The sequence below is a fragment of the Periophthalmus magnuspinnatus genome, chromosome 5 (assembly GCF_009829125.3).
Source record: "Periophthalmus magnuspinnatus isolate fPerMag1 chromosome 5, fPerMag1.2.pri, whole genome shotgun sequence".
In the NCBI taxonomy this organism is placed as follows: Eukaryota; Metazoa; Chordata; class Actinopteri; order Gobiiformes; family Gobiidae; genus Periophthalmus; species Periophthalmus magnuspinnatus.
The window spans coordinates 33,241,029-33,353,058 of record NC_047130.1 but is presented as its reverse complement, the minus strand read 5'-3'; the positions used below and the strand labels follow the sequence as shown (position 1 = coordinate 33,353,058).

General features: G+C 37.8%; 7 protein-coding genes and 1 pseudogene across 12 annotated transcripts; 4 read left to right on the top strand and 4 right to left on the bottom strand.

Moving 5' to 3' along the window:
- Positions 1-4,945: 4,945 nt before the first annotated feature.
- On the top strand, positions 4,946-10,791 carry LOC117371649 (plakophilin-1-like; annotated as a pseudogene).
- Positions 10,792-11,379: 588 nt separating this feature from the next.
- LOC117371306 (troponin T, cardiac muscle isoforms) lies at positions 11,380-15,804 on the bottom strand. The gene is given in 12 exon segments (XM_055221981.1): positions 11,380-11,536; positions 12,898-12,938; positions 13,263-13,353; positions 13,425-13,534; positions 13,601-13,702; positions 14,383-14,427; positions 14,430-14,462; positions 14,525-14,641; positions 14,717-14,780; positions 14,846-14,867; positions 14,954-14,974; positions 15,792-15,804. Coding segments are annotated over 8 exon segments (561 nt in total). The 5' UTR covers positions 14,624-14,641; positions 14,717-14,780; positions 14,846-14,867; positions 14,954-14,974; positions 15,792-15,804; the 3' UTR covers positions 11,380-11,496.
- Positions 15,805-18,348: 2,544 nt separating this feature from the next.
- Positions 18,349-20,096, bottom strand: tnni1b (troponin I type 1b (skeletal, slow)). Its single transcript, XM_033966956.2, has 4 exons — positions 19,971-20,096; positions 19,815-19,904; positions 18,567-18,743; positions 18,349-18,463 (listed from the first exon to the last, which is right to left on the bottom strand). Exons 1-4 carry the CDS (start codon positions 20,094-20,096, stop codon positions 18,359-18,361), a joined length of 498 nt encoding a protein of 165 aa, XP_033822847.2. The 3' UTR covers positions 18,349-18,358.
- Positions 20,097-26,393: 6,297 nt separating this feature from the next.
- On the bottom strand, positions 26,394-28,567 carry csrp1b (cysteine and glycine-rich protein 1b). Its single transcript, XM_033966617.2, has 6 exons — positions 28,492-28,567; positions 27,920-28,029; positions 27,094-27,262; positions 26,883-27,012; positions 26,724-26,817; positions 26,394-26,555 (listed from the first exon to the last, which is right to left on the bottom strand). Exons 2-6 carry the CDS (start codon positions 28,026-28,028, stop codon positions 26,479-26,481), a joined length of 579 nt encoding a protein of 192 aa, XP_033822508.1. The 5' UTR covers position 28,029; positions 28,492-28,567; the 3' UTR covers positions 26,394-26,478.
- An 11,540-nt stretch (positions 28,568-40,107) lies between these two features.
- Positions 40,108-76,638, top strand: nav1b (neuron navigator 1b). Its single transcript, XM_055221803.1, has 31 exons — positions 40,108-40,643; positions 40,817-40,905; positions 45,444-46,178; positions 49,138-49,240; positions 50,380-50,739; positions 61,015-61,165; positions 61,695-61,992; positions 62,617-63,367; positions 63,616-64,005; positions 64,440-64,481; positions 64,561-64,721; positions 65,125-65,295; positions 65,375-65,427; positions 65,694-65,717; positions 66,274-66,351; positions 67,047-67,130; positions 67,468-67,579; positions 67,771-67,892; positions 69,748-69,926; positions 70,049-70,205; positions 70,380-70,575; positions 70,673-70,770; positions 70,842-70,937; positions 71,141-71,309; positions 71,968-72,203; positions 72,275-72,429; positions 72,517-72,588; positions 73,168-73,364; positions 73,438-73,556; positions 73,666-73,863; positions 73,949-76,638. Exons 1-31 carry the CDS (start codon positions 40,123-40,125, stop codon positions 74,030-74,032), a joined length of 6,201 nt encoding a protein of 2,066 aa, XP_055077778.1. The 5' UTR covers positions 40,108-40,122; the 3' UTR covers positions 74,033-76,638.
- Positions 76,639-77,077: 439 nt separating this feature from the next.
- On the top strand, positions 77,078-86,553 carry LOC117371033 (myosin-binding protein H). Of its 4 annotated transcripts, XM_055221891.1 has the most exons (19): positions 77,078-77,323; positions 78,808-78,852; positions 79,036-79,080; positions 79,487-79,531; positions 79,706-79,750; positions 79,933-79,983; positions 80,182-80,241; positions 80,425-80,481; positions 80,612-80,746; positions 81,280-81,447; positions 83,515-83,603; positions 83,680-83,875; positions 83,955-84,094; positions 84,202-84,361; positions 84,559-84,695; positions 85,283-85,469; positions 85,580-85,627; positions 86,150-86,181; positions 86,272-86,553. In XM_055221891.1, the coding sequence occupies exons 1-17, from the start codon at positions 77,128-77,130 to the stop codon at positions 85,609-85,611; spliced, it is 1,788 nt and encodes a 595-aa protein (XP_055077866.1). In that variant the 5' UTR covers positions 77,078-77,127; the 3' UTR covers positions 85,612-85,627; positions 86,150-86,181; positions 86,272-86,553. The 4 variants fall into 4 exon arrangements, with proteins under 4 accessions (XP_055077866.1, XP_055077867.1, XP_033822512.1 ...); XM_055221892.1 differs by lacking the exons at positions 78,808-78,852; positions 79,036-79,080; positions 79,487-79,531; XM_033966621.2 differs by lacking the exons at positions 78,808-78,852; positions 79,036-79,080; positions 79,487-79,531; ... (1 more) ...; positions 79,933-79,983; positions 80,182-80,241 and having other exon boundaries at positions 80,431-80,481.
- A 2,848-nt stretch (positions 86,554-89,401) lies between these two features.
- LOC117371034 (synaptotagmin-2) lies at positions 89,402-105,101 on the top strand. Of its 3 annotated transcripts, none has more exons than XM_033966624.2 (9): positions 89,402-89,638; positions 96,717-96,948; positions 97,283-97,440; positions 99,239-99,361; positions 99,519-99,686; positions 100,368-100,535; positions 102,863-102,980; positions 103,775-103,908; positions 104,441-105,101. In XM_033966624.2, exons 2-9 carry the CDS (start codon positions 96,741-96,743, stop codon positions 104,654-104,656), a joined length of 1,293 nt encoding a protein of 430 aa, XP_033822515.1. In that variant the 5' UTR covers positions 89,402-89,638; positions 96,717-96,740; the 3' UTR covers positions 104,657-105,101. The 3 variants fall into 3 exon arrangements, with proteins under 3 accessions (XP_033822515.1, XP_033822514.1, XP_055077688.1); XM_033966623.2 differs by lacking the exon at positions 89,402-89,638 and adding an exon at positions 94,093-94,236 and having other exon boundaries at positions 99,230-99,361; XM_055221713.1 differs by lacking the exon at positions 89,402-89,638 and adding an exon at positions 94,099-94,236 and having other exon boundaries at positions 104,441-105,095.
- Positions 105,102-107,335: 2,234 nt separating this feature from the next.
- LOC117371511 (protein phosphatase 1 regulatory subunit 12B-like) lies at positions 107,336-111,698 on the bottom strand. Its single transcript, XM_033967211.2, has 7 exons — positions 111,453-111,698; positions 109,164-109,180; positions 108,937-109,084; positions 108,492-108,593; positions 108,181-108,231; positions 108,065-108,115; positions 107,336-107,592 (listed from the first exon to the last, which is right to left on the bottom strand). The coding sequence occupies exons 1-7, from the start codon at positions 111,552-111,554 to the stop codon at positions 107,506-107,508; spliced, it is 558 nt and encodes a 185-aa protein (XP_033823102.1). The 5' UTR covers positions 111,555-111,698; the 3' UTR covers positions 107,336-107,505.
- Between the last annotated feature and the right edge of the window lie 332 nt (positions 111,699-112,030).

Below are 112,030 nucleotides of genomic sequence, written 5' to 3'. Positions count from 1 at the left end.
CGCCTCCAAGTTCCCAGTCTCTGTTTCCTCCTCTGAAGGTGTTCAGATTCAGATTCAGAAAACTTTATTGATCCCAGAGGGCAATTCATTTGCAGCATACTCCGAGCAGTTCTCACTCTAACATACACGCAAACACACAGTGTGTCAGTCCAAGCACAATATAGGAACAATATACATAAAAACAACAGTGCAAAACTTCAAGAACCACTACCCTTGGAATTTAGCAATTTAATCGCTGAGGGCACAAAAGAATTTGAAAAACGATTTGTTTTCCTTATTGGAGCATAAAAGCGACGTCCTGAAGGCATCCTGATGAAGTCAGGAGCCAGACGATGGAGGGGCAGAGCCAGGAGACACTTGGCTTTGCTCAGCACCCGCTCCTCCCACAGAGAATGCAGCTCCCTCTGCAGGTGTGATGTTGGGATTAAGGAGATCCTCAAAGTATTCCTTCCACTGTCCGACAACATCCTCAGTCGAGGTCAGCAGCTGCCCAACTGCACTGTAAAGAGTGTTGGTGAGGCACTGCATCCTCCTCCTGAGGCGTCGGACGGTTTGCCAGAATTTCTTAGTCTATATAGATACTTATTATGACCCAAAGAATCATTATTATGCTTATCTGTAACCATACAGTCCTATTTCTGTCATCACTTCCCTTTCCTTTACTTGTCTTCAGGTAAGGTTGCTGAGTTGGTGGACATCCTGACTGAGGCTCGTACTGAGGTGAAAGTTGGTCTGCATTGTGCTGAGAGAATGCGCTACACCGCCACTCGCACTGGCATCATGGGGCTGGCTTTACTCATTCTGGAGCTAGCCATCGCAGCTGTGCCCTGGTTGGCGTTGGGAGCGGAGCAGCCTTTCCCTCGCACCTCCTTCTACTTACTGGCAGCCCTGTGCTGCACCATCCTCATCACAACATTTCTGCTGTATCTCTTTTACACAATGGAGCTCAAGTCCCTGCAGGGGGCAGAGGATCAGATGAGGCTGGCTGTGGGGGGCCTGCAGGAGAGGCTCAGGGGGGTCTCTGTAGACCACACTCCACTCCGCAAACCTCCAGAGGGAGAAGAGCCCAGTGCCTTTGACACAGAAAAATAACACTGCTCCTATCTGACTTCATTAAATCATTTAAAAGGAGCACTCTGTAACTTTTCTGGTCTCCATGGGGATGTTATTACTTTGATGATGATGCATTGGCTTTATACAGCAGCTTTCAAGACACCCAGGGCGCTTTACAATGCATTATTCATTCCCTCCACAGACAGACGCGAGGCTGCCAATCTGCACCCTTGGCCCCTCTGACCACCACACCACTTTCATAGTTGGGCAATGTGAGTGTAGTCTCTTGCCTAAAGATACAGATACAAGCCAGTACCGTCACTAGTGTGACACCGGCTATTCCCACTCAACGCTTTACAGTGCTGTGAAAAAGTTGTTGCTCCCTTACCAATTTCTTACTTTTTCTGTACCTTTGTCACTCTTAATCATTTCAGATCAAGCAAACTTAAATATTAGACAAAGATAGCTCACAAGTAAACACAAAATGCCGTTTTAAGTGCCTTTTAAGTGATTTTATTTATTAAGGGCAAAAAAAGCCATCTGAATCTACATGGCCCATGTGAAAAAGTAATTGCTGCTTAAGAACTGTTTGAACAACCCTTAGCAGCAACAACTGCAGTCAGACATTTGCGATAACTGTCAATGAGTCTTTCGCATCACTGTGGAGGAATTTTGGCCCACTCTTCTTTGCAGAATTGTTTTAAATCAGCCACATTGAATTGTTTCCGAGCACAGCAGCTCTATTGGGTTCAGGGCTGGACTTTGACTAGGTCACTTCAAAACCCTCATTTTGTTTTTTTAAGCCATTCAGAAGTGGGCTTGCTGATGTGCTTTAGATCATTGTCCTGCTGCAGAACCCAAGTGCGCTTCAGCCCCAAACCATGATACTACCACCACCATGTTTCACTTTTGGCCTGATGCTCTTTTTTTATCAAATGCTCTCTTCATTTTAGACCAAATGAAACAGAATTCACCCCTCCCAAAAAGTTTAACTTTTGTTTCATCATTCTACAGAATATTTTCCCAAAAGCTTTGGGGATCATCAAGATGTTTTTTGGCAAAAGTGAGATGAGCCTTTATGTTCTTTTTTGTCAGTAGTGACTTTCGTCTTAGAACTCTGTCATGCATGCCATTTTTGCCTAGTCTCTTTCTTAGGGTTGAACCATGAACACTGGCCTTGACTGAGGCAAGTGAGGCCTGCAGTTGTTTAGATGTTGTTCTGGGTGGCTTTGTGACCTCTTGGATCAGTCATCGCCGTTCTCTTGGGGTCGTTGTTGTAGGTCTGCCCTCGGAAGGTTCACCACTCTACCATGATTTCTCCATTTGTGGACAATGGCTCTCATTGTGGTTTGCTGGAGTCCCAAATGTTTAGAAATGGCTTTATAACCTTTTCCAGACTGAGACATGTCAGTTACTTTTCTTATCTGCTTCTGCAGCTTTCCACATTGATATGATTAATCACAGCTGCCTTATCATTTAAAGGGGATAGTTACTTTTGTACGCAGGATCATGTAGGTTTCGATAATATTTTTCTCTTAACAAATAAAATCACAGAAAAGCTGCATTTTATGTTTATTTGGGATATCTTTGTTTATTTATTTTTAATTTTTTTTTTAATGATCTGAAACAGTTAAGTGTGTCACACATGGACAAAAATAAGAAATCATGAAGGGTGCAAAGATTTTTTCACAGCACAGTATGTACTTTGCCTGGAATGTCCACTGCATGGCACTTAACTCATCTGTCTTACATCTATTAAATTACAGGTGTTTTTATTGCTCAAAAATGCCTTATTCAAATACTTACATTTGCACGGTGAGTGGACTTGTCTATCCACAGATCTTGACTTGCTGACCTCGCCTGCTTGTCCTAATGGAGAAAAAAAAATCTTCTGTGGAACAAAGTAATAATAGCTCCATGTTCCATAGTGCACCTTTAACATATTGTAGTATACAGTTGCATAGAGATATCTTCAGAATGTGTTTTTACTTGAGATTTGTATTATATATATATATATATATATATATATGTATGTATATATATATATATATATATGATATGTATATATATATATGTATGTGTGTGTATATATATATATATATATATATGTGTGTGTATGTATATATGTACACATATATATATATATACACATATATATATATATATATATATATATACACACATATATATACACACATATATATACACACACATATATATACACATATATACATATATATATACATATATATATAATATATATATATATATTATATATATATATATATATATATATAATATATATAATAATATAGTTAGTGCTGTTCAATGATCTGCTTGATATTCCACAGCATTTTTATTAGGTTTTGCTACTGCTGTGCTCAAAATGAAATATGAATTGTCCTCAAAGACCATTCAACTGGCATTCCTTTCACAGACATTTCACTGGGACCATTTGGTTACTGATGACATGTCAGGGTTTTGTTTATGTTTAAATGATGAATAATGATATTTTAGTTGTGCCCAAAAGAACAAGAAAATATGTGTGCACATTCACACAGTTCACTGCAAAGTGTAAGTGTTTGTGAACAGAAGCCAATACAGTGATGTTCTAATTTTAATAGAAATCACTGTATTAGCCTCTATGGCACTTGAAACTCCACAGACTGACTCTACCCTACTATTTTTATTTTATTTTTGGCTAAAGATGACCGGCACACTCCTTCATTATATGCACTCCAGGGTGCACTTACCTTTCTCTTACTTAAAATTATTTGTCGTAGTGCGCAGTGACTAAGCTGCATAATGACCTTTGCTTTAGACAAGTTGCTTAACACTTATTTTTGTTTCCTAAAATGATTTATTTCTCCTTCTAATTTTGGAAAAAAGCACAATGTATTTTATTTAAAGGACATGTTATAGCCTGTTGTTCTACATAAGTAATGATGACTTCTTAATATTGATAAGATGATAGATATAGATACAGAATTTACGGTAATTACAATAAAAAAAAATAAAAATAAAAACTTATTTGAAACAAGTGTCTGCGTGCATCATGGTGCTTTAAAAAAATGCTAAAAAAAAAAAAAAAAAAGTATGAGCTCAATCATGGCCAGGGCTGTCCTCTCTCCCTGTGGCCAGCAGATGGCACTCGAGGTTCTCCAAAAGAATTTCTGAAATAATGCAGTTTGGTCGCTAGAGGGCTGGGACCATGGATCTCGGACCCATGCAACTATTTCCACAATACGAAATAAAAGAAAACCAAACATTAAAAGATTAAAGTTAATAAGTATTTTTACACATGATTGCCGAACTGAACTGACAATATTACAATTACCTGAAATTTACACTTTTGTTGATATATTGAAGCCCAAAACGCAATATAGGTAAAAAAAAAAAAAAAAAAAAAAAAAAAATATATATATATATATATATATATATATATATATATAGATATATATATATATATATATATATATATATATATATTTCCAATATATGTGTTCTTGTAGTCTACTATATTTGCATAGAGTTAGGTCTGATTTACAGATTGAAAAACATTGGCTACTAATAGGCCTACATGTGTTCCTTTTATACCGTCAGTGTTCATCTGTGCTATTAGGCTCTATCATCAGCATACATTTTGTAAAAAGTTACATTTCTAATGTTAATGTTATAATAGCCCACTAATTCTGTATCAATCCCTGCCATGACTTATGCCTGTGAGAGGTTGTACCATCTACTGTATATATACATTCTATTTCTTCTATTATGCAGTCTATGGGTTGCGTTTGTGTGTGCGCGCACGCGCGCGTGTGTAGATCATAGTGTAGGTGTGTGTAGTAGGCAGACAAAGCTCAGCAGCTGACACTGAGCTGGGTGCGGCCACAGACGCAGGGCAGGGCAAGGTGCGTTTTTATCACCCCACTCTGCGCCCAACGTTTTCCTGCACTGCCTCTCGTTAAAGTCTCCGCATCAAACTCACACGCTCTCAGTGAAAATGACTACCCTAGACCCGCTGAAGTCCGTCATGGCCATCGAAAACGTGGAGGACACTTCGCTCGCCCTGCCGTCGGTAAACCAGTACCGCTCAGGGCAACAGCGCGTCCTGGAACAAGTGCAAAAAGTGCGTAGATCCAAGTCGAGACACGCGAGTGTAAGAAGTGGATCTACCTCTTTATCTCCCACGGGTAAGAGCTGCACACCAGGGTTCGATTGGCCTCGTTTGACTGCGGACTCTTATTTGTGCATGCATTTGTGTGGGAAAGCCAAGCCTGTGACAGCTAATTTTACTGTTTGTAAGCCATAGAAACTTAATTTATTATCGTTGGAAAGGTAAAACTTTAGAACCTAAATAAACAGATAAGAGATTGATTTAAATCATCCAATGTAAAAGTTGATAATAGAAGATAAACTTGGTAGAAGATTCAAATTGTTGTTTTATTATTGTATCACACGATTGTTGACAAGGTTATGTGTTTGTTTTAACACCACTTCTAGAATGGCCTTAAATATATGTACTCATAAATCATTGGGCAGTTTGCCATAGGAGCTGTGTTCACAACTGTTTTGTCTTTTATCTGTGTCATAAATCATTGGTTACAAGAAGTATGTTTTGTGCAGATTATAACAGCTGATGTCTCTTTTCGTTCTAGAGCCCATATATGACTCTGTGGATTCAGTGAGGTCGACGGCATCTGTCTATATGAATGGGAATGTGTTTACTGGAAATGGCATTTCTCCAGTTGTAAGTCTGTTTTATTATTATTATTATTATTATTATTATAATTACTCTTTATTTGTGTTTTATCAACTTTTCAGTGTTATTCTTTAAAATAATTATTACAGACAGAAATATTTGACATTTTGATTTGCTTATGTGCAGTCCAATTGTGTCTTATTTCAGGATAAACTATTCTGGGAACTATAAACTGGAAATCTTCTGAACAGTCTTAAAAGCTCCAACGTAAAAAGAAATACGGATCTCCTTCTATCAGTATGGGACTTACGCACCCATGGCTCTATGGACAGTAGGTAAAGCCAACACCAGTCCGGAGTGAACCAGGTCTGGCAAGGCAGCTGGATTTCAGCCAAGAGATCCACTTCACCTCAAAGATTACCAATCTCACAAGAGCACCTACCGGCCACCCAGGACCTCTCGTCAGCCTCAGCCTTCACATGTCAATGGCACTGTTAAAACCAAGTCAAGCAAGCAAGTCATACGCACCACTGTCAGTTCAAAAACGTTCCAAAACCTTCACTTCCAATCCAGTAACCGTAACAAAGAAAAAGGAAGAGTTTGTGTAAGTGAATGAATGGAATTTACATGTATATATTTCTATTTTTGTTAAGACTGGTTTGAATAGATGTTTGAAATTGCATTAATTTCACATAGGTCAAATGAAAACAGTGGTGCAGTAGCAATTACCATGAAGCAAGCAGCTGGAATATCTTTCAAAGGTGGAAGACACATTCAGCATTGTGGAGCATCATACATACAACATAACGCTTACATGGACGACAATGCGAAAGAAGAGGTGAATTTGAATATGTAGTTCAATGTGTTTGTTTATTGTGATAGTAAGGGATGTCAATATGGTAATATCAAATATTAGTGTTATGATTATTCTGAGAAGAAATATCACATTTTTGACACCAGACCTTGAAATTCTCGTTTTTGTTTAATTTTAACTATCTAATAATTGATCACCATTCTTTTAGTATGTGAACAGCCTTTAAAATCAAACTTTCAGAATTATAAACTTACTGTGCCATAAACGACCAGGTAAAACAGCTCTTAAACACTAAGGTTATCTGTTTGGAACAATGTTTTGAGTTGAAATTTCTTAATGCTTCTGAAATTTGCACACTATTATTTTTTTAGTTCCGATGAATTATATTGTGACATGAATAAATCACAATCAATAATCTTTACATCTGTAAAATTGAATCATAGTTCATTCATTAGTTATTGGGCACACATTGTTGTTAATATTGAGTTTAGTTGTGTACTGTAAATATTAGCTGATTTTATAAATATTTGATATAGCAATCAACCTAAATGAAGATTTGAATTAGTCATAGCATTAACAGTGTTTTGTTTGTGAAGGTGCTGAAGTACAATGGCATCCCTCCCACTGATAGCTTTGCTACGCAGTCCCAACTCCGGCGGTGGAGTCAGACAGCTTCTGCGGCTCTGCGAAATCTATCCTTTAAAAACATTAAAGCCAAAGAGGAAATCCAGCACTGCAATGGCATCACTGAAACTGTGGCTCTGCTGCAAGAGACTCACTCCACGGAGATGCAAAAACAGCTCACAGCGCACCGTTTGCCAACTTTCTATTGTTTTAGGGCTTATTTTAAGTAATTATCTTTCACTTCACTTTCACAAAAAATTACTTTTGCCCCTTTGTATATTGTATTTATTCAGTGTGTATTATGTTGCACTTTACCACGGAAGTAAGTTCCTAGTTTGTGAACTGTGTTCAAAAACGATCGGCAATAAAAGTCTTCTGATTCTGATTCTTTTTCACACATAAAAGAATCAGAATCAGAAGTTTTATTGGTGTTTAAGGTGTTTTTAAAGTGATATTTGATTGATGAGCTGCTAACATATGTGATTTCTGCTCAGGTCTTTTGTGGAATTTGTCATCAAGCAGACAGCCTCAAGCCAGACTTGTTGAAAAACGCTTTGCTGTTATAATGGAGCGTGTCGTTCTGCCTTACACAACTATGGGAACAATATTGACCCAGAGGTCTTTCTCCATGCGACAGAGTGCATGAGGTAAACAATGTTATGTACATTATGTTTATACTTGAATTGTAAAGCTTTGTAACACCATGCCAAGTGTAGTAATGTAATAATAACATTGCCTACTTAATATATTTTCAGGAACCTGAGTAGCACAAAGCAGGAGGCTATCGACAGACAATGAGAAATGCCGCGGTCTGGTTGACTCCGTTAGTTAGTTATGTAAAGACTGCATTGAAGCCGGCAAGCCAGATGAGAAGGTAAACAGCAGAGGGCTTGGGTTTACTTTGGGCACTGGTTCATCGGCTTTATCTGCTCATCTCTGATCCAGTCATTTCTGCTGACCCTGTCACTGTTTGTCTGAAGCGTAAACATAAAAAACTGACATATCTCAGAGAAGCTAGTCTGTTTGACATCACAATTTTAGTCAAGTCAGTATGGGTCACAAAATTGTCAAATGGTGTGTTTGGTAAAGTTGAGACTCTAAAAACGGAATAATGAAACTATTGTTCATTGTAAGGGTTTATATTCAAATGTTCATATTGTGCACTTATGTTAGCTGACCTGATCTTGTATATGTGTTCTCAACAGTCTGTAGACAACTGTGTGTGCACCTTGCACAACCTGACCTTCCAGCTGGAGGCTGAAGCTCCAGCCCTCCTTCACAAGGATCACGGCTTTGTCCAAAAATTCAACACGGGGAAAAACAACCAGGAGACGTGGGTACCCATTAGCTGTTTTAGTTCACAAAACAAGGCACCATGAGCACGAGGTAGGCCATACCACAGATAGTGTCATTAATTATGCAAAGCTAGGGAAATGTGAAACATGTAGTCATCAAATGAAACCTAATGAAAACTCCTATTACAAAAGTCTACAAAGTCTAGAGGCAACACATGCAACTTGCTAAGTATGACTTGGTTTTAGATTGTGGTTTTTCAGGTGCTAGAATTATCATAGTGTATATCAAAGGTTGCAGCGTTAAGCACTGCAAGAAAACTATAATATATACATATATATTCTTTCATTTATATATTATATTCATATTCACATTTCTTCATTTCAAGTATAATGCTATTCAAGTAAAATGAACTGCCATAATAATTTGTCTTCATTTAACTATGTAGTAGGCTCTCTTTCTTGAACACTGTTACAGTGACCTCAGTCTGGCAGCCACAATGTCTCAGTATCTGTCATGCAGCAAAAGGCGTGGCTTTTTCATACTTTCTCTCAAGGCACTCTGTAAAAAACAACAAACAAAAATAAAACAAAACATTTCCCCAAATTTATATTTTTAATTCTTTAACATTGTATACTCTACTCAAGACAAAAAATATATTATATATAGTTGTCAGTCTTCTATTTATAGTATGTTGGTTCAGACTTCAGATGCATTAAACAGCCATTAGCAGTTTGATGCAAAGTTTGCTTAGCATGCATAGCTTTCACAGACTATGTAAGAGCATGTAATCGTCTACCAATTGTTTGGATGTTTTTAGCGTTATTTGACTCCGGCCATAGAGGACCCACATCCCAGTGGAGCAGGATTGTTGCTTCACTCCAAAACTTTGCAGAGCTACCTGACTTTGCTTACGGTCAAGTCAGAAAGAAGAAACACAAGAGGCGTGTTGTGGAGCTCTACAGAATCTCACTTACATGAAGGCATTGTAAGAATAAAAGCTAAAATCCTATGTAATGTTTTTTGTTGTTTGCATTGATGCTTTTTGCATGCAGGTGTCCAGTGTAATGAGTCATACTATTGTGAACAAGCCTGAATGGACTGCAAGTCATTGGCCCTCTATTAAAATCCAATTAAAGTGAACTTGCAAAGGAACGTAATGGCTTAGTGCGAAACCTCACCCGGGAAACCCAAGCCTGCACAGTGCTCTAGGTCAGTACATCCACTGCTTACGCAATAATCAGCTTTTTGTTTAATTGGCTTTTTAAATTGAAAACATTTTGATTTAGGCAGTCATGGTAAAGCAGTGAAGTGTTTGCATGTGTTTATAACAGCATGTGGCTTTGGCTTGCCTTGTTACTGAAGCCCGTAAAGCCTTGCGGAGCTGGTGGATATAATCAGCGCCGGCACAAAGGAAGGAAATGAATCAGACGATACTCTTGCTATGGCCTGCCAGGCAGCCAACTGTCTCTTCATCAAGGACCCAGAGATGAGCAAGCACCTGCTAAACAAGGATCTCATTAAGTCCCTACGAGATCTCAGCCAGAACAGGTTAGTGCTAGCAGAAAGTGCTTGAATCTGCATTTATTATGAACAGATCTTAATTAGTCACACTGAATGCTAATACCGATGACTCATGGGGAATTATCAGCCTTTTGCTCACACCCTTTTTTTTTATTTTATTATAAGACCTAAAAACGTTTGCTTTTTGTTTTTTCAATAGCTACTCTTCCCAAGTCTAGCAAAGCAGCCTCCCTAGTCCTCTACAACTTGTGGTCCGAAAAAGACACGCAAAGCTATCTGAAAAAGGTAAGTAGAGATTAAAGCATGAGTGCCAAGAGCTGTCAGGATTAGGGGTGTGGGCTTCTCTGTTCAGCCTACGCCTTGTGAACTATTTGTGAGAAACTTGAGGCGAAAGTTTGTGGGATTGGCAAGGTCTTCACAAAGGGCCCAAGGCAGGCAAATAAGATGGTCAAGTGATATGGCTGATATGGCAGAGAATATATCATCAAATATTTGATTTAAATATTCACCAAATGTTGGGCATGATGGGCATGCCAGAATACTGCAATGTTCTATAAAGTTTCATGTAAACAAAACATTTGTTTCTTATTTTCTCAACAGCTTGGCATGAATAAATCATCTTTTGTGAATGATGTCACCACAGCAGTCCACAAGTCAGTTCAAGTTGTTGAATAAAAATCCAGGAATAAATTGTCTGTCCAGATCTGATTTTAGAAATGCTTGCAGAATGTTGTACTTCAGCAGATATTTTTCACTTATTTGTAATAACATTGGTAAAATTTAACCGGTATTTTAGTTTGTGAAAGCATTTGCTAATTTAGATGAATGATTGTAATTATTTTGAGTATTTAAGCAAATGTAGATATTGTTTTTTGAGAATCACTGTAAAAATGGGATATAATTATGATGTATTAAATATTTGGTTAAATAATGTAACAGTTTCTGTCTTTTTTCAGTAATGTTAATTTTACATATTTCACATATTTAAACTTGAATTACTATAAATCATCATATTTGTGACAAGGTCATTCAAGTGTAATTCTGTAATTCTAATTCCTATAATTCTGACTGATTTTGCTGCCTTTTATTTATCTCTTTTAACTCTGCATTAAGAGTCTGTTTTTACAGCCCTGTTACAGTGACCTCAATTTGCCAGTTACAACTGTATTTGTTTAAGTTTAGTATCTATCAAGCTTTAAAAGGTGTGGCTTGCTCATACTTTCTCTCAAGGCCATCCCACTCTGCAAAAAAACGATTCCACCAAATTAATGTTTTTATTTCTGTAACAACAGTATAGTCCATTCAAGACAAAAAAAAGCACAGTCGTCAGTCTTACCTATTTATAATATGTTATTCAGACTTAATATAATTCATTTGAAACATCATATAGAGTAGCTGTGGTAGGTTTTCTGTTTCAAGTATTAACAAACCATTACAATTAATCTTTTACACTCATGCATGTCAGACAGTTTCCCGCTGCAGATGACAGTTACTTCCTGAGGCCACGTTTGCTCCGTCCTCCCTTAGAGCTGGAAATAGACGGATAGTGAATTGATTTGTAACAATTTAAACTGCAAAATACATTTGTTTTATGTAAGATTATTATCTATGTATATGCGCATGTATTAAATATTAACTTTTGCTTTTTTCCTACAGTCTGTTCAGCCCAACACCTCATACTTACATACTCTTTTGTTAATTTTGAATCTGATAATAGCTTTCTGACTACACCCATTTTACTGATTTACGCCTCCTAGTTTATGCAACAGCATACCTTACTTTAATATCTGTAACCTGGTAATCCTGTAACCTAGTAATCCCTATAAACATGCGAGGTTACAACTGTATCATATTGTTTCATATTAGTGTACATATCATTACTTACTAGCCAAAGCTATTAACCAAGATTACATAGGCTGCCTGCTGGTACTGGAAGTTCTCAATAGATTCAAGCCAGGTTAAAACTATAAGGATAAAATTACTGGGAAACATTTATTTTTAAGTGCTCAAAGATTAACATTGCTAATCATGCTTTCATTGTATTTAGATATTTTATATGAAATAAAATATATATTTTAAAGTAGAGTGAATTATGTTTAGCCTATGTAAGTGAATTTAACAATCGAACTGTAATTAGTTTGACTCTAAAATTAACTTTGCTCTTCAGTAGCTTAAAAAGACAGATTAGTCCTATGGGGAAACACAAAACCTGATGATATAAAAGTGCGGCTGCTATTGTTGCCCCCAGAGACTAGAGCCTCTGAAGCCTGATCATACCTATCTACTGTTAGTGGGATTTGCAAACAAAGACCCCGCTGCTATCTTTATCCACTGTTGCTGCCGAGATCTTGACCACATCAGACCTTTTAATTCACAACCGATTGTGCCAAGGTGACTTAATAGGAGAGTGGCTATTTATGTGAATTTATATATTAATTGAGGTTTCAAATTATGGCGTGGTTATGGTTGAGCATTTGTGGCAATACAGGAAACCATGTGTCAACAGTAGAGATTCAGACTGATGTCACAGATGAGTTATGAGGGCAAAGAGCTGTTTATGGCACCATTACATTGCTCACCTCTCCATAGAGACAAAACAGCAAACACTCATCTTGGCCTAAACACCGCTGGTTTTATGTTTTTTACCGGTACTATCTAACACTCTAAACAGTGAGTTATCAGCCAGCTGATGCCAACAGCTGCATCTCATTCCACTTTAAACTGAAAACAGTTGAGGCTCAGACAGAGACACAAACCTGAAGTTTATGTGAGGACAGAGGTTGTCATTGTTCTATTTTAGATAACGACTTTAACAACATGATCTCCATAGTTTATAGTTTATAGTTTTATATATAGTTTATGTTGTTCTGCGATACAGAGTTTGACTTACATTTTTTGATGATCACTGACACGGTTCCTCAGTACAGTGACCTGTGGAGAAACACATATGGGAGCCATAAAATTCTGCCTAATATAGTTTAGACAGTTGTATATCAAAGCAAACATTGTAATTTATTATGTTAACGTCTAACTATTGATCTAATACATATGTCCACTTTTTAGGTCACTTGAAAATGATTAAACTACATCCTAAGAAATGCTGTTTTATAACACATATTGCACCAAAAAAACTTTTATGTTTGTGAGAAGAGTGCATACATCCATACGTGCATGTAACTGTATTTCTGTCTCTATCCTTTACCATATAAGTTCATATCGCTCCATTGTATATTATATTTTCCCTATTTATTTTACCTCATATTTTTGTTTCGTGTGCTTGTATTGCAGTTCATATTTTTCAGCCTCTAGTTGGCGCAGGCGCTCCCACAGTTCCTTGGCTTTGTCCCTGTGTAGAGTCAGTAGTAATAAGGACGTTGTGCAGAATCCCCATGTTTTAAGAAATTAACAATATATTACTTGAGTTTGTCTTCTTTGAGGTGGTCAATGTTTAACTCTTTGCGCCTGTCACTTAAAATTTTCTTTTTCTTCTCCCGCTCGGTTTGTCGTTTGGTTCCATTTTGTGCCTGCTAAAAAAATACATTTTACAATGGGCCCTGATAAAATAAATGTTTCCATTTTAAATAATTATAAACCTTGTATCCAGTGAAACTCAAGTTGCTTAGAATGAGCTTTTTCCTGGCGTCGTCATCAGCTTTTTTCTTTGCTTCTTCTTCTTCTTTTCTGGCCTTTTCTTCCTATTATATTAACATTGAATATGTTTGTGTAATCTCTGCTATATACACAAAACAGATGGACAACTACCCACTTCATTCCATAATAAATATTTTTGATTCATTGTTAAGTTAATTAAGTCACCTTCCCCCATTTATTTTAGATGAATACCAGGCCCATGCATATGTTGTATACAATATAAATACACATTTGTTCACTAGGAGCATTTAAAAGTTCAAATAATATATTTCTTTTTGTTGTTCAACTTAGGGTTTGATGTGAAATTTTAATTAAGATTGATTCAGTCATCATTTAATCAATGATCAGCTCGGACATTATTAGGTCCACAGCCCATCGTCTGTAAGTAGAGTAGAGTTTGAGAAGAGAGTTTGAGAGAATGATTAAAAGCCTGTATTGTTTATGCTCAGGAAATTAATATTGAAAGACATTTTTATTTGATTATAATATGACAAAATTAGATTACATACAAAAATTTGATCAATCAATATGAGGGAAAAAAAGAAAACATTTTGTGATATTTCCTAGCCTTAGATCAGCTGAGAAAACATGCAAAGGTCACATAACATTATACTATTTCGCAGAAGTCTGTACTTGTGCTTGACACACACTGAAGCCCATTGACAGCTGCATGGACTTTGATCATAGAATCACTATTTTCAAATGAAATAACACACCAACATACCGCCATTTTGTTCTGTCGTTCCTTTTCCTCTCTCTGCTCTGATCTTCAATTTGTTCTGCTCGTTCCGACCTGCGTTTCTCCTAACAATAACAATGTATGGCCAGTTTTAACGAATAATACACAAACCCCAGTGGTCACATACAATTCGGTCAGTGAGGTTCAGCAGCTCCTCTTCCTCCTTCTTTCTTTTGTCAAAGTGAGCCTCAATCAGACTTTGCAGCTCTGTCAGGTCTTTCTCCATTCGTTTTCTGTGAATGTCCTGCATTTACACAAATCTCACTTAATGCATTTTGTAACAGGATTTTTACAACTTATTGGAATAAGTTGTTCTTACATCAAAGTCCACTTTTTCTCCATCTGGGATCTTTGGTGGTGCCAGGCCAGGTACAAAACTAGGCCTAAGTAATAACAAGAGTATAGGTTAGTAAGCAAGTTATTATGTTAGAAACTTACTTTGTCTTACTTTGATTTGCGTTTGGCTTCTTCTACAAATTTTGGAAAGATAAACAAACCGTGTGAGAAACAGCTCCGCAAAAATATGTTTTCAGTATAGTTAATGATTCTTAGTTACCTTCATTGTCTTCTTCTGCATCTGGTGAAGGGACAAAGGGAAAGTATATTTACAAACAATTATTTGTTTATTTAAACATAAAAAAGTGATTTATGGTCATTAATTATTAAGAACTATACATGGTATCAGAATCTTCAACAACAACAAGTAGTTCATAGTTAATAATTGCAAAACTGTATAATAGGGATACAACAATGCAGTTTTCTCACAATTCAATATGTATCTGGATACATGGGTTTCAGTATTGATATTGATACAATATGGATATGTTTTAGGCCTCAGAAAAACAAAAACAAATGTTTTCTATAAATGTTTATAGAATTGTTATTATTATCAGCAAAGATGACCTTTTACGCACCTATTCTGTGTCCATTCATAGCACAGTTAGGCCTTTATAAAGCCATTTTTTATTATGTATCTGGAAAAGTTTAGAATGATTAACACACTGGAGTATCGTCATGAATGTACTCAGTTGTGTTCGATATTACATTGAGTATTGTTGCATCCCTGCTGTATTTTGCAGACAGCTGATTCTTTAACAGCTGTCTGCAAACCACATCAACTCAAGCTGTACTACCTTCTAACTCCTCTTCCTCACCTTCCTCCTCCTCCACCTGCTCCTCTTCTGTGCAAAGTAGTAGAGTTAGAAGCAGCACATCACACAGCCAGTCACAATTCTGCTTGTATATTTCTGCCACTTTTCAACCAAAGAAATGATGATGATATTGTGTCCACATGCCTTAGAAAAACATCTTATAGGAAAAATAATTTACAGAGATTTTTTTTACTTCTTTCTCACTATCTGCACAGTTGAAATTGGTGTAGATTTGGTTCCCACCTTGGCAATGGAGTCTCTGGGGGAAAGTGACACCACCTTTCCTGGTCAAAGACCCCTCTTTCCAGAGTGTAATCCAAGCCCTCTCACCACTCCAGCGAAAGTAAGCCAGCCAGCGTTTAGACGACCATAAAAATGAAAGTGTGCATTGTGCTGGTGCTGCTTTGTTCCTTGAGGTCCTCTATAGAGAACACTGGCTGACCTACATGAATCTCCAGCTCTGTGTGCTGAAAGACAGGTGCTTTCTCAACGTTGTTTAGCAGCCATAGCAGGCCAACCCATAAAGAGACAAAAATAGAGATGACTCTTTCTCATTCAGATGTTGAGCTCTTGACCTCATGGAGTGAACAGACAGATCCACGGGAATGTGAGTACATAAAGAGATATCTCCATGCAGGAGCACAGGGGACCCACCAAGGGGTCAAAGGTCACGTTAACAGAGCAGCTCAAGGACTTCAGCTGCTTCTACAGTGGCACCAAAAATACAGGCCGCACTGCTATGGAGATTAACACATGTGTGGCGTTAAGAATGTCATAATGGAGAGATCAAGTCTGCAATCAAGTAACAAAAGTGACAGAAACATACAACTGAGCTCAAGTGCATATTGGTTTTACAGTAAAATACTGGTGTTATCCTCATGTTCACACAGGACAGAAGTTCAAATCACATCAAATAATTACAATTGCACTCTTCCAAAAACACTTTGATGTTTCCATGACATGCAATATTTATTTTTTACCAATTGTTTCTTTTTGGGTTTAGATAACTTACGTTGCCCCCTGAAAGAAATTAAGCACAGCGCACATTGCATTTTTCATGTCTGTTACATAATGATTTTAAGTTATTTAAAATATACTCACTCATTGGCAGCTTCCTCTGTGTCAGACATGCTGCAGCACCTGCCCTGGTAAATTTAGGAGATAGTCCAATTGACAAGTTTGAAAGAATTTAACATAAAACTGAATCAACTTACTGGGACTGAGTTGTGTTGAAATGAGCTTCAATGTGCGATTGTATACTGTGTCCTTCTGTGCTGGCCATAAGCTTTTAAACCCAGCAGCAGATCACATGGCGACACTCTGCCCATGTCTACAATGGGTGGGTACATACCTGCAAACAGATGGCACATTGGATCAATGAGCAACAAAGATATATTCTCTAATCAGAAGACTTGTATTATCCATTATATAATGTTAAACCGTTTTTGAAAACTGTGTGACAATTTTTGATTTACATTTATATAATCATATTTCATTTTAAATATGTTGATGTAACATGTTTTATTCCTCATATATTATGCGGCAGTCCATCAGCTCTCACCACTCTCTTCCAGCAGAAAATCCTTCTCTTCTGAAGCCATTTTATGTCTTTAATCTAAGCCTCACATGTACCAACATGCCATCACCAATTACCTTTATGGCTATGCCAGTTCTTTTGATATGTCTGCTGTTTACTGACATTTGGTGACCCCAAACCAGGAGTATGGTTTTAACAGGAACTTCCCAGTGCTCTGACTCACAACCTTACTCATTGCATAATAATAATAATAATAATAATAATAATAATAATAATAATAATAATAATAATAATAATAATAATAATAATAATAATAATAATAATAATAATAATAATAATAATAATAATAATAATAATATTTTTTTTTTAATTAAAAAATAGTTGTGAAGGGTTGGGAAGGGTCTCAATAGATGTCAATGATTTCTCTTCTGTTGTAAGTCTATGGCTTTTGTCTCCTTTCTTATTTAAACCACAAAATCTTGATGTGTGTTTACAGGTGAACTGACAAGGACTGAAGAAAGTTCAGTTTTTCTGGCAAAGGACAGTGAGCCAAAAGCAAATCCAAATAGCTTCAGGTTAATCATTGAACCCATTCTTTTGAAAGACAACAGACCCAAAGCGATACGTTGAGTATGACATATCTATGAAAAGCAATATTATCACAAGTAGATAATACTTCTAGGAGCTGTCTGATTACTACGATTTCACCTACCCATTGCCATTGCTACTGTCTCCACATTTACTAACCCAGTTATGTCAAGGATCTACAGACACATGCAACAATTCTAATGACCCTTTGGTGGTTTTATATTCACTGTCACTATATTCTCACTTTTAACAAGTAGTTTTCGTTCTAAGTTCCTCTAAGAAGGAGTTAACCTATGTGTGAGACCACACTGCCATCTTGTGGAAGCAGAAACATAGCAACTTAAAGTGTGTGTTTTAAATCAGATCAGATGGGTATTACATATTTTTATTCCATATTTATTGTACAGTATGTATCTATGTATGTATGTTACTGAAAAATAACAGTAAACAAGAAGACAAGCCTTCGTTTTGTTATTTAAAGAAGCAAGAGAATGATGACACACATATATTTATTTTGCCATGAGAATAATCACACCACCATTAAATGCAAATGCAAAGGTTTAAGGTGGATTCAGTAAAACCATTATCAGGAATTGGTAGTATTTGTTCTCTAATAGATTTTGCTCTGTTTATGGTATTATTAAGGTCTGTAGGGTTTTTTTAAATTAATTTTTTAAAAACATCTTTATTGGTTGGCTCCCTTTGCTGCATCAAACATCTTCTTGCGGCCCTCCATGCCAGACATGGCCTCCACATTCTTCCTCCAGTCGCTAACCTCCACAGTTTTCTCCTTTGAAGACATACACAGAGCTTCATGTATAAGCTATGCCACCAAAGCTACTGAACATTAGCTCTTTAAACTGTAGTTGATCTATATTTGTACGTAAACACACCTTCTCTGTGTCTTCTTTCTTTACAGATTTCAGATTTGCTCGGAGATCCAAGGAGACTTTGTGTTTCGACCCCAGTAAGGAGCGCAAAATGGCATCAGCTGAGACCCTCACTCTCCTCAGGTTTGGCCTCTTAAACTTCCCTCGCAGGTCCAGCACCTTGATATTCAGGTCTTTGATCTGAAAGAAAGACACCACTATGTTTACTGCTTTATCCTCCTGCTTGTACACAAGACTGTCTTGGCTATTTCTGACAAGCTAGGCCAGGCATGCCCAAACTGTGGCCCGGGGGCCAAATGCGGCCCTCAGACCTATTTTTCTTGGCCCTCAAGCTTCCAGGTGAATTGGCCCATATGACCTTAAACAGTACTTTTTACTGTATTTTTCTGAAAATCGACTTTAACACACCCATATCAAATATTTAATGTGTCCCACTGTGGATGTGAGCATGAATAAAGATCTAGTGGTTCAGTCTAACTTGTAATAATAACACAAATTTGAAGTATTCACTGTGTTCGCGACGAGTCTATGGCCCTCAATCGGCCCTCAGCTTTGTCTATGTTTTTATATGTGGCCCTTAATGAGGAAAGTTTGGACACCCCTGAGCTAGGCTAAATGAATGGCAAACGATTTTTACATTTCACTTCGTACTATATATATATATATATATATATATATATATATATATATATATATATATATATATATATATATATATATATATATATATATATATATATATATATATATATATATATATATATATATATATATATATATATATATATATATATATATATATATATATTATATATATATATATATATATATATATATATATATATATATATATATATATATATATATATATATATATATATATATATATATATATATATATATATATATATATATATATATATATACATATATATATATATATATATATATATATATATATATATATATATATAGTACGAAGTGAATGTAAAGATAGTATTTGTAAATATATACATATATATATATATATATATATATATATATATATATATATATATATATATATATATATATATATATATAATATATATATATATATATATATATATATATATATATATATATATATATATATATATATATATATATATATATATATATATATATATATATATTTACAAATACTATCTTTCATTATCCCTCTCCTCTATTTAGTCATTTCTAAGTTTTTTTGGTCAGGGTCACACTTACCTCTCTGGTGTTGTGCAAAACCTTGGCTTCAATGTCATACCGCTCCTCGTCTACTACATCAATTTTGGTGTGCAGCTCTTCACACAGGGCCTAAGACAGAGTGAAAACTGAGCTGCAAAAGTATTATTATGAATGACTCCAGGAAACACGCAGTACCTTGAGTTCCTGCAGGGACATGCTGTTGGTTTGTATGGGAGGAGCCTTTTCATCCAGATATCTGGCCTTTTGTTCCTCTTTTTCCAGTAGCTCCTGCTCCAGCTCCTCTTTGGCTTTTAGCACCATCAAGCTCTATAATGCAGAAGGTAGACACATTATGATGACCAGATTTACTACAGCTCTGCGGTCAGCCACTGTCCACAAGCACCCACCTTCAGCATGAGCTTACGGGATGCAGAAATTTTGGATTTCTGCAAATAAGACATTTTAATTACTTAGTTGTACATTCCTAATATTTTAATAATATACATAATATAAAAACCTACCTCTGGTCTGTGGGAATAAAGAATTAAATAAAAACAAAAGTTAGTGTGTTTTAGTTATTGTCAAATGTCTACAAAAAATATTGCTTTAATTAAGTTTGTGGCTAGATCCTTTATATATCTGATGCTCAGTGGAAAGAATAACAGAAAGACAATCCACTTACGCTTTCTCAGGCATCTTGGCTATACAGGTCTCCTGCAAGACAAAAATAAAACCTTTTGGCTTTTGAAGTGGTGGACAGCGGGGACCACTAAGGCCTAATCCACCAGAGAGTCTCAATTAGCTGTCAGTTTTAGATCCATTATACAGACATCTTTCCTGTCATACCCACAATGGATACATTGTGTCGAGTGACTGTAGAATAAATATATCCATAGACTAAGAAACACATTTTTAGTCCCACAGACACATTTCACAACTGTACACTAAGGTGAACCTCTTGTTTTGTTGCTCAATCCTGTTGGACTTGAGTCTTCTTTTCACCTTCCAGCGATGATAACCCAGTCTACCAGAGGGCAAAGTGATGGCAGACAGGCAATAGCAAACACAGGCCAACATGGCAGCTAGCCTATAGAGATAATGGACCACACCACCTCACACTACTCACCCCTGTCTCACCCACTCTGCTCCAGCCACTGCCGAAGACACAAATAGAGCCACACATCACTTTTTCTCGGAAATGCGCTCGCCTGGTATAACTTCACATGATCAGACACAGATGATATGGCATTAATTGGAAAAAATACTTTTTTTTTTTCATGTTTTTTGTTGTAACCATTTGCATACCATATGTTGCAGGATTCGCATGTTGCATGTGAATAGTTTATAAAACATTGATTTAATGAAGTATTATGGATATAGATATGAACCTATAATATCTCATGCTATTGTCTATCAAACAACTCTCCACATCTTCGTCCCCCAGTCCCCATGAAAGAAAAGGAAGCATCCAATATAAAACTTAATTGAAATATAGGAATCGTGCCATGTTTGGAAGTAATCTTACACGGAAAAAAAATCATTTGTACCACCCTATAATTTCTGCACCTAAATTATCCTGGATAAAGCATGAACACGACTTAATTCATATAAGGAAAAAAACGGCTTATTAAGATTGATTCAGGCTTAGTAAGTAATCACTAGGCATTGGTGCATTAGGATAGTTACAAAGCCTGAATCACTCTTAAGAAATACTTTGATCATTATGAATTTGTCTTTGTGTATGTTTTATTAAGGCTATTACAAGTGTAGTTATTGTAAACTGTTAACAAAGAGTTGCAGTGACCACACAATATATTTTGTCACATTTACTCAAGCTTAAATTCTAGTCAAACTATTTTACATGCTACGTAACTACTAAGTGCGAATGGAGGCAGAGCTTACCGTGGTGCGGATGCCTCAGATGCTGACAGGCCATACAATGATGAGGAGAAGATCACAGTGGAATATTTATCCCTGCTCCCTTTGTCCCTCCTCTATATCACAAGGAGACCTAAATAGAAACACACACACACACAGATAGGGATGCCAATGGCACTCACCGTTTTCTGTTGATTTTGTGCTGCTGAATGTGTCACATCCGGTTAAGGGACTTTCAGGCTACCTAAAATTCATAATGCAGTCTTTTTGACATCATTACACAGGACTATTCTTACATATGCATTCAGTCTAGTTCATCAGTTTTGCATAGATTAAATTCTCAAAGCCATTGTCGTCATTGTTGTTGGTGTATTTGTTTGTTTTATTTGTTTCTCTAACTGCACGTAGAAAAGTTCTAGAGGTGCCTGGACTCCCTTGAGACAACAGGGCCCCTTGCACTGATTAGGATAATAGCTACAGACAATGTTAAGCCATGGTTTTAAAGCAGGAATGTAGTTTCCAGTATACATTCAGCTCTCTAACTAAACATAGACAAATTGCACAAACATGTGATGCTGCCAGTCTCCAATTTCTACTCCCAGACAACACTGCAATCTATTTAAGTCACATGTCTTTACCCTACACAAAATCAACTTCTATTTAGGCCTGTCACGATAAACAAACTTATCGTTCAATACATGACAGATGGAACAGTCATTTTTCCAAGTCAATATTTATTGTGGTATGTTTTCTTTGTGCTACAGTTGTCCCTCGCTATATCGTAGTTCACCTTTTGCGGTCTCGCCGTTTTGCAGATTTTTTTTTGTGCAATTTTGTATGCTTTTTTACAATGTATTAATGTGCATTGTGTTCTGCGTCCTGATTGGCTAAGGGACTGTAGACCATTGTCATTCAGTCTTCTTCGCGCCATGTCTCCTGTACAGTACAAAATGTGTTCAGCCAAGACAAGAGAGAAATGTGAGAAAATATTCATGCCTGTCTGAGAAAAGTGCATAAAGTGTGTGGTGAGGAGTTTTAAAGCCTTAAAACATATATAATATTGTAAAAAATAAAGCTGACTACTTTGCGGATTTTGCCTATATTTTTAAAATGTAACCCCCGCAATAAACGAGGGACCACTGGATTTGGAAATTTCTTGTTAATTTTCTGAATTATGACGAGATTTGAGCTGTAGAAGGTTGGATTACAAACTTCTATGACTCATTATAGATACAAACTAACTACTGAACTTTTGCGTTATGTCATTTATTTATTGCAGCTCAGATTTTTAACAATATTGCACATTTAGAATACTTTTCTGGGGATAATTCAGTTTAATGATTTGATTTCTTTATTATCATTCATCATCTGTATTTACTTCAACCAAATTTCACTTCAAAAATGTGTTATCATGACAGGCCTGCTTCTATTACCATTCAATTGGTTAATAATAAGCTTGATTTTTACAGTGTTGTAAAAATAGGTAGCACGTTATTTTATCTTGCATTCAATCATGTAATGTGTATATTACATTGACACTGGTGCACAGAGTAATACAATATATTTTTGTCTTGTATTTGTGTTACAATTTTTTGGGAACAGGTCCTAAGCTAGAGCTGAGTCAGTGTCTTAAGTCCCTCAGGCTGATTTGATTTATGACGCTGTGAACTGCAGTGTTGGCCCATGGCAGCTGATTATAATTCCACGGTATATACAGCCTGTAGGATTAACTGCAAGTGTGGTCTGGGCCAGACTGTCTCCAGGAAGATGTGGCACATATAGACTGAACTACAGTTTGGCCAAAATTCTTTCTATTCTGCTATATTTTCTTGACAAACAAATGTTTGTCTCTGTGACAAATGGGCCTTTGTCCCTTTTAATATCACCATAATTTTGTTTTTGTTACACATTTGGTTATTTAAAAAAAATAAATAAATAAAAATAAAAATCCAACTAATCATAACTATCCCGGCTTTGTTTAGTTTAGTTTTTCGGTTAGTTTATCTTTCATTTAATCACCACACACACCTGTTACTTTAAAGATATTTTATTTGGGTATATTTTGTCATTTTAGTTTAATACATCCATCTACTTACCTGAATTCCCACATGGTCCAGACACAGAGGGGTGTGCCCTATGGCGGCCATTTTTGAAGGTTTGAGAGTGGTCATGGGCTGGACCATGTGGAGGGGAGAATTGAGTTAAGTTCTTTTTCTTTTTGTTTTAATGTCTTTTTGTATTTTGTAATGTTTAAGTGTTCTATAGCTTTTATTTTAAACTCTTTTTTGAGTTAAAGGGATTTAGGCCCTAAGAAGCGGTGTATGAGATTCTACTAAAGTTAGAACTACTGTACCTGAGAAGTAAATCGGCTGAAGCTGGACTGAGATCTTCTGTATTTAAGGAAAACCCAGAGAATGCAAAGGCCTCATTACCGTACAGGTCTGTGTCATTCCTGAAATTCAATGGGTGTGGTTCCGGCTAGCCAGGTAACATATTTCGTGCTTCAAAATGTGTAATTCTCAGACATGTAACTAGATTAAGTATTTAATACATCTTTGCAGTGGAATATTTGTATTATCAAATTGCACAAAATGTCTTCTGTATACTATGAGATGCTCTGTCATAAAGACTGGGGGGGAGATTCAAACGTGGAGTAAAAATTTGAATAAAGTTTATTTACAGACATGGAAATGTAATTGTAGGTTGAATGAGCAAACAGTTGAGAGTGTTGTCATATGCTGTAGTCTTCCAGCAGGTTGTGGGTAGTGGGATCAGAGGCTGGGGTGTTCATACCGGTCGTGGAGAGCTGGGTCAGAGGCGGAGGTGCAGAGTTGTTCCAAGGAGTGGGATCACAGTGGATACACGTACGAATAATTCAAAGGATGACTTACATACAGAAATACAAGAAGATGGCTGTGTCCCAATTCGCCAAATGCACCACTCGATGGTACCCTTCGAAGTACTCCCCTAAAAGTATCGTTCTAAGCACCCGGCCAAGAATGGGAACTCCTCAGTGTAGCCACCATCTTGCCGAAATGGGACAGGCTTACAGCACGGACCACTGCTGTCCTTGCACATATGATATGTACGTTACATGCATTATTTTTAATGATTTATTGTTTAATAGAAGAAGACTCAAGGTGTTGTCCTCACAGACGTTTATTTCTGTTTAGATTGAATATCAATAGGCAAATATAACGTTCGAGGTGATTTTTTCCCCAATTGTAGCTACTTCATAACTTTAACAAAATATACCTTGTGAAAACGTGATAACAGAGACAGAGGTAACAATATAATTTTTACATTCATAGTCTATAAACCAGAGAACACTGATTAGTTGTACATAAAGTGGGACATTTTAACAATTTGGTATTTGGGCAAAGTTTAATTTGATCTGTGGCTAAAGCACTTTAATACCAATAGGGGGCTCTGCTTACCTTAATGCCATGTGCCAGTTCATTTCATCTTATTATTGTAAAGTGTTTTCTAGCTGTGCAGCACTAAACTGTTGACTAAACTTGATTTACTAATGCTAAGGTAACTGACACGTGCCAGCGGGGTGGGGGGGGGTGCAGACCAATGGAATCCACCTGAACTGAGGTAAACAGTACGAACATTTGAACGTATGCAGGAGACTCCATTTTCTTCTCTTTTTTTGCGTAGGCGTGGTGCATGATGGGATACTGCAATGCGTGAAATGTGCATGGATGCACGCTTCAGTTACGACCGATCTCCGTGGAAACGCTGGAAACGAAGGGCATATATGTCGGGCACATTCATCAGGGTGCATTGAAATGGGACAGCCCTTGTCGCGCAGGAAGTCATGTACCGGTAACTGCCCTTCGATGCACACTTGGAATGATGCACCTAAGGGCATTGTGGCGAATTGGGACACGGCCGATGACTGGGCGATCTGGCAACCTCTGTAACAATCCTCAGCCCCTTTTTACTCCAGAGGCTGAGGCCTGATTGCAGATGACATGGGGATAAAGCAAAATGCCTTTGATTTGCACATTTGTAAATAGTGAGACTACAATGAATCGGGTTTTCATTGAAACATGCTCGTATCATACATAGTTTGTATATATCTTTTACTATATTTTATATGTTCTTGTTTAAAATAATATAACTTTTACAAGAATCTAAAAACAGCAAATTCCTTTTTCCTTCAAATAGAACAGGATAACAGCGTGCCCTGGGTGTAAAATGCAATGAAATATCTAGACAAGTGTTTTTCAGGTTAATCATTTCACTGGTTTAACCTGTTTTATTGGTGTTTCCATGGTGTTTGATGATTTCTGAAATGGAACAGTAAAAAAGTCTGGATTCTGTGAATATACAATTCTAAAGGAGAATGTGAGATTAAATTCAAAGCCTTATTTTAGCATTTTATAAAGTGCGTTGTCCAATGAACTGTCTGACATCAAAGTGCTTCCCATAATAGTTTTGCATAATTCTGTGTGATGTTAGTTATAATAACCAACCAAATGTATCATTAAAAGTAAAACAGCATCTGGCACACTGTCAAAAAATCAGTTTACTCAAGATCAGTATAATGTTTAAGCACTTTCTTTTTTTTTTACATTCATCAGGTAGCTATATATATATATATATATATATATATATATATATATATATATATATATATATATATATATATATATATATATATATATATATATATATATATATATATATATATATATATATATATAATAATTAAACTTCTTGAAGCAGCAGTGAGGGGCAGGCTGGGCTGGTCTGATGGCCACCAGTGGAGAGCACAGAGCAGATATGGGCTGAAGGTGAGCTGTAACATCAGACTTCACTGAGAGTGAGCCAGAGCACCTGCCCCCTGCCCAAACCCAAAGCCCTTTGGTCCAAAGCTCTTAGCGTAACAACCTAGAACAGTGTAATAGATCAGTAACATTTAATGAAATCGTCTTTTAGTATTTAAAGAATATGACAGGTTAGACTGCTCATTTTACTATAACTATCCTAAGGCACCAAGTAATAATTAGAAAATATAACAACCTGTCATATGCACTTTAAAGAAAAATGTGCAGATACCTTTACAGTAGATCTCTCCATCTCTGTCTGCTAGTGTTGTGGACTCCAGGCCTTTACCACACTTGGCACATCGAAAGCATCCCTTGTGCCAAGACTAGTTGAAGAGAAAGTAATTTATTTTGCTTGAACAAAAATAATGTGTTTCTTCTTTTTACTTACATTGCCTCCACCGATAACCTTCTCAGCAGCATACACCGTTTTTCCACATCGAGGACATACATCTGAGCCAGCTGCTTTCTGGGCAAATTTGGAGGCATTGGGGTTATTTGTCGGGCGATGAGGAGCTTGTCTGTCAAAAATGTTTCACATCAAGCATATATTCTTTATACTGAACTTTATACTAAAAACTGTATTTCCAACTCAAACTCACTCTTCCGGCTTGATTCCCAGCCCCTCACCAGTGTCCATACTCAAGGTCCCTGCTCCACCTCCAAAGCCATAACCTTTTGGTCCATATTTCTTGCCGTAGCAGGATTTGCAATAGATCTCATCCACATGGACAGCCACTGTGGTGCTGTCCAAATTCTTCTTACAGACCACTTAATATAAGAAATAAAAGAGCCAGTTCTTTGGAGAGTGTATATAGTTACAGTTACAGTTACATTGTAAGTATACACAGCTTGCCTCACAAGACTTTGTATTGGTAGAGCTACATTTTATACTTAGTGTTACTATGAAATCAACATCTGAAAAGTTGTATCTTGTTTCGGTATAAGAGTTACACTTCACATTTTGTTCGGAATCATTTTCCTTGTGCTTAGAAACATGTACAGTGACTTCACACAATCCTTTCAGGATCATTTTCATGATCACAATGTGGTTGACTTATGTTTTTATGTTTTTTAAGAGCTTAAAAGAAACCATGTTTCTGAAGTATTCCTCCTAACATAATTTAAGTTTATGTTTGACTTTTCTCATAATTTATTGCATACCACTGCCTTCTTCACTGTCAGCGCAGATAAATACTCGCCTGGATTTGAGAAGACTCATGTATCCTTCTCTGCCTTATAAGGAAAACTTTGTCACATGTTTGCACACTGTCCAAATAAGGAGTGGGATTTCTGACTGCAAACCTGCAGATGCTCGCCGTCTCCAAATACTTCATATTCCACTTTTATCTGTGCGTGTGTTGTTTTTTTTTCCCAATCTGTGTGAGTTGCTTGACAATTTAAGAAGATTATATGAGACATACTTACTGCACAGAAAGCAGGATTTATGCCAACTCTTCCCCTCACACTGCACTTCCTCTGCGAAGTATACCGTTTTCTGGCAGCAGCCGCATTTGTTCCCTCCTCCCAAAGGCATTCTGAGACCACACAAGGCACACTTATTTGCCTATTTATAGTCATTAATTGCCTATAAAACTCTGCAACTCTAGTTTACCCAGTGGTGATTATCCTTAACACCAAGAGCTGGAGGTAGCAACGTCCATAAAAGGAGAAATTATTCCAATGACTCAATGTTACATGTTATGTTAAAATGCAAATTACAAATACATTTCAGCTCTAACACATTTTTGAACTTTGACATGAGTTACTTTGTAAGTTAAATCTCCATCAGAGCAGACTTTTTGTTTTTAAAGAAATACTTGATACAATGATATTTTAAACTTTTTATAAATATATTTAATGTCAGAGAGCTAATTAATAGCAAATACCTTTACTAAATATCAATATTTAAAAGTGTCTTATGGTTATGTTAAAAAAAAAAAAAAAGAATAACAAACATTCAAAAATAGAAAACTATAGTTCTATAGCTTGGTTCTTACCTGTCTGGTGCCAAATGTCTCTTCTCTTTATTCTGAAGATGTAGCTGAACTGAGAAAGTTGCCTGAAGAAGCGAGAGGCTGAATGGACAGTGGAGGGACTAAGGAGGAGTCTGGATACAGAGTTAGTGCCTATGATGGGAGGGTACACAATTGAAAACAGCTTTTACATTTGAGAATTCAAATGTACAATACACTATCATAAACAGTACAATACTCTATCTTAAAATAAACTTAAATATTGCAATTCAAGACTATATATACATGTCATTCATTTTCCTACCAGTAATAATGTTATATATATATATATATATATATATATATATATACACACACACACATACATACATGTATATATGCTATATGACTATTAATCGCATGGCTAGACTAAAGGCACAGTTGGCATTTTGCCAGTGTTTTGTCGACTCTGACATTCAACAATTGTTGGCCTTCAGAAAGAGAATGAGAGAATTGGGCAACTGACCTTTTCATGCATTACAAATTTCTGTCTCAAGCCATGCCTGCTAAAATAACATCACATGTACACTACTGTAGATTTAAAAATGTAGGCTATATTCCTCCCTCCTTTTCCTACCCCTCCAGGATCCTCACCATCAACTGAAGAGACAATGATGAACTCAAGACGGTTATTTATAGCCCTTGGTTGGCCAGCACTAGCCCTGTGTCTCTGCTTTGTTGACATGATCTGCCTGGACTAGTTGGAGTCATGTGACCAGGCTCATAACAGACAGAGCAAAGAAGAGGAGAAGAGGAGAAGTGATAGAGAGAGCGGTAATCCTGAAGAAGAGGAGAGAAAAGAAATGCGGCTGGACTATACACCATCCTTACTGGAGTTTTGGGCACAACTCAGGGATTTTGCACTTGACCTGATACTGTTCCCTGTGGCATGTTCCTTTTGGCAGCTAAGAAATTCAGAAAATATTCAGGTAGGTAAATGCCAAAGAATATCAAATGCAAAATCTGGGAAGACTTTTAGGGACCACATATTTATCACCAACTAAGTGCTAATTGTTTTTTCATATCTTAGGTAGTGTTTATATAACACTTCTTCATGCATATAATAATCTCCAAAAACATCCATATGATGCTAAAACACTGATAAAGAGAATTATTCAAAAATAGTTAATTTGTTAATTTGGTCCCTAAACTAAAGTTTTACCCAAACTCCGAATGCTTCTCTAAGCCCTGTAGACTTAAATAGCACAAATTCAATTGAAATAAATATTGATTATCTGTAAATATTTATCTTTATCGAAACCTATCCTATAAGTAAATAGAATCAAATTACTGTTTTTCAAATAGTGTGGCATTGTTTGTAATGTAATTTAGACGTGGATAAGGACTCTGTACATTCCCTAAATAGAATTACCTTTATTTTATGGGGGAAATTAGGTAATTGCGTCTATCAGGGAGGTAATCTTTCCTCTCGTCTGAATCCTAACTCATTTAAACCTGCTCTTGGTAATGTATTTGCAGTTACAAAGTTCAACCGGCAGATGCCGGTAACAGCTTGTTTTGGTTGATTCTGGGGCTGAGACACACCCTGGTCTCTCTCCCTCTCTCTGTCTCGCTCTCTATGCCTGTAGTTTTGTTTTGTTGTAAGCTGCTGCACCTATGCAAACGGTGACAAGGATTTATTAAGTGAAGCGAGAGCAGTGAGCAATGGAGTGTGAAGTGCACGATTAATAAGCAGCGCGGGTACGTTAAGATACGGAGAACGTGACTGTAGAGGCTGCTGTTCGTACCTGCCTCGCACCAATTTGATCCTGTAGATTGGCTCTGTTAATTAAACAATGATACTGTTCAGCACAGTTCAAACATTGTATAATGTCCGTAATTAGTTTGTCTCAAGGTCAGACAGTCGTGTGTTGTCTTCCGTTTTATTTTTTTACAAATATATATCCAGACTATTACTCATAATTACTATATCGACTTATCGTTCAATATGATTTGAGCTGTGGAGGGGTGAATTAGTCTCCTTTATGACTAATTATTGGCACATTATGCTATTTATTTTATTTGTTGCAGCTCATGCCATTTAATGAAACGGTATTTAAAGATTTGGTTTACTGGGACTAGCTTGCATTATTTAAATCTTAACTAGTAGTTACTATCTTAAAAGTAGTTTCAGTATGATCGTTTATTATACATTGTGCTTCAAAATTTGTTATCGTGATAGGTCTTGTATACTGTGATCAAAGAGATTTCTAAGTATTTTTGCTTGGTTTTGAGTAGTAATTGTAGGAGTAGTGGTAGTCATACTTAGCAGTAGCAGCAGTAGTACTAGAAGTAGCAATAGCAGTACTATTAGTTGCAGTAATTGTAGGTAGATTTAACCATGCCCTTTTGGAGTAGCAGATTTGAAAAGTAACTTACATTTTATATAAAAATAGAAGATATTTATAGCATCCCATTAATTGTCAAACAACTTTCAATAAATGAATATGTATTTGATTATCTTTTAGCTGGGTTAAAAAAACAAAAACAAAAAACCCAAACACATCAGTTACAATGCATAGTGTATTGTACTGCCTCTTTAACTCCAAATAGGCGTTACGAAGCCACCTTAACAATGTGCTCTTACTTGTAAAGTTTTTTGCTCTGGGCAAAATCTGAATCTAGACTATTAACTTGCATTGCGAATATTATTTGCTGACATTGCCTCCTCTTATCCACACTTTTGCATTAAAACAAGGTGCGATAATGTCCATCATACTTCCTGCCCATCCAGATAGCCCACATTCTCATAGTGGGTCATTCTGACGAAGCATTGCCCCATAGGCAACCAGCCAGTGACAAACATGAAGTGACAATTCAAATCAGTGCAGTTCAGTGGCTCAGGCTGTGACTCAGGGAAGAAAAGATGCACACTCAACGGTCCGAAACAGAGGGGCAGAAAGCATTTATAAATAGGATTTCACCAGATACTTGGCCCACTTTTTAACTTGCTACTTTACCGAGCTACTACTGGACTAGTGCCAGGTCCATTTGTGTGTTGGAGGAGAGTGGCAGTGCCTGGTAGCCGCACATCCACAACTGCAGCAGAGGATGTGTCTGGAGTATTGTTATGCAAGCGGAAAGAGAGCAGCTCTACTTTGATCTAGACAATGGACAGAAGAGTGCATTCCTTGGGTCAGCATCTTTCATCAGCGGAGGATGGATTTTTGAGCAATACAATCCACTTTAATGATACTTTTTTTAAATTAACCAGTACATCACTGTATTGACAGGTAAGTAGCTGACACTGGAGGTTAGTCTTTCATCCTTTATTGTCATTTAACATCACTAGTTGAGTACCTTAAAATTATCTGAAATTGATGCACGTTTTCCATCGCAGTGTGAGACTTATTTCAGACTACTATGATGTCAAGATGAGTGACAAAGTTCCCATATACAGTACTGTAAACTATTATGTATACGGACTTGTGAGACTTCCACTGTCATCATTTGTTTGAATCAAAGCAGCTTTCTGAGACCTGGGGTAAATAGAACAGAATCAGACTGCCGAACTAATTGCTACCAAGAACCTGCTGTCCTTTTATTGTTCTGTGATGGGAAGGCATGTGCACAGTAATTGTTTGGATTAGTGCTGACTCATACTAGTCTGCTGCTGTATTAGACTTCAGATTGTTCATCCAGTTTACACAAAGGGCAATATTTATGTGTTAGACTAGAGTGGTATGTCCTTATGAGAAAGTTTTGTCACTGGAAACATATAAGATTTCTTGTGTAGCGCCATGTTATTGCAGTGAATGTTCATAGATCTGACTCAAATGCTTAGCAGTTATAATTGCTTGTTTTGATATCCCCTTTTAACATCAGAGTTCCAACCAGTTTCTGTTGTGAAATTGAGTTGGGGTTCAATGTAGGAGAATGTCTCAACATCATCGTGAGAACTCCTCTGGACCCCAGTCAGCCATACATCTCCATCTCAAAGCTACTAGTCACTCCTTTGAAGATAGTGAGGTAGTAGTAGTAGATAGCGAGACTGAGAAAAGAAATGGTTTGAGAGGGGAGTTAAAGAAGAATTTTTGTTAGGAAAGACAATTCTGCCTTGAACAGGAATAGGGGCCTTAGACATCACCTTTCCTCTCTATATAACACCATCCTCAGACCCCAAGCAAACAAACGAAACAAAGATCAGGCTAGACAGGTTGAAATCAATATTAGGTATCAAATTTTAGTGTCGTGACAACACTAGTATACAAAGTGTTCTCAGACACCAGCATACATTAACACAAGTACTATTAATTTATGTAGATTGTAGATGGAACTGGGAAAATGTATGTGTATATATATATATATATATATATATATATATATATATATATATATATATATATATATATATATATATATATATATATATATATATATATATATATATATATATATATATATATATACACACACACATATACACATATATATATATACACACACACACATATATATATATATATATATATATATATATATATATATATATATATATATATATATATGTATATGTATATATCTTTTTTTCTTTTCTTTTTTTTAAATGACATGTTACAGTAAATGTTTTTGTGCTTTGTCTCTGGACTCCTGGCTTCTGTGGCTGATGTTCCACCTTAGCTGATCCAAAACTGATACATATTTAATGCCTTCCATAAAAAGATGTTATGCAATAGATATATTCTTGGAGCTTTGTTTGGCTGCAGAGACTTTGATTTTATGACACTGACTGACTTTGTGTGTTTACTATTGCCATATAAAATGTCTTCATTTACACATTTGTATTACTTCATTGCATTACATGGTGATATTAGTATTTGCTGCAGATAGATATGTTACATTTTGGATTATCTTAGATTTGCCATTTTATGTAAACTAACAATACTGGCCTGTCTCAGTACTGCCCCACTCTGGCAATTCATAATGCAGGACTGGGTCAGTTGCATAACTGCATCATTCACACACTTAGTGTGATTAAATGATTTATGTCTGTGCTGAAAAAAGCATCCTTTGGATATTATATAGCATGTCCTCCAACCAGTCCCATGGTGATCTATTGACTAAAGTGTTTTTAGAGCAGATCTTAAAAGATTTGTTTCAGTTTTAATGTTACCATCAGCCTGTCAAGAGACAACAGATGAAAAGCAGATCTTTTGTTTTTAATCTACTTGTTGCAAGTTTAATTAATCTATATTCTTTGAAAAAACTGTTTATTTTATACTAAACAATTTATTTTTTAAAATATATAAATAGCATGTTATCATGGATATTGCTGAAAATAAATTCTATTTTACTCAAAGCAGATGTAAAACTGTGATGTCGCTGGCTGATGTGGACCAATAATGTAGATGTAGGAAATAATGTCACATCTGCTAATATTAACTGACTCACTGAGTGACTTAATCCCTACAATAAAACAACTAAAGAGCTCATACAAATCTAATCTTTCATCAAACAAGATTAACAGTCTTCAATTAAACATCCTTATATTATTTAGAGCTGACTACAAAATCTCAAATTGTACCATCTAAACTATCAAAACAGATAAATAAATAAATAAATACCACAATGTCAATGTCAGTGCTTAATTTTTGTTATAACTACTTGACTTGACTTGAGTTGTTTGATTTTCTGTTGTGATAAGTAGAAGACTGCAGAGGTATGTGTAAGTTGCTTTATTCACATTTGTGCTTGAGTTATCTCCTAAAGCAGTTTCACAGGGATATCTAAACCTTAGGGGTAAGTCAAGACAGACACACAAGATGAAGTCCATGAGCACAAGACATGATTTTTTAACTAATTTACAATAATAAGATCAATTCACAATTTGAGTTGCTGTATATGATTTTTAACTGGTTAAATGTTTCCCTATATTGTATTGTAAATGGGTTTTATTATGAGTTTAAAGAGTTATAAAAGTGTCAAAATGCAGTCATTTTCATCATATGCTTTTATTAGTGCATTAAAACAACCTTATGCTTTAAAAAAACAAGTCTGGGGTCTAAATGAATATCAGATTTCATTTTTATTATTTAAATTCTGTGCTTCTCTCTCCTTCTTTCCTTCTTTAAAATAAGTTCTGAATGAAGAAAGCCTACATATCTTGTGTGTATCTTGTGGGTTGTTGTGCACATGTTCCACACAGTCCATGGGTGAATTAGAGGCTCATGTATTTGATTATAGTATTTCACTTTAGCACTGATTATCAATAATATCACTACAAAAATAAATAAATAACTAGAACAAAGTTTAAAGTGTTCTCAATCAGAATATGTGAGCTACAGCCTCTACAGTCTCTGTGTGGAAGAGTCTTTTAGCTACAGCTGCTCAGTGCCGAATGTAAAGACAGAGGATAAAACTTTCGTTTTTAGATCGTTTTTCACATGTGCACACGTCTCGTGGCAAGTTGATTTCATGTCCCTAACTAAACTTGTTCATCAACTGTATCTGACTGGTATATAGGTTTTCTACCTTTTTATTTGATATACTGGGAACCTATACTGTGAACTCAAACCTGACTGTGCAGTTGAATCCATTTTGCTTTCTGTTCCTTGAAAATATGTCTTGTGTTTTGCCCTCACTGAACCTCGATCTAACAGTGCAAAGTCAAAAGAGGACACAGCAAAATGGAGGAATCTGGGCCTCAGCTCTATATATAACAATTAGATCAGGCCTCTTGTAAAAGTGAAGAATAAAACTGTCTTGAGAAAATTGAAATGGACAGAGGAAATCTCTAAGTGCACCATAGTAATCTAAAGGCTTGTTGAACATCTGCAAACCAAAGAAATCTTTCTTCAGGTATAACCTCAAACATTGTAATTACAGAGAGCATCTTAAGCCTCAAAACTGCTAACTGATTTTCACATTTGCTCATCTATATTTTGTAGCAAAGTTGTAATTTAAGGATTTATTTCGTTTGAATGCATCCTATTTGAGAATGTCTGGTGTCTGATGTAGTTTTGGCTGAGTAATGTGCTATTTGTATGTCAAATTGTTGGTCTGCTCAAGTACAAATTTCCAGTCTTGCCTACGGTTGGTTTTAGGTCAGAGGGACAGTTATTCTATCTGCTTTAAAGGCACCATGTTTAAAAGCTGTCTGCCCGATTGTGAAGAAAACTCCAAGCACCGCAGGACAAAATGAGAATGATGTCACCAAAGAGGGTAACACGAGTCTCTCATTATAAGTTTGCTGATAATAGGTGGCTGGAGTGAGGGGGGGGGGAGTGATATGTCCTCCCACTCAGAGAAGGCAATTTTTGGTCCCGCATCGATCACTCCATCACTTTAACAGGGCTTGTGGGTCCAAATTGCATTAGTGTGAACTGCAGCATACAGGGGAAAGCAGTCCAGTGTCTGTCAGAGTATCTAAGCTTGGACAATAACACACTTCGCTTCTGTGTCAAGGTGGTGTAATGCTGGTAGTTTTCTGAGACAGGTAAGGCCAGGATAAACTTCTTGTCATTTTACCTAGCATTAAGAATATTCTTTTTTTCTCTCCTTTTTTTTAATCAATTTGCTTGGTACTATTTTTCATTTTTTTGGAACATTTTATATCTCTCTCTGTATTATTGTAATAAAAAGCATGCACATTTTAATAGCATGAGCTTGTTACCCAACAACCTCACAAAGTTGTTGGCCTACATTATCTATATAGTTTGTCAATAGGATCACAGTGTAAATAAGCTTATGGAAGAAGAAATCATTCAAACCTCAAATTACAATTTTGTTTTTCAAATTTTGGTTGTAAACAGTTCAACTATTCTCTCAGTAGTTCATTTTATTCATTGCTATGGTTATTTCAATTACTGATATCTACCTGTCCTTTTTCTTAATACATCTCAAATAGTCAGAGCAGTATACTAACTTTAACTAGATTTTTAAAAAATATTTCCATCTATAGGCCATTCTGTATGTGGCAAAACTTCACAACCCCATCTAGTGGTAAAACATTATATTACATGTGGCATAGTTAACAATATGACAGACTTGAATGGACATTGGACAGGGCAGTTTTTGGGGAGGGGTGTGAGAATTGTGCTGTTGGTGTGCTGTAGAGGCAGCCGGTGTTGGCAGGGCATAAAAGGTGCCCCGCTCCTGCTGTATGTGCCAAGTTTCGTCAGTCTGTCACTATTTTCAATGGAGGTTATGGCTATATGACCAAAAGACATTACCCCAGCCATATGTTGCCTTTTTATCACCAGACCCCATGCTTTTTCATTTGATTACACATTACAAGTTTAAGATGACCACATTATTTGTCCTTTGTTGATTTTAAATTGGTAACTATGACTGCATAATCTATCGAAAATGAAAATAATCAAAATTTCAATTTGAAGTTGAGTTGAATGGAAGCAAATTGCAGAGGTTGCAATCATTTAATTCCCTCTATGAACAATAAAATACAGTATCCTGTCCGATTATGTGTAAAACCAACTGTTGTGGTTGTGTAGAGACCTCTACACAACCACAACATGTTGAAATGCATTAATTTTAATTTAGCAGATCATATTCCAATGAATCCTCTTGGATGTGTTTGCTGTGTGAACTTTCTTTCAACAGAATCTTATAGTAAAACATGAATCACAAACCCAATTGCAATGCTTGCTCACAATTCAGTATTTTTTGTGCAGCCCTACTGATATCTAATTAGCCTCATGGTCCTTCAGGCTACTCTCATTTGTAATCTGATACATATAAAGGCATAATTCAGGCTGCCTTAAACCATCTTCTCCCATTTCCCTGCTCCATACATACAGTCAGTCATCTTGTCTGTGGTGAGAACCGTGTCTCTCTGTGGTAGACGCCTAGGAATGCACAGCTGTTTCAAAGTCTGTCTGCAGCAACAACACGTTTAGACAACCAGAAACAGACAAACAAATGCATTCACTGTCACCCATCATTACTCTCTCAACTCATATTTACATAGCCTCACCACATTTTCACTTTTTCTGACTAAATGTACTCTGAAATGTGTCACTGGTTAGCCGCTTAGAGAAAAAATATTGGCCTGTGACATTTCAGACATACCAGACTGTCTTTGTAGTGATAAAGATCAATGTTCAATTTAGAATGAACTTGGAATCAACATGACATAAATGTGGAAAAATAAGATCTGAGTTCAAATACATGAGCGATAAGCATTTTATTGCTGCCAAATGATGAAAGTTTTGTTGCTCGGTGCAATTTTTAGAGGCCCAAAAAATACACATTTTTTTACACTTACAAATTTCCTTACAAAGCTAAACACTAGGAATGTGCCAGTCCAGCTTTTTCAGTTCAGATTTTGATACTATAGCTTTAAGTATAGACACCCAATATCAACCGATACTAGTGCAGAGACTGAAAACAGCATTTTTTTTCTTTAATTATACCTCAAGTAACAGAGCAACTTTTATTCAATTTATATGTCCAACTAGAATATTGGCTGAACTGATATTTGAAAGCCAATATCCGATACCAATAGTGGATTGGTGTAATCCTAATAAACACCGCGATAATAATAATCAATCATTTTGTTTGTGTGTGTTACAATATTTTCAGTCAAGACTTCAAAGCATACATTGACAGAGGTTACTGGATATTTGTAACAGCTAACTCTAAAATACAGTTTTATCTTACCCTTAGTACATGTGACACCAAACCGAGAAGATTTATATTGACAACACAGGTGACTTACTAGAGAAGAGGGAAGTCAAGATTATTCATTGAATCTTCAATCATGATTATTCAGGTCACAATATAATCATAAGAAGACAGGAAAAAAAAGAATCATCAGTGCTTTTAATCTGACTGTTTAGAGACTGTCATAGAGGTATAGTATTACATTAGAGCTGTGTGAATGAAAGTAAATCGTGGATTTGTTTGGTTATGGTGTCAATAAACTATAAATTTTACATTGTAGTGTTACATCAGAATCAGAATCAGAAGACTTTTATTGCCATAGTCTGTGAACACAGTTCACAAACTAGGAACTTGCTTCGGTAAAAAAGTGCAACATAAACACACTGAATAAATACAAATACAAATACAAATAAGGGCATGCACAAAGTTAAAAAGATATGCTTAAAAAATCAAATGAAATACTTAAAGGGAGAAAATATATACAACAGCAGCATCAGAACAACAGTGCAAACATGGCTTATTAAAGTGACCGGCATTATAAAGTGTCCAGTTTAGTGCAGATATTATAAAGATATAAGTGTTCATGAGACAAACAGCAGAGGGGAAGAAACTGTTCTTATGGCGAGAGGTTCTGGTCCCAATGGACCGTAGCCTCCTGCCAGAGGGAAGTGGCTCAAATAGTCCATGTCCAGGGTGAGAGGTGTCAGCTGCTATACGGCCTGCTCGCCCCCGAGTCCTGGAGACATACAGGTCCTGTAGAGATGGAAGGCTGCAGCCAATCACCTTCTCAGCAGAGCGCACAATGCGCTGCAGTCTCTGTCTGTCCCTGGCAGTGGCCCCAGCGAACCACACAGTGATGGAGGAGATGAGGATGGACTTAATGATGGAAGTGTAAAACTGCACCATCATCTGGACTGGCAGCTTGCGTTTCCTCAGCTGCCGCAGGTGGAACATCCTCTGCTGGGCTTTCTTGATGAGGGAGCTGATGGTCGGCTCCCACTTGAGACCCTGGGTGATGCAGGTGCCCAGGAAGCGGAAAGAGTCCACAGTGGTGATGGGGAAGTCCGTTAGGGTGAGGTTAGGCAGGGGGGCTGTGACTTTCCTGAAGTCCACAATCATCTCCACTGTCTTCTGGGCGTTGAGCTCCAGGTTGTTGCTGCTGCACCAGGACACCAGCCGGTCCACCTCCCTCCTGTAGGCAGACTCATCGCTGTCCGAGATGAGTCCGATGAGGGTGGTGTCATCCGCAAACTTAACCAGTTTGACGGAGTCGTGGCTGGAGGTGCAGCAGTTGGTGTACAGGGAGAAGAGCAGGGGAGAAAGTACACAGCCCTGTGGAGATCCTGTGCTGATAGTCCGAGTGTCCGAGACATTCTTCCCCAGCCGCACGCGCTGTCTCCTGTCCGTTAGGAAGTCAGTGATCCACCTGCAGGTGGAGTCAGAGCGAGCTTGTCCTGGAGCAGAGCAGGGAGGATGGTGTTGAATGCAGAGCTGAAGTCCACAAACAGGATCCTGGCGTAGGTTCCCGGGGAGTCCAGATGCTGGAGGATGAAGTGAAGGGCCAGGTTAATGGTGTCGTCTACAGAACGATTGGCTCTGTAGGCAAACTGCAGAGGGTCCAGGAGGGGGGAGGTGAAGGACTTGAGGGACTTGACTTGAGGGACTTGACGTAACACTAAATGTTTATATTCATAGTAATAGTTAAGAATTCATTTTTATCATGTTTATCTTTTTACTTTCCCTCTATGTTTTTTTTCTGCTAAAACATTAAGGATTGTATGTGTTCATGTTTATATTCCGGATCTGACCTAATCTCAGCCTTTACCCCACAGCACCCTGCCTCAGTCTACAATGGATCCAGGACAGCGGTACAGAAGCCTGCCACATGCACCTGTACAGCCTCCTTACACATCTGCTAGACGATCTTCTCGCTCCCAGTCGTCTTCTTCTTCTGCCCACTCTGAGCAGCTAAAAGGTGGTGCTATTAAGACTCAAATGTTACAGTTAAAGACTGGCATGTATGCTCATAGAAGTCCAGTGAGAGGTGGTAGGCCCAACGGCACATGTTCGGCCTACAACAGTCCTCAGATACCAAAGAGAGAAACCCCACGGTCTAAAGACACACTTGACCTCCGCACCAGCACACTGACACACAGAGCTCTGCAAGATCTTCAGTTAAGGCGAAATGCGAACAAAAACTGGACTTTTGGTAAATATCGAATAAAGACTACCACAGAGGAAAGTGATGCCCTGTTTAATGTCCAGACACCCCATGCAGGGGGGTGTCTTCTCAGCTCCAAAGGCACAAATGGTAATGAGATGCCTAAGGTGCCACAGGTGACCACGGACAACATCAGGAAAGAAGTGAAGAATAACTCCTACCAGGACCTGAGGCCTGTAGAGCCAGAGGGATCCAGTGATAAAGAGAGGGCTTCATATTTCACTTTTAACACAGCCAGAAGAGCAAGTGAGCCTGGGAAAATTAACATGGCTACTGTTGCTCCATTCCGGTTCAGGTGAGTGCAATAGTTGACACAATATTCTTAGTTATTAACCTTTTTTTTTTTTTTAGATATGGCCTAAATGAGGACCTTAATCTATCCAAATAAATACGTATATGGTGTTAGTGTATATTACATCATATTATACAATATGGTACTAATACTAAATGTATTTTCATTACATCTAGATTTCAAGTGCAAGAGGAGATAGACGCCACTCTGGATGATTTGAGTGACTGCTCTTCTGACTCCATGGAAGTGTGCTGTGACGATCTCGGTGAGTCTCTTTTTTACTTTGTTTACACATTTTACTCAACTTTATTTTTGCTAAACAATATGTTACATTGCTATGGAACAGTATGTGAACATTCTGCTTGCTAAGTTATAAAAACAGATGTTGTTGATAGAATTGATTGCTGCATTATATTTATGTCCTTTGCTTTGTAGACAAAAGCACAAAAAGTTGCTCTACTGCACTGAGTTGAACAAGACAAAGAGATAAGTTACACAGTCCCATAATTTCCCAGATGTATTCTGTTGCACCCTCTCCTTGCCAAACTTAAGTCAATATTCGGTTCAACTGAGCAGTCCAGTTGTTTTCACTGAATCTGTGGCCAAGTCCCAACAAAAACACTGTGGTGTATGGAGCACCTGTTAGGCACATCAGGAACTCCCTCACTTCATTCTTGATGCACATGTGGGAAAAGAAGATTCTTGTCACGGAAGAGCATGTCTCATGAGGACAAGTGCTTAAAAGCTACTCTGTATTAAGTGTCTTTAGCCACTATTGCCAAAAAGAGTTTAGTAAACTCTTAGTCAATATAATAAGCACATCTATTTATACTTGTACACTGGAACGTACAAGTATATATATATATATATATATATATATATATATATATATATATATATATATATATATATATATATATATATATAAACTTTCCCACTTTGTTCATTTGAAGCTGAAAGAAAGACCTGCTTAATTAAAGCAACACCACGCATAAGTGCTATTGATTGACCAAAGTAAACTGCACTTAGGTATTGATTACAGTGACCACAAATCATAATTAATACAAAGGAGTATTAATTAGGAGGATTATTTAGGAGTTACATAAAAAGATTGATTGATAACGTGTTTTTCCACCAAGTAATCTCCATCTTGTAGTGTCTATCTAGTCATTTTATGTTTAAAAAATATCAATAGAGCTCATGATAATAGCTGAAAGTTAAGGCTAAAAGTGGAACACACTATAATGGGCTGCAATGATTGATAGGAATTATTGTGACTAATTAATGACAAAAATGCAACAACAACAACAACAACAACAACAATGACAACAACAACAACAACAACAACAACAACAACAACAACAATAATAATAATAATAATAATAATAATAATAATAATAATAATAATAATAATAATAATAATAATAATAATAATAATAATTCCTGAACTATGCAGACTCTAAAACACATGCTAAAATATAACATGTGTTTTTATAACAAAGACAGTGGCAATAAATCAAAACACCTGAAAAGAATAAAACATTTGTGAATTTTATTAATTGATACTTATAAAATGTGTACTATAATGTGCTACAAATGTATAATAGAAATAATAGTTTGACTAGTCAATAATGTATTAAAAAACAAAACATACTAGTCTAAAATATTGAAAATGATTGTTAGTTGCAGCCCTTTTACTACATACATATAGCAATGTATCTAGTAATTAATTTCTTCTAACAAATCATTTTTATTTTTTGTTATTACTCTGCATAGCCAAGTCCAGATGTAATTGCATTGTGCTATTCTGTAAGGTTTTAAGTGGCTTCTTAATTATCTTGATGACTGTGGGTGAAGCACTTTGCTGTGGGCTCCCCGGGGATAGAGGAGACGTGGAGTACTGCTCTGCTGATGGTGGACAGATGCGGAGCCCAGACTCACGGTTTGAGGGTAGGATCGCCTTTCACGTCCTGTCTGGGAGTTCCTAACACACACCAAAGGGATGCTCCAGCTGACAACATGTCTTTCTACATTGCCATCTGCTTCTAAATACTAGCTGGCAGAAAGATAAAATGTCCAACTTTTCTTTTACAGTGACTTTATTTTGTGGGAACAGTTGCAGCGCGCAAAAACCTAATCAGGGAAATGTAAGATGTTGGTTAGAATTCAACACAGATTCAGTTTTGAACAGTTAAATCTGCTCCTGTGTATTTTGCAACTGCAGAGTCAGCTTTCAATGGATAGGCTGTTATGTTCAAAGGAGTTTGGTGGTGGTCAAAGCTCTTACTGAGGGGTGATTCATGAAGTTTGAAAAAAACTACCTCCAACAAAGAGATGATCTAACTGTCCACGTCTGTGAATGGTTAGATTGTTTTAAACTCATTTCCTATGCCCTAACCTTTACTTAGTTACTTACTCTGCTTAAAAAAGACCACCCCAAAGAGAAAAAGTGACTGATTTTAGTTTGGGTTTTAGGTTTGTTTTTTTAGTTTTTTAGTTTTAGTTGTTTTTTTGTTTGTTTTTTTCATTTTGCTGTTACAGATACAAGCATTGTACTGTCTGCTGGTTATTGTTTTTACTATAACATGCAGATATATTTGGTCCCAAGCCAGTGTACCTAGCATGTGATGATGCAATGTTCAGATGAGGGCTGTTTCAGTAAAGGCATCTGGCATTAAATCTATGACTAAAGTAAATATGCAGGGAAAGAGGGGGGAAATCACAAGGAAAAGAGAAATTGTACATTTTAATTTAGCTGATTACTCAAACTGTCCAGAGAAATACATCAAACCCAGCTGTGCCGCTGACATGCCCTTCTCGCTCATATTTAGTTGGGCGGTCAGCAAAGTCTGAATCAGGGCCAGATGTGAAAGCAACTAAATGAAGGATGCATGACAGCCCCACCCTACCAGGAGATTACTACTTAGAAAAAGGGAAGTATAGTGCAGATTTAGATGTTTTCTGTCTGACGACTGGGAAGTGTTAAGGACTGAATCTGAAAAAAATGAAATTAATAATAATAATAATAATAATAATAATAATAATAATAATAATAATAATAATAATAATAATAATAATAACTTTTATATATTTTGCTTTCAGTTCTTTGTTGCTTGTGGTTGAATATTAGCAACATTATATCCAAACCACTGATCAAAGCTATGTTGGTAATATGTACTCTGTTTTCACTAGATTTTTTGGGGGGGATAGATGTGTGCAATGGCTTTTGTTAAAGGGCAGATTTAATGACATGGCTGTGGTATGTGCCCTCCAAATCCTTCTTATTAGAATACAGTATTTGATGAGAAATCCCCACCCTTTTAAATATGTTTTCCTTTCAAAGAATTGTAAGGATGAAGTAATGAGTACTTGAGAAAGATTTCTTTGGTACATGTGATTTTGCAGAACAATCAGTGCATTGTTTTAGAAACCCATTTCCAGATCGAAACTCACACGTTTATTCTATGGGTTGCTGTGGGTACTGTAAAATTAAATGAAGATTGCACTGGTGTGTCTTCTGAACCAATTATGAAAGAATGTAGTGCTACTAACAGAACTTTGACGTATTTTAAGATTAGTACAGAAATTGCAGAGAAGAAAAAATATACATAATTCTAATTTTGTGGTATGCCTAAAAATAATAATGTTCCTTATGTCAGTTTGCTTGGCAGCTATTAGAGCAGAGCTGGGGTCTGCTGCCTATGACATGTCGATGTGAGGGTGGTTTCCATTGAGTCTGCTCCTGGGAGACAGCTGTGGTCTATCTGAAAAAAACAAAAAAACAAAAAAACAAAAAACAGCACACTCAAATGTCAGCAGGAGTTTATAAAGCTGCATGACTTGGTTTTACAGTCAAAATTATATTCTGTCTCATGCTAATGTTTCCACAGACTGGAATAGATGGATGGGTGTGTTACAGCTTGGCACAGTTTGGCATTAAATGAAGTCATTCATTGCCTCCTATTACAGCGCTATGGCAGTTGATCATACACAGTTTCATAGTTTTCACTGTGTGGCACTCCATACCATAATAAGGCACATTACACCATCAACATATGCCTTGCTCATACTCAAATGTGGTATTTCATATGATCATATGATCATATGATCATATGCTATTCAGTCAATGGTTATTCTTAATGCTTTTGCTTTGTGTGAACAAAAATAATCCTAATCTCATACCTGGGAGTAATTGCCAAATTGGGGCTAATGAAGATAATTGGATTCTTAAATGTGTTTCTATCCACACATCAATATCAATACCACATCATAAACCATGTATCGTGTCTACTGCACCCAGTATTGAACTGGGTGCAGTAGCAGTGAGGGGGAGGGGGAGAACAAAGGAAATCAAGAAGATGGTGGGAAACACAATTTATAAAAGAGAGATATCTTCTGTATTAAAACGCATATGGCTGAGGCTTCAACGTATTTGCTGAGACACTTTGGAGCATCCTTAAATGCAGGAGAAATGGGTGTAGGAGGAGGAAAGGCGGAGGCAGCACAGAGCAGGGGGAGGGTGCGCTGGAGCGTCTGCCGCTGTTGTCATTCCGCTGCTGCGCGCCTCAGCGGCACGAGGGTGGGCTACAACGAGAGCAGGAGGAGAGGAAGAAAAGAGGAAAGAAGGGCGGCAGGAGAGGGAAAGACAGGGGCAGCACTGCAACAGCTGCAGCGGCCTGAGGAGCACACAGGCTACTGCAGGGATTGCCTTAAAGGAAGCATTTGTATATGCGTCGTTTGCACAAGGTGAAAGCAGGGGTTGCTTTTCTCCCTGCTGATGCTGCTCTGTGTGCTATGATGCAGGACGTGTGCTCAGGAATACTGTGAAAGGCACAAGAGACAATCTGAAGATGGAGAGAAGCGACAGCACAAAGGCGTATGCCCAAGCAGCAGAAGGTAAAGCAGTTGGCATGGCAGCCAAAAGGGCCATACCCACTAAGTCTGGAGTGCCCCAGAGCACACAGCGCAGCGAATTCAAGGTGTACCGAGCAGGAAGCTCTGAGGGACGATTACCAGTGTCCACCAGTCTCCGAAAGCAGCGGTCTATGACAAACTTAGCTGTCCTCACAGACGCAGAGAAAAAGTTGCATCTTTACGAGCCGAAATGGTGTGATGATATGGCTAAACCCGGAGCAGAGCAGAACAAGACGGGCAAGCCAAAGACAGCAGGAGGGGGCACCAGCGCTGGAGGAGGCGTCCCTCTTTCCAGAAACCTTTCCAAATCTGAACATTCACTTTTCCAGGGCAAACCAAAGCCCTTTGCTCCTCTCGCTGCTCCAACGGCTCTGAGCAAACAGAGCCGCATTCCACGCGGTCCTTACGCTGAGGTTAAGCCCTTGAGCAAGGCACCTGAGGATGGCAAGTCTGATGATGAGATCCTGTCCAACAAGGCCAAGGCTGCCGCAAAGAAACCAGGAGCAGGGGCCGGAGGGGACTCTGGGTCCAAAAGCCAAGGGGACACTTATCTAAAGGTGGACCCAGAGTTGGTGGTTACAGTGCTGGGGGACCTGGAGCAGCTGCTCTTCAGTCAGATGCTGGGTGAGTCTGATACGATCAGTGCTATACAACATGTGGCTGTCATGTGCTAAGCCCGGCCGTACCACTCATCAGCACGCCCCCATACACACAGCCACCACACAGCACCTGCTCTAACTGCTGCTTTAATGCATCTATCATGCTGGAGGATAGCATCTATACTCACAAAGCATGCCCTTCAGATATTATTTTATCCAATGCTGTCCTGGCTTTCTTTTACCTTTTTTCAAGAGTCGCTGATGGTATATCCATGCTACAGTTAGGGCGGTTATGAATCTGCGCTCTATTGTTCCCAGTCCTTTAGCATGCTGCTTAGCTGTTTAAGGCTCGGTTTATTGATTATTATGCTCTCCTTGTTCCCTGTCATAACATTGCTGAATGAGTTTCAAGGTAATGAAAATGCCTTAAAGGGTTAGTTCAAACCTATTTTCTTTCTTCAAATTGTATATTTGCTGCAATATGTGTTGATGGGCAATATTTTGCTATATTTATGGCCAAACTGTAGAGATGGGAGATGCCGTGTCATATTTAATTCATTTTAGGCCCAGAGACATATGTTTAGCCACCTTCTTGCCATTCGTCTGTAGACCATTGACATATGGGTGACACCTTGAATACAAGGCTATTGAAAATGGCAGATAATGTCTCTGGCTTTAGGTTGGGTTTCACGGTTTCACTCATAAACAATAAACAAGTTCTAAGTATGAATTTACTATTTTGTTATGAATCCAGACATATCTCTATTACAAGTATTGCAAACACTGTTTGTACTATTGTACATAAATAATTATATCTCTTAACACTCTCAGGAATACATATGCATGTTGCATCTTAATGACCATGAGTGATTTAATTTATTATCCATGCCTCATTATCGACATGGGGAGAATATCATGTCATGTTGATCGCACAGATCTGCATATCAAACTGAATGAACTGAATGTAACCAACAAAACATGCCAAGTTCTTCAAGTTAAGAATTTTTATATATATATTTATTTATTTATTTTTTAGATTTCTCATTAGCATAGAATATATTGTTTCAAATAGATTCATTTTCTCTTTAATGTGACTTCCATTATACTTCAAATCAATATACAGGCCATTATTTCTCCAAAATCCCTATGAATTATGTATAAATTTTCTTCTTCTTTTTTTTTTTTTTTTTTTTTTTTTTTTTTTTACTTCTGGGAAGAGAATCCCATGACAGCTTTTACCAGAGTCAAGAGTTTGGTTCAAGTGAAATGAAAATCAAGCATAAGAAAGGCAATGACAGCATACTGATCCACCTTTATGTGATGTACTGTACTTTTTATCTTTTATTTGAAATGTTATCTGTTGTAATGGGTTTGTTTGTAAGATGTAATTTGCCCCATTAACTCTCCTTTATATGCACAAGCATTCTATTTGTTACTGTAAATAGACCTATAGTCTGTGAAAGCCATTTTTCTTTTCAGCAAGATATCTCATTATGAGCCTGAAGGGATGGTTTTATTGTTGCACACAGTCTCATTGTTTTGCTTTAAGGCCTACACATTAAAACCAATGCTAACTTTCTAACTGGCCAGCCTATGTTGCTGGCTATGGCTGCCATAAATTGCATGGCATTGGCTCATCACAAGACATGATCCTCACTGATCAGTTCTGGAAAATTGGACTTGCATGGTATCTACATTATTTACAGTTGTCTGAAAAACATGTATCATGGACTGAAGCTCTAGTGTACTGAGAAGCATACTGTGGAATGAGCAGAACATATCTCAGAGTGAACTGTCATGGAAAGATCCATGTTTTGTGTCCCAATGTCCCGGAGAAATAATTAGCATAAATGGCATACCATCCCATATTAATCCCACTGTTGAAATTTGTTTTTAAGGTTGATTTTGCCTCTAAGCCATCTATTCTTTAGAAAATACTTAATAGACTCTTTGTACTATAAAATCTGACCTTATTATCACGTGTCCTATAGAACTGGAGTACTACTGTTTTAAAGAAACAAAGCCATATTTAACATGCCTCGATGTATTGTAACAGATGTACAGCATTTGAGAAGTAATTCATTTAATGATGATTTAAATCCTGTACATCTCAGTATGGCCCTGCGCAGCATCTGCTGGGAGCACTTCCTGGAGAGTTGCATGATTCATAGGCTTTTCCTGATTCTGATCTGCTTTAGTATTCTGGCCAGGTTTACCTTTCCTCTGTTGTAGGCATGACTGCAATGCATGGTGCCAGACGTCTGTCAGTCACTGCATAGGAACAAAGTGCATAGTGCTTTAAGTGAACTAATGGGATTTACATGTGTATGCACTTTATATGGAATCCCAAAGACTCTAACATGTTAGATGTACATGTAGATGTGATACAGCAGAGGGTAGAGCGGGTAATAGTTAGCAGTCAGCTCAAAGTTTTCCATTTGTTTTACATAGTTAAAATAAAATGTTTTATTGCCTTTTAAACCAATGCACTTAAAATGCTACCAGTGTAAGTACAAACTGTAAAATAAGTGGACTTGAACAGTGTAGCTTTCCGTTCTTGTTTATAACCCACTCTTTTTACAGTGAGGCTTGTCTGATTAAGTAGAGTCAAGACTATCTTTCTATCTACACTCCTAATTGTTCTGTAATATTGATTTGACTGCCCTGACTCTGGTCCTAACCCATCCTTGTACATTTATTTGGCTTTTAGAAACACACACTGGTGTATCTTGTCAATGAACCACCTAGTGGTAAGATAAAGTATTTCTGCTCTTCAGTCTCGCTTTTGTTAGTCCAGTGAGTTGCAGGGCATATAACTGATTTCTTCTTGCAACCCTGATAAAGATGCATTTTCTGCATGTGGGTGAAATCGTGCATGTATTAACTGTTAAGAAACAAATTCTTCCCAACCAAAGCATAATAACTAAATTTTAATTTGACTTTCTAAATGTATTTCAATGTGTTTCTATCTGACTAAACTACAGACCCTGAGTCGCAGAGGAAGCGAACTGTGCAAAACGTCCTTGACCTGCGCCAGAATCTGGAAGACACTATGTCTAGTCTCCGAGGATCCCAAATTAGCCACAGGCAAGTAACACATTTGACTACTCTTTTTCAATTATAAAAGCTTTGTAAAAGTTTAGTGGCAATACTATTATGATTATATATAACATTTTGTTTAAAAGCTCCCATATCCAACAAGCAACAAATAACTGTTTAATCAATTCAAAATGCATTCATCTGTTAACATTTTTCTGTGGCTGCTCAGAGACTTGGCACCTGGTCCACATCTGGCTTCCCTTCTCTCTTAAATAGCCTGTTTCTGTCTGTTTCATGAGCATTACTTCATTCAAGAAATCTCTCACTATTTGGCTATGGTCAGGAAAGAAACAGACAATAATTTATTTCTATAACCACAACACAAAAGGAGGAGAGGTGGCAGGCCTTTTATTTAATGTGGATGTTAAAACTGATGCATCACAGCTGCATCACACTTAGAGTAGATTATCACTGAATCATGCTGAGACTAGCGTGACTTGTGTCTCATTGCTTGGAGCAGTAAAATAAATAAATGAGCCCTGTATATTTTAGTACTACAGTGAACAGAACATGTATGCATCACACATTTACTTATCATCTGTAAGTGTAATACAATAATCATGGAAATAATTACTGAATATAAAAACACATTTTTTCCAGGCCACTTACATTTGTTTCATTGTTTTCAATGTTGTTATTGATCCATTACTGATCTTTACAGACAAAACAATGTATTAAAACATTTTGTTATGATCATTGCATTAACATATTGACTGTGTCGATTAACAAGTTTTACCAATGTCTATTAACTATCAAGAAAACAAGTACATATATTCCTTTATTTCTATAAATCTGCAGGCATACTGAACGATATATCTTGAATTTACTCTTTTTCACTACTACTAAAAAACATTTAACATGTGTACCCTACAATGCATTCAATAGTAAAGTGTTAGTACATTGCCCTGAGATTAAAAAGGGTTAACTATCTTTAAATGGCCTATTATTATTTGCTCAATGTCACAGCTTTACTTTAGTCCCAGAAGACATTGCGACATAACTGCTGCATGTAGGTCAATGGTGACTCAATGCCATTTTTGGTTTCCTTCAAAAGCTTTCTGATACAGAAAAAGCGGGTTTTCAATATCTTTAATATTTAGTCTAATGTCCATCTGTTTTCTCTTTAGTTGTGTGGACAGCAGTAACATTGGCTATGACAGTGATGAGACCAATGCTCGCAGTTTATCCAGCTTGTCCAACCGCTCCTCGCCTCTGTCCTGGCGCCATGGTCAGTCCAGCCCTCGCCTTCAGGCCGGGGACGCTCCCTCTTCCGCAGGAGTGGGGTACCAGGGTAGTAAGGGCAACTCTCAGTATACCGCTCACACCATGCCCGCCCGCTGCACTGGCCGCCTCAACAGCACATCACGCATCGAGCTCATAGAGGGCCTGGATATGGACGATCCCGACCTCAAGTCTGGTTACCTTAGTGACAGTGACCTTCTGGGGAAGAGCCTGCCTGACGATGATGATGACAACCTGGCTAATGGGTAAGAGTGAACAACACAAAAGATGACATAAAATGAAACATGAAATTCAGCATCTGGTGTTGCCATAACAACTGCTGCTGCTGGTTGTTCCTTTCAGCCTCCACCTTTTGACTTTTAAAGGGTCAGAGTGTTGCATTCAAGTCACAGCAATCAATATTAGGGTCCCAGGTTTTCTTCCAGGTAATGACTACTTTGACATTCCTTCAAATTTCAAGAAAGAGAAATCAATCAAATGTTATTCACAGTGCCTAATAACACTGATTATTTTTTACAATAGGTAAAAGTTAAGCATTTTGTACCCTTTAAAATATGAAATCATTTGCTTACAAGGTGCAGTGAGATGACATCTACAAACCAAAAACTGTGTCTACTAACCGAGAATTTAGTATCTGCAAAGATACTTTTAGAATAGATCAAAGCGTACCTTAATAAATCTTGGGTACCATGTGTTTTAACTTATGAGAGATGTTTCCGGGATCTAAACGTAACTTCTGGGTGATAGTTGAGTTGTATAACCAAATAGATATTGTTTGCATTCCTATTATCCAGCTTCAAAGGAAATTATGTTTATCTTATATTCTTATTTTTTTTACTAAAATAAACAATAAAAGAAGTTGCATTACTCTATTCCCTTCAACCAGTTGCTTTCTCTCTAGTCCTTTGTGTGTTCTGATCTAATTCCATCTCCCATACGCATGGACAATGGACAGAGTAAGTAAAGAGGTAGTGAAGGAATCCAGGACAGTGCTCTGGTGCGGTTAGGGAGCTTTATCACAGTTGCACATGCACTGGGACTTAAGCTCTGCCTTGAGAGCATTAACTGAGCTGGTTGTGTTTTGACTTACCCCAAGGGGACTTTAAGGAGGCAAAATGAGGGACTTGCTTTGAAGGGCAATAGATGCGAGAGGAAAATAGTGGGTCATTTTAAGTGAAGTGCCTTGGAATGAAGGGTTAGGTATAATCAGACTAACATTGTAACGGATTTTGTTTACTGATTACAGAGCAAAGCAAAATTAGGGCTTCTTTTTTGAGAAGGGAAGTTGAAAATTCCCACATAGCATAGCACTAGATCAGATTGAATTTGATTTGACTGATCTTTGACTAAAATGTGAGTGCTTATGTTACCAAATGGATTTTGCATAGTGAGATTGATGTAGGGAGAATGAAGCAGCCTGAGGCTGAACTGGACTTTTGCAAGGGGATGTGGATACATTGATAGTTGTAGATTGTTTGGTTTTGCTTTGTAAGTATTTTGTTGTATTAAATGTTGTATCTGTATAACAGTATAAAAAAGTGGAGAAGAAGCCTGTACTATTTCACTCTTTTCTGAATACTGGCTGCTTTTCAAGAACAATCTGAGAATGCTTTTGCTGCGACAGGTGATTTCAGCCTTATAAATACAGCGATATCAAACCCGTTTATGTTGTGAACAGAAGCTAATCCTCTTTTTGAAGCAACACCTCACAGCTGAATTTTCTCATCCATGTGTGATACATTTGCATTCTACTGTACATTCTTGTCACACACTCTCAGCTTTGCTCAATGAGGACCATTAGCTTCCCGCACTCAAAAATAGATCAACCTCCCTGTGCGTAACCATGGCAACGCCATTCAAAATCGGCTGTTAAGAGAGGTGTAATTGTACTCCTTTTCACCCCTTCTTTCTTGTTTTACATTGTATAACAGTTTCAATTTTATTAATTTTTTTTTACTATTCGTTCAATACATGCTGCCCACATATTGTCCAGATCACATTGTAACACATGCCACAGTGACTTTGTTTTTTCTGAAGCAGACACAGCACATTGCTGACTGTCTGATGGATATTGATTTTACTCATACAGACAACAATTGGCTATCTGAGACCAAATGTGTCTCGTCTGATGGTAATCACTGGTCCAGTTGGACTCATCAATAATGTAAAATTCCACCAGGCCAAAGGCTTGATCAGGAGTCCATGGTTTAACCTACTTTCAGTCTTGGCTTGAAAGGTCAAAGTTTGAATATAGCTCCACCCATAATCCAGACAGACAGTTTCAAAATTCATGCTAAGACATTATATTCAGCATGAATTATATTTGTTGTTTCTAGTTATATATTAACAACGTATAGTAATAGAAATTAGCTTGTCCTGTGTTGTTTTTAATTTTTAGTTTAAGGCATTTTTATTCTTTGGAAACATTGGTCAAAATACAACTCTCACAGTTGTAGGTGAAAATCATACATAATAATTTACTTTCACTTGTCAGTGGTTCTAATTATGTTTTCCATCAAGTGTTGAGATCAGTTCCTTTTCCTCTACTCACACTCACCACATGAAGAATCTAAATGCTTTTCCAGCTCATATTCCTCACACTGTTTGCCTTTTATGCCCTATACTATACTCTACAGCCTACAGTACTTAGGCTGTACAGACCAGGCTCCAGACCAGTTGATGTCATGGAACACATTTTTCCCATAGTATCATAATGCATTATTTTAAGGCCATATTGATGTTGCTAGTTTGCTGTGTGGTATAGATGTGGACAGTGTCAGCTGGTGTCCCTATAGCAGCCTACAGGCAGCAGTGCAGAGCAGAGAGAGGAGGCTGGTTCAGCAGCATCACACCTCACATCATGCGGCAGCTCGGGATGTGCTGCCATGGCAACCATTCTGCACTGACCCAGTGATGGGAGCTCTGTGTGTCAGTGTGATAGCAGCTGAGTGAGGAGGGGGGCGTGTGCAGAGACAGAGAGAGATGGTGCTGCTTGTGCACAGCTGGTGTCAGGATGCATGCAAACGCTTAATTGGATTGTTTTGTAATTGGTGTCACAGGCAAGAACTGTGTTTTTCTGTGCTACAGGCTTCTGTTAGCAGATCATTGCAATTGTGGTTTCCTTTTCCTTGATGAGTTCAAGAAAATGTGCTTTTTCCATGTAAATGTTTTCTTATCTTGGCACATATATTTAGCATTTTATGTACGTTCAGTTGAGTATTACATATTTTGCTTACTTGTCATTCATTTACTATTAAATTAAATAATAAATCTAGTACCAAACCTGAATAAAAGAGTGTTGTGCTTGGAATAAAATCGAATAAGCGAGGCCTCCATTTTCGGTTTAAATGAATTGCTATGATGCGAAGGAAAAAGCCAATAAGCAAAACCACTGATAAGCCTTTGCCCTTTCTCTTATGACATCATCGCTATGTTAACCACAATAAAGCATTGCCTGTCAAAGTCAGCCTTTTGGAGAGTAGAAAAGTTTCCTATTACAAGTGGAAACGGCTCCTTTTTTAGAAACACAATCATCACAGGATTTTTCTAAAGTTATTTGATCTGTGCTTCAGTCTGTCTGCATTTCATTTCCCTTTCCTGCGTAAGTTGGACCTCTCTGTCGACACCAAATTCTTCCCTGGATGTTTGAGCCTTGCACATTTCTGACCCACTTTCGTCAAAAGGACTGTTCTTAGTGGTAACCCTGGATTACTGTGACTGGAATTTCACAAGCCCACCACATGGGGTTGCACCTTTATGTGATATGGTTCAGCAGTAAGGGATGTGGTTTACTTACATTTGACAAGAAACAAGGCCCCATTTCCTTTAGAACTGCTGTGTATTGCTGTCTGTATGCATTAGGTTACTGTAAGCTAAAGCATTCAGACCCCCACTGTGTATATCCCAAACACACATGGGGTCAATATAGAGTTCACTGTTTCCACTAAAGGTCACTAAAATACCTCCCTAAACTGCCCTCCTTAATGCTCCCCTCTCCATCTGCTGCAGCTGATGGAGAGGGGGGCACTGCAGCACCCAAGGGATACATGAATCATTGGTGTATCATGGCTGCATGTGGCCGTCTGGCTGTGTAGTTGTTTACTTAGGGAAGAATACTGGGCCTCAGGCAGAAGATGTGATTAATTTTATATAATATTTTACCAAGTCTGTGTCATGCATACTGTGGGAACTCTGAATATGCACATTTGTAAATCTTTGTTGTTTCCTGGTTTGTGCAATAATGTTATCTGGTTTAGCTAATAAAAAAAATAAAATAAAAAAAAGATCTATCCTAAAATCTATCATCTGTTTTGAAAGATGATTTATGGTCGTCATCCAGTCCAAAAAGTCTATTTGAAGGTCTTGAGAATTTGGGGTGAATGCAGTGTCAGAACCATTTTACTGCTCTGATGTAGTGCTCTCAGCAGGGGGCAGCACAGACCTTTTTGCTGAACTCTGGAAACATAAAAAGTCAGAATAGAATTGGCCTGAGTTGCATTTTTTCAGCTACAAATCTTTCAGTGATTATTCAATTCATTTTATTTTTGTAACGCCCAAAATCACAACAACAGTTGTCTCGAAGGGCGTTCATGTTTTGGTTGATGGGGAAACCGGAGTACCCGGAGGAAACCCATCCAGACACGGGGAGAAACGTGCAAAACTTCACACAGAGAGGCCTGGGCGACCCGGGGATCGAACCAAACCTTCTTGCTGTGAGGCATGAGTGTTGCCACTCAGCCACCGTGCTGCCTACACACAAAAACAAACAGGAAAATCAAACAACAGGAAAAATCAGACAAAACAAGAAAAATCGGCCAGGCGAGGAGGAGCGAGGGGGGCGGAGGAGGGCCAGGCGAGGAGGAGGAAGACCAGGCGAGGAGAAGGAGAGCCGGGCGAGGAGGAGGGAGGGGGGTGGAGGAGGGCCAGGCGAGGAGGAGGAAGACCAGGCGAGGAGAAGGAGAGCCGGGCGAGGAGGATGAGAGCCAGGCGAAGAGGAGAGGGAGGCGGGTGGAGGAGGGCCAGGCGGGGAGGAGGAGAGGGTCCAGCTGTCATCAGGGCATCTGAAAGAGTTACACTCCACAGGGGGAGTGGGACAGGGAACAACATGTGAATAGCATTGCTGATAAGAAAATAGGACAAAGCAGAGGATAGTGCTCAGGTTGTCATACTTCCCCGGGTTTTAATGTTTAATTATGAATAATTGAACGCTGTATTAGTAGTTCTACAGCTAGCTACATTATTTATTTCTTTAACAATAAATATGTATTTGTTGTTACCTACATCTTGACACGCAAAAGTTCAGTGCTTCATGTTTGAAAGCACCAATTTTTTAGAGGTTCGGATCTTGCTATTTATAACCTGTGGTTACTCTGCCTCCTTGTGGGCATCGTCTGTCATGGCAGCACTTCAGACCACTACGTCATAATCAAGTAATTACTTTCCAAACAGTTTATACTTATTTAATTTGTAGCAGATGGGAATAGTTTCAAATTATCTGAATAATATTGTATAGTAATGTAAACATTTTTCCCGTATTTTCTAAATGTGTTCAAAGAGAAATTCTTTGCCTAATAATTTTAACCTTTACTAATGAATAAACTTTGATAAAAATGATATGATGATGATGATAACTAAACATAAAATAACTAAACATGACTAGAGTTAATCTTATTGAACATTCAGATTCTTGGATCAAATGTCAAAGTAAAGTGAAGCATCTGCTTTTTGGTGAAAGTTTGGTTTTCACAAAATGCATCTAAATATTTGTAAATCCTTCTAAATCTATTCATATCTGATTAACGTACGGAGAATGTGTCTGTCACAGGTCATTTGGTTATCTGTGTGAGGCAGCTGTGTAGGAGAAACAAGACTTCAAGGCTTTTAAGTTGACAGCTTGTTTAGCAGATGCTGTGGCCTCCCAGATATACAGGGCAACATGACCAACATTATTTATGAAGTCTAGAAATGTATTAGGTTTAGGGTTTGATCTTATGATCAAAACATGCATGCAGAGGCAGTCAGAGATTGAGATAGGAGACAGAGACAAAACAATGCTATATACAGTTCAAATCCAGGTCGTCATTGTAAATGAGAAGTTGTTCTCAATTGACCCACCTGGTTAAACATTGAATAAATAAATAAATAAAATCTCACTGTGAAGATAAGTCAGTTTTTGCCGACAACATCAAGGGAAACCATCTTTAAATACATTCAGAAAATTCTTTACTTTTTTTCTATTAAAGTCTGAAGTCTAATGTGGAAAAGTCTTAAAATAATTGCATCAACAGAGATATTGTGGTCTGTTTTAAATCGGACTTGCATGAGGCTGCAATTTCCTGACAGTTCTGTGGATTACATTTGGAAATACATTTGCATTGCTGGGTCACAAATTATACCACATTCCCACTTCACCAAAACAGATGATTCTTTCTGGGTCTTTTAGGTATCTTAGCTGTGTAAACAAACTGACAAGCTTAGAAAAACTGCTTTCTTTAACGTGAGGGGTGCTCATGGGTGGACCAAAGAGCCCATAGCCCTGAGTGTAGGGAGATTTGGTGAAGTCATCTCAGAGTCTGTTCCATCACTAATGAGAGGGAAACATGACTTTCCAAGACTGCTCATGGCTCACTGGAGGTCTTCAGCTCATTTAAGGATTTGTGGTTGAATTATTTTTCTTTAAGACAAACTGTAGACAGAAGTTATTCCAGCAAGCCCCGAAAAGGTATGAATTATTCATGTTTTGTACACCTTTAGATCACGGTTTTAAAAGTTGTTGTTAAACATTAACATTTTTTTCTTAGTGTTAGTGAAATTTGAGAAAACTTCAAACAATCATGGCTCATGGTCTAATTTGGGCACATGGGTAGGATGGCACATGGGGTAGAGCAATTGAATCATAAGTCACAGAAAAGAATGTGTGCTCTTGCACAGTAGACCCCTGTTTAGCATCAGGCATTGCCTCTCCTCTGGCCACAGTCGGTCATGGCTCTCTCTCTCTCTCTGTGGAGGGGGAGTCACTGTTTCCTTTGAAGCATCAGAACAGTCTGTTTCAGAGCTGAGGAAGGTTTGTTTTCTTCACTCAGGATATGTGCCTTAATGCCAAAGGATAATACGTGGAAAACTATTAACCTAAACAAACTGGACAAATGACTGGTCGCATCTTAATTGGAAAGGTGTCTCCCTTGCAGCCCACAGCAAGAACTAAAAGAGTACTTTTTACACCAAGGTAAAGCGAACTTGTGGTTTTAGATTGTTTTCACTTCTTGTCCTTACTGTTATTATGGCATTGTAAAGCGTTTTCTTCATGAAGTCTGGACATCACTTTAGTTTACCTTACACTGTATTAAACGTAAATACTAGTCTATATACCTTGGCATGGTTTAGACATACATACATTATATATTTCTTTATTTTCAAATAAAGAAACATTTCCTCTCTCTTTGTGTACTACATTCCCAGGCACTGCTTCTTATGTAGTATATTATTCAAAAATTTTGGCCATTATAGAGTGTTCTTATCTCTTTGGTCTAGTCTGGCTCTACATCATGTTTCAGCAAGTCACCTGCCAAGGCGGTCTTGGGTTGATGTTTGTGTTGTCTGCCTAGTACCAGACCTTATTTTTAACACTGTGTATTGGGAATAAAAATTATTAGCTCCCCAAAGCACAAACCAAGAGATGTTGGAGCTGAGCCACTAAAAACACAAAGCTTAATTACCACCCTGGTCTAAAGTATGCATGATCTGACACACTCCCACTCAGTTTCTTGGTTGCACCTCTGGGAGCAGACACAACTCACAGCCAGAATCCACTGACATTGGCTTATTTGTGTCATTAACTGCTGACAGTGGTGGTATTGTTTAAAAATTGTGGAGAACAGAACCCACAAAAAAAAAAAAAATACTGCACTCATGCGGCACATGGTATTTCAAAACATCTAAATCACCATACTCATGTTTGTTTTAGGCCATGTTAAATATTTCCTGTGCTTGTTTCCCATAAATCGTTCAAATCTACTGTATCCACCCTCAAAGTGTTAAGGCTCTGTTTTACAACTGTGGCTATATAACAATATGATTATACCTATTTCCAAATGTGTATGGGACATTTTTTACCCCCCATATGTTTTTCGGTGCACTTCCTTGTTCCATTCCTTTGTTAATTGCAAACTGCAGACCCACAAAGAGCAGCTTCTCCTGGATGGGGGAAGACAGCCGAAAGTGAAAAGCTCTTACAGTGACTCAGCTTTAAGTACCTTCTCTCTGCAATGTTTTTTTTTTTTTTTTTTTGTGAGCCAGCTTGAGCTTGATTACACCTTGTGGTTGCCAGAAGTAATGATGGGAAACTTGCTGCAATTATAGGTGGACTTTCATTCACTAGCCCCACAACTTGTAAATTTAACAAGGCATTAGTGCTGAATTTAAAAATGGAGTGTCATCAATATTACCTACTAATGTCTTCCAATGTTTGCAGGCTATAGCTGTTAAAACCATGGTTTTAGCTGAACCTTTCATAGACTTTGTTTATAGCATAGGCAGAAGTCAGAAAAGGTTTATGGGTATGTCACTCTCATTGGCCCAGTTTTATAGAGAATACCATGTTACAAATTTCAGCAGTCCGCCACATTTAATTTACTCCCTTTGAATTGTTACTCAACAAGAAACTGTGCACATCTGAAATCTAAGATGTTTTACTTAGGTACCCATGAATATTTGTACATTATATTTAACTATCATTATTTGTATCCTTTCACAGAGGGTCTCAATCCCAGATTAATGGTTTGGGCAGCATCAGAGCTTTTGTTTGAAATAAAACCAAAAACACAAAATGTTTGCAAGTCACTGCATAATCTGTTCTTCTTCACTTTAATAACCAGAATTTCTGCTAATTTTGATTACTAAAATTTGTTTGTCTACTATATTCTCCTATATACTATATATGTACATATCACTCCATAGATCCAAAGAGGTCCACAGGAGATGATGAGTTTGATTCAAAACTTCTATTACTAGTGCCCCAAATTGAATTCAGCCTCTATTACATATTTTTAATTTATCAGTTCAAATGGCAGTTATACCAGAATTATGGAAAACAGCACATGTGGGACAACTAAGAATGTAAATAATTTCTGTCCAATATCTAAAGGACCTTGTCTCTTGAAGTGTATTAGATTTGACAATGGTCTTATCTTTCAAACAGAACCCAGGCAGTAGTAGGGTTTAAATCTTTTTTTTTTTTTTTTTTTTACTTTAAGCAAAGGAGTGCCCTAAGGCTCACTTTTGGGCCCGCTACTCTCCTGATCAGGTGATTTTAAAACTGCAGCAAGATTTTAATCTTTATACACTAAATGGTACATTGATTGGAAGAGTTGCCACCCACAAATATCTTGGGTTTTGGCTTGATGAAAACCATTGAAATATTTTGGAATTATGTAACAGTTTAAAATCAAAATAATCATTTTAGTACAGAGACAAATCGTGTATCCTGTTATAAGGGCCTACCTTGCTTATTGAACTTTGATACAGGAACTTTAATATGAGATCTCATTATTGTCTATGTCTAAAAACTGGCCACACTAGAACTTTTGGTTATTTTGCTTCCCAAAAATGGAATACATTTCAAGGACATGTAAAACTGGATAGATTGCTGCCACTGATGCACTTTAATAATGTACTGATTAACACTTATGATCACACCTGCACCTGTTTTTAATGTTTTAAATCGACCTACGTTGTTATTTATTTATTTATTTATTTATTTTTCTATCATACTGTATTTTAACAGGCTGCTCATAGGCTGTCCCTATATCAATAGATATATAAGATAATAAACAACCACATGGCTGGTTGCTATTACCATCCAAGCAGATGTCTGTGTAATCCCTCAGTCGTCCAGGTCTGATCCATGGTAAAAGGCAAACATAAAATCTGTCAGATGGACAAAAAGTTGTAGGAATGAAGATGTTTCGCTGCTCATCCGCTTCTTCAGTTCTGGTCAGATTGTTAGTAGATACTGCCCTATATTTATCTGGAGAGAGGAGCTAACTACACTAAAACAGGATACACAGAACAATATAACTAGCCAGGTGAAAAACACCCATTAAGAGTTGTATGAATAGGCGAAGTATGTCTCAGGCATAGTGCACACTTGGTGTAGCTCAATAGACTTAGCCTACATACAGAAACTGTAAACAAAAGCTTTTTCCAGTTTCAGTATAGTTAGCTCTTCCCTTCAGATAGATGTAAGGCATTGTCCACCGGCAATCTGACCAGAACTGAAGTGGCTTGGAAGCAGCAGCGAAACATTTTCACTCCTACAACTTTTTTTCCAGTTGACAGATTTTACTTTTGCCTTTTACTATCCAAATAGATGTACCCATTTTCAAATGACTTGCCTGTTTGACAAAGTGGTTTCCTGCAGGGAAGACTTACTGTAGACAGATGGCTTCTAGTTTTTGTTTTTTTTTTTCTCCCATGTCTGCCCTAATTCAAATGCCTACTCTCACTGTGTTATTTTGTTTCAGGTGGGATGAGAGCAGCTCCATCAGCAGTGGCCTCAGTGATGGCGACGGTGATGGATCGGAGAATATCAGTTCAGAAGAGTTCAATGCCGGCTCGTCCCTCAACTCCCTCCCAAGTACACCCGTAGGATCCAGACGAAGCTCTTCTGCCATGGTGAGCCAACTTAGCTAACAGCTTGTAATTTAGCATGTGGCAGAGACAGGCTTCCATATGGTTTACTTTGTTAAAAAAAAACAAAAAAAGCTGAATCTGATAAATTACTATTTTTATTGTCATGAAGGGACCCACAAAGCTAAACATGAATATTTTTTCTGTGGTATATTTTTATAGATTTATTTTTTCCTTGCAACGGATTGCATTCATGTCAATGGCAAAAGAAACAGATGGAAAAACAAAGCTCTTTTACCCTCACTAAAAGAAACAAGGTGGTATTCATTCAGTGGACCATCTGTCAATATACAACAGGCCAAAATTTCTTCAATGTCCGAAAAAAGTTTATCCTTTGTCTCATGCTTTCCTTAATGTTCTTTGCACATATCAGTGTATCTTCAGGTCTACTGTCAAAAATCTGTCTTAGATGAAGAAAATGATTGCACCAACAGTGAACACTGATTTCCATAGATAACACATGCCATGTCAGAAGTTTAACCTTACTGTGCCCCTCTGCTGTGCCTCTCCTCAGCTCCGCACTGATGCAGAGAAGCGCTTCCTGGTGGAGAGTGGACTTTCGTGGTACAGTGAGGACAGCAAATCCAGCCATAAACACGATAGGGCCAGCTTTGACACAGGGAGCCTCAAGTCGGAAGCACCAAGCAAGTGGAGAAAGAAACCCCCAAGTTTAAGTGAAGACTTTGGCAAAGGAGAAGCAAAGAAGCCCCATAGTTCAGTACAGCCGAGCAGCTTTAGAAAGGGCAAAAATCCCCCTGTAGGAGTCACTTCTCCCATCACCCACACCTCCCAGAGCATGCTCAAAGTGGCAGGTAAGAAAACAACAGCACATACTTCCTTTAATAGTTTATGAGTTCTTTATGATCCTGTTTTTTTCTTGGTATACACTTTATAGACAATGGATCCTATGGATATAGCACAGTTATTCCACTGATCCCACAAACTACCCTTGTGATAAAACTGCAATGCATTTTATAGGGTAGATTGATAGTAATAAAACACATGATTCATATTTCAGGCCAGGGTCACATAATAACTACATACAGTAAATTATTGTTTTAGGTAAGTACTTCTTGTGTTTTTTTTTTTTTTTTGTTTTTTTTTAAGTACTTAAAGTTATTTTCATTTATAGGAAACAATGATGATGGAACAAGTTAGTTTATGATTTAATTTATTACCATCCATTTGTCTCTACACTCTGTCCAGTATCTGAGCAATAATTTAGTGAAGGTACCTGAACTGGCCTCAAGAAAGTCTCCCAGTGGAAGCTATAAAGTACAACAAGTGGTTTAGAAAAAACATTTTTTATTATTATTATTATTATTATTATTATTATTATTATTATTATTATTATTATTATTATTATTATTATTATTATTATTATTATTATTATTATTATTATTATTAATGCCATGTCATTCCTTGTGTCTGTGCAGCTCCTAAAATTGATAAGCCACAGGACAAATCTCGGATTTCTGTCAAAACTGCTGGTCTACAGCGATCTCGGTCAGATGCTGGCAAGGATCACCATGGAGAATACCGCAAACCTCCTTCAGGTCTAGTTAAACCCGTGGCTGGAGCCTCGTTTGGTTACAAAAAACCCACAGCCACTGGTACTGCCACTGTTATGACAGCAGGTGGTGCCACCATCTCAACTGGCTCTTCCACTCTGGGGAAGCCCCCCAAGTCATCTGGCATCCCAGTGAAGCCAGTAGGAGCACCAACAGGTCGCAAAAACAGTTTTGATGCTAGCAGTGAGCAGGGCTTTCTGGGGCCTAATGCCCGGAACAGTATTCAGTATCGCAGCTTGCCGCGTCCAGCCAAGTCAAGTACCCTCAGTGTCATCGGGCGTCCTGCATCTCGGCCTCCCAGTGGTATTGTTGACCCCAGTCTGTTGAATCTTAAACCCGTGTCCATTAGCACTGCAGGGCCCAAGGTTAAAGAACCCAGCAGCTGCAGTGGTAAAATAACTAATCGTACAATGTCAGGCCCAGTAAACCAGACAGACCGAGAGAAGGAGAAAGAGAGGGCCAAAGCCAAGGCTGTGAGTGCCGATATGGACTGTGGTTCTCTGAAAGGAGAGGACATGTTGTCACAAAACACAGAGGAACCTGCTCTGAAACTGCATGGCCTCAGGCGCACCAGCAGCAGCAAATACCCTGAGCTCTCATCACCTACAACACCAAGGTCTGTTCACATTCTTTTTTTTACCCTCTGATTTACCCTACCTTACATTTACCCTACTTCATTATTTATAAATTCACTACATATTTTATTATATTGAAATGTCTATACTGGAACTATATACAAACTATACTCAACAAAAATTATATATTTCTTTACTAACAGTAGTACATAGCATTCATTTGAGAATGATAATACATAAACATTGCATAATAAAGGCTTTGTACTGTATCTCTTCATTGTTCTTGTAGGATGAAATCACTTGGCCGTCCTCCCAGTCTGGCTCACCTGGACAAGGTAAACTCCAACAGCCTTGACTCATGTGTGACCATCCAGGACCTGCCTCCCAAAGTACCCCCGTACTCTAAGCTGCAGGACTTTGCAGGTTCTCACTGCAGCGGCCGCCTCACTCCCAGCCCAGCGCCCGTGCTCCATTTGGACTCCTCCAACACCTATGAGACCCACACAGGATCTCCACTGCTATACCCCAAGCTGTCAGGCATGCACCGTAGCCTGGAGTCCTTGCCTCTCCAGATGAGTGTGCCTGCCAGTGCGCGGTTTGGCACCTCAGACATGCATGAAAAAGAACAACGAGGCACAGGCACCTGGGGATCAGCCACCAGGACACCCACGCAAGAGAGGTACAGTAGTGGATTCTGTACTTATTGGCTGAATGAAGTTGTAAAGCAATGATGTTATTACCCTTCTCGATCCAATGTTATTCTGGTCTCACAGTTTATGGATACATTTTGGCTGATTTTCCACCTGTAAGCTGTATTAGACAGGGCAGATTTAAGTGAAATGTGAAATGGAGATAAATATTGAGGAGAAGCAGTCTCATAACTGAGGCCTGGTTGCAACCAAGCCTGCCATAGCCTGCCCAAAGGCTATGCACTACTGTTTAGCTCTGACAGTTATTTTGAAACATGCGTAATGATGTTAACCTTAATAATCGAGGTAATAAAGTTTCTGTTTCTGTTTGAATAATTTTGTCATGCTTAATAATTCCATAGAGTGCCAAATGGTCTAATCACATTGTGGTCCATGTTTGTCATATGTTGCTTTCTCTGTGCAGCTTGCAAACAGACAGAAATACATTTCCGAAGAAAGGCTTAGAGTATGTTCATTATTTTTTATTTGTATGCAATCTTATATTTTGTCTTTTATTTTAAGATAACATTCTTTCCTCTTTTCAGACGCTGCAGTTCAAGTCTGTCAGAGAGTGAAGGAAGCAAATCAGGCAGGCGCCACTCTCACACAATAATGAGTATGACAGAGAGCCATAGTCCTCCTCAGCTGCCCTCTCCCACCCGCCCCCTCCACTCAACCACAACCAAGGCTCTGCTCACTAATGTGGGTAAGTTTTGTGTCCAATTTGACTTCTAGATTTTGACCTTGGGTAAAAATACTTAATGAATGAATCCTAAATGTAACTACCTTCAATCCATTTCTGTATCCTGATGTTGGCAATATAATGTTACATTTAGTTAACTTGACAAATAAAATTGTCATTAGAAACAATTATGTGATTAACAATAAATAATGAATTTAGTTTAAACTAAAAAAGAGGTAAAACTTTGCAATGCCTTGGAAGCAAAAAGGGGTCAAGCCAGGATATATTTATAGAAGGGTTGCAGAAGTTTAGTGTTGTCTTTCACTGACTAATCAAAACGAGAGAACAGTGCTCAAGTGTTGTCCTATTCTAAAGTATGTTGAGCTTTGTTCAACTTCAGTCTTTTAATATATTTCTTTTGACACAGTTGCCCCCATTTCCAGTGGCACCCCGAGGATATCTCGCTCCAACAGCATAGGCCCCCCAAGTGACTCTAGCGATCTGTACGGATCTTCCCCCCTGGGTAGCAGTATGTCCCTGGCTGACCGACCAAAAAGCATGATGCGTTCAGGGTCTTTCCGTGAACCAGGGGAGGATGGTGAGATAACAACAATACAATTTTAACTGAAGGCACATTTGTTGTCTGTAACAATAAATCTTGTATAATATTTTTTCAGTGCATGGCTCTGTATTATCTTTGGCCTCCAATGCTTCATCCAACTATTCCTCAGTGAGTTTTCTTTGACATACTCTGTATAAGATTACAGACATTACAGAACAGAAACACACATTAACAAGATGTGAGAGAAATGTGTTTTATGTTACACACAGAATTGAATACTTAGCATTCATTGTTATAATATGTGATATTCAGTTATTATTTTGTAAATTGCATTAGTCTAATATAGTAATACAAAAAGGAATATTATATCTTACAAACAATTACTCCAACCTCCAATCTGCCTTTCTTGTGTATTTTTACCATGCTTTCTGTAGAATGAGGAGAGGATACAGGGGGAGGTAAGGCTGGTGTGCTGTCACTGTGTGTCATTTGTCATTTCCTGTAGATAGCCTCATTCATCTGCTCTTATCAGTCCATAGTGTGGAGTCTGTCCAATGTTATAACACTGCTCAGTTTATCTAATACCGTCAGTGTCCTAGCTTCTTAATAACACATTTTACACTATATTAAATTCTGAATGGAGAGAACTCTCTGCGGTTCTCAATATTTTCAGTCATGTTTGGTTTTCTATGTGCAATTTAAACTTGCAAGCGTAACAATGTATGAATTAAACTTGGCCAAAATCAGAGTTATCATAATGTGTAAAGAGAAATAAGGACACATTTTAGGCTTGAAACCAGGGTTAACATGGGCCAAAACTGTATCTAACCTTCCACTTAGTAGGAGGACCTAGACAATATCAGATTTAACTCATTACTAAACTTGTTTTGTCTACACCATGTCAAACAACTTAAATCATAATTCAATCAATGTTGTTTTTACAACAAAAAAAGCTTTGAAGAAAATATCCTATATTTTATGTTTTCTAAAATATACACTTCTTTGTGCCTACAGCAAATTCGCATGTTAAGAAGAGAGCTTGAGTGTTCCCAGGAGAAGGTTGCAAACCTCACTATGCAGCTTTCTGCAAATGTATGTATGTTTCTAGGGAGTATTCTGTCCTGTCTTGGCTGCATGGCTGTTCTTTTGATAAAGTGGAGGTCTAATGGAATGAAACATTACTTGTATCTTTTCTTCTCCTAAATTATTTACTGGTAGTTGTAATGCTACCAACATCTGGTCTTATCTCTTAGTTTTAACCCTTTGTAGTCACTATAGAATGCTTTTCTACAGTTTTCAAATAACTTCACACATAATAAAACCATTCTCCATGACACAATCTAATCTGGTAATCAAAACTCTGTGTTCTTTTGTCTGCATTTTATGCTTAGTTTCCTCTCCTAATGCTGACTTTCTTTCTATTCCTGGCTTTATTAACTGGACTGCTTTCCCCTGCCTGTGTCCTACTGACCTGCTCACTGGATGCTGGGTTTAGCAGATAGGACAGGTTTGTTCCTCAAATGCCCACTAGTTTCTCTGCAATGCTTGAGCTACACCAACACATTTTACATATATATTATATTATGTTTATCTGCCTTAAGTGTTTCATTCACTCCTTTGTTCATGTTCCTCAGTAAACCTAAGTCAACCTAAACAGAGATTCTAGCATTAGTTCTGTTAAAGCTTGTGCCCACCCACACCTCCAGCTGTGTTATCTCATCTTGCTGTACTGTGAGCACTGAGTCTGTTAAACTAACCTCTTTGTTTCCCTGTGCGCTTCTCTCAAGGCTAATCTAGTAGCTGCTTTTGAGCAGAGTCTGGCGCTGATGACGGCCCGTCTACAAACTCTGTCAGTGTCCTCGGACCAGAAGGTATTTTTTAATGCCATTGCTAATGAGCACTATACCACATGTTCACCACATAGCATGTTTGTCAGAATAAACTTCGCATTTTAACATGTCGTTAGAGTTGTTACGATGCTAATTGCCTTGCCAACGCTTAACTATTGGCATCTCATGAACTCCAAAAAGAATGTGGGTCACAGGTTTGCATGTATGGATTCTCATCTTGTCGTCAGCTACTCATCTCGGCCTGTCATTCCTGGTGAAAGGAGATAGACATTCCACAATCCTGAGTCTTGTAGAGTCTTGCTTCAGTTACAGGTCTGTGGGATAATGTGCAAGCTCTTACCCATGATTACCTCTGCAGGACTTTGAGCTCACAGAACTTAAGGACACCATTGATATTCTGAAGGCGAAAAACACAGAGGCCCAAGAAATTATTCAGGGGGCACTCAGTAGTCCTGACATTACCCCAAAAGGTACATGTGGATTATTGTTTTCATTACTGCAAATATTATAATTATTATATAATATATTTAATTTTATTATATAATATATATATATATATATATATATATATATATATATATATATATATATATATATATATATATATATATATATATATATATATATATATATATATATGATTATTTTCTTCTATTTGTAGAAATGCCAATTAACCGTCAAAACTCTTCAGAAAGCCTCTCCAGCCTTGCCAGCACTACCAGTCATTCCAGTATGGGTAGTTTCAAGGAGCAGGAGGCCAAAAAGAAGAAAAAGAAAGGATGGGTACGGTCGCTCGGATACTACACTGCAAAAACGGATTGTCTAGCAAAGATTAAAATGAATTTAGAATTTTCATTTAAATTTTACTTGGTTAGACTTTTTTCATGACATTTGATATTGAATCCAGGACAATTTAGCTTGAAAAGTTGAAAATGAATCTTACATGTATTGTGATTAGAACAATTCTCTTTCCCCACTGGCCAATAATTTAATTAAGTATAGTATAGTCACAAGCCAGAATGACACTAACATCAAAGTCAGTAAATCGTAACTTGTCAAAACTACTGACGCTGAGATTAAAATCCTGAATTCAATTAATTTTAATTCAATGTTATATTCCTTTTTTTGTAGTGTGTTGAAATTAGATCTTTTTTTTTTTTTTTTCTTTTTTTGCATGACTGTTACTCCCGTAGTTGATTTAAAATTACTGCCTCTGGTATGACTCTGGTCTCTCCCTCATGCTGCCCTGATTTTTACTTTAGGTCTTTGAGGTGAGTGATGTTGTTAATAAATAAAGTCTAAACATCTTACCTCACAAGATGTTTCATGAGTCATAGTGAAACCTCAATTACTCTATACCAGTGGTTCTTAACCTGGGTTCGATCGAACCCTAGGGGCGGAGGTCACGACACGCTCCCGACTCATACGATTAGCGGACTGCGAGTGTCTTCAGATGTTGGCCCAATTCAACAAATGTACCCTTTGATGTGTCTATCGAAGTACCTGCCCACTTAAATGAGCCGTTTGAACGGCATAAAAACATAAAACAACATAAAAATGAAGAAAAGAAACAGACTTTGCTCTGAAAATGACATGAGAGTGGCCAAGGTGAAGCCATGTGTTTCTGAACTGGTCTCTCAAAGGCAACAGCAGAAGTCACACTGATTTGCAGTAAATATTCATTATTATTCTAGCCTGATGGAAATTAGGTGATAGGTGTGTGTTAAAATGTTAAAAATAATAAATAGCATAAATACAATAAGTTCATTATTGAAATACATAAGGTTAAAAATTTTAATAATTTCAGTGTGGTAGTATTAAAAAAGGTCATGTCTTTGTAAAAAGGTATGTATGTAATTTGTTGTGAGTTCACACATTGTATTGGTTTTATTCTTTGAACACAGTGATGTTAATGCACGATTCATTTTGTGCACCATTAAAACATACATATGTCTTGAATTTGAAAAAAAAAAATATATATATATATATTAATTAAACAAGAGTTCGGTGAATGTGCATATGAAACTGGTGGGGTTCAGTACCTCCAACAAGGTTAAGAACCACTGCTCTATACCCTATACCAGGGGTGGGCAAACTTTGAGACACGGGCCACAATGAGTTCTAAAATTTGACAGAGGGGCCAGGATATATTTATGTTATATTGTGTTTATATATATATATATATATATATATATATATATATATATATATATATATATATAACATTAGAGATTTGGCCTGTAACATGTAGCAAAGCATGAATGACTTACTTTGGTACTTTGATTGGATTTTGGTGAAAAAAACATTTTGTTGTCCACTCCGTTTTAAACACTCAACGCTCACTATCCACGTTTCTTTTCTTTGATATTGTAATTTTTGTAGAAGGGCTGATAAGAGAATAAGAGAGTAATACCAGGTTGATGTAGCTGAAGTGCACCATAATTTGGTCAAGTTCAGCGGGACGGATTAATAAGCCCAACGGGCCGTATGTGGCCCCCGGGCCGTAGTTTGACCACCCCTGCCCTATACACTCTCCACTTAAACAAATTGTGGATCAGTCATTTCATAATTGTCTTGAATGTATGTATGTATGCTTTGCTATAGAACCTCTTATAACTTTCTTTTTGTGGCCTTTTAGTTACGCAGCTCCTTCAATAAAGCATTCAGTAAGAAAGGGTCCAAGCAGTCAGGACCTTACGCTGACATTGAGGAGATTGCCACCCCAGAATCCTCCGCACCTTCCTCTCCCAAAGTTCGTCATGAAGCCGAAAACCCTGCACCATCAATGAAATCTTCAGCTTCTGCCTCATCATCTGGGCAAGCATTGTTACAATGGCTACAAAATTAAACTAACCAAAATTTATCTCAGATTGTTAGTCTGATGATTCTTGCCACATTAACACTTGTCTTTTGTGTTTGCGTTATCTATGTATCCTTAGACTGTGTGAAGGGGGAGAGGGGGTGGAGGAGAAAGTAGTATCAGAGTTACGCTCAGAGCTGTGGGAAAAAGAGCGCAAACTAACAGACATCCGCCTGGAGGCACTGAGCTCCGCACATCAGCTGGAGCAGCTGCAGGAGGCCATGACTAATATGCAGGTCTGCACACATTCATGTGGAGTATAACAAATATTAAAGTCATTTATATGCAAAATAACATGAAACATGAAATGTACTGTTGTCCAACATTAACAAGTTCCATTATGAAGATCAGAGGTCAGACCAGCTGTTGTAAAATCTGTGTGTCTATTGTCTGTTCTTTTTTCTCCATAGAGGACAGTGGAGAAGTTGAAGTCTGAGAATGACCAATTAAAGACAGGTGGTCTCTCTCCATGCCCATCTCCTGGACCCTCCAGTTCTCCGTCCCAGTCCTCAGGCCTTACTACTCTGGGAAACTCCTCTCCACGACAGTCTGTAGCCATGCACATGCCCAAAAGCTACAGCAGGGGGCTGAATGAGGGCAGCTCTGGTACTGTCTTAACATGAGCAAGAGAATAAGGAAATAAACAAACTGTAACACTCTATAGCACATGTTAAAACACAACATTTTTTTTACAATGTTGCAGATGTCTTCACATCAGACTGTCTCGGCCATTCCTCCCAAAGAGATGATTATCGCGTTAGGGTAGTGGTTTCTGTGGCAAATTTACATGTTTTTAAAGATGTAAGTTTGGCAATGTGTTAAAAATGCTTAAAAGTGTGGACTATTTTATGCATTGCATATGTTGCCAACAGGATGTGAAACAGCAAGAGTTTTTCATTGGCACTGTGAGGTTAAATGGTAGGATGGACTGGACCATGTTGGATTCAGCTGTCAGCCAAGCTTTCAAGGTGACATGTTAATAACATGAATTATAATATTAAACAACAGCAAGTGCCTATTAGATTGTTTGTAATAATTACATCAGATTGATATTTCATCCTGTTCATGTTTTGAACCACACATTTAGCAATTATGTAGAATAGTTAATATTACCTACTGCTGAAAACAATATGTAAAGAACCTTATTGACAGTGATACACGTTTTTCACAGGTGTACATCACAAAGGTGGACCCATCTTCCAGTTTAGGGCTGTCCACTGACTCCATCTACAGTTATAGCATAGGCCATATCAAGAGGGTACTGGGTGGAGAAGCTCCAGAGACTCAGCCATCTCGCTGCATGTCCAGAGGGCCAACCAGTATCACAGTGGCTCTGAAAGGTATGCAACAATATGATATAGTATTAACCCTTGGCCTTTCTTTGAGACAAATGCATTTTTGTCTTGTTTTTAAGTAATACATCAAACATACGTAGTGCTAAAAATAGATTTTTTTTTTTCATTTCCTGTAGAGCCAAACTCTGTGTAGCTTCTACTGCATTACCATGGCGTAGTGGGATTCTAGCAATGAGCAGTTACTCAACCAGGGAAAGTTTGTGTAGCAAACTCCGTTTCACTTTTAGGTGCTGGAATGTATGAAGCATATGAAGTGCTAGGATAGCTGGTAAAGCAGGAGCTCTCAGAAACCCGATCTTCTCACAGCCAGATTCAAAGAGGGCCAGCAGCTTGACTCCCCTCAGACACATAGGCCCCAGAAATGGTGAGAAGCAACATTAGACGTCTGTAGCCTGGTGGGGGTGCAATCAGTCCCTATACTCAATGCTTAAGTATTTTTAGAACTACATATTCCTGCACCATGTTGCTTACAGAGGCTTTGTGAGGTTAAATAAATATTTTCCAAACATCTTCCAACAGATCCTTCAAGAATTTCTTCAGTATCAACAGAATACCTAACAACTAAATCATATTCTCTTGAATGTCACTATGTACCCAGCAAACAACAGCTGCTGAAAATGTAAAAACAATCTGGTGTTTTTAGGTTTGAAAGAGAAATGTGTGGACAGCTTGGTCTTTGAAACCCTCATTCCTAAACCAATGATGCAACACTACATCAGTCTTATTCTCAAACATCGTCGGCTCATTCTGGCCGGGCCCAGCGGTACAGGTAAAACGTACCTGGCCTCTCGATTAGCCGAGTACTTGGTTGACCGCAGCGCCCGGGAGGTCACAGATGGCATAGTTGTAACTTTTAACATGCATCGTCAGTCGTGCAAGGTAAATAAGTCTATGCCTGTCAAAAATTATTGCAACAATAAAACTAGGATTTAACATTTTCTTTTTGTTAGGATCTACAGCTTTATCTTTCAAATCTGGCAAATGAGATTGATCGGGAAACCGGCACATCAGAAATACCCCTGGTGCTGATTCTGGATGACATTCATGACACAGCCTCTCTCAGTGAACTTGTAAATGGTGCTCTTACCTGTAAATACCACAAATGGTCAGTTCAATGCAATGCTTAAAAAATGAACTAAAAGAATGAACCAAACTGACCTGATTAACATCTGTTTTCTGTGTTTATATGCAGTCCCTACATCATTGGAACAAGCAATCAGCCTGTCAAAATGACCGCAAACCATGGCCTGCATCTGAGTTTCAGGTTTCATTTTATGATCTGAGAGTTTTGTTACATATAAACAAATCAATATAAGTCTATGTAAACAACAGTGTCTAATTACACTATGTGACCTTAAAAATGTATGCGGCCTTAAAGGAATGGTCAAAGCCTGTGCTCTTACTTGTTTAAAAAAAAGGTACTGCAATCACAGTTTAACCTGGGTCGTCAGTGCCAAAACCTTCATATTTAGGACACAGACGTTTTTCTCATTCTCAGTATCTGAACAGGCCATGCTTTGTTTGAAAGCTTGGAACCTTCAGATTTCAGTATTGAAACTGACAACTCAAATGACTCAAATGAGTCTTGTGAGGCTCATTCTGCTTTCTGATTGGATAACCGTCTTGAGAAAAAAAATCAACTTGGCCATCCTACCCAATGTTTTTTGTCATTAAGAATTCAAAATTACAATTGCAATCAGTAAAAGCTACATTTTATTGTGACATGTCTACCTTGTATTTGGGGAAACAGTCATGTTTTTGAAATTTGCAGTTAAAATCTTACATACTGTACCTTTAAATGACTTTGGATATGGACTCTAAAAAAATAATTCTTATGTTTTAGGATGGTCACTTTCTCCAACAATGTGGAGCCAGCCAATGGCTTCTTGGTCCGCTATCTGCACAGAAAAATGATGGAGTCAGAGGATGAGAGGAATTTGACCAATGAAGACTTGATACGTGTTTTGGACTGGTTGCCCAAACTGTGGTATCACCTGCACACATTCCTGGAAAAACACAGCACATCTGACTTTCTCATAGGTACAAACACCTCACTTTACCAAACAGAAAGTAGATTTAAAGCACACATATTGACGAGTGGTGTTGTCCTTAGGTCCATGCTTTTTTCTGTCCTGCCCTGTCACGGTGGAGGAGTTCCGCTCATGGTTCATTGACCTCTGGAATCATTCCATTATCCCATACCTACAAGAAGGGGCCAAGGATGGCTTTAAGGTGGTTATCATTTAATTATGTCTACTGTAAAATTCTGAGAATGCTAATCATCTTTCCATGCGAAAACACATCTCTATTTTCAATGTCCTGGTATGTTGTGTATCTGCAGGTCCATGGGCAAAAGGCCGTTTGGGAGGATCCAGTGGAGTGGGTAAGAGGGACTCTACCTTGGCCTTCAGCCCAGCAAGACCAGGCAAAGCTATTCCACTTACCCCCGCCTAACATCAGCTCGAGCAGCCCAGGACAAACCTGTGAGGAGAGGCCCCACAAGGAAACTCCACCCAGCTCCATGGAATCTGATCCACTGGTAACTTTGCATGACCTTTCTCTTGTACGATTTGAAACACTCTGCAATGTTTTAATAATGAGGGGATCTTTCTTTGTTTTTGTAGATGGCAATGCTTTTAAAACTTCAAGAAGCTGCCAATTACATTGAATCCCCTGATAAAGAAGACCTGCACTTGCCTAAACTTTAAAAAAAACAAAAACAATGCTAATATTTAGCCCTGGAATAAGCTTTTAATTATTTGTGGGGTTCAGTGTAAATGTCTTTATTTATGGATACACACTTTAAGATTGACTGTTCCCAGGTGTCCCATTTCACATACCATTATTTCACAGTATAGTATTTATAATATAAAAATATAGAAAAGTAGCGTATTTTTGACACATTTGCCTCAGTTCCCTTAGACTGGTGCTTATCGATCACAATGAAAGTGTTTCACTCAGCACTTAGATTCAAATCACTCAGGTGATTTGTGCTGTAGCGCATACAGTACTAAACAGACCATCCTGTGGTGCACAACAGAATATTGGTTTCTTTCCTTTTCAATGGTTACTAATAATTAGTGACTTATTTTTGTAGAGGAGCATGACAGCATGTACAATGCATTTAAAATGCTAAGTTACATATGCAATTCATAATACAAGACAAGCAGGTGATGAACTAACACAATGCCTTATAAACAAAGATGTGTCTCTTCAGCTTCAGCAGACTATTCTGGTGCTTTCTCCGAGTCATCACTTCTAAGCTGATTAACAATGACTCAACATCTCTTAACTTCCGCAGTTGTAAAGACCTTGTTTATTCAAGCTGTCATACTCTTTTACATAAAGCATCTTAATTTAAACCTCCACTGCCCAATTAAGCACTGGAGTTAGTCTTCTGTGTTTTACACGGTAATGTTTTGTTTGCTCTATTGTAACTATCAGGTAATTGGTTATATTAGTATTAAATATCAAAGATCTCACTCACTGAAACTACAGTGTGATTAAATCACTTTTTTTTTTTTTTTTAAGTGTTAGAACACAAAAAAGAATGGTCTGGACTAAGTTGAAGACGTTAAAATCTTACATCCATGTCAGAGCATTCACAGATCTATATATAACTGAAAAACATTCCTACTTGTCCTTATACTGTAATTATTAAACAGTATATTCCATCTCCCCTTAATACAAAATCCCCAAAATTTAAAATATATAAAGTTTACTTATACTGTATGTACAAACATGTTTTATTACCCATAACGTTATACCAAATACTAGAGTTTTCTTTTTCTATGAATGTATCAGCATTTTACTCAATATCAGACATTATTGTAGGTGCTTTTCAAAGTAGCCTTATCACAAGCCACACTTAACGAACTCAGAGCAAATTTAAAACTACCTAATCTCAAGTCAGTCATCCACTCACATTCAGTGAAGTTAGCCATTTTAATTTATGTCACACAATACCAACATTTCGCTAGCATTCATATGGTGCTTTTAATGTCTCAATTGTGTCAGCATCAACAAATTTAATTTAACTAAAAAAAACAACTTACAAAATAGATCTGGGATCTTTTGGGATGTGTTGTAAACATTCTCAAATACATAATGTAGAGCCAGTGAAGTCCTGTGAGTGATCCTATGGTGGTAGATCCATACTAAATACTGATGCATTTATATTAAATAATGTTTGGGAAGAAAGCACAGATGCAAAGGAAATAAAGACGTGAAGTAAAGACAGAAATAAGTGACAAATTGTAAGTGGTCAGCAGTGCCCTCCATCATGAGGCTTAAGTGCTTTTCCTTTGTACATACATTCTGTAAATGAATGTCACACAAACTTTTTATAGTTTGACAAAAAGTGTGTGTTTATGCTTATGCTTATGCTATTGCACTGTGCTTAAACTGACCAATAACCATTGAGTCAGTTTGTAGATGTACCAAGGTGTGACTGACGATTTGGTCAGTGCCAAACCAGCCACATTAGGTATTGTTTTCTTAAATGTAAATGAAAGAAGAAAAAAAAAAAGTGTAACTTGCAACCTGGTCTGCCAATTTCCCAACTTAAGTTATCAGCTCATCTAATTTACTGGTTGTTGTGCCTGTTGTTCTGTATAAACTGTGATTTGTGTTGGCTTACTAGCATAACAAGGACTAAATAGCAACTTTTAATGGTACCCGCAACCAACAACAAACAAGTAAACAAGTAAACAAGGCACGTTTCAACTGGTGTATCTAACCACATTGCATCCTAGGTGAATATTGTTGGAAGCCTTATAAAACAAAATATTGCTTGTCAGTGCATTGAAGACAGGGTTAAAAGTATGTTTTGCCCAAAAAGCAACACAAACCTAGGGTACAAAATGAACAGGCCAATACAGGTTGCTGTATAGTCACATTTTTTTCAAAGCTTGTTGTAGGCTCAAATGTTATGCAGTATCTTATTCCACTGACTTACAGATGTTAAGGGTTTTTAAATGTTGTAAATGCATGTAAACTCGCTATGTGATGAGATACATTATGTACTGTGGAGGAAGATCATACTAGAAAATGTTTTCCTTTGTAATACTCAAATGTTTGATATTTGTTTTTTTTTCTAAAGACTTCTTTCTAAAATGTCATGTTATTTTGTACAGGGCATTATTGTAAAGACTGTAAATATGTCATCATTGGATGGATATCTACAATCATAGTGAAGAAAAGAGCAGTAGGCCTATATGTAAGAGATTAGTCCATTGCAGGGATAAGTCATGCTTTTAAGGTATCATCCATCTATCACTGTTTGCTGGAATCAATAAAATACACATTATATTTATTTTGTTGGGTTGCTTTATATTATGATAAATATGTGTTTTGATATGTAATCAGATTCATGCGATCAGGGATAACAGGCAATATTCTACATCATTTAATATTTTTCATGATCCAGTCAGTTCATAATGTAACTGGCACACAGTTGTTTGTTTTGTTTATTTGCATTTTGCTGTTTTCTGAAGCTCTGCCCCTTACCTTTTTTTCCTGATAAAGGTTGTTGGTAGGCTAGCCTACTTTTGGAGATTAGAAATGTAGGACAAAATGTGTCATGTTCTTCGTTTTAAAAAGTGACCAACAACATGCTGTAGTTTGAATCCTGTCTGAAATCACAGACATGCTGGTCTGGCCTTCACTAAGCCAAGTAGCCTATCTGTTACAGAGGGTGGAGTCTGGCCCTTGGCTCCATAAAAGCCTGCTACACCCCCTGGGAAGATGGCATTGGATCCACTTCGCGGACTTTAACAGTTGGGAATTAGCTGCAACCTTCAACATGCCGTCCAAGCCTGCCCCAATCAAGAAGGCGGCGAAGAAAGAGCCTGCCAAGAAGGAGGAGGAAAAGGCCCCGGAGCCCGCTCCAGAGCCCGAGCCGGCTCCTGCAGAGGCTGCTCCTGCCCCCGCTGAGGAGGCCGCCCCTGCCCCCGCAGAGGGCGAAGCTGCACCTGCCCCGGAGGCTGCACCCGCCGACGGTAATACACACGGCAGCGGTCTGTCGCTTGCATTTGTCCCTGGATGAACCATGATGAAAAAATTTAGCTAAATCATTTTTACCATGGATGGTTCTTTACTCAAAGCAATGTTAATCTGAAGACACGCACGGTAAGGAAGTTGCGACGACCGAAGAGCGGTTTTCATGGCGACCAGACTGTTCCAAGTCGCAACACTGATTCGCGAAAGATGCAAAATATGCCCTTATATTGTCAGGCTATATAAAACATGCGCAGTGATACAAATGACCATTAGTGTTACTAATTTCCAAAGCCATGCACGCCCACAGGTCAAAAGATTTATTCAAAAGATCTATCTATTCAGATCGGTCTTAACCTCTAACGCTGCCCTCGCTGCTGAATGTGCCTTTGAAGACCCACTGGTAGGAACTTGAGATTCAACAGTTATTTGCACATCCATTATTCAAATATTTCACATCACTAACATTTTACACAATTTCTATAGTCGCCTAAATGGTCTTTTTAACTGCACCAGTTTCCCTGATACAGTCTAACCTCTAACACTGCTGGAGAAGGATCCACTGAAGCTACTACTGGTGGTAGGCTTTATGCAAATAAACAGCCTAATAGTGGCTCAATCATAAGATAGTCTACTAGTTTATTGAAATGTTGTTGACACATTGTAAGACTAACTTCTCTTTGAACTTTTGATTGTTTTGGTCTTACTTCTAGCCTAATTGTGTTCTTTGATTTTCCTTTTGTGTTTAAAATGAGAAGAGAGTAGTTACAATGAAACTAACTGCACAACCTGTTGCCTGTTGTGTGCTTTAACATCTGACATCAGCCACTGCTCCTGCTGCAGAAGGATCTGCTGAAGCTCTGACTGAGGGTATAAATAACAGCTTTATCAAGGCTTAATATGACCTTAAAGTGTAAGGCTAGAGATATGACTTTGTATAATCTGTGCCCTGAAATAATAAGTAATGCCTGTATTTGTTCTAACATTTAACACTAGCTGCTGTACCTGCTGCAGAGGGATCTGCTGAAGCTCCTGCTGAGGGTAAAAAGCTCTTTTGTGTAGCTGTAAAGTTATGGCTAACACATAGTCGTCTAGACATATTTGAGCCTTTTTTTATTTTAGTTTAGTATCTTGTTCATCACATAAATACAGGTGATGAAAGATGATGCAAGCTGCACACATGTGATGCCTGTGTTCTAACCTTTAACATTAGCTGCTGCCCCTGCTGCAGATGGATCTGCTGAAGCTCCTGCTGAGGGTAAAAAGCTATTATATGTAGCTATAGGGTTAATGATAAACTTGTAAGGCTAAAAGTCTTCACAACTCAATTTTAATATTTTCTTTGAAACCTCTTTATGCACATTTAAGATACATTTAATTTATGAATCTAATGAACTTGAGTGTATTATTTTATATCCATCTTAAATGAACGAACATTAACATAGCTGCATAAGTTTGATGCCTGTGTTCTAACTTCTAACATTAGCTGCTGCCCCTGCTGCAGACGGACCTGCTGAAGCTCCTGCTGAGGGTAAAAAGCTGTTATATGTAGCTATAGGGTTAATGATCAAATTGTAAGGCTAAAAGTCTTCACAACTTAGTTGTAATATATTCTTCGCAACTTCTTTTTGCACATATAAGATCCATTTAATATATACATCTAATTGACTTACTTGCGCAAATGTAATGCCTGTGTTCTAACCTTTAACATTAGCTGCTGCCCCTGCTGCAGATGGACCTGCTGAAGCTCCTGCTGAGGGTAAAAAGCTGTTATATGTAGCTATAGGGTTAATGATAAACTTGCAAGGCTAAAAGTCTTCACAACGTAATTTTAATATATTCTTTGTAACCTCTTTCTGCACATTTAAGATACATTTAATACATGCATCTAATGAACATAGCTGCGCAAATGTAATGCCTGTGTTCTAACCTTTAACATTAGCTGCTGCCCCTGCTGCAGATGGACCTGCTGAAGCTCCTGCTGAGGGTAAAAAGCTGTTATATGTAGCTATAGGGTTAATGATAAACTTGTAAGGCTAAAAGTCAACTTAATTTTAATATTTTCTTTGCAACTTCCTTCTGCACTTATAAGATACATTTAATATATACGTCTGATTAATTTAGCTGCACAAATGTGATGCCTGTGTTCTAACCTTTAACATTAGCTGCTGCCCCTGCTGCAGACGGACCTGCTGAAGCTCCTGCTGAGGGTAAAAAGCTTGTACATAGCTTTTAAGGTTAAGCATTTCTCTGTAAGGCTAAAGCTGAATGAAGGTTCATCAGTTTAATATGTTTAATACAGTCTTTTGCATATATAAATTATTATTTTGGATTTAGTGACATTTGCACAATTTTGATGCCTGTGTTCTAACTTTTAACATTAGCTGCTGCCCCTGCTGCAGAGGGAACTGCTGAAGCGCCTGCTGAGGGTAATTAGTCAAAGTAGTCTAATGAAACCTATCCATACTATATTTAAAGTAGCTCTGTCTATCACTATAGAGTTTCTTTGACAAAGTATATGAGATTACAGTAATGATCCCTCTTCTAAAGCTCCTATTGAAACTAACTGCACTAATACATTTAATGCTTATCTGTTCTAACCTCTAATCAGCTGCTGCTCCTGCTGCAGAAGGATCTCCCGAAGCTCCTGCCGTTGCCGATGGTAAAAATTTGTCATGAGTGTCATAATATATACTTTATACTATATTTATATGATACAATACTGTTCATAAGGTTCCCATGGAAGGTTAAGGTCTTGACCTTAGCCAAGAGCTTTATCAGTATAATGCATAATAACATTTTCAAAGACATCTCATCTGCTTAACTGCACTAATGATTAATGTCTAACATTTAAAATTAGCTCCTGCTCCCGCTGCAGACGAAGCTGCTCCTGCTGCTGAGTCCGAGACACCTGCTGAGGGTAAAGCAAAAGCAACATATTAATGGCTTGATATAGTTTTGACCTCTTAGAAACTATAATGATAAAATGATACACTTTCTTAAGTACATATTGCAAATGCAAATCAATTACATGTAGCACTGACCTGCTTTATATGTACTGCCAAATGGAAACAACAGTAATAATAGTTATTCTTATCATCAGGTGAAGCTGCACCAGAGGAGCCCAAACCACCCACTCCCCCACCTCCTCCACCCAAAGGTAGAACTCTTTTACCTTACATTTAACTATTATCCTTTATTATACTTTATACTCTATGCCTGTGTGTGTCCATCTTAAGCTTTGGAGTAGACATTTTCCACTCACATACTGTATTTTGTGTGCTTTACAGAGCCCACCAGTGCTCCCCTTGACCTGTTTGTTGAGGACAAGAATGATACCTCTGTTACCATTATCTGGAGCCAGCCAGAGGTCATTGGAGTGTCTGGTTTGGACGGATACACTATTGAAATTTGCAAAGAAGGAAGTAAGTTCTGATGAGAGTAACAGATGGTCAGTCTCTTTTGACACAATATAAGTTATTATAGTGACAATCCAAACAGTATATTATTCAATTTGAATTTATTTTTAAAGCATTTTTGTGAAAAGGATTATTATACCTCTAATCGATGCAACACCCAAATGCTTCTTAAGTGGACTGAGGGACATGTACATCTTTCCTTTAATGTGGGTCAGCCATATCAGTTGCAGCTGTCCCTGAGGTGTCACTCCTAGAGTTATATCATGAGCTTCCTGACTTCTCCCTACAAGGAAAGGGGCACTTCAGGAGCTCTCACGGAGTTCCCACTTTTAGACCCTGCAGCTAATATCAGCTGTACTTCAGTGTGACATTCATTTACTTAGTCCGTAATATAAAAAAATAATAAAAATAAATAAAAACCCAAAACATAACATAGTACATGATGAGAATCAAAAATTGACAATCATGAATTTTTTCATCTAAAAGGGCTATTTTGTACTGAGTTGAGAGTTTCTGATTGAGTCATTTGTCAATTTCAGCTGAGGACTGGAAGGCGGTCAACGAGGACCTGCAGAAGTCGTGCCGTTATGTCATCAAGAACCAGACGACTGGGGACCGCCTGAAGATCCGTGTAGTGGCTGTGAATGAGGGTGGACGCAGCCCTCCTGTTGCCCTCCCTGAACCTGTTCTGGTCAAGGAGGTTGCTGGTAAGACATTTGTAACACAGAGTCAATATAGAAAGGGCCGTTGTATTATTATTATTATTATTATTATTATTATGTGTAGTTGCAATAACTAATCTTTTATAAGCAAAACGCCTGTTCATATGAAACCTGTACTCCACAACTGACAGTGACAGCACTATTAAACTCGTCAAACACACATTCAGCTGTCCATGGCACACCTGTTTTCTCTACTATGTAGAAATGGGGAATGTCTCATTTGTGTTCCCCTACAAACCAAACACATGTTTATGTTGCCTGTGAAGCTGCTGGTTCCAGTCCTCCTGTACACTTTACAGTGATAATCATGTCCAGTATATGAGAAGTGATTAAGTTAGTCCCATCGGGCTTTAAAAAGAGAAGCTGTCATTTTGGCTCAGTCACAACTTATGGTTATGCGTAATGGAGAGATGCACTGGGGAGCAACAGCAACCTGATCCCAGAGAACTGGCGCTAGTTCAAAAATCTTCAATGTGTTTGCTGTAGTGAACTGGTCTACACTAGAAACAGTTCATGAATTATAACAATTAAAGCAACCTCTAACATAAGTCATAACTTGCATGTGACTCCCATTAGCACTGGTTTCATTTGGGTGGTGGGATTGGCATTGTAATGTGCTTGTGGCCAGAGCTCATGCTGAGGATGTGTCAAGCTGCTTTTCCACTAGATCGATGGTGACAAGTGATCTGGGCGTAAGCCGATGGGGTGCAGGAGGGGATGGTAAATTCCAGTGTGTCCTGTCTCTGTGTCAGAAGCGGAGGTAGCAGGGCACAGTTCTGACTTCTCAGGTGTCACGAAAATCTCTTGACACTTCCAGAGATTCACTGTTTATTTTGAAAGATGCCATAGACTTTACTGTTAAGCCCAGACTTACTTGTGGATGGCAAGCACAAACTCGAATGCTGCTGCATTGTTTACAAAAGAATGAGGGTTTTACAACAAGCACCAGTTAGGCCAATTAAATGTCATTTTATTCCTACAGATATATTTGCTCTTTGTGTCAGTTCAAAGTGCCATATTAACTTGTGTGTTCTCGGTGTATCTTTAATATTATAGACTTTCTGATGCATGTGACTAAGGCAAGTATAGCTTTGAATCTTGAAAGGTTAGGAGATATACTGCAGTACGGATGCTTTTTTTAGAATCCTGACAAATGTCACTCGGGTGGACTTAGCAGCTGGTGCTTCTCACCAAATTACTTTTACAAATGAGCGTGCGGGGACAGAGAGAGCTAGTGTCTCACATTTGCTAACTATGCATTTTATTCTTTTTCTTATGACCTTTAAGCTATTTTTATCTTTTAGTTCCTTATATACAATGTTATTGGTGGTAATGGAATACTGTGTAGTGTTCAACTTTATCAAGAAGTCCAGCTCCGTCCTGGGCTGTCCTCTGGACTCAGTGCAGGAGGTGGGGGACAGGAGGGTCCTGGCTAAGGTAATTTCTATGCTGGGCCATGAGCAGGACGCTCTGTCTGCCCTGGAGAGCAGCTTCGGTGACAGACTGATTCACCCTCACTGTGTGAAGGTTTTGCAGGTCTTTCCTTCCTCCTGCTGTCAGACTGTACAATGAACACTGTTAACACTGAACATGTGTCATTCATCCATACCTATGTGCAATACTTAAGCCACTTTACAGAGATGTTATATTAGAGTCTATTTTTAAGTATATTTTTTAAATTATTTTAAACTATTTATCTATTATCTTGTTTTATTGCATGTACCATTTTCCTTCTGTTCTTTAACTGTGCGGTGCAATACTGGAATTTCCCCACCGTGGGACAAATAAAGGCATATCTTATCTTATCTTAAATAAACTGTGTTTCAGTTAGGTTACTGAGCAACAAGGCATGACATATCACATTCATTCATTAGCTGTTGGATTATTGGATTATTTCACCAATTTCGCCATGTATAACAAAACAACATAACATAATAAAAAATTTACTTTAAGATATCACAGTTCAGACAGATAAAGCCCTGACAATTAGTATTTATATTTTATTAAATGGACAACGTGATCTCTAATGTTTACAATGTGTTCTTTGTACAGATCGTCCCAAAGTTCGTCTGCCCCGCTTCCTCAGGCAGAGATACGTCGCTCATGTGGGAGACAAGATCAATCTGACTATCCCATTCACAGTAATATACTCGTAATACATTGAACAAACATTTAACATTGTTTGATATAATACTCATATGTATTGTTACTTTTTAGGGCAAGCCTAAACCTGTTGTAAGCTGGACAAAGAATGGTGAGCCCCTGGACACTAAGAGGGTGAATATTCGCAGCACAGATAGAGACAGCATTTTGTTTATCCGTGCGGCTGAGAGAGATGACTCTGGAGTCTATGAGATGAGCGTCAAAGTGGAAGACTTTGAGGATAAAGCTTCACTGACCTTGCAGATTGTTGGTCAGTTTCAACTTATCTGGTCCTTATTTACATGCTGCATTTTATATAATGTATAATAAGTCAAAAACCTGTCCTACAGAGCTGCCAGGTCCCCCAGCCAGTGTTAAAATTGCTGATGTCTGGGGCTTCAATGTTGCTCTGGAATGGACTGCACCCAAAGACAATGGAAACACAGAAATCACAGGCTACACAATTCAGAAGGCTGACAAGAAGACCGGAGTAAGTAGCTGTCCTCTCAGTGGATTAAATAATACTCAGTGAATATTAATATGATCCCTTGATAAGTGACATGTTAGTAGTAAACTCCCTTCTCACTATGTCTGCAGGAATGGTTCACTGTGCTGGAGCATTACCATAGACTGAATGCCACCATCTCTGACCTCATCATGGGCAACACCTACAAGTTCAGAGTATTCTCTGAGAACAAATGTGGAATCAGTGAGGACGCTACTGTGACAAAAGACGAGGCCAAGATCCAGAAGACAGGTAGGGTAAACATTAATTTATTTGCAGCCTTATCTATTACCTTTGCAAGAGCATGAGTGCACAGTGAAATGCGCAACCAAATGAGTTCATTTGTATTGCTAAATATATATTGCTTAATGTATATTGCTACTGTATATAACAATACTACATATATGTTATACATGTGTAGATCTATTATGAGTTACTGTTATGTTCAGGTATTGACTACAAACCACCTGAGTACAAGGAGCACGACTTCACTGAGGCCCCCAAATTTACCACCAACCTAAGCGACAGAGCTACTACTGTTGGTTATAGCACCAAGCTGCTCTGCTCTGTCAGAGGATCCCCAAAGGTATGAAACATCTAGATTTCTCACATTGTTTCAACCATATGCTAATAATTTGGCCATCAAAGAAGGTAGGTTCATTTCTTCTTCTGTTTAATTCTTGAGAGTGCAAATACAAGTCATTTACCTTTTTTTGTGCTGTTGACAATGGCATTTTGGACACTGTAAATCCAAGTGTTGTTATGTTGCCCTCTGTCAGTAGCTGTCTACAGTAATATTGAGGTGGTGAGTGAGGATATCAAACACCATGCTCCCTTACACTGGTGCATCCCTGTCTTGCATCTCTCTGTTCTCAGTAGGAGCATAATCTATTAAGCTGCTAACAGCACTGGAGTGTATGAGATACTTAAGGCCCCAATTAGAATGGCATCCTGTGCTTTCAAAAGTGGCCCAAAGTGTGAGCAGGGGTCATGGGTCATGTGGAAGCAGGGTCAGATGAGTAAGATTCCCTTACGGGTCCTAGTTGGGCAACCAAAACGGGCCTGCTGTTGTCTGTAGGGGTTTACCATAAATAGAAACATCTTCATTCTTAATTTGTGATTTGTTTCCATTTGTATTTACGCTTTCTGTGGTATGTTTTTTGTCTCCTGCAGCCCAAGATCGAATGGATGAAGAACCAGATGATTATTGGAGATGACCCTAAGTTCAGGCAGATCTGTGTCCAGGGCATCTGCTCTTTGGAGATTCGTAAACCCGGTAACTTTGACGGTGGTGTATACACTTGCAGAGCCAAGAATGACCATGGAGAGGCGATTGTCAGCTGCAAGCTGGAGGTCAAACGTAAGCCACAGCCTTATACTCTTAAACTTGTATTTTGTAACTACTGATTATCCAGTATACTGGATAAATTATCTTCCAACTCTGACATATATTGTATTTTGTTTAAACAGAGCCTATTAATCCTGATGCAGAGAAGAAATAAGCCAACACTTTCAAAGGTTAGAAGAATCTATTTGAATATCTTTGATACATGATGCCTTTATGAGCTAAAGGTTATGAATAAAAGTTATATGGGATACATTGCCTTTATACCTTGATGACTAAGTGTGTCTCCATGACCTCCTTGCCATATAAGGATGTCACTAAACTTGGAGAAGGTGCTTGTGTCACTCACTCAGTCCAAATGGTGGCAGCACCCATAAATTAAATATGCAATGCCTTGACATGTTCTCAGTTTGGAGACTAAATCATATTTCCTTGACTCAGCAGCCAGTGATAAAAACAGAGATTAGTGTTTTACAATTGGATTACCTCATCAGGGAAAATGTGCCTTTAATCTCACTATTGTTTTGTAAGGACACGGTAAATATCTCAGGTAATCATCCTAACTCCACACTTAAATTTAGCAAACAATGTTTACACTGAGTGCAGTTCAAATGCCTAATTGCAGCTTATTGCAGTTGTCCCTTGTTGCTAACACCTGTTGTTATTACTTGTTCATCTGTTGCTGGCTAATTTAGGAGCAGAGGGAGTGAGGCCTTTACAGCGTGCGGTATGTAACATTTTTAGCTTATTTGAACAATTGTTTCCTGTGGAAACTGTCAGACATTTCATTTACACTTTAATCTCTTGAATTGAACAGGAAGGTGCTGGATTCCTGGAAGAACGTGTATATATGGCTGGTGACCACACTATCAGATAGTATTGCCTGTGCTATCCAGTGTTAGGAACTTAGGATGAACAATTGTTGTTGCTTCATGACTTATTCTTTCTTATTCGAAGTCCATGAAAGTCCATGTCCAAAATCTGCTTTTTTTCCCCAACAAGTCCATCACAGTCATGTTCTACATCATGAATCTGCAGTTCCTCTTAGGAGAATTCTTTGTAACATCATTGTTTATAACAATAAATCATTTAATTTATGGTCATGCTTTTTCAATACAATTTCACTGTAAATATGAATGTGTGAAGGCTACTCTGGTGTAATATACATTATATTAAAAATATTTAGTAAAAACGGTTATCTAAAAATGTATTACTAGCACTGTGGGGGAAAGACAGTAAAGCTCACTTTGTACAGTCAGTTACATTGTTCGGTTCCTGTTAGGAGTCTATAGTTATCCCATGCATGCAAAATTTATTACTGTCTCGTTGAATTAATATCTGTCCAGCTGACTAAAGCTTTAAATGAACTCACTTTCACTTAATCACTTTCAACTTGTCAGCTACTGTAAGTCTAAATCCTATTGGCACAAAACCAGTTTTTATTGAGGGACAGGAGCTCTACCCCTCCTAACAGAACAGGTATGCCAGGACTTCCATCATAATAATACCAGCATGTAGCCCTGAACGTGTAAGTATTTGGTCCCAGAGTTACAGGCATAGTGATATGGGGCCTACTGCCAGAGGGAATGGCCAGTGGGTGCAGCAACACCATGGGGTGCTGCTCAGGATATTTTGGGATCTGCAAGGCTCACTTTTCAGTTACAAGGAGGTCTTATGGGCAAATAAAAAGAAAAAAAATCAACTCATTCAAAATAAGAGCGAAGTACAGTTGTGGAAAATTATGGCATTGTGGATTTAGTACTATGTATAGTTTTCTTATTGTGCACGTGTGTGATCAAAATTTACTGGTTCTAAAACGTCGACAGAATATTAGAATGGAGTGCCCTCTAGTGTCCTTAAAAGCTACTTCAAGTAGTGCTTCAATGTAGTTTCATGCTTTTTGAGAAACGTGTGTAGGAAATAAATACACATATTTTGGCAAGGGCCTGATCTTATCTATTGATTCAATTAGAATTTGTCCCTTAATTATTTTAACCTATTCAAATATGTACCAAGCCACAAGGGACACAAGACCAGTACTGCTATGGGTTATCACGTAATGCATAACATTCATCATGTCTGAATACACACACATAATAACTTGGCATACCTTTCTCACCCCCTGCCACAGAGAATGAAAAACAGTCACAGTGAAAAACAAATCACATCTGATTTTTCTGTTGAACCATGATGTTATATGTAACATCATGGGGTCCACTGTCCGACACAATGCAAACGGCTCCACTGAATGCATCATCTGTGAGTCATAGTGGTGCAGTCTAATTGCTGAAAATGCACTGGCCTCTGGCTAGTCTCTGCTACATAAAGAGAAGCTAAATGCTGGAGGATGTTATGTCCTTTAAAAGGTGCTGGCATCGCTCCCAGAGTGTTTAATAAGGGTAATGGTGAGTTTGGCACCAGCAGAAATGACCTGTCATTGTTTTCGACAGCAAATTCTGTTCCGTTGAATCACCTGCAGAGGCACAGGCATTTAGAAGGAGAAATGACAAAACAAATGATTAATGTTACTCTCTCTTAAAATGATGAGGGTGTATGTGTGTGTGTATATGTATATATATATATATAAATAACTGGTAACTTCCTCAGTAAAATAAGTATTTGGTCATATACAAACAAGCAAGATTTCTGGCTCTCACAGACCTATAACATCTTCTTTAAGAAGCTCCTCTGTCCTCCACTTGTTACCTGTATTATTGGCACCTGTTTGATCTCGTTATCAGTATAAAAGTCATCTTTCCACAACATCAAACTGTCAGGCTCCAAACACACCACCCAAGCAATGAAGGAGTGGCTTTGTACGAAGCATTTCAAGGTCCTGGTGTGGCCTAGCCAGTCTCCAGATCTCAACCCCATAGAAAATCTTTGGAGGGAGTTAAAAGTCCGTGTTGCCCAGCGACAGCCCAAAAACATCTCTCTCTAGAGGAGATCTGCAGGAGGAATGGGCCAAACTACCAGCACTAACAAAGTAAACAAAGTATTGAGATGAACTTTTATTGACCAAATACTTATTTTCCACCATAATTTTCTTTTCTTTTTTTCCTTTCTTTTTTTATCAGACAATGTGATTTTCTGGATTTCTGGATTTTTTTTAATTTTTTATTTTTTCTCTCATAGTCTCTCATAGTTTAAGTGCACCTATGATGAAAATTACAGACCTCATCTTTTTAAGTGGGAGAACTTGCACAATTGGTGACTGACTTTTTTGCCCAACTGTATATAATTTTATGCTGTTGATGAATATGTACTTAAGCACATTTTTGTCCTGAGTAGGTTTCAGTGCTTAAGTGCATACTCATCAACCTTTAATTGTTTTGATAGAAATGCATGCTCATTTAACTGATCAATATTATTTCTCTACTCATAACGTTACTTTTTTGCTCCAACCACAGCTAAGCTTTACTGTAATCTAAATTATTCACTGTTTCCAACTACTTAGTCTGCACCTCTTCCTCATAAAGCTACTGGCCATAGGAAAATAAATAAATAAATAAAAGGACTCCACTTCAATGTGCGCTCTGACAGATTGTGTACTGCAGCAAAAGCTATCCAGCCAAGACGAGTGACCCACCTCCCAAATCCCCTGCTACGCCTTTGCTCCACCACGGTCCACCTCACTGTGAGCTGCATCCGTGTTTCTCAAAACCTCTCTACCTTTTCAACGCATATTATCGATCCCAGATTTTCCCTTTTGCTTTTTCCCCCCGCCTCGAAATGTTTCAGCTCAGCACTCTCTCAGACTGCATGGGCCGACAGGAAAAGTGATGGAACAGAGAAACATCGGAGGCGGGAGGCGGGGAGGCGGAGAGAAGGAGAGTGCGCTAGAGCACCCCCACACTCTGCCCAATTGATGACAACAGGAGATTTTATTGAGTGGCCTGACAGCCAATCAGCGAGCAGCGCCGGGAAATACAGCAGTGGACGCCGCACCGCATCTGGGACTCGCGTTTGCTCCCCGTTTCTTTAGAATTTTGCTGCAAAACAGAGAGCTGTGAAAAGTTACAATTGTGAGGTTATTTTAAAGGGAAACTTCCCCCCAAAAAGGAGGGTCTAGCAATTGCGACGTTTCAGCAATGTCGTTTAAACGTGGAATATGAATCTAAGTATATTTTAAGATTTCGCCACTTCTTCTGACAAATCACTGTAGGGAAGCAGCTGTGGTTAAGGTAAGCAGCAATGTACGCATTGCATCATTAGTTAGTTTTGGAAATTCGTTGCTTTTTCTCTCATGCCTTTTCCGGATTAAACTTATTTTAAAATTTTCAGTTAGAAATAGATATTTGCTTTTAAAGCTATCTAGTTACTTCTAGATGTGATTGCCAATTTTCCAAGTGAACTTCCCGGTATGCGGTATGCTCCACTGCTAAGTGCTGCAGTTCATTACGCAAATTGCTACTGAGAGCGTTTTGTGCGCAAAACACTATACAGTTGTAAGTTATTGTACTTTTCAGAAATATTTTTGTTATTTATGTATATATGTATTGCTTTTCCCCTTGCCTTACTATAATGGTCGGTTTTACGGGGATACAGTAAAACCTATGGGTTAAAAGTGCTGAGGTTGCAGAAGTGGGCCCTATAGAAGTAGCTGCAGAATCAGAGCACATTCTATCCAATAGATTTTTACTTAAGTGTTCATACAGTATAAACGTGTGCAGTTTAATGATTTCTTCCCAGAATACATTAGAACGTTTTTATTGGCCATATAGTGTAGCTATATATGGTGAATACTATATTTATTAAGTGATAATGCGATAGCCTCTATGTCGAACTGCTTTTGAGGTTGACTGGGACCCTGTTGTGTGCTCATATGTGATGCATCTTAAGTCCCGCGGGCCTTTAGCCGCATATGCCCTGCCTAGGTTGTACCTGAATGTGCGTGAGTGTGTGTGTGCACCGTGCGTGCTGTGCACGTCATTACAGGAGTATCCCAACTGCACTGACAAACCCATGTATTTTCTATGGCTGAGCATGCTCAAGGGATAAAGAATGTCTCTTACAACTTGCTTCTTTTTCAAATATGCTACAATTAGCTCAGTATATTGGGCTTAGTCTAACAAATAATCAATAGAAACGCTGACAGTCAGTAATGATTGTAACTTTAAATGGAAACCTCTAAAGATTACCAATGGTCTTATTGGCAGTGAGCCCAGCAATTCATTCCTGAGGTCATGGATTTTATATGTTCTTCTCAGAATTATGGAACAAATTCATTGCCTGACCTTATCCTGGGTTGTATTTCTGATTCAAGCATTTTCCAGTCTCCATGTTAGTTACTCCCTGGCGGACATGCCTGGAACTCTGCAGGTTGATGGCTCATGAAATAGGCCCCTTAACTGCAGCCTATAATCCTGATGAACTTCTCTTCTTAGGTGCTTTGTGTATGTTTTGGGGTTTTTTTGGGTTTTTTTTGGTACTACCTTTTAGTTTACCAGAAATGAGTGGTCGGAATGTTGTTTGGTGCCAAGTTTGTACATTATTTGGTGGATTATCCCTTGACTTTCAGCAGACTGATGATTCTGTTACACTCTAAATCTATCCTTTAGTGTGTGAGAGATTTGCTGAACTGTTTTCTTCTTTTGCTGCACTGCGTGTTTCACAGAAATGCTATCAGCACAAGCTGTTTCAGCCTGAGGGAGAGATGTTCTGAATAGGCTTTCTCGCAGCTGTACCAAACACTGTTTAAAAGGAACTCCATCTCTTACACCAGGTGAAATTTGCTGCGCCTGGGATACGTAATTTAATGTACTGTAATGACAATTCATCAATATATTTGTGTTATACTGGCTTTGTAGCATCATCTTCACACAAGGATTAGTCTCCAACTCCACTATACTGGATAATACCAATTCCTTTCACTGTGTCTCTTTGCTCAATACTGCCACCTAGTGTTAATGATTTTGAGTTACATTATATGTTGAAGTATGTTAGATAAAACTTATGATCATCTTTTAGATGAATATATACTAAGCAGTATTTTAATATTCCTATTAACTTCTCATTAACTTAATTTTGATGTATTTGTTGATCCCTTCCACACTTGAAAATGGGACTCTTTGTTGTTTTTAACTGTTTGAAATGCCAATGTCATGCTGCAGTTATAGGCACATTGATCAGAGGACAAATACAATAACAATAACCAGGGAGACAGTGGCTCAGTGAGTGCTCATCCACCAACTCGAAAGTTACTGGTTTAGTCTCCTCTTGGATGCTTGTCTCCAGTGCCAGTGTGCACTGCTGTATTTTTGAGTGCAAATGCAGGAACATAGGTACACATTGGTCCATGACTAATATATGTGTGTAATGTAACAAAAAAGTGAATATAATCTCAAAAAATTATGTCTGGTTAAAATTAAATAAATAAAGAAATTGTATTCTTTTCCTAGACCTGGGCTTTACCAGAGCAGTATGTGGAGGTCTGCTGACTAAGCACCTTCTTAATTAATAGCACTCAGTTACCGGTCTTCTCATCTGACAGCATGAATACTCAGAGAGACTTGAAATTTATACTTGAAACAATGAATGTAATAGTATGATTTTGAGGCCAGTTTAGACAAAATAGGGTTTCTTTACTCAACACTTGGCATAGGTGCCCCAGTTCCAGTGCAAGGACAATACATTCCTTTCATATTCCTCCTGTTATAAAATCTATGTTTAATCTAGTCTATCTTACACCTTATGTACCTTATCTGTGAAAATAGGCTGAAAATGCATGCACTTTTTTGTTTGACTGCTCAATCAGTTATTTTACAGTTCCAGTTCCACTTGTGTTTTCTTTTCATTAACTGAAAAAGTAAAACAGAAAAAAAGTGAGTGTAAAACAATGCCCAGATGACCTTTGAAACCTTTGGTACCAACAAGAAAAGTTAGCAAGGAAATTAATCCAATGTAATTAAATGTTTATGAAACTATATTTTCTCAATTTACACATTTTTGTAGTTGGCAAAATTATTTATTAAAGCATTAACTTCGTTAACCTGGATGAAATCTAGAATTTTACCTGAGATAAGGTGAAAGCCACAAGAGCAAGTTTGTACACAAACTGTCAGTTGTGATCAGCTGAGATATACACACGGCACTGGTGTTTCCCCTCTGCATTGCAGCACCCCTGCAGAAGCTCAGAATGAGCATCCTTTCACTCATGAAATAAGTGAAACATTTGTGAGCAGCAGCTGTACATGTGTATGACTTTAGTCTCCTGTTTGCTCATTGTCCCGGGACGGGATGCTCAGACTGTAGAGAGAAGGGTCTTCCTCATTAATGTCAGAGTGGTTTCCCCCAATGCACTCACTGGGAGCCAAAACTGTCCAGTGTGTGCTCTGATGTTGCAGCTGTATCGTGACCTTGCACTAAAAAGCTCCCTCAGTTAAGTGCTGTGTCAGTGTAGAGTGGTTGACGTGTTTATCTGTATTTATCTGACAAACATGGTCTGATGAGATCTTTCAAGACATATAATCGAACTGGAAATGTATCCTTTAATTCAATGTTGACTTGCAAGCCCTGCTGTGCTGTGCTGGATGTAGTACAATGTACTGTGTGATGTTCATCCATCCATCCATGTGCAATGTCCTTGTAATTATTAGAATTAATCCATTCTAATTTCTTAATCTAAAATCAGAAAATACCTCTAATATCTAATCATGTTAATCATTCAAATATCAACAACAACAATCATTCTGACGACATAAGTGTCTGCACAAGCATAAATATTTGTTTACAATCTGTTTTTTTGTTTTTTGTTTTTTTTGCATACTATTTGTGACTGTGTCAGTATGGAGAAGGTAAAATCTTTGTCAGTATGTGAATTATTTTAAGTGAACAGATAAATAGTCTGGCAACTGAAGAACTGGTCATATACTGCCTGAGCATCAGTTTTCCTGTTTTTAGTTTAAAAAAAAACAAAAAACTGAATTGTGACCCTCTTAAGTAAGTAAATACTGGCCTGTCCTTTAATCTGAAATGTTGAAAATGAGAAATTTAATTATTAAGTCATTATTTAAAGATTATTTTATATATTTGTTGTTGTTTATAGAAGTTTGTATACTTCTGTTATGTAACAACTTGACATAGGCATTATGGAGCACACCGTGTGTTGATATTATAAATGATACATGGATAAAATATATCTGTGACTTCCCTTTAATGTATTTTTGAAAAATAAGTTAAAGACTGGCCAAGTTCATCAGATTACAGCTTCCTTTCTATCGAACAGTTTTAATAAGCCATGAACCTCTCTGGAGAATTATACCCTAGTTCTCGGATCAATTGTTGGAATCCAATTAATTTTTCCAAGCTGCTATTTGGATTTAGCTCAGAGGAGACTTTTCTTTTCCTGTGCAATCTACAACAGTCTATGCAAACTGTAGATTTATTCACAGACCACTCGCTATTGATCCTAGTAATCCTAAAACCCAAGAAGCATCACTCTGCAAACAGATGTGTGAGTAGCATTGGCAATAAGAGGCAAGAGGTGTACCTCGTGCATGACTATACAGGAGGAGCTGAGGAGGGAAGTGTGTGTATATGGAGGAGGGAGGGGGATGAATGAGAGAGAGAGAAGGGAGGGGGGACTGAAATAGGGAGAGAGGGGTGGGGGGTGTATATTGCTGCAGTGGTGAGAGAAGTGAGCAGAGACTGCAGTCTGCTGCTTATGGGAGGAATCGCACTGTGTCACCAGCACTACAAACGGGAGCCGGTGTCCCCTCTGTTAGACTCAATATTGGATGGGACAGCTGCTGACGAGGGAGGGGGGCACCGCATCTGACTGGTGAGTTGCACCATGAATGACGCATGTTAGATTAGATAAACGAGATATGATCATACAGACAATACAGATACCCATCTCTACAGTGTTGTGTATTCAAAGTGACTGATAAGTAGTTCTCTTTAAATAACTATTCAAGACAGTATCATGAATGTCTCTTTGTCATGTGTTTGTAGTGCAGAGATGGGTTTATTGATCTTCTAATGAGCTGAAAATTATTTTATTTACTGATCAATTCAAATTGAAAAAGGTGAAAGATCATGCAGGATTATACTGGGTCATTGTGGCTATAGCTGTGTGTATGTGTATGTGCAATGGGATAAGTAAGTATTAGATCATTTGTGGTTTAGGCTGATGTAGAGATTGCCATTGAGAGAATTAGAGCAGCTGTTTTTCTCTCACAGAGCCAAAGCAATTAGAGAAAATGAAATATACCTGTGCAATGTTACTAATAACTCTTCTTTTTATGTTATTACAACCTCTGTTTTTATGACTAAACAGTATTGCAGATGATTCCTTTTCAGACATTTGCACCTTGCCGTGACTTGACACTGGCCTTGGTCCAATTTGCCTGGACTGACTATATGCAGCTTTGGCTAATACTGGATTGCAGTTTGACACTATCTGAATTGCCTAGCAACAATCCTATCTCTGAGTACATCGCACACAGACCCGTGCTTTGTGAATTGGTTACATTTGGCCATCAATCTTTCCAGTTGACACCAAGCAGCACACACCTGTAGGAGTGCATCTGAATTTTACTGTCAAAGGTTTTGCTGTTGAAAGTGGCTGTGCAGAGTCTGTTGTTCACATGTGATGTCTGGACCACTGGAGAGTGCAGGACGCCTGTGAGAAAAGCTAGTCTTTCTCTGGTGGTCTGCTCATTTAGACAGAAATGGAAACAGTTCGAAGACGATGGAATAGATCTTTGAATCCCTCCCACGTCTGCACAAACACACGCTGACTTTGGTGGCTCATTAGTTGTTGTATTCTTGCACTCCTGAAGGTCTAGTAGATCGCACATTGGTCTTTGTGTTTGCAATGCTTATAGTAAAACTAAACTATAGTAAATAGTAGTAAAGTAAATGGAATAAAAAATACCTGTAAGTAACATGAAGCAACACCCTTAAGCCACTGGGAGATGGTCCCCGGGAAGACTTTGGATAAAGCAGATAAATTTAAGCTTCATGGTCTAAAACTCATTTTAAGTCCAATTCTCTCTCCAAATGCATACACTTCAGCCTTGAATGCTTTTATTTCTTGGATAAGTTATGTTAGAAATTGCAGTATCCTTCTTCAGTGGTTTCTGCTTACAATCACAACTACACTGTCAAAATGGAAAAAAAAGCTAAGCTAATTTAAATAAGTAAAAGTTAATGCAAGTGTTAAACACAGTCATCTTTATCTCTGTAATGAAATAAAACTGCCTCTGCCTAAGTCCCCTTCAATTCTGGCACATTTGTCTTGTCCCTCTTTGCTGTAAATTCACAACAAAGTGGATTAGTTCTTGCTTACTGTCATGGCTCTAGCATCTTCAAAAAAATCACATTTTTCATTGTAAGAGTTTTACACCTGTCATAATAATGCCACTGGTAAATGTGTGTGTGTGGGTTTTTTTGTTTTGTTTGTTTTTTACTATATTACATTAGGAAATATGTCACGTTCAGGACATTAAACTAGACTATATTTTTGTATATGTGTTGTATATTAAGTATATTGAAGAATTGATCTTACCCCTTGACCCCAAAATTAAAGCTGTGATTGTAACTATCAAAGGATCTGTTACATGGCTCTACATTTACCTTACCTCACTATCATCCTAACCACAGTTGGCCAATACCCTTGTATTGATTGATAGTGATTTTTACTGGATTTTATTCATTGCTTTCAACATCAATTTACTGAACATAAATAATACAGACTTTGAACATTACATATAATATATATATTATATATATATATATATATATATATATATATATATATATATATATATATATATATATATATATATATATATATATATATATATATATATATATATATATATATATATATATATATATATATATATATATATATATAAATCACATTTCTTCCTTTCACAGTCATAACTCTGTACAATGAACATTTGTTGTAGAGCTCTCAATTTAAAGGAACAAACTCATCATTGACATTGATGATTAGAAATGACTGAATCTCCATCTCAATTAAAATGTAATGAATTGCACAACACTAATCCTAACTGTTGTTTTTTTTTTTCTTTTAGAAAATTAAGCTGCTAATTGCGTTTGTTACATGACATTTGTTTCAGTTTTGTTTTGTTCCTGTTGACAGTCCGTTTGTCAGTTTCAGTTTGTTTTTAAGACAAACAGAACAGTAATTGGCTTCCAAGTTTGCAAGATCTAATGAGCCATTTTACTGTAAAGAAAAAAAGGGATTTTATTATAATTTGTAAAATGCTGTTGTTTCTGTCTTTTCAGGGAGAAAGAGCCTAACTTGTGACGATGAAGTTTAACCTGTTTAGGAAGCCCCAGGCGGTGGCGGCCCCGGAGCCCACAGGGACCACCACTCAGACCATGGCCCCTCCCACTCCAGGAGTCATTTTCACCACAGCAGAGGCCAGCCTGGGCTCCAACAACACTGAGATCAGCAAGAATGACATGTTTGAAGAAATCAAGACTAAATTTATGAATGAAATTGATAAAATTCCATGTACGTTAATATGTGAGACCATAGCATTGTGTCTTAGAAGTTAATAACTTGTGTTCTAAGCACGATCTGGATAGGATCATAGCAATACACTCTTAAACAGTGGTACATGCACATGTTTTATCTACTGTATGCATATTTTTATCCAATTATTATTTCAAACTATCATATCCATGGTTTACTCTCATTTTAGATCATATTTAGCCCTATTTTAGCCCTATTAAGGTTTAGAGTAGATCTGGCGATACTTGGAAAACCAAATATTATCTTCGTCGTTCTTGTGCAAAACTTGAGAATTACTGCTCTAAACAAAATTATAATTTATGTCTACTTTCAGTACCCCCTTGGGCCCTGATTGCCATCGCTGTGGTAGCTGCTCTGCTCATCCTAACTTGCTGCTTCTGTATCATCAAGAAATGCTGCTGCAAAAAGAAGAAGAAGAAAGGCAAGAAGGGCAAAGATGGCATGAACATGAAGAACATGCAGGGTGGTGAGGTAGGACTCTACATACACAATAACTTTCACTGTACACTATATGGTTCTATATTATTAACATGGTTTGATCTTTCAGCAGCAGCCTCTCTTTTAGGCTGAATCGTGAAGGACACAAGGAGAGCTCTATTCCCTCCATCTTCTTGTTGTGTTAGCGCTGGTTGTGGTTTATCTGTGTGGTGTATTCCATTGTGGCCCATGGTGAAAAATGACACGCTTTTCAACCAGCTGACAATGAATAATGAGCAGAAGAAAGTGACTTCATTCTCTTGCATTTTATAATTAAACATAGTGAATGAGGCCATAAGAAATAGATTTCATTTAGGAGGTTTTTCTCATATATTCTATGAATTTAGATGACAAAGGGTGTTTTTAACATGTCATAAATTGCTACAGTTTATGTTTTCTTTTTTTGTCAAGTAAGAAGTCATGTAAACCTTTTGTCTAAGTCCTGACATAACAAAAACCCTTGGGGATTAATTTGCAGCCTCACCATCTAACATCAACATGGAGTGGCCTGAGCTGCAGTTAATGAAATCGATGAGTTCTGGGTGCAGATGGTGACTTATTGTTGGGTGCATGTGAAGCGTGTCATTTCTCATCCTGCTGATGCTGCTGTGTTCACCGTTTGTAGTGGAGTCTTGTGAGTTCAATCTCTCCCTCTCTCTGCTCTCCTCTTCTCCCCTGCTCTGTGTCTGTCTTGTGTGTGCCTCGCGTTTTCACTGTTGCCGGATGACCACTCTACACGGTAGGTAGAGTGCTCCTACTGCTCACCAGCCCCTCTGTGGGCTGGAGAAGGGTTTGATGGAATGAAACTCGTAGCTTCCTTGGCTTTTGTTTTGAGTTTTACCTTTATTCACTTTTTGATTTTGTTATGTATCTTGAGAAATGAAAATGGAAAGCTATGATGTGCTCCATAAACCCACTACAGAGGGAAAACTAATGTCAGAATAAAACCCCAATGTGGAATGTATTGGATACAAGACATAAAATGCAAGACACTTTAACACTATTAACATTTGCATGAGATTATGGGCATGACTAGCTGTTTGGAATAATGGACCAAAATATATGAGCCAAAGTTACACAATCTTTCCTGGAAAAGCTGGAAATATTTTAATGGCATAGTCAGAATTACTTTGAAAATGTAATTATCATCTGAATTAGTAAACTACAATATTGCTCAACATGTTTCAAAAAGATAGAAATGCCCTTTAATCTTGAACTATTTGTTGTAAGAATCGAGGAGGAATATTTTTTGTACCAGAAAAGGAAAAAAGGCATGACTGAAGGACTTACCTATCAAGTGTACAAATACATTCTAGCTAAAATTATTATTTTACTCTAATAACATATTTAATGTTTGTGAATGCACTGGCTGTGCTAGTTCTTTTGAGGTTACCTCTATAAGCCACAATGAAAGTAATTTGGGTAATTCACATTTCTTATGAATTCAAAACTTGAACCAGTTTGCATTTTGACCCTAGTAGTGCAAGTATAGCATGAACGTACTGGCTGTTACTGTATTGCACCAGCATGTTGGCAAAAGAGCCCAAAATAAATAATGATAATGATACAAATGAAAATATATATAAAGCCTATGTAGTACAAATGTAAGGCTAAGACTTTGTGGGGTAGAGTGTTGATGTAATATCACCAGGTACTGCACAGGTAAGCTTTAACCAATAGAAACTGATGCTGTTGTGTCTGTGGCATGCTGTCTGTTATGGGGAGCCCCTGTCCAAGCCCATGTAATATAGTTATCATTGAAGAGTGTTTTTTATTTACACAGAAACACCAGGATGACGATGAAGACGAGGGAGAGACTGGACTGACAGAAGAGGAAAAGGAGGAAGAGGAGAAGGAGCAGGAGCCTCTGGGGAAACTGCAGTACTCAATTGACTATGACTTTGAGAACACAAAGGTAACAAAAGTTCCACTGGAAGTATCTGCACCCACACAAATGTGTGTTGTTTCATTCAGTTTAGTTCAGTATCACACATGGTGTTAATCTAAGACATATAATAAAAACACTGTGACCATTTTACATCTACATTTATAGCATTCTTTGTCATCTCCAGCTGACCATCGGGATCCTTCAGGCAGCAGACCTCATGTCCATGGACTCTGGTGGGACATCTGATCCTTATGTCCGAGTCTGTCTGCTTCCTGACAAGAAGAAGAAGTTTGACACTAAAGTCCACAAAAAAACACTCAACCCTGTCTTCAATGAGACATTTGTATTCAAGGTGTGTCAAGTAGCTCCTTTTTTACTTTGTTATGATATTGTGTACCTAAAAATATAGTAAGTCATATCATACATGGCTGACCATGTTGTCAGGCTCTGCTAGTCTTCTGGTACAGCCTACACTCTGCTTCTCTTTTAATTGGGTCTCTAGAGGATTCCACCTAGCAGCAGGTCATGCTTTAGATAGAAGATAGGGATAGAAGATAGGGGCAGCATACAAATCTATATTGACCATTTTAGCTTGCACAGTACACTTTTAAATAATATTTGCTTTTAGCAGGCAGGTTTCACAAATTACAATAGTGTCTCTTATTTTTAGCTTTTCATCTGACTTACTTAAAAATACATCTTGGTTGTTTTCAGCTGAATCTAATTTCTATTCCTTTCCCATTTAGTTTTCAAGCTTCTGCCCTTATCTCCAAGACAACTAACATGACATATCCATCTGATCTTTGGAACATTTTTGGCCAGTAGGCTTTACTAGACAAAAGAACCATTGAAATGGGCAAAGAGGGGCATAGAGACTGGTGGTTGAATACACAACCACTTATGTATACCTCCCGTAATCACCACAGCACAGCAGAGCATGACATACTTGTTTTTAGCATTAAAAAAAAAAAAAATCTCTTTCTCCTATAGAAATAAATTATGAATTACTAATCTGTCTCTCTGTATTCCTCAGATTCCATATGAGGAGCTGGGTGGGAAGACTCTGTGTATGTCTGTGTATGACTATGACCGCTTCTCCAAACATGACGTGATTGGAGAGGTCAAGCTGCCCATGAACACCATCGACCTGGGCAGGCCTATCGAGGAGTGGAGGGACTTGGAGAGTGCTGATCAGGAAGAGGTGAAATGCCAAACAGTATTTGAGAAAGTAGCTAATGAAAGAGCTGGTGTTGGCTTGCATATTGCACACAGGTCAGGTGCTATATGTTTGAGTTCACCCCAGTGAATGAGAGGATCCCTGCACCTTCTGGTTGGGGACAGGTCTCTCACTGTTGTGTCGGCCTATGGGCCAAACAGCAGTGCAGAGTACCTGGCCTTCTTGGTGTCGTAGTTATACTACTGGGGGACTTTGATGCCCACATGGGCAACGACATTGACACCCAGAGAGAAATGACTGGGAAGAATGGCCGACTCGGTCTTATGGTGTGGTGTTCTGTGCTAGTCACAGTCCATCCATAACAAGTTATCCATAACAAACACCATGTTCGAGCACAAGCAGGTCCATCAGAGCATGTGACATAGGACTAGGCAGGAGGTCGATGATTGTGTCGTGTCATTTGACCTTCAACTGGTCATTGCGTAACATTCGGGTGAAGAGTGGGGCGGAGCTGTCTACTGATCACCACCTGTTAGTGAGTTGAATCCGCTGGCAGAGGAAGAAACCGGAAAGACCTGGCAGACCCAAGCATATCGTGATGGCTTGATGGGAACCTCTTGCAGAGCCCTCTGTCAGGGGGACTACAACTCACCCCTTTGGGAAAGCTCCTTCCAGATCCTGGGGGAGGCAGGGGACATTGAGCTCAAGTGGACCGTGTTCTCTATTTCCATTGGCTGCTTATAGCTGTGGTTGTAAGGTCTGTGGTGCCTGTCTCATTGGCAATCCCCAACATTGCAGCATCGTGTGGCAGTCGGGGCAGTACCTGGGTGGTGGTCCCTCTGTTTAAGAAGAACCCAGAGGGTGTGTTCCAGCTACAGGGAAATCACACTCCTCAGCTTCCCCAGTAAGGTTTATTCCAGGGTTCTGGAGAGGAGAATTCAACCTAGTCAAACCTTGGATGTAGGAGTAATGTGGTTTTCATCCTGGTTGCAGAACACTGGACAAGCTCTTTATTGGTTACTCAAGGGCTCATGAGAGTTTGCCCAACCAGTCCACATGTGATTTGTCCCTCGTGGTGTCTTTCGGGGGTGCCCTGGGAGTATGCAGTCCCCGGGCCGTTTACTAAGGGCTGTCTGGTCCCTTGCTGACAGTAAGTCAGACTGTGCAATTCAGCATGCATTATTCCCAGTGCGTGCTGAATTATGCCAGGGCTGCCCTTTGTCACCAGTTCTGTTCATTGTATCTATGGACAGAATTTCTAGGTGCAGTCAGGGGCTGGATCTCATCTCTGCTGTTTGCAGATGATGTCGTCTTGATGGCTTCATCAAACCAGAACCTGCAACATGCACTGGGGCAGTTTGCAGCCAAGTGTGAAGCAGCTGGGATGGATATCAGCTCCTGTAAAATCCGAGGCCATGGATCTCGACTGGAAAAAGGTGGCTTGCCCTCTCCAGGTGGGTGGAGAGTTCCTGCCTCAAGTGGAGGAGTTCAAGTTTCTTGGGGTGTTGTTCATGAGGGACGGATTGGTGCAGCATCTGCATTGTGAGTCGAAAGGCAAAGCTCTTGATTGGTCAATCCATATTCCTACTCTCACCTACAGTCATGAGCTTTGGGTAATGGTCGAAAGAACAAGATCACAGATACAAGCAGTTGAAATAAGTTTCCTCCGCAGGGTAGCCGATTGCTTCATTAAAGATAAAGTGAGGACCTCAGTCACATTGGAGGAGCTCGAAGTAGAGCCACTGCTCCTCCACATCAAGAGAAGCCAGCTGAGGTGGCTCAGGCATCTGTTCTGGATGCCTCCTGGACACCTTCCAGGGGAGGTGTTCTGGGCATATCCGACTGGAAGGAGACCCAGAGGAAGACTCAGGACAAGCTTGAGGGACTATGTCTCTCAGCTGTCCGGGGAATGCCATGGGGTCCATTCGGAGGAGCTGTAAGAAGTGTCTGAAGTAAGGGAAGTCTCTTAGACTGTTGTCCCCACAACCAGGCCTCAGATAAGCAGAAGAAGATGGATGGATGAAAACTTTTATTTGTCTCAAAACAGGGAAATTCTAGTGTTCTAGTGCAACACACAGTTCAAGAATAGCTGAACAATAGATATATGCAATAAAAAATCAAGATAAATAACCATTAAAAATAGAGGATAAGATAGATATTAAAAATGCAGCGCTGTGCAAGTAGAGTAAAAATATTAAGTTCTTATTTTCTTGCTGACTTATGCTATGATAAATAGTTAATGAAATCTTGCCTCTAATACTGTGTATTGGCATTTGTTTGTCTTTTAGCTCTTTGCATGCTATCAGTATTGTGTACTGTGTCACTTAGCTATTCCTATGTTGATTGTTTAGCCTGAGAAACTTGGAGACATCTGCATCTCCCTGCGTTATGTCCCCACCGCGGGCAAACTGACTGTGTGCATTCTGGAGGCCAAGAACTTGAAGAAGATGGATGCCTGTGGACTGTCAGGTAGGGATGTGCAATTGATAAAATGTATTGTCGGGATTTCAATTATTACTCTATTCAATCACAATATTTTGTAACTGAAAATACAATTCATTATCTTCTGTTCAATATGTGCACTTGTTCTGTGACTTTATCCTGGAGCAAAGACACTTTTATAATCCTTCAACAAAACTTTATTTCTTGAGCACTTTAAAAACAACACAGTTCAATGCTCTGCACAAATTCAACAGGACATATTATAAACAGTGACAAAATGGTAAATTGTCAACCCTGAAAATGAGTTAAAAGTGTGAAAAAGTGAGAAATATTTTTAAAACTAATTTGCCATAAATATTTTTTATACAATATAGATTGATAGATAGTTTGCTACAGGTAAATTTTGACAGAATAAACTAATGGTTTGCAATAATTCAGCAGCCCTATTGTCAGGTCAGTCAGAATGAATTAAAACAACAAAAAGCATTGAGTGTTTAATTAATTATTGTAATTCGTATTGGAAAATGCAATTATAAACATGAACCAACAATAAAATGTGGAATTTAAGAGCAAAACAAGTAACTTTGATGGAAAAGGAGTGGGAAGCAGTAGTTAACCCTCCCTCCTGCTCATTTTCATACTCACATATAATGCTATAATTCAGTTTAATGAGTTAAGTTCATATATTTGTAATCACTGTCTAAACCTGGCAGAGTCGTTGCATTTCCTATCTAAAATAACAGTATGCTGCTGTTAAAATATAGGCCTATGAGATGTTTTTATAATGGCTTTAAGTCTAATTACCATGCGTTTTTTTGTAGATCCATATGTAAAGATCCAGTTACTGCAGGGAGGCAAGCGACTGAAGAAAAAGAAGACAACAGTGAAGAAGAACACCTTAAACCCATACTACAATGAATCCTTCAGCTTTGAGATTCCACTGGAACAGATGCAGGTATAGAATGTGCAATGTTTGGATGGGGGTAGCAAACAAACAAAACAAAAAACAGACATGGTGAGTAACTGGCCAGCCACTATGAGGGGATTGCCATATTTGCTCCGTTAGAGTCCAGCCTCCACATTTTCATGGTGTAAGTGGGATAATATGAATGACCATACCTTAGAATCTACTAGTCTGTACAAAATGTACACACAGAAAAAGAGGTACATTTAATAAATGAATAAATAATAACTTGCCACCTTGAAATCCACTACATCAAAAACATCTTGTTTTCTCTACAAGAAAAAAAGGTTTTCTATGTAAATCTCATGTTTTATAAAATTAATATCACATCAATGAAAAAGTGGAACATTCTCTAAATAAGTGAGATAAGAAACTGAGGCCTAAATGCAGGGCAACCAAAAGAGGGACAGGTGCATTGGAAAAAGGCAGAGGCAAAGGATCGTAAGCCATGCATGTCTTGCCATGTGATATGCAAATTTCTCTCAGAGATTTAATTGACAATGTAAAACTTCCTTCTCTACAGAAAATCTTGGTGGTTGTCACAGTGTTTGATTACGACAAAATCGGTAAGAACGATGCCATTGGGAAGATCTTTGTGGGCAGCAAGGCCACAGGGTTAGGTCTGAAGCACTGGTCCGATATGTTGGCCAATCCACGGCGGCCCATTGCACAGTGGCATGCACTACAACCCGAGGAGGACATCGATGGTCAGCTGGCAGCACTCAATGCTAAGAAGTAAAGCGCTTCACCAGCTGCCTGCTACTGCACTACCCTGAACCCCCCCCCCTTCACCTCCACTGCATGAAATACATGACCAGTGTGTCATGAAACCTGCTCAGCAAAAAGAGACATCTTATTATATCTGCTTATGGTATTGTCCATCAGGTCTTTGTATGCCTCACATACCTCAGTGTATGCTGGGAAGACTGCTGTTGAGTATCACACGACTGGCTCAGGAGAATTAAAATCTTTCTTTTTTGAAGAAATGTAGAAACTGATTCGTAGGGTGCTGACACTGATTGAAAGTCTTAGTAAAGACTACATTGGAAATATAGCTTTAGTTTAGTTTGTAGAGCATGCTAACTTGCTTCCCTGAAACGCTGCATAATCCATGCCCACTAGTGTATTAAGCTAAATGTGTGACCTTACTGGCAATACAGGAACTGTATTAATGGGTGCATTCCAAAAAAAATAAAAATAAATAAATAAATAAATAAATAATAATAATAATAATAATAATAATAATAATAATAATAATAATAATAATAATAATAATAATAATAAGACTATATAGATAGCAACAAAAAAAATCTATTACAATAACTGAGGTTAGGTGAATGAACACAAATAAATAATTTCCAGCTTACATTTGAGATCACATGGTCTGCAGAAAAGGGTCAGGCCTATTTGATGAGTTTGCTTGCTTTGTCTTGCCTTGACGACATGTCTATGCATTTAGCTTCCACTTTTGCTGTGATCCCAGATGGATGTAATGTATGACAGGGTGCCTTTCCTGAAATGATGCTTTCATAAATGAATAATTGTAAATATAGTTCACTGTGGCATTATTTTGTTTTAGAGAGAAATATTTATTATTAGAATGGAAACATAATTGAGGTGGTGTTTTGAATGTCCTAATATATTTCTGAATGAAGAAAAAGTTTTAATTCTAAAGTATTTAACATTATTTCATAAAACATGATTTCATGAATATGCTTTATCCAGGATAGTATGCAAATGCTAATAAGATCAGTGAAATTTCTGTAGGACATTTTAAAAAATGTTGACGATCAAAATGTAGCTTCTTCTTGCTAACACAGCACTCTCAAACCATTGCTTGAACCAAATAGAACTGCAGAATGGAGCATGTATCATGCCTTGCAGTGTTTCACTTCATTTAAGTGTTTTAATAATACAATAATATTAGCGCAGTGTTGGGGCCTCACGTAATGTCAAATATGAGATGGTGGACTGTAGAAAGGAAAGATAAGAAGTGGTCACAATACTGCTTTTGTTTGCTTCAATGCACTGCAATTGTCAATAAGCTTGAGCATGTACTGTATACAATAGTTGATGTAAATAGTAGCATGTTTTTAGGGAGACCATGAATCTATTGATGTGTGTTTGTGTTCTGTCATTTTTGATAATAAAATTACTGAAAAGTATGTGGTGACTGCTGTTGGATAAGTGTGCGTCTGAAATGTAAACATTTGGATTTCAAATAAAGCAGGTTTGCTTTGTACCAAATGAGAGACTATGTTCTAATGCTGTAATGCATGTCTGTGTGACTCTGTGTTATGTCTTTTGGACTTGTATATACTGTATCCCAGACCCTGGCTCCTTTGCCTCAGTGTACCATACCATAAGTGTTTATGTCAAAAATCTTCTAGTAGTAATTACTTTTTTTCAACAATATTACTTCTGGTATTTTTTTCCTTGTTGTTTCAACTGATCACTGAAGTTGTATTCTATAATAGCTAAATTTGAGAAATGTATTAAGTTCAAAGTTCATATTACATATAATAGCATCAAAGTAGTCTTGATGTTTGATGACTCTCAATCCCTTTCACAAAAAAGTCATATCAAGTTTAACTACCAAAAAACTGGTTACTAATAACTAGTCTAGTGTGACAATGAACTGTTTGGACATTACCATTAGGCTTTGGTTAATTGACAATTGAATGACAATGCCAATTAATTGCAGACCTCCGTTCAGTGAAGGGGACGACAGTCAATGTAGACAACAAAATCTAAGTCTTCCAGGGTCCTGTTCCATGGAGCTCAGAGCAGACCCAATCAAAACACGCTCACTGCAATACTGCCAAATCTGTCACACCATAAACGCCACTGTCCTGTGTGCTTTGAATGTTTATAAATCATGTTATTCTTGAGCCATCCATTAATGTTCTTGTTTTGTCTTGTAGAAATGTGTTAATATTTGTGCCTTTTGTGAAATGCATGATTTATTTCAACAAGTAAATCTATGTTTTCTAGCAAATAAAAAAATAAAAATAAAAATAACTAAATTAAATGTACAGTAGATAACTCAAGGACATTTGTGTGTTGTTCAAATGTAATAATCATCATCGTTAAAAATAAACAGTTTATTATTTAAATAAGTCTTTGCTGCTATGTAGACATGACTTCCTGAACCACTAGGTGGCAGCTTGCACAGGATGAAGAGGATCCACGCCAGCTCAAAACAAGTTTGTATAGATCACGCCCATGCTTTTGCAAAAATGTAAAAGCAGAAGTCATTTGATAAGATCTGACTGCAACCAATTAGGTTTCCATTAGCTTTAGGCTATAATAGCCGCTGCAGATTTAGCATGCACGAAGCATAAGGCCACTAAGGCTATGTGGAGGATAGCCTCTAAGTTGGGCACTCTTATCCAAGCAAATTGCAATGTTTGTGGTAAGTGACAGTGTTTTATTCAAGTTGATTTGAATTAAAAAATAAATAAAAAATATGTGACAACGTCTATTGTATGCAGGCCATTAATCTAAGTGGGTCTAATACACATTTGGTGTTTCAATACGGTACTTAACTATATACACAATAAATAGCATAGCGTTTTGCAGTTGGTCTCATTTGGACAGCTTGGTGATGACTCTGATGAGGGCCCCATTCTCATCCTTCAGTCTCTGGTTCTCCACCTTGAGGTCTGCTTTCACCTGTTCAGGTAAGCAGAAAAATGTCATCAATGAGTGTTTTTCGCTTTTGTATTTGCATTAGTTCTCTGGTCTGTTTTACATTTGTCTGGTGTAGAATAACTCTTAACCATAAAGTTGTTGACATGCTATATTTACACTTTTGTTCTTAATATTTACCATGCTTCTGTCAATCTAATATCTAATAATGCAGAGTTAACTCAATGATGTGATCTATATACTTTTTTCTTAAGCAAACCCATACAGTACATGTGCTGTTATTTTGTCTGGTCACAAAGATACAGTGTGTCTCTTTCACAGATGAACAACAGGTTTTTGTTGCATGCTCTTGGACAACAGGGAAAGTTAAGTGTAAACAGAAAACAATGGAGAAAAATAGGAGCCAGGCACAGCAGGCACAGTGTGTACTGCAGAGAGTCTAACCCAACTAACTTGTTATTGTAGATTATCACTCATTTTTTTTTTTTTTTTTTACCTTTAATTGTTCCTCTATATCGGATATTCTCTTTTTCAGTGCCCAACTTTCCTGTGATGAAGAAAAGAAAATATCTATAAAGTCAATTTCAGAACATATAAATGGCGAGTTTATACCTTCTTCTCAGTCTCTAGCATGTTGGATCCACAAGCTCCTGGTCGCCCTTTCTGTAAGAAAGGAAGTGCTTTATAGAGTTACCACAAACTTTTCTCATGGTGAATGTCACAGAAACAAAGTCATCCAGTCATCCAAAAAAATAAATAAATAAATAAATAAAATAATTTAGCACGGGTGGAAATCATAGAGGCTTATTGCTACAGTTCTTCATATCACATTTCTGCTGTTGTTTTATTAATATTTTTCTGTAATTATTTGCGTATGTATTGTGATATTTTGACTTTTGTTGTGATCTGTTCCCTGAGTGTACCTGTGCTCTTTGCAGCTGGTCCTGGATCACAGTTAGTTCCTGTTTACTCGTCTCCAGTCTGGATTTGAGCCTCTGATTGGTGGCCAATGCTTTCTCATACATCTGTATCACATGCACAGTGAGTAAAAGTAAAAAAAAAAGTGAGTAAAAGTAAAAAAAAAAAAAAAAAAAAAAAAAAAAAAATATATATATATATATATATATATATATATATATATATATATATATATATATATATATATATATATATATATATATATATATATATATATATATATATATATATATATATATATATATATATATACATAAATCACACATATGTGTGTGTGTGTATATATATACATAAATCTTGATTTCTTGGCAGTAAAAAAGTAATATTTTTTGTTGTGCAGCTAGTAAGAAAAAGTTAAACATTCAAATTCAGCTTTTTTCCCCATCACACCTTTTTGTAGTCGTTTATGGCGGCCTCTTCCTCTGCTTTCCTCCGTGCTGACAGTCTGTGCTCTCTTTTTAAGAAGTACGACTCGGCGTGGTTCACAGCTGGGTCACTGGATGCATTGGATGCATTAGTGGATCTTTCTGAGTTTAACCTGAAAATACAAACCATCTCACCAATGTGAAACTAAAATCTAGTCTAATGTAAATGATGTGACTGACAAAAAGATTTACCGTGAGAGTCTCTCACTCTGTAAAAGAAAAAAAAGAAGTTATTTTTTACATTATATTTGTGGATTTATTTTACACTAAATGAAGCAACAGTAACAGTTTACATTACAGCACAGTGATAGCATTGTAATAAGATGGTACTACCATGAAAACTAGTAGATTTAATGATGGCAATTACTCATAAAAATAGGACCCATGACTTTTTAATTTGACTCTTGGTAATATTAGCAACTCTACTTTAGAATATAGATTGTACCATGAGACACGTGCATTACTAGTGCTTTCTTGGTTATTGCTACAGTTTCTAGGTCTGTAATATTGAATGGAGATTATATATATATATATATATATATATATAATATATATATATATATATATATATATATATATATATATATATATATATATATATATATATATATATATATATATATATATATATATATATATAATCATAATTAATCACATTTCTATCATTTCTAATAGCTAATTTTATTAATAATTTCTTTGAGTTTTTTATAGTAAATGGCTATTTTAATATAAAAATAATATAAATATTATTATATTATTATTTTATAATAATATAAAAAATAATATTAAAGTATTAAGATAAAATCAAGTAAAAATGATGATTGTTCAATTTGCAGATTTTTTTTTTTCAAAAATAAAAGTTTTTGAAGTGTAACAAGGAGAAATCTCACATGACAGAACATTGTTCAAAAAAATACTTAGCCAAGTTAAAGACAGTGAGATGAACTGATCCTTTAAATACACAGACAAGTGCAGATAGCTCAGTGCATCCAAATAAGGTCATGGCTCTGGCGGCAGCTGTAGATTTTGTCCATTATTGCCTGCTGAAGTTGGACAGGCTATGCACTGCTTTCACTCTCGAAATCAAGAGTAGAAAGTAAAGTAGTAAGTAAAGCAATGCAATCCATCAAAGAAGTTATAACAATTTAGTCTAAAGGATTCTCATTGCTTTTCAATGAGTTGTGTAGAATTTAAACCAATGTAAAGCTTTCCCCTCTTCTCCAATGTAATGCCATATGGACTGCCATCAGTTTGATCAGTTGTAGTTCTAGACATTGTTATTCAATTGGAGAAATAAAAATAACAAACCTTCCTATTTCCTCTTTACTTCCACCTAAATTCATTTATGGTGAAATATAGATAGAGATTATCCATACATTGAAGCCCCACTGTCACAAATACGTGAACTTGTTAATAGTTGTGTTGTTTCTTTGTTGAAGTTTACATCACCTTAGATTTGTACCTCTCATGTCAGCTTCCTCTGGCCTCTCTCTGAACACTTGCAAACCCTAGCTGAATGTATATTAATAACTACACTGTTTGGATTTGGAGAGCACACATACGTCAACGTCACATATAAACAGTTGGAGGGACTTGTGCACTTTGCTCATTTGGCCCCATGTACTGCTGCTTATGAGCGTCACTCAGCTGTCCCTGGTCTCCTGAGGAACTTGGAGCCTGTTGACCAGATATTCTCAAGTGGAAAATGTGAGTTTCCCCGAAGGACTCACAAAAAGATAAACATCCATAAATATAAAGTCTTAGTTCCCACACAGAGCTCTGCCCCCCTTCCTCGCAGTGTCATCCTATCTCTCTTTCTCTCATCTTTACTTCCTGTCCAGTTCTCCTGGACCGTACTTCATATAAACAGGGGATTATGCACCTAATATGGCCTGGATTCTTTAAATCCCATTCAAGTTTGTTTTTCTTTCACTTCAATTTAGGATCAGATTTTACGGTATTTACTTTTAGACAAAAATCAAGTAATTGTAAGCATCATGACGAAATGGCCACATGTGCAAGAAGTGTACATGTACAATTTTAGTTTTGCAGCTACTGTTAATAGTTTTGTGACTACAACCTTACTACTACTACTTTATATACCACCTCACTGGCTACCAGCACTACTATGTGAAACCTTCTGCATTACTGGAAAACCATTACTGGGATGACAACATATTTTAAAATAGTAATGTCAAAAATGTCCCCAAGGAAAAGAAACATTACAACTATCACTGCTTCCTGACTTTAGTTACAACAGCATTTGTATTACTTTGGGCTTTTGCTACATACGAGTACCCCTTGACACAACAAGTAAAAACAACAATGAAAGCGTTATTATATTGTCCACTTTAATTCTAGAAGATTCTCAGAGAAATATGGTGTCCCAGTGTCATATGGTTTGAGTTGAAAAAATCCACACAATCTTGTAAAACAGCATACTATGGGTAATTGGCTTTAATGGTGAGACAGGGGCCTTACCCTCAGGCTGTTATAAGTGGCAGTGGTAGAAGCTGAAGAAGCGTCTGACAGCATTCTTCTCACTCCTGTCTCTTCTTTATTGTTAGAAACAACTGTTGACATTGTTCCCAAACTGCTGCTCTAAATTGTCGCCCTTTTCTCACAGTAAATAGTGTAAAAAGTTTAAGATTAAGCTCCTGGCCTCAGTGGACATGGGTGTAATCCAGTTTTATCCTGAGAGGTGATGTCCATGTGTATCAGATGAGAGTGAACACAGCAGGACTGAGAGGAGCTGAGGGGAAAGAGAGAGGAGGCGGGCCATAGATACTGTGTGTGTGTGTGTGTGTGTGTGTGTGTGTGTGTGGGCAGGTATTTATCACATTGTGGGGACTGAAATCTGTATGCAGTCAGTACATGTTTTACTCTGCAAGTACCCACAACCAGATCCTTCAAACAACTTGGTTTCAAGGCACAGTATGGGTTAATGTATGTTAAGTTACCAAAAGCGTATTAACTTTCTCCAAATGAACAACTCCTTTGATGCTTTCCAGTCAGGTTTTAGACCCCACCACAGCTTTGAGACCACTCTTATCAAGGTG

Excerpts from the sequence above, each read along its gene's own strand:
- tnni1b (XM_033966956.2), bottom strand. The coding sequence starts at position 20,096 with ATGGTGCTAAAAGCCAAAGAGGAGCTGGAGCAGGAGCTACTGGAAAAA. Across the intron at positions 19,905-19,970 it reads TGTCCCTGCAGGAACTCAAG|GCCCTGTGTGAAGAGCTGCA; the intron begins GTACTGCGTGTT and ends ACTCTGTCTTAG. Across the intron at positions 18,744-19,814 it reads TTTTGCACAACACCAGAGAG|ATCAAAGACCTGAATATCAA; the intron begins GTAAGTGTGACC and ends TCTTTCTTTCAG.
- csrp1b (XM_033966617.2), bottom strand. The coding sequence starts at position 28,028 with ATGCCTTTGGGAGGAGGGAACAAATGCGGCTGCTGCCAGAAAACGGTA. Across the intron at positions 27,263-27,919 it reads TAAATCCTGCTTTCTGTGCA|TGGTCTGTAAGAAGAATTTG; the intron begins GTAAGTATGTCT and ends TCTTATATTAAG. Across the intron at positions 27,013-27,093 it reads CTGGGAATCAAGCCGGAAGA|ACAAGCTCCTCATCGCCCGA; the intron begins GTGAGTTTGAGT and ends CATTTTTGACAG.
- nav1b (XM_055221803.1), top strand. The coding sequence starts at position 40,123 with ATGTTACAGTTAAAGACTGGCATGTATGCTCATAGAAGTCCAGTGAGA. Across the intron at positions 67,580-67,770 it reads TCCTGACATTACCCCAAAAG|AAATGCCAATTAACCGTCAA; the intron begins GTACATGTGGAT and ends TTCTATTTGTAG. Across the intron at positions 70,771-70,841 it reads ATTTACATGTTTTTAAAGAT|GATGTGAAACAGCAAGAGTT; the intron begins GTAAGTTTGGCA and ends TGTTGCCAACAG.
- LOC117371033 (XM_055221891.1), top strand. The coding sequence starts at position 77,128 with ATGCCGTCCAAGCCTGCCCCAATCAAGAAGGCGGCGAAGAAAGAGCCT. Across the intron at positions 78,853-79,035 it reads TGCTGAAGCTCCTGCTGAGG|CTGCTGCCCCTGCTGCAGAT; the intron begins GTAAAAAGCTGT and ends CTTTAACATTAG. Across the intron at positions 84,362-84,558 it reads GGCCAAGATCCAGAAGACAG|GTATTGACTACAAACCACCT; the intron begins GTAGGGTAAACA and ends TGTTATGTTCAG.
- LOC117371034 (XM_033966623.2), top strand. The coding sequence starts at position 96,741 with ATGAAGTTTAACCTGTTTAGGAAGCCCCAGGCGGTGGCGGCCCCGGAG. Across the intron at positions 96,949-97,282 it reads TGAAATTGATAAAATTCCAT|TACCCCCTTGGGCCCTGATT; the intron begins GTACGTTAATAT and ends GTCTACTTTCAG. Across the intron at positions 103,909-104,440 it reads TTCCACTGGAACAGATGCAG|AAAATCTTGGTGGTTGTCAC; the intron begins GTATAGAATGTG and ends CCTTCTCTACAG.
- LOC117371511 (XM_033967211.2), bottom strand. The coding sequence starts at position 111,554 with ATGTCAACAGTTGTTTCTAACAATAAAGAAGAGACAGGAGTGAGAAGA. Across the intron at positions 108,594-108,936 it reads CCATAAACGACTACAAAAAG|ATGTATGAGAAAGCATTGGC; the intron begins GTGTGATGGGGA and ends CATGTGATACAG. Across the intron at positions 107,593-108,064 it reads ATATAGAGGAACAATTAAAG|GTGAAAGCAGACCTCAAGGT; the intron begins GTAAAAAAAAAA and ends TTACCTGAACAG.